The sequence below is a fragment of the Crinia signifera genome, chromosome 6 (genome assembly GCF_055691185.1).
Source record: "Crinia signifera chromosome 6, ASM5569118v1, whole genome shotgun sequence".
Taxonomy (NCBI): domain Eukaryota; kingdom Metazoa; phylum Chordata; class Amphibia; order Anura; family Myobatrachidae; genus Crinia; species Crinia signifera.
In genome coordinates this window covers 86,135,290-86,279,468 of record NC_139222.1, presented here as the reverse complement: position 1 = coordinate 86,279,468, position 144,179 = coordinate 86,135,290, and the positions used below count along the sequence as shown (strand labels likewise).

Here is a 144,179-nt window from a genome sequence, read left to right as displayed (position 1 = left end):
GAAATAAATACCTCATCAAGGGCCTTATTCTGGTTCACTCCTTCTGGCAAATTCCTTCTTAGATGGACAAAACCATGTGCACTGCAGGGGGGGAGCAGATGTAAAAACGTGCAGAGAATTAGATTTGGGCGACTTATTTTGTTTCTGTGCAGGGAAAATACTGACTGCTTTATTTTTACACTGTAATATAGATCTCACTTTGAACTAAACCCCCCAGCCAATTCTAATTCTCTCTGCACATGTTACATCTGCCGCACCTGCAGTGCACATGGTTTTGTCCATCTAAGAAGGAATTTGCCAGAAGGAGTGAACCAAAATAACCCCCAAGTAACTTTTTAACTAAACTGCTTTGTAAATCCTACGCAATATGAAACATTGTTTTTTCTAAAGCCATATTTGTTCTGCAATTTTAACAGTTTTATCTGTTCACCATAGATTGTCATCAGAATAAATATGTTTATAATCATTTTAAGTCCAGTTTGTACCAGAAACATGAAAAGCTACTGTAGTAAGAACAAATACCAATGCACGCACAAGAGTTCACATCATTAAACATTACAATCTTTTAGAATATAGAAGGACAACCAGTATGTCAGCACTTGTTTTTGTGCATTCCTTTTACAACAATACCATCCAAGATATCTTCTTAATGTCACCTAATGGCCCCCATACATCTGAGATGTATTGGGGCAATGTGCCGATAACCCGAGGGCCAGGTCAGGGGATATTTAACATATTTAAAAATCCCAATCCCCTTTATTCTGACCTTTTTGAGCAGTATCGGGAATTGGGCATTTTTATCATGTTTAATTTCCCAGATGAATCGATGGTCGAGGAATTGAGGCATCGTGAAGAATGGCAGACATAAAATCAAAATCAATTCGAAGGGTCACAGATATTCTAAATCACCAATCCATACTTTAGCACTGGCTTTTAGACTTGACATTGAGTCATTTAAGTAGGGGCAATGGACGTGATTCATGCTGATCAGGGCCTGGGGCAAAAAAAAATGTTTAAGGGCTATTATGAAAAGTGGGGGAGTTGAGGCCAATGCCATGTAGCATCCATCCAATATACAGTATGCCTCCCTGAATATATAAAAGTACAAAAATTACATAACTGTGTCAAATACAAATGCAATTATTAATCTGGCCCTGGCCTGGCATTATGCAATTGATGCATACCTTGAACTGGAGGCAGGTGCGTAGCCATGCCCCAATATTCTGTGGTCACAAATTACAATTTGGCAACCTGCCAATGTTGGGAGGTACTGTATAGCTAATATGCGCTCAAACAAAGGAATCAGGCGGAAATTAAAGTACAGCTGAGTTTTGTTGACTCAATGCTTATATCTGATTAATATCCTATAAACAAAATAAGCAAATTCAATTTCTGTTCAGTATGGTATATTCAGTATTTTGTATTTCCTTTTCCACACATAGGGGGAAATTTACTAAGAATACGAATACCATATTTCGTATTCATATTCTTAATACGAATGAATGCGAATGCATACGGCTGTTTAAGCCATATGCAAATTCGTGTTCCGGAGGGTAATTTACAAAGCAGTCAGATACGACTGCTTTGTAAACCTCCGATGTCGTATTCATTCGTATTAGCGGCCATTTATACGGCCGCTAATACGAATTTGTATAGGCTGTCTGCACGGATCAGTCAGATACGTGTAGGCTGCAATGTGTTAAAAAAAGAAAGAAAAATAAATAAATAAAATGATGTGGGGTCCCCCCCACGGCCGTAACCAGCACCAGGCTGAAAGAGCCGGGGGTCGTAATAAAAAATCAGGAAACTGGCCAAATAGGGGTTCCCCGATTTTTTAAAACCAGCTCCAGGCTCCAGGGCCAGGGCTGGTTAACAAAATACGGGGAACAAAATGAGTAGGGGTCCCCCGTATTTTCCGAACCAGGCCCATCCAGCCAGCAGGGTAATGCCACAGCCAGGGGACACTTATTATATAAGGTCCCGCGGCCAAAGCATTAACCCTACCAAGAAGTCAGCCTGGCCAGGGGTCCTTGGGAAGTGGGGACCCCCACATTAAAGGGGTCCCCCCCTCCAGGACTTACCTGACCAGGCTGAAGCCTGGTGCTATCCCCGGTGACACTGGGCTGTGGTCACCAGGCTGATTAAGTGCAAAAATATAGAATACACTATTGTCTAATACTGTGGTACTATGAGTCCCAGCAAGCCTCCCCGCATGCTGGGACTTGGAGTACCACAAGTCCCAGCATGTGGGGCATTAAAGGGCCCGCTGTCACTTGTAGTTCCACAATATTAAAAATAGTCAAATAAACACACTGACACCCAAGAAAAATAAAGCTTTATTAAATCCAAAGCCCATACATACTGATACTTACCTATCTTGAGCCTGTAGGTAGCCCTCAGTCCTGGTCCGGGGGTCCGGTGTCCTGGTCCTGGGGCTCCGGGTCCGGTGTCCTGGTCTGGGGCGCCGGTGTCCGGTATCTGACGAAATCCATAGGGGAACCTGTGGAAGGAAATTATACTTACAAGTGTCCTATGGCAAAGATCTGTTCGCTTGGATCCTGCAGTAGTCCAGGGGTCTCGGCAAAAAAAATAAAACGGCTACCCAAACCAAGATGGACTGAGCAGGAGCCGCACGATGTCCTTGTTTACATTGTGCGGCTCCGCCCCCCAAATACTGCTATTGGCTGGCTTGCGGCACCTAGTGGCCAAGACCCCTGGACTATTGCAGGATTGAAGAGGACAGATCTTTGCCATAGGACACTTGTAAGTATAATTTCCTTCCACAGGTTCCCCTATGGATTTCGTCGGATACCGGACCCCCAGACCCCTGGAACAGGACACCGTACCCGTAGCCCCAGGACCTTGGACCGAGGGCTACCTACGGGCTCAAGATAGGTAAGTATCAGTATGCATGGGCTTTGGATGTAATAAAGCTTTATTTTTCTTGGGTGTCAGTGTGTTTATTTGACTATTTTTAATATTGTGGAACTACAAGTGCCAGCGGGCCCTTTAATGCCCCGCATGCTGGGACTTCTGGTTCTCCAAGTCCCAGCATGAGGGGGAGGCTTGCTGGGACTCATAGTTCCACAGTATTATACAATAGTTTATTCTATATTTTTATACTTAATCAGCACCAGGCTTCAGCCTGCTCAGGTAAGTTCTGGAGGGGAGGGGGGACCCCTTCATTGGGGGGGGGTCCCCACTTCCCCAGGACCCCTGGCCAGGCTGACTTGTCGGTAAGGTTAATACTTTGGCCGCGGGACCTTATATAATAAGTGTCCCCCAGCTGTGCTGCTTACCCTGCTGGCTGGTTGGGCCTGGGGCTGGTTCTTAAAATACAAGGGACCCCTACTCATTTTGTCCCCCGTATTTTGGGAACCAGCTCCGGCCCTGGAGCTGGTTTTAAAAAAAAACGGGGATTCCCTATTTGGCCAGTTTCCTGATTTTTTAATTACCAGCCCCGCCTCTTTCATCTAAGTGTAGAACTAAAGGACAACACACTGGCAGACAGACTGGTTACGGAACCCACAAAACCAAAATAGAAACTTACAATGACACAGATGGACATACAGTGAGACCAGAATGTGGGACATACTAGTTTCAAACAGGACACAGGAATAATCCCAGGATACAAACAGAAGTTCCTCTGGTGCAAGTAACAGATGGGAAAAACAGGACCAAACACAGCACAGGCACATAAAGGGCTAAACAAACTTTGGGAAACAGAATCCAGGTAGTTGAACACAGGGTTGGATAGGATCAGGGTATACAGGAAAGGCCTCAAAATGATCTGCTGCACTAGCCAGAAATAAGCAGTATAACCAGCACAGAGCTTAAGGCAGACTGGGTAATATAGGGAGCAATGTCCAATCAGAACAGCTAGAATGGACAAGTCCCCTTAATGAGGAAAGTCACTGCAGGTGAGCAGCCTGACACAAGGCAGAGTGCTAATTACAAATACATGAGTCAGGCTGCATTTAACAGAATGTTTGTTTACAACACCCATAGGCCATACATTTCTTATTGTGATATTTAGAATAAAATCTTAAATTAAGTAAACTGTATTATATGACATGCTTAGGATCAGTTATGTGGTGAGGGACAACATTTGTTTCTATTTGTCCAAATAATTTATGATTGGCAGCCACATGCACTGGTTATGTCTATAACATTGACCATAAATAATTTGAAATGGTCTTCAACCAGCAACCCAGGGCACCAGCAACCCAGGGCACCCCCGCAATTGTCCTGACACAGCCCTAGGTACCACGGCAGTGTCTGTTAGGAGTTGGTTGGCTGGTACTTAGTGGTCTATGTACTAATATTTGGAGAGAATTAAAGTGGATGGAGATAAAGTACCAAAAAACAAGCTCTTAATTGTCATTTCTCAAACACAATTAGGAGCTGGTTGATACTTTATCTCTCTCTTAAAACATGGGACACAAAGTCCTCAAAACTCCCTTCTTAACCCCTTCAGTGGCAGTCCCGGAAAATTTCCAGCCATGCCACAAATCTACAGGTGTGCGCCAGTGGTGCCTGCAGGTGTGCACCACTGGCACATCACCTCACCGGCGACCCCCACCAGACAGCTCCCTCCCCACCTCCACTGTTGTAAACCCCCCCTCACCTTCACTCACGCCGGAGCTCCCCTACCACCACCATTTCTTCGGGAGAGATGACGGCAGGCTCAGGAATGTTCTGCACGGCTCGGGGGTCTTGGGATCGCTCGGGTGTTCGGGCACCCGAGTCCTCCCGATCCGCCCCGAACATCCCCGAGCATGCAGCCTGCTGCCGGTCAGTGTGCTTGTATGATTGGCAGTGGCCGCAGCAGCAGGGGAGCTCAGCTAAGGACCGCTGGGGCGGGGGGGGGGGGGGGGTTCACAAGAGTTACTTTTACTACCAGTAGATTTTTGGATTGTAGGAGGAAACCGGAGTACCCAAAGGAAACCCACGCAAGCATGGAGAGACTATACAAACTCTGCACCGTATTAGGGCCATGGTGGGAATCGAACCCATGGCCACTGTGCTGTGATGCACGTGATTCATTTCATACAAATAAACATATTAATAGTTACTTACAGTAGTTTAAACATACTGGACAAATACCAGTTGGAAAAGGGTTAACCTGTTTGCTAAAGAATCTATCCTCCAGATAACCTGGAATTCTGTCACTACCTGCACAATGCCATCATTTTTAGTTAATGATTACTGTGATACTAGTTTACAAATGACTGTTTCCTACTGGAGAGCAATAGCACTGTTGTGTTTATCTGGAACTGGTCAGAGTCTGAATGTGTCAAAGGTTTGTAAAAATATGAAGAGCACATCAGCTCTTTTTATTTCTTATTGGTTCATGACGGTCATGTTTTATTACAGACGCTATTACATAGTATTTACAAAACAGAAGCCGGCACTCTTCCAACCCAACTTCTGAGACTTAAAAAGAGTTTAGAGAAAAAGAGAAAAGAAGACATTATATTGTTGGCTTGTAATGAATTTACACAGAAATGGACTGTGACCCAGTTCTCAAGGAGAATTTCCAATAGTGGAACAAACAGCCCTTTCTGCATAGGGAAACAAAGTTCTAAAATGTTTGGCTGGCAACACAAAGAAAAACACATTAGTTGTGAATATGCTCAGATGAAATGAAGACACAGAGGTGTTCAAAGCATGTTTTCTAAGTGGTATTTTTTAAATATATGTCACAGCTCAGGGACATCGGCCCCATGAACATACTGTAATGTAGTTGAATGACAAAGTGCAAGCTCATTATTGGGTTATATAGTAGTAATTTTCATTTGTCACTAACAACCGGAAAGTTGGCAGTAACTTCCTATTAGTACACTACAGAATTTAAAGTACCCTTATGTAACACTATTGTCATTTCATAAAGATGTATAGGTTGAATTGGAGGGCGGGTGAAAGGGTATAAGCTGGTGAACTGCCACATAATATTGTTAACCTTGTCCACTATTCAAGACCTGATTAAAGGTTCCAGATTGCCTAGGCCGGAGCTGGCCAAAAGGTCAATCGTGATCTACTGGTCGATTGCGATCATGTAGCTCCCGTCGGTAGATCACGATCAAGTGCTGTTATCGGTCATGTAAATATCTGCTGAAGCCTATGAGAGGTTCTCAGATGCTTCAGCGTTCCCAGTGATGCAGTGCGCGGGTGACGTCATGACGTTGCCCGCGCACCTGCGCACAGCAAGTGAGTAGCCTGCAACAGGAGAATCAGAGGAGGCAATGGCGAAAAGTTCATCAGAGATGGGAGCGCTCAGTCGCAATGCCAGCGGGAGGCTCAATGGCACGCCAGTAAGCTTGACCCAACTGTGGGGGTCCTGATAGCTGCAAGTACAGTAAGATTTTAATGTGGGTGCATGACCTGCATTTGGGAGGGATAAGTTTCTATATGGTCCATAGGTTTTTTTTTTGGTATATGCTGTTATGAGGTGGGAAGGGGTGTCTTCACAATTGTGTGTCAGAATGTGAATTTTGTCTCATTCCCTGTGGCAGAATGTAAATTTTGGTTCATTCCTTGTTTTAGGATTTTCGTTTCGGCTCATTTCTTGTTTTAGAATTTGAATTTTGGCTCATTAACTGTGCCAGAATGTGAATTCCAGCTCAGTCCATGTGGCATAATGTGTAAAGGACATATTGCATTTGGAGGGGTATATGTTACACATGGGGAGATGTCGGTAGATCCCCAGTACTAAGTGTACAAAAAGTAAACTCTGAGTTGCGAAAGTCCGGCCACCCCTGGCCTAGGATAATATACATGTAGCTCCCCTTGTAATTCTGCTAAGCAGTGACTGTTTAACCAATGGTATGATTAGGCTGCAGCCTAGGATGCCAGGACACCAAGATGTGTGTGTGTGTGTGTGTGTGTGTGTGTGTATGGGGAGGGGGGGGGGGTTGCAAAGATAGAGATCTTGCAGGTAGCAGCTGAGGAATAAAATGAAGGCCTAATTTATTCCATGCTTGTTCTATCTCCCGTCCTGATGTACTATGAGGGTAAAGTTCTTAAAGTGACTGCTAGGTGGCTGTGCCGATGTAACTTACTTTAGGTACACTGTGCTACAACACAAGCTGGTCAGCCTAAAGCCAAAGTCTCAAGCATTAGATCCCCCCCCCCCAACTCCCTTCCACCAGTCCTGGCACCCTAGGCTGCAGCCTAATCAGCCTATTGGTTAATAAGGCACTGCCACTATTCTTTTCAGAAGAGTATCAATCCCTAAGGAGAATTTAACCCCAATAAAAGAGTTGTCATAGTTGATCTGGACATGCCTGCCTTGTCATAATTGGTCCCACAAAACAGTGCATCTCGCCTCCACACCAGCCCATTATCACCTCCTGGCGGCTCTGAAACTACGATTGCCTGTGATTGCAGTTTCAGGGTGCGCGTTGCTGTGAGCACACATTCGTAGATCTATGAAAATTGCAGACTATCGATTTTTAGAGACTAGCCCACAGATGTTAGACAGCTTTATTTTTACACTGCAATTTATATTTCAGTTTGGGCACACTCCACCCAAATCTACCTCTCTCTGTACATCTGCCCCACCTGCAGTGCACATGGTTTAGTCGAGTTGCTTGCTTTTTTTGCATTACTTACAATCATCAGACAGTAAAGTCCCATACACACTAGACCACTGCTTCCAAAACTGTGTGCCTAAGCATCCTGGGGTGCCTCAGGGCACTTGCAGGGGTGCCTTGGGTTGGTGGACCAGATCAATTCATATTATTTATGGTCAATGTACCAGGCAAAACCAGTGCTTGTGGCTGCCTATCATAATATATGTGGACAAACGGAAGCAAATCCTGTCCCTCACCAGATAACTGTGACATATAAACACAATGTAATTAATTGAATATTTTTTTTCTGAATTTCTTGATAAGAAGCATTTGGCCTAGGGGTGCCTTGAAAATATTTTAATGCTCGAGGGTGCCGTGATTCAAAAAAGTTTGGAAACCACTGCACTAGATGATTAGCGACACTGCTGTCACCAGGTCCCCCGCTGTGCATGCCGCCGCTGACGAGTTTTTCAGATTAACAATGTGTGGGAAAGTGCATCATAATCGATATTAAGCACACACTCTAGACTACTATGTAAAGTATATTGTTCAAAAGGGACCTTCTTATAAAAACTCGTCTATTGTGTATGGAGCTTTAAAACACTGCTCAACACAAAAAAACTGCTGACTTATATGTGTACAAAAGTTTGCAACACTTTAATACATATGAATATTATAGCAGGAACATAAAAAAAACATACTGTAGGCATTACCTCTCCAAAAGCCTTTATAACAAACAGTGAGGCTCATTCGAAAATACAAATTTTACAAGCCAACTGTAACATCTTTATGAACCTTTGTTGAGATCTATAAAATGCAGTGAGCACCAGTTCTCAGCTTCAGGTAGGATAGGATTCATTATTTGCAATATGAAGTATGTGAGTTAAATTAACTATTAACTATTTAATGACCATAGGGACTTTGACCAAGTTTTATTGGGGCAAGTAGAGTTTACTTTGTTTCAATATCTGTTATTATAATATATATATATATATATATATATATATATATATATATATATATATATATATATATATATATATATATATATATATATATATATATATATATAGTCCAGGTGGAACAGCACTCCTCAGCAGTAGTTAATAGGCAGGTGCCATCCATAGGTACTCCTGCTAAGCACGAGAGTCCTTTATATACAGCAATGTTGGTGGCACTCTTAATAAATGATGCTTAAGCGGTCAAGTTTTGAAGTCAACCTTTCGAAGCTCTTTATTGCATATGCTTCATCAGGACATAAAACACGAATGACATACATAAATTGAATTTATACATACCACTCTTATCGTGATCCATGGCCACCGCGTGGACGCAAGGAGCAGCAGGCCGACGTCATCAGAATGTGCAGGCTCATCTGATTGACACCCCACGCTCCACGCCGTTGCCAAAGAGACATCAAACAACAAATTACACAAGCGCTGAAATCCCAATAATTGGGCTACAGCCACTATAATAACAATTACTGCACAGTGTAATAATTATAAAAATCACATAAATATTTACTGTACTTACTGCTCAGCAAAAAAAAATCACCCCACCTAACGCAAGGTGTTAGAATCCAACCCCAAATTCTGAATTCATAAAATGCTACACCTAGAGACAAAATTATGTCCCATATCTAATACATGGTACACTAAATTTTATACAGAAACAGTCGTATGAAAATACTGTTCACAAAGCCAATACCAAGATACAGTATATTAAAAGATACATTCATAAACAACTAGTTACAGGAAAACGTGTAGTCCAGCGGTCTCATTCAAACCCCTCGGTGCCAGCGTATTTAGTCGCTGAATCCATTCAGCTTTGCGTCTCACTAGCCGGAGGGGTCGGCTCCCCCTTCTGATGTTTTTGGGGATATGATCTATAATTATATATTTTAACATGGGAATGGTATGTTTAGCCAATAGGAAATGGCAGGCTACAGGTTGATCACTTTGTCCTTTTTCCAAGGCTTTTTTGATCACTGACCTGTGCCCAGCCATTCGTTCCCTCAACATTCTCTCGGTCTTCCCACCATAATGGAACCCGCAGGGACACGTTATCATGTACTGTATATTATGAATTTTGTAGTACAGGTTACTCTGTGTCTTATTTGATACATTTTTCCACTGAAAGGGTGGCAGAAATAATCAGTCTTTTGATTATTTAGTACAACTTAAACAGCGAAAGCAACAAGGTCGACCTGCAAGAAATTGTTCACTGCCTGTTGACTGTAGTTGGGCTACATCAGTTTTCATAACATAATTTCTAATATTACATCCCCACATATAGCTGGGTATAATCTCAGTGTTATCCACAATTTATCAGATTTGATCATTTTCCAATTTCTTTTAGCAACTCTATTAATTCCAGTGCTCTATTAATTCCAGTGCAATGTTTAACCCAAGGTATCCGGCTGTTGTTTCCAGCTTTGTCTGCTTTATTACTGTACTCCAATAGGGTATTCCTGGGTAAAGACATGGTAACCTCGTACTGCAAATCTATCTGCCATTGCATCAATCTGCTGTTTCGCCTCTACTGCATCACTACAGATCCTGCGTACTCGTACAAATTGCGAGTACGGTAAGTCAAATTTTAATGAGAGCAGATGGCAACTGTTGGCATGTAAAACAGTATTACGGTCTGTTTCTTTAGTATGTAATGTTGTTGCAATACAACCCTATTTGACGTCAATCCTGACAACTAAGAAACTAATGCTCGTAACCACTGAATACGTTAATTTCACAGGGCTATTTGTGGCATTATGCTGTTCAATGACTGAAGAAAAACTCACACAATCCCCCTGCCAGATTAAAAATAAATCATCTATAAATCTGGTGTATAACACTATACAGTGAGAAATCCCAGGGTCTGTGAAAAATATATCTTTCTTGATCATTTGCATAAATGCATTTTAATATGATGGTGCAAAATTACTGCCCATTGCACATCCACTCATCTGTATGTAAAATGTATTATCATACAGAAAGTAGTTGTGCGTGAGCACAAACTCCAATAGATTCAATAAAAATTGAACCTCAGGTCCCCGATAACAACCACTTCTATCAATGAGTCGCCGCACCGCCTCCAATCCAACGTCATTGGGAATGACGGTGTAGAGGCTGGTTACATCCACAATGAATAGTAAGCAACCTTCTGGTAATAAATCAATCTCTTTGAGTTTGTTCAAAAAGGCTGTAGTATCAAGCAAATGATCCGGACAAGATTGAATACATGGTTGTAATACCGAATCAATATACGTAGAAACATTTTGGAACAATGAACCCCTGGCGGCAATTATTGGCTGACCAGGGGGTCTGTCCAATCGTTTATGTATTTTAGGTAATGTGTACAATAATGGTACAGTACCAATAATGCACTACGTAATTCTGCGGTTATACTACCATCATTAACAGCACCTTGCAACATCTTATCCAATTCCTCAGCATACAAATCGGTAGGATCATTATGCAATTGCCTGTACACATTAACATCTAATAACTGTTTTTCAATTTTATTTTTGTAATCAGACACATCTTGAACCACGACGGCACCACCCTTATCGGCGGGCCGTATAATGATGTTGGTATAGGATGCAAGATCCTTTAAAGCTTTCTTTACAGAAGAAGAACAAACTTGTCTGAGCTGGATTTGTTGTCACAGTTCATTGACAGAGATTCCTCAGTCAAGATTCAAAAAAGAAGTCACACTTCCTCGGATGCCTACCGTACTCAATGAGTGTACTGTATATATTGTTTGAAGCATATAAAGGCATCTATTTTGGAGAGACTTTATTCCTTTTTAGACCTCGTCTCATTTCCCTTAAGCACTGGTTTCTCCAATCCTTGTCACAGGAACAAACGGCACTCACAAGCTGTTTTTAAATATTTCAACTTGTATTTTCAAATGACAGGAGAACTTTTCGGGGTATGAGCCACGTCCTCAGCTCCAAACATTCAATGCCAGGCTCAGAGTAGTCTCTGCAGTCTCTATGTACAGCTATGCTGCACAATCACACTGACGTGACAGTAATGAATGCTCCACTATGGCAGCCTCTGCTCCGGTTCTGGGTCCCCAGTCAGTGAGATGATAAGCAGCTCATGTCTCACACACAGTGAACCCGGGCGCCTACCTATATGCACCTGTCCCGCTCTTCACTCCGCTGCTGCTGCAAGGATTGGCTGCGCCTTGGGACTATTTCAACCGTTTGTCTGTTTTTGTCCTTTAAAGCTTTCTGTTCATTTATGGTTAAGTTGTGTCTGATCACACCATTAGTCTGTGGGAGAATTTCATTTTTCACCTCAACTTCCAACATTCTCATATACGTTTTTATTGTAGGGATATACGAAACAGGATCAAACACAGATTTAGCTCGTAAACGCTTAAGTTGCATAGGAATGTCCGAGTCCACATCCTTTGGTATAATCGGCTGTTTACCAAAGAACTCTTTCAGTTTCAACTGCCGATTTAACTTATATTTCTTATATATATATCTCAATTTAAAGAATCAAATCCCACTGAAGGGACAAATGACAGTCCACGGCAATTTCATCTTTCGAGAGTGTCTGTGATGACAAGTTGTATACTTACTCCCGAGAGGCGGCCTGACCCGTTTGCCGTGACCTGTTGCTCTGGCCACCACGGCGCATTCTGTGTTTCTCACGGGATTGTCCCATGGCCTTGTACGAACCCCTAAAGGGTATTGGATATTAGAGGTTGCCAAATCCAAACCTCCCTGCATATTGCATCTGAATCACTGGTCGTCGGCTGATCATATGAAGAATCGTCAGAAGTTCCAAATCTACAGGGTTTATTATGTTGTTTGCGGGATATATGTTTGTTGGAATTGGTCCCTCCTTGAATACACATATAGACACCATTCTGTTCACAATCTTGGTTGACTTTTTCCAACTTATGTCTCTTAAATTGGATTAAATCACGCTGATAGCACGCCACTTGTCCGTTCACGAGCAATTTCCAGCTCTCTGCCTGACTTCTCTATTATGAGCAGCATTAGATCCATACTGCACTTGTTGACCACCGCAATCCATTTCTTGCAGAATGCAGTGTTAAAGCGTCAGATTGTCGGGGCGTTGTGTACCCGGAATCCTTGTGGGATCCGCTTGCTTTTATAATAATCACTGTGTGATACTGTGGTACATATAACCGATCTCCCGTTGTTATAATCGGAGCCAATATTTATACAGAAAAGGCAATGATCTGGTCTCCTCCTCATCATCCAATGCATGTTTAGATAGGATAGCCTCAGCCTCCGATTCTGAGAATGAAAAGGTAATACCCTGCGTCAAAAGGGCCAGATTAATGCTGCACAGGGGTAAATCGCCTCCACCTTCTAGCAACTCTGCCATCGTTTGGAATGCTATAAAATCACATATACACATCCCAAGCTGGATGTATAAAGTCCAATTGATTGGGTGCTATTGTTCCAAAATACACACACCGTCGACCTCAGTGTGGTACAATATATAGTCCAGGTGGACCAGCACTCCTCAGCAGTAGCTAATCAGCAAGTGCCATCCAAAAGTACCCTAAGCACGGGAGTCCTTTATATACAGCAATGTTGGCGGCACTCTGAATAAATGATGCTTAAGCGGTCAAGTTTTGAAGTCAAAGCTCTTTATTTTATATGTCAGGACATAAAACATGAATGACACATAAATTTAATTTATACATACCACCCTTAACGTGATCCATGGCCAAACACAAGAATAAGTCAATTACCAATAATACAATACCCAACCATTGTAGTAATAACAAAATATATCATATTCAAAATTTAAAATTCAATAAAATGATGGCTCATGTCAATAACAAACCGTTGCAGTAGCAATACATTAACTAGATTGTCCATGCACAGGATGTTTGAGCTCAGATAGGTAGAGCTGTATGATAAGATAAGCAGCTTGGAAAGTAGTCATTTGGTTAATTTCACATGCTGTTAGTTTATAAGATTTCCAATTAAGTAACTGTCCAGTTCTTTAGGCTTGTCAGACATGTAGATTGCAAATATAATCTAAATCTGGTTAACCAACAATTCCTTTGGGCCCTTACTTGAGTCCCACTTTTCCACACCAGACCCCACAGGACCCCACCGATCCAGGGCACAGTACATGTAACATTGGGCATGTGTTAAGGCCCCCATACACTGGCCTGATTTGTCCTAAGGACAAGCCGGACCAGTTTGCCCAGATCCCCCCGGCAGGTCCCTGTTAGGCTCACATGCGGTCTGGCATTTGATGTGCCATTTTTACATGCAATATTGCATGTTAATACTCCCATGGAGCTGTTGCGGTGGCGTGGGGTGGGCAGCGGGGTCCGGCCAGCCGGTGGTAGTGGTGGGGGGCGGGCAGCTCATAGTGGTAGCAGGCACACACACTGACTCACACACTCACAGACTCACCCACATATAGAGCAGCAGCCTTACAGCAGCACACGCCAGCGGCTCAGTTAGTGTCTGGCAGAGTAGTGTAGGGAAATCCAGCGAGACACTGACTCTGAATGAATGTATGTTCATAATGGAGCTCCACTGCACTTGGAAGGTCTACTTCGTGGCTCCCACACTATCTCACTGTGGGGAGAAATGTCAGTGGGCGAGCGAGAAAACATTTAGTGGATTGACTGGAGCAGACCACCATCTGCGACTGCTACAGGACCGCAGCGGCAGATGATACAACTAGTGACCACGTACTGGAGTTGTTAGCATAGGGGTACTGGGAAGTGAACCACAGTGCAAAGATGATCCAGTAGCTGGTAGGGTACTAGTGTATTATCACGGCGCCCACGATTTCCATCGCAGGGCATTGTACAATGAAAAATCGCGTTGCATCGCATCGCATGCGATGCAATGCGATTTCACCCGATTTTTAATTGTACAGGCAGCCAGATGCCTTCTTACCATGTTAAATGCACCCCCAGACCTGATTTTTAATTGTATATGGGTAATTACTATGTTAAATGCCCCCAGATTGTTAGCGGCCCCCCACTATGAATGCCAACCCGAAGCGTGGCAAGCGCAGCGAGCCCGTGAGGGGCAACGGTACGCGTCCTCCGACCTTTTCATACCCCCACTATCCACGTCAGCATGGAGATGATTTTATAAAGTGTGGCGAGGGGAAGCGTATACCTGTGAAGTTATGCGCGTCCCCTCGCAGGGCTCGCTGCGCTTGCCATGCTTCGGGCTCGCCACACTTTATAAAATCAACTCCACGCCAACGTGGATAGTGGGGGTATGAAAAGGTCGGAGGACGCATACCGCCGCCCCTCGCGGGCTCGCTGCGCTCGCTACACTTCGGATTAGCGTTCATAGTGGGGGGCCATTAACAATGTGGGGGCATTTAACATACTAATTACCCATCAGGGTATAGAATTAAAAATCTGGTCTGGGGGGCCATTTAACATGGGAATCAATGGGAAATCGCGTCGCATCGCATCGCTTGCCATTATAATGGCATGCGATGCGACGCAACTTTAAAATTGTATACTCAGCCCGGGAGAAGGCTGAAATCGGGTCCATCGCATGCCATCGCATACCTTAATTGGTGGTATGCGATACGATGGGTGCCGTGATAATACACAAGTACCGCTGGTAGCATCTTTGTGTCGGTGCAGGCAGATAGCAGACAGGACTAGATTGTGAAGCCACACCGGTTTCGGAAAACAGAGAGACCGCGATGGACTGAGGAGCAGCCCTGTAACAGGCAAACAGACAGACAGGACTGGACTGTGGAGCAGCACCGGGTGGGTGGTGGTGCTTCGATGGTTGGAGCTTGTGAGTCATCAGGTACCACAACAACACTCGTGTCTGGGGTGCTGGTCATATTCGGCTCCAAATCGTGGGTGAAAAACACAAACATTTAACATGCATTAATTGTTACATCCCCCCCAGTTCCCAGAAACTGCAGTGTGCTGTGGGCCTTTTGGGGAAATATTGACAGTCACAATCAGGGCCGGACTGGCCATCTGGCACTTCTGGCAAATGCGCCACCATCCTCTCTCATTGCTGCTGTTAGTTCCGGTCTGCACTGCACCCACCTGTCCCAGTGTGAATTACAGGCAGCGGTGCGGGAAGGCTTTTACAGTCCTCAAAGTTGATTTGTCCCTGCCAGCAGCGCCTCCCATGATGTCCGCACAGGCTGACAGTCAGTTGCATAACTATAAATTTTGCTCCCCCAAGCCCCCCCCCCCCCCCAATAATGCCTCATACACATTACCTCTCTGTCTCCCCATGTCCATTCCCACCACATGCCTCCCTGGTCCCTTCCTACCAAATGTCTATATGTGCACCCCCCTTGGTCCAGACTGTAACCACCCTGGTGGGGGGGGGGGGGGTTGGGGGAGTGCAGCAAGCTGACAGCCCTGGTGGGGGGGGTGCAGCAAGCTGACAGGCAGAACCATCTTGATCGGTGTATTATAAACCCTCCCCACTGCGGGCACCTGGACACCCTCCCCACCACGGCCACCTGGAATTCCCCCCGTCCACCTCCCACATGCCGTGCCTGGCTGCTAAAACGCTGCCCCCAGAAGCTGATGGTCTGACCGACAGTCCTTCCCCCTCACCTATGTGCAGCAATGGGGATTATCCAGACAGTGTCTGAAAGCCTTGTAGCGCTGTGCCGTCGGGGCGGGAAGCGCTGCTGATTTGAATGTGAATGTGTAATGGGCCATACGGTGTGTACCATAATGTGTAATGGGCCTTAAGGTGTGTTCCATAATGTGTAATTGGCATTACGGTGTGTTCCATAATGTGTAATGGGCATAATGATGTGTTTTCTGGTCCCAGTCCGGCCCTGGTCACAATATACTTACAGATGTCCCCTGTGAAGTTTCACCCATTTCTGTGTCCACAGCATCAGCCCAAGGGATGGAGGAAAAGCCAGTTCTTGTAGGATCTTGTTCCACCAGGAAGGTCATCAGATGGTAGTGCCATAAGCTAGATGTGCATATTTGAGCTGTGCCTGCCCCCAACCACTTGGAATCCTCCACCTTCTTATATTCTTTCTTAAAGACTGTCCTCGGGTTCAGACATTTTTTTTTTTACTCAGTCATCATCTGCTGAGGCGAAGAATGGTTGGCTGGATAGGACCGATTCCTTATTTGTTGCCTGACATTTCGCCTTGTTGGAATATTCTTTGGATTTCATTTTCCACAAACATTCCTTGGACTGGAACAATTGTATAAATTTTGTCACGAAGTCCACGTTTTTGCCTAATGACATTCTGTATCTAAAGGAATAAACAAATGATGGTAAACAAATTTGATTACTGTTTTCCCTATGTTTAAGTTAAAAGTTGTTTTTATGCTATGTGGTTTGACACCAAAATACGTGAAAACTCATGTCGACCTTTTTGCTTGTGTCAGACTTTTTTCTTTTTGCATGTCAACTTTTCAGAGTCAACACATTAACTGTAATCCTTTATTTGATAACCTTTTTGTTCTACTGGATTCTCTTTTTACACTAAATTCACTTTTTACACTGTCATTCAAAAACTTGAATATTTAACGATCATTGTAAAAGGGACAAAAGCAAAGCTTTTCAAAAAGAAACAAAGGTTTTGGTTATTTTTCGATATAGAGAATAAGAAAATAGTAATTAAAATAAAGAAACAAAATATATATACACATTTATTTGTTGACTGGTATAATCTATGTAATATTCCTTACATTTTCTTTCTTACAACATGGAGATGGGTGTTTCTCGATCTCTGGTAGATTTCAAGAATGTAATTTACCTTAGCGATAAGAAATGTATACACTAAGTAGCTGTAGCAATGATTACATTTACACATGAATGTACAGTACAAGCAGACATATGGTTAAACAATGAATTAATATTACTTAACATACCTATTTAATTCACTGAGATAAATCGGTTACATATTCCGTAAAAAATAAAGGCAATGTGTAGTGTTTTAACACAAATAAACAGAAATTCAATTTCTTTAGGTCAACAAATGAGGCACATCACATACAAACAGTAGCTTAATCCTTATCTACACTGATTGCAGATTGCTTCAGGTGAGCCAAAACAGATGCAATATTGTATATTTAAGGGTCCATCTGTCGCTTTATTAAACTCAGTAAAAAGCTTAGGTAAAAGGTACTGTAGGGCTTTTTTACTTTGACCTATGCAACCTACAGTAGTCCTGCATTTTCTAATACATTCCAATACCCCCAGTAATCAGTGATAAAACTCCTGATTGTGAGATCCTCAAGGTTTTTTTTTTCAAAATTTGGACTGACCATTAACAGTATGGAGAGAGCCACATTCTGGCAGAAAGATATGATGTCCTCAAAATGAGTGAGCTCAATGGCGCCTATCCGGGAACAACTATAGACCAGTGCCGCTGTGGAAAGAGTCTGACTCTGGTCTGAGCCAGTTTTGGACTGTGTTGCAAATCGCAGTTCAGATTTGGGACTCATATGGAAAACTGTGTGACTGACTACAGCACGCTATTTAATAAACCCATCAGTATCGCATCTGTCTCCAGTCAACCACTAGACCAGGAGGATGCTACAGATGTATCGGGTGCACTACGTGCCGATACATGACACCTGGAAAATTCTTTACCCATCCACATTCGGGGGCCAAACATCAAACTACCTCTGACATGCACAAGCACACATGAGATCTACCTCATTAGGTGTACGTGTGGCTGGTGTTATGTTGGCAAGCGCATCCGGACTTTCAAGGAGAGGATGGCCTTACATCGCTTTGCCATTCGAGCAGTGATAGCAGCAAATGATCATGAGCAACCAGTGGTGAAGCATTTCGCTCTGGCCAAACATAATCTGGCTTCCCTCAGATACATCATTATTGACCAGGTTCCGTTCGACATACGTGTTGGAGACAGAGGGAAGAGGCTTCTCCAAATAGAATCCAAATGGTGCACAGGCCCAACACTGTTAGCCCTAAGGGGCTTAATGAGCAACTCTCATTTAATATGTTCTTTTGAAATTCTTCTTCAGACATGCCGCTCTGTTGCCATTAGTCATGATCCTCTGTCTATATGCTTTGATTTACTTACTTACCACTTTATGTTTATTTTGATTGATACATTAATTGTCAGATTTTACTTATAGATATATATTCACATTTTGCTTCGCATTTGTTCACATTTATACCACATGTTTCTCTGATTTGTTTTGTAGTGTATGGTCCCCCTGACAACAGTGCATGCTGTAAGCAGCTGAGCCAATTCCAGCGCAAGTAGCCCGGGCAGCACTGACAGCCGGATGTGACGTGACGCTAGTCCCAAACTTCCGGTTGACTGCGACGCAGCCGTGACGGCGGCTGGGGGACGCCAGAGCACAGCAATTGCCCGATGAAGGCGGACCTCTTCTCACAGTATTTAGGTAAGATTGTTTTACCTTCTGTTGTTTTGCACATTATTTTTGCTTTGACAAAGGGAATTAAATCCCGAAACGTTAGCACCCATCCTGTGTCAGTTTCGTTTCTGGAGTTGGGAGTCCGAGGGAGTGCCATCATCTTCTGGTTACTACTGTATATATTTTTTTTTAAACATATCTTTTGTTTCATTATTAATGAAGTTGAAAATAAGTTGTCAATATCCATTGGTTATTCATCATATGGTCCCTTCTATACTGCCCTTCCAAAAGCAAACATATGGTGAGTGAGAGGTGTCGAGTGCTGCAGTGTGACATTCTCATGCAGCACCTGGCTCTTATCATAGAGGCGGAGCCGGAAGTGCAGGTACTTGTCATTCAGGATGAATAATGATCATAGGTATTGCCCTGAGGTATATCATTGTAGATAGGTTTGCAGAACTATGGACTGCCTGGAGGAGTAAGTAAGACCCCCAGACCTGGCCACCACCTGCCCCCAGCTGTCCATTTATTGGTGGAAATGCATGGTGCAAATAGAAGATGGCGTGATTTGTGCTGAATCACATAATCGATTGTGGGCCTTATCCAGAGTTGATCGCTAATGAAAAATCTTTCTCAAATGGGCAAAACCATGTTGCACTGCAGATGGAGAAAATGTAACATCCAGAGTGATTTAGATTTTTGCAATCAACTCTGATTCAGGCCCTGTGTTTTTGCAAGAGAAAATGAAAGGTGAGGCCTGATCCACTGGGGCCTCACCACATAGGCACGCAAGCCAAGGATGAGGCCACACCCCTTATGATGGGGTCATTTCTTTACAAGCAATAAAATATAGCAGGAATGGAAATGAGAAACTAGGGCTTCACCAAATCTATACTCTAGGATTTAGGTAAAAAGCTAATCATTTCTAAAACCAAATACATAAAAACCAATAAAAATAAAAAAATAGAATCAAAATTGATTATGCATATTCACCTGCAGATTCCCCTCATTCTTATGCTTATTTTTATAGTTCCTTGCAAAGCGACAACATATTAATTAATGACAATATGACCGCAATAACACATGGTTAGAAAATATAAAGATTAAATTAAATCAAATATACTGTATTTATGAGTCAACATGTTAGTAACATTACTCTACACCACAGGCTAATGTTTAATGAACACCTTCACAGAGCATCGCCCACATAATCTCAGAAAGGGCGGCAGTTCTGTTCCCAAGAGATCCTGTCAGTATCTTGAGAAATGAAGATTTTCCACAGCAATACAGCCGTTACTGCTAGTTACACAATGAATACAATGCTGTTAACACACACAGTAACGTGAATGAGCTCAGCATTTTTACAAAGCATTTTGAATGGAACCGCGGTGAATCCACAGGATTTTGATAAAACATACACACAAAATGTATATGTTGTGAGAAGCTTATTACACTGTTAAGGGTTGTTATGGGTTTTGCTTGTAAAACATTTTCCTTAATTAAAATATTTTGCATTTTCTGTCCTTGTTCTGTCTGTTATGTATATATATATAAAAAAAAAATGAAATAACCTTGAATCTTGTGTGGAACGTTCGTGAGAACTTTTTTTTCCTTCCTTCTTGCTATTTTTTTTTAAATGTCTTTGGAAGTCACTGTGAGTTTTGTTAGCGACTATGGGACTGTTTCAGACTTGTTCGCTAGGCTGCGTAGCCTAGGAAACAGGTACGCCCCACCCACCAAATGCAAACCCCGCCCCCTGCCACCCGAATTCCCTCGTATGCAGCTGCCTGGGCAAAAAAATCATTAGATGGTCGCTGAATCAGGTCTGAAAAATCATTAGATGGTCGATGAATCGGGTCTGAAAAATCATTAGATGGTCGCTGAAACAGTCTAAATCGCCCCTATAATTGTTTATTAGAAATCTACATTAATGGACTACAGTGTTTAGCTCCTAAAACAATAAGACTTTCAAGATGACACTCACAATGTAATACTATTACAGTCTGCTTGATTTGTCAGGATAGTTGACATCTTTCGTAAAACAAACTTGTTTCTTCCTGACAACCCTGACCACTTATCTTACACAACCCAACTCAGACAAGTCAGCTGGCCAATTGCCCTAGCCACAACAATCTAATTGTCTCACAATAAACCCATGTTTTTTACTCAAATAAGCTAACAGTCACCTGCTTTCCTACAGGGCCGGTCAGAGGTGGATTTAGACCTTACCGGGCCCTAGGTAAGGTGCCGGTGTGGGGCCCTCTTCCCTAAAACAATCTTTAGCAATATATTTTTTGCTGCTAATTGCTGGCGGCTTCGATAAATTACCTTGGTGTGTGTCACCCTTGAGGACTGACTTGACTCTGAGACAGGAGTAAAATGAAAACTGGGTTGTTTAATGAAGTTCACACACATAGATGGTACAACAATACTTATCAGCAATAAGATTGCAGATTTAAAAAAAACTGGAGATTTCTTACCAAAGCTCTCACTTTCTGAATCTCTCATTCTATTAAATTTCACCCTAGATATCAAAGAAACAGATCCTTAGATGCTGTTAGGCTGTAGACACCATTGCACTGACAGGGTCCGAGCATTCTCCCAACATACTTATAGGAAGAAGTGGAAGGTGATTGGAGGCAATGGAGTGATGACAGCAATAGGCAGAATGGATTGGGTGTAGTGCATCATGCGAGACAAGGCAAGATGTCAGGCAGCGGCGTAACTATAGCACCGCAGCCCCCGCCACCGCGGGGGTTTGCATGGGCGGCAGGGTAGGGGTGCTTGGTGGGGCGGCGACGGGGGGGGGGCACCCCCCCAACGGCGGGCGGGGGGTGCCCAAAACGTAGCTACGCCACTGATTTCACGGCACTGGCAGGAACTCCGGTATGCTGCGCACACCACCACAACCTAGGACCAAGGCGATACAGGACCATGCACAGGAGCGTCCAGGGGCAACCTCCGCGGGAGATGGAGCAGCAGGCACAGTGATGACAGCAGGGATGCCACTGGCAGATGCAAGGGATATCTGGATGGAAGGGATAGCCCTAATCCTGGTGCAGTCAGAACACGCCTTTTGTTATATACAATACAGGCTGTCAGTAAAATACAACAGCGAATTGACGTTTGGTCAAGAAATCTTAATGAGAGCAGTATGTAGCACATGCCTGTTTTATAAGTATCTACTCCTAAGAAAAACTGTTATACAGTATCTCGGTTGTCTAAGTATACATTATAAGACACCTGTATTGTTACAGTTCTTGTGGTTATACACTTTTCACATTAATGTTGCAAACAACATAATTGCAGAATTTGTTGCATATAAGTCTAAGCAATCACAGAGATAAGTAGCATTGCAATTCTAATGGTATAGTGCTTGCCACATGAACATTGCAGTACAATATAGTTGCAGAGATAATTGCAAAATACCCTTAACACAATCGTTTTTTAGGGCAGGAACAAAATATAGTAACTCCTGTCTTTTATGCACAGGTAAGGCTGCAGCAGTAGACCATAGGCTGTCAAAAGAGGGGATAGAAAATACTGTAGTATCACAACTCCGAAACTTGAAGCAAAAATACAGCTACTACTGGTTGTCAGGATCATCCAGATCCCCTGAAAGCCGGGGGGGGGGGGGGGGGGGGGGGAGCAACATGGCAACCCTGGGCATGGTTCGGGGCTTGAGAGGGCCAGGCCCCGCCCACTTCCTAATGCTGCTGTTTCCAACAGCATTGAAGGCAGACTATGACAAAACAGATCTGACTTAGAAAACAGCTGAAAACTGTTGAATTTACTGCCATTTATCATCCATCCATGTTCCTTTACAATGACATTGATTATATCATTATGGGCGGGATGTACTAACGGGAAAATGTGGTAAAACACAAGTTTTAACGCATTTCCCTATGTATTAAAACCCCGCCGCCCCGTCAACGCATTGTAGGGTATCGCCACCCTCTGGGTGGCGATACCCTTTAGAAGCCTATGGGCTTCTTTCGCCGCCCGCCGTCCGCGCGCCCCCCCCCTCCCGTCCTCCTGATCCCTTCCTCCCCCAGCAGGTGTCACAGCCGGGAGGACATCTGGCTTCAGGGGGGAGGAGGAGACGCAAGGGGACGCTGGCAGCCGCCGGGAGGTGACGGAGATCCCTGCAGACCACATCACAGGTATCGCGGGGGTCTCCGTCACCGTAACCCGATGCTAGCCGCATATGTTAGTACATATGCGGCAGCATCGCGGCGGCTGTTACGCGAAGGGCCGCAATGTATATTAATACATCCCACCCTATATCTCTCACTGGAGAACACTGGCGCTGACTGCTCGCTCAGCACACAGCACTACACATCGCTATGTGTGTGTACTGAGCAGTACTGTGTGCTGAGCGATCTAGCATAGCTCAGATCGCTCAGCACACTCGCTATGTGTGTGGGCCCCTTTAGACAATGAAAATAAATGCTGATTGAATGATTGTGTATGCAAAACTTTCTGTGCAGCTGTCTCATGGTAACAAAGAACAGACAAAAAGTTTGGTTCTGTGAGCACTTTTATGCATAAATAGTTCTAAGGGCCGTCCAACTGATGGGCGATGTTTATGCTTATGTAAATCTTGTTCCACTTACCCTTCCCAATCACAGCATGGCAGTAGCTGCAGGCAGAGCAGGTCTCCATACACCTTCCCTTCCCAGGGCTGGGCCTGGTTCCCAAAATATGGGGGACAAAATGAATAGGGGTCCCCCGTATTTTAAGAACCAGCCCCAGGCCCAACCAGCCAGCAGGGTAATGTCACAGCCGGGGGACACTTATTATATAAGGTCCCGCGGCCAAAACATTAACCCTACTGACCAGTCAGCCTGGGCAGGGGTCCTGGGGGAGTGGGGATCTCCCCAACGAAGCGGTTCCCCCTCCAGAACTTACCTACCCAGACTGAAGTCTGGTGCTGTCCCCAGGACCCCTGGGGGGTGGGTACCGGGCTGATGATAAGTGTAAAAGTTAGATTAAAACTATTGTATATTGCTGTGGAACTATGAGTCCCAGCAAGCCTCCCCCACATGCAGGGACTTGGAGAACCACAAGTCCCAGCATACGGGGCATTAAAGGGCCCGCTGGAACTTGTAGTTCCACAGCAATACAAATAGTTAAATAAACACACATTGACACACAAGAAAAATAAAACTTTATTACACACAGAGTCCACACATACTGATACTTACCTACCTTGATCCCACACGTAGGTGTGCATCTGGTAGTCCGGTGCTCTTTTGGTCTGGTCGTCCTGACGAAATACATGGGGTACCTGTGGAAGGAAAAAATACTCACCATCTCCTGTGGCGTAGATTGTATCCTTTTGGTTCCATGTAGCATCCAGGATTGAAGAAAAACAAAAAAACGCTGAAACCCAAACCATAACGAACACGGAGGATCAGCTGGAGGAGGTTTTTCAAATCACGGCACCCTAAAGCATCAGAATTTTGTCATACAAAGGTTTAATTATGGATGAGGGACAGGATTAGCTTCTGTTTGTCTACATGCGGTACTTGTTTCCTAGCAGGGCACCCAGATTTCCTACGTACGCTGGCATAGTAAAATCTCATCGCATCGCATGTGCCATCTTAGTGTCGTCGGATGCGATGCAATTTTTTAATGTTATTTATTCACTGCTGTGTTGGCCCCGGGGGATCGCATCGCATCGCACCTCCCGCAAAATCGCATACGATCGCATGCGATTTTATAGGGTACGATGCCATGCCTTTATCTATACAGTTGTATGACATACAATGAGGTTTAACTGACCCCCCCACTATCCACGCCACCCCGAAGCGTGGTGAGCGCAGCGAGCCCCGCGAGGGGCGGTGTAACGCGTCCTCCCGACCTTTTCATTTCATATAGTGTGGCGAGCGCAGCAAGGCGAGTGGCCACTGAATACACGTAAAGTAATCCGCTGCGCTCGCCATGCTTCGGGCTCGGTGGCTCGCTGCACTCACCACACTATATACGATCAGCTTCACGCCGGCGTGGATAGTGGGGGTATGAAAAGGTCGGGAGGACGTGTTCCGCTGCCGCCCCTCGCGGGGTTCGCTGTGCTCCTCACGCTTCGGGGTGGCATGGATAGTGAGGGGGTTCCCTAAAATACCTCATTGTATCTCATACAAGTGTATAGCTAATGGCATGGCATCGAACCTTATAAAATCGCAAGCGATCACATGCGATTTTGCAGGAGGTGTGATGCGATCCCCCGGGGCCAACACAGCATTGAATAAACTACATGAAAAAATCACCTTGCATTGCATCGCATCGCACGGCACTAAAATGGCCCATGCGATGCGATTTTCCTACACAGAATCGCCCACTGGGCAATTTGCTTAGTGGGCACCCTGCTAGGAAACAAGTACCTTTATTACTGACAGCCCACCAGCAATGATTTGCCTTTTACATTGACCATAAATAATTTGAATTGGTCGTTGACCACCAATACATGGCACTCCTGCAAGTGTCCCGAGGCACCCCCAGTGAGCTACGGCACACAGTTTGGGAACCACTGGCGTAGACCATTATACTTCTGAAGATTACAAATCTGTAGTAATTTTAGAATAATTTGGTTATCAATCACTATTTCTAGACAAAACAAAATGTATCTGACACCAGCAAAAAGTGTTAAATATCCACAGCAATGCACATGTTTAGTGTAATCCACTAAAGGTAATTGCTATGACTTATCAGCTTCTCTGTGTCCAAGGCCAAAAGTTGCAGGTACAGTTCACTCCCCTGAAGGTACAGGCTTATATTATTATTACTATTGGTACATTGACAATCACATGGTTGTCACACCCCTTTCACGCCTTCCCAGCTGGAAAATAAAACACTTGTAGAGTAAGGAGAGATTCCCATGGCCTTTGAAGGGTATGGGGACAGTGTTAAATTCCAAGCTACTGAACCTGAAGACTTGTCAGAATCACTATGCAGTATCTGTAGATACATGTTCCATGTCGAAATAGGACAAAATCAGCATAAAATAGACTTTCCTTTTGCAAAGCGTTGTACCTTTAAATGAGTTTTAAAAAATAGTTTTAGGAAAATACTGTATACTTGTATAGTGGTAACAATTTGCTGTATTTCTTTGGCCATTTCAAAGATAGAAGTTGATAAATATTAACCAAATTTATTATAGTTTAATAAAACACAGTTTTAGTTTTAATAGCCTTAAAGGTGCTCCGCATCTCATCACACCGCCCCTGCGCTCCGTGTATGGGCACTTATTTATTATTTATTTACAGTTTCTTATACAGCGCAGCAGATTCCGTTGCGCTTTACAATAGTAGACAGTGATAAAACAAACTGGGTAACAACAGACAGACTTGGGGGTTAGAGGGCCCTGCTGCAAGCTTACAATCTATAGGGATCCATCTATAGGGATCCACTTTAGCCCTGTACACTCGGGGCAATTGAGCCATTATCGCTGGCTAAATGTTTGCTGGTGTGGGTGATAAATCTCTAGGAGCAGATTTTTTAAAATAAATTTAGACACTTTTTAAATAATGGGCTGGGTTATGTGCCTAAAGGTGTCCATATACGCTGCAATAGCAGTGTGTGATGCGATGTGCGCTGCTGCGGGCATCGCACAGTACAAAAAGTATGTGCTGCACATACTTTTTGTACTGCTTTCGGATCGCACACACATTGCATGCATGCTGTGCGATGCAATCTAGCCATAATGTATGCGATTCTCGCAGCGTGTATGGGCACCTTTAGTGCCTGCAACATTTTGTGGACACAGCACTGACATGGTGTATGCATACATGTACATGCACCTGTGATCCTCCATAGGATCGCATGTTGCATACACTTCCACAATCGGGCTGCAGCTTGTTGCAATGGCAATGTGAAAGGGCGCAAAATGTATAGTTTGCAGGAGGGCGCCGGACACCCTAGCACCGGCCCTGCTCCAGCAGCCAGTCTCTGGTCGCAGGGGTGCTAAAAAACTTTGTTTGGGGGGGGGGGGGGGTGCACAATGCTCTGTGCACCAGCGAACAACAATTTCTAGTCAAAGTGAGGTAGAGACAGAAAGAGACAGAATAGCTTGCATTTTCAGCCTAAATCGCTGGTCACTGAAGAAAACGGGCAATATTGTCGCTGAGCAATACTGTATGTTGAGAGATATTAAGTCAAAATTGCTCAACGACCATATTGCACCGTGTGTACACACCTTTAGTGCTTATAGGAAATTAATTTTAACAGCATTTTGAAGTGGCATTAATACTACAACATTTAAAATACAAGTAACATCAGCACTACTGATCATCTTAACATCTAGTGACTAATTTTTATGTTAAAATCAAATTCATACATACTGTGGGCCAGATGCACTAATCTTCAAAAGTGATAAACAACCAACCAATCAGCTCCTGCCTGACATTTTTCAAACACAGTCTGTGACAGGTAGGAGCTGATTGGCTGGCTGCTTATCACTCTCCATTTTATCACTTTTAAAGCTTAGTGCATCTGGCCCTGTATATGATAGAGATGGGCACCGGGGCCGAAGATTTGGATTTGAATTTGTCGCCGGGATTTGGATTTGTCAAGTGGCAGTGAAAGGCTTTGGATTTTTTTTTTTTAAATGGTCAAAAAAAATAAACGCCCATTTTATCACTTTTGAATCAGAATCTGTTTTATTGGCCAGGTATACTTGCATTTACTAGGAATTAGTTTTGGATTGCTGTGCAACAGCCAGGATAGAAACAAGTAAATCAGTGACAGTACAGATACACATCACACGTACAGGTATGCATCAGACATACTCTAATGAGGGACACAGACATGGGGAACATATATTTACTTTGAGCAGCACCCAGGCAGCCATTCAGCGGCGCCACTTGGTGGTTGCACCAGCAACATAGGTAGCAAGTAAAACAGTACAGATATAGCACACTACAGGGGTGACACATGGTACATATTTGGCTAGTGGCACAGATCCTAGGCAGTCATCCGCAGCGCCATCTTAATGTTGCTGCTCCCAGGGATGGATCCAGGGACCGTGGTGCATGGGGGAGGGGGGGGGGGCAGAATTCCAGGGGCCCTGGCTGGAGGACGAGCAAAAAGAAATACAAGCACAAGGCAAGTAGAGCAGCGCTATTGTTAAAAAACAATGATACCAGATGATTGGAATTTATATATTATCCTTTACTGATATAAATTTATACCTGATGACACAATAATAAAATACAATACAATAAAAATTAAAAGAAAATTGCATAAGTATACAACAAGCTCCAGGCCACCGTGGAAGGGTTTTTAGTGTGGAAAAAATAAGGGGGGTTACCACTTGAATATTCAGTGTAAGTGCACATTACCGGATCCTTCTTTATGATTGTATGAAGTTGGTGTCCTCTCGATTGGTGCGGTGCTAACAGCAACCGCTGGAGGATGATTGAGGCTTCCGCTCACCAGATGATAGGTCCTCTTATTGGGCTGAATATCTGTAAGTGAAATCACCGTTCCTTGGAGCAGTGTCCGCCAATGAGACAACAATATGCTGGTAGTGAAAAGAGGCTTCCGAACAAGGTTTTCAACCCACTAGTTCAGGCGACAGATGGTGGTGTTTGGTCACCTGGGGGTCCTGTGCTCGGTGTCCGCCAATTTTAGAGAATTGAGGATCCTAGTAGTGGTAACAGGGACACTGATCCACAACAATGAATGGTCCACAAGCTGTATCCTTGGACTGGAGGCACCTAACGCATTTCACTGCGCCCTGCAGCTTTATCAAAGGTGGAAGGAGAGCAAGCATGGGTGGTGGTGGAGAGCCAGCGTGGGTGGTGGTGGTGGTGATGGCGTTGGGGGGAGAGAGTCACTGAGGCCTTGGGAGAGTCAGTGAGGCATGGGGCTGGAGTTGGGCCCTCCCTGGGCTGAGTTCCATGCTGCTGCCCCGATAGTGTAATCATAATTCCTCCCTTGGGGGGCCCGCCACTGTGTTTCGCCTTGAGCATTGGGTGGGTGATAGACAGGCTCGCGCAATCTGCTCCTGCTGGAGGACAGCGGCTGGGGCCTGCGGGCCAGATATCCTTCACTGTCGCGGACGGGTGCCGAGCTGTGCTCCTGCGGCTGGGTCCTGTGCTGCATCCTGGGCCGGGTCCCCTCCTCCTCATCACTTCCATCTCCTTCCTCCGTGCACCTCCTCAGTGGTCATGCGGTGCGCCTGTCCAGGCTGGGGGGGGGGGGGGGGGGTGGTCACCATGTCCTGTGCCAGGTCCTCTCCTCTGCCTTCTCACCCTCCATCTTCCTCCCATCCACGGGGGGCCCTTTCTCCGGGGCTGAGGATGTAAGCTCCGGTGGATGCTAGCTTGCATGCGTGCGACCCGGCCCCCACCAGAATCTGATACAGCATGCATGGAATTATACGGCACAGATGGCGGCACCCCTAGACTGATACAGCACACATGGCGGCAGACATGAAATTATATGGCAGACATGACGATACTTCATGTCATCTGCGGCGCTGCCCTCTGCTGCTCCTGTTGCCTCATCTGCTGCTCCCGCAGCTGCCCCATGCTGTGCTGCGAAGCTTAGTGCATCTGGCTCTGTATGTGATAGAGATGGGCACTAGGCCCGAATATTTGGATTTGGATTCGTCGCCGGGATTTGGATTTGTCAAGTGGCGGTGAAAGGCTTTGGATATGGATTTGTTTTTTTTAAATGGTCAAAAAATGCCCAAATCAAGTAATTGTTGAGTTTTTTGTCCCTAGAGTAATATTAACCTCAATAACATTAATTTCCAGCCCTTTCGATACAATTTTGACCACTTTACAGTGTTGTTTTCATTCAATTTAGGCCAAGGTTTTTTTTGTAGAATGCAGTTTGTACAACACTGTGTGGAGGCAGAACAATCACACACAGAACTTCTGACAGTATCTCAATATGGTGTATTGGGGTGCAGTGCACATAAACAATAAACAAGAGCAAAATATATATTTTTATTGTATTATTTTTGAGGAACCAGCTTGTCCAACACTGCGTGGAGGCAGAACAATCACACACGGAACTACTGACAGTATCTCACTATGGTGTATTGGGGTGCAGTGCATACAAACAATAAACAAGAGCAAAATATATATATATATATTTTGAGAACGGAGCTTGTCCAACACTGCGTGGAGGCAGAACAATCACATACGGAACTTCTGACAGTATCTCACTATGGTGTATTGGGGTACAGTGCGCACAAACAATAAACAATATAGATTATATATATAAATATTTTGTTTTATTTTTATTTTTTTCAGGAAGCAGCTTGTCCAACACTGCGTGGAGGCAGAATAATCTGACAGACGGAACTTCTGACAGAGTATCTCACTATGGTGTATATTGGGGTGCAGTGTAGTGCAGCACAATTATTTATATAGAGTAGACACACTGACTGACACAGCCTGCCTGCCTGTACACTGTGTCTACACTACACTGACTGACACAGCCTCTGCCCAGCACACAAGTTACACAACCCAAACAGTGACTGTGTTCGCTAGTACTACTACTGATGCTGACTATATATATTAGTCTATAATTATTTATGCCTGGGCCCTGAAAAGGCACCAGGCTAGCAGAAGACCCAGCACCACAAGACCCAGCAGTGCACCACAAGACCCAGCACCACAAGACCCAGCACAATGGCGCCAAATACGCGAGACCCCAAACCGTTAAAGACTCGACGTTTAGCAAGAATCTGACACAGGACTTTGCGGTTTGGCCATGCTTGGGTTTCCGAACAAAGCTGGCTACTTGCGAACGCGGCTTGCAAATGGCTTGGGGGGCTGTGTTCAGAGCGGTTTGGATTCCTTGGAATCCGAACCACTCATCTCTAGTATGTATTTCTCCATATGACGGTGATGCACTGATTAATTTGCACCTGGAGAACTTTGTGAGACCCAATGAGAACTGACATTTAATTAAAAATCAGGTATAATAAAGGCTGCAAATCCATTCCAAATCACTCTTTGAAAAAGCTCCTTGGGAGCGAAACGCGGTAGTGACCACTTGGCAGTCTATTCAAAATACCCAGCATTATGTATTACTTGCTAAAATATCTGCCTACATTGACACCTGACAGCTGACCTGCCCACACCCAGTGTTTGGATACTGGTGCGGTCAGTAGCGAAGTCCCGGCAATTATCGTTTGAAAGTGAAGTCCCGCCTACCATCAGGTGACCTTGCGAGACTGACGAGTGTGGGTGAGAGACACACCGCAGTTTTTGCCTCCGTGTACCCCTAGTGGGGTGAAGAAACATCCTTGCCTTACTGACAGCAACATACGCTAGACACCGGAGGGTGAGAGACACCGTGTTGCGTGTATCAGCAAGTCCGCCTGGCCCCACATGACAGACGGGGATTAATCGGAGGCCACCTTTCACCTTCCATTATATTACCATCTACTACAATTATCGGGACCCCTGCTGTGAGTATCGTGAGCCCGATACCACAGCAGTTATCTCCGGCAACAAACTTGCATTACCATTTGCGGTAAATACTTTATCCTTACACAGTGACTTTTTCACCGGGCATGATCAAAGACTGTCTATTACAGGTGTCTTTTTGATCTTAACTATACAGTACTGTTATATTATATATATATATTTGGTACTTGTTTCCTAGCACGGCGCCCAATTTTTTCATCTTATGGCATCTTATGCCATCACATCGCATTGCATGCCATATAGCCGCATACGATTTTTTATTGTATAAGCACCCTAATGGGTGCTTACAATGTTAAATGCACCCCCAAGGCCACCCCCACTATCAACGCAAACCCGAAGCTTGGCGAGGGGCGGCGGTACACGTCCTCCAACCTTTTCATACCTCCACTATCCACGTCGGCATGGAGTTGATAGATTTTGATAGTAGATAGTGTGGCAAGCGCAGCAAGTGACCAAGCCCGAAGCGTGGCGAGCGCATCGAGCCCCGCGAGGGGACGCGTATTACTTTACATGTATTCCGCGTCCCCTCGTGTAATCGTTTGCTCAATCGTTCATCATTTGACACCAAATCGTTTGTGCAGGAATTCAGAATAGTTAAAGACATTGAATCGTTGCCCAAATCTAGCCGTGTGTACGCACCTAAAGGATGGTTTTTAACCGTATTTTGCACCCACAATAACGCAGTAAAGTTGCCTCTTACAGAATAAATAAACAATAGATCGATTTTTTTCATTTTGAGACCCTCGTGTATCATGAGAGAAGACATAACCAATGGGCTGCGGGCAGACACGGGAGGCTAAGTACAGTACTACTTGCTGCAGACACACACGCCCTATACAGTATACGTATTTTATGTACTGTGTGTGAGGGGACTGCGGCTGCGCAGTGCGGGAGGGGAGGGGTGTTGGGTGGAGTGTAGCGCTACGTGCACCCGCAATCCCCCTCACCCCCCCCCCCCCCCCCCCCCACCCCGGCAGACCACGAGCCCGGCGCCGCGCCCGCCCCTATATATAGGCGCCTGCAGCTGTCCCGAGCTCGGCTGCTCCTTCCCTGCGCGCCCGTCTACCTCCTCACGGCTCTCATCCTCCGCCTGCCCGCAGCAGCCATGTACCGCTATCTGGGTGAGCTGGTGTCCCGGAGCGGCGGGGCCCTGGCCTCCTGCGCCGCCGACACAGCCCTGCCGGCCGCCACTGCCTCTTCCCCTCTCCTGCGCCGCCGCTACAGCCAGGCTGTGGACCAGGAGGACGACCCCAACTTCTTCAAGATGGTGGAGGGCTTCTTTGACCGGGGTGCCGGCATCGTGGAGGACAAACTGGTGGAGGATCTGCGCACCCGGGAGACGGAGGAGCAGAAGAGGAAGCGGGTGAAGGGCATCCTGCGCATCATCAAGCCCTGCAACCACGTCCTCAGCGTCAGCTTCCCCATCAAGCGGGATAACGGCGACTGGGAGGTGATCGAGGGCTACCGGGCCCAGCACAGCCAGCACCGCACGCCCTGCAAGGGGGGTGAGTAGATGGTCAGCTCTGCGGCCCAGCGTGTACTTCCTGCGGCTGCTCTCCCGTATGCCCCGTGGCCGGCTGTCAGGGTCACACTATACCCTGCGGGCCGCCATGTAGCCTGCATGCCAGGCGCTGGGCAGCTCCTTCACAAGTGCCTCCACTAGGAGTGTGCCCTCACCCTGCAGCCCTGTGCTGGGCATTCCCCGGTCCTGCTATGGGCTGTACCCTCTGTACGGCTCCTGCTTCAAGTTCTGTTTGCTGTGATATGGTGTCTGGTGTTGGTGGGTGACACATACCCCTCCTACACCAGACCTGTGCGTCATCTGGGCATAATTGCCTCTGTATAACAGTGCCAACCATAGGAGACCTACACTACCCACTATCTGTTCTGGGACTGAATGACTTTCCCATGTTAGAAGCCTTTTAACTCTTGAGAAGTTTAATCGGTTTTGATTATTGTTCACCAATCCTGTCAGATATGAAGCCCTAGCATTATTCTGCCGTTATGTTCCCCACCATTAGTATCTTATAAGGCAGCATAGTTTCCAGATCCCAGTGATCAACAATCTGGAGTTCATGCTCATCTAGCCTGCAGCGAAAGCTTGGTACACAGAATGTAGATTGTAACAATTTAGCATACTGTGTGGTAGACACCCAAATCCTTTCCTTGATTTGTCCCATTGGATGTACTGCATGTACAAATGTAATGGGATGGTTATGTATTGTTGTATCGGACAATAGATTTACCGTTTGCCACGGTGGCTGCAATGTAGCATTTCATATAGTAAGTACATATTATAGAAAGGTGTGAATGGGGGAAAAAAAAAGGTAGCATAAAGGTCAACGTTTTTAATGTGCTAACATTCTGCCTGTTGACCAATAGTGGTGGACCTATTGACTGTCACATTTGATCCACACCCGGACAAAATGATACCCTAATGAGAGTTCCTTCTCAGAACTAAACTTAATGTACAAAAATGTTAATTGCTAATGTATTTAGTTGGTGCAGTAGTAAAGCATGTGCTACGTCAGTACAACATTTCTATGTAGCTCCAACATTATGCAGCACTTAATTCTTCACTCACATCAGACTATACACCAGTGTATTTTCTACAGTTTTTGCACAGATGGTGACCAGGATGCAGTAAAAAATGTGAAGGCTTGTTACAGTGGGCGACCCTATCAATTAGGGTCATATAAATTATGCGTACAGATGAACAGCAAGCTAGAAACATGCTGTGCTGTCTTTTGAGTACAGTATTGCTGCTACTATTAGAGTTGTATGTATGAACTGTCAAGGTAAAATATTCAGTCCTACCCTGACCTTCCACTGCAGGTCTGTCAGAAAGTAAAAGTATTTTCTCCTGACTGCATCAGACAGCTGAGGTTCTTACCCCCTGCTTAGGACAGTGTCCTGATGGCAAGTGGCACAGGTCAAAAATCTGAGCATGCCTTCCTGTTTTCTGAAACCTAATGTCTCTTGCATGGATTCCCACACACTACATAAAGCAAAATAAGACTTCTTTTTCAATTGACTTGGAATCCTATACACACTTCTGTCTTCGTTGCCGTTGTCTGTGTGACACAGAGCAAAGTATTAAACATTCTAAGTGTAAACTTCCATTTTTATCTATAAAATTACTGTTTTTTTTTTTTTAATGCAATAAGGTTATGGTGCATACATAAGGCTCGTTTCGATTTCTATTAGATATGGACTATTTGACCTGCACTAAATGTTTTTTTGTTTTTTTTCGACTTCCGCTATTTTCCATTCACTTTGCTGTTAGATCAACACTGGCTTTGCACTATCTACTATTAGATTTCCACTATATAGTCTTGGCTGCCTAGACTATTTTTCTATTTGATTTACACTACACTGGAGCGCACATTGAGAATGAATCTGCATCGAATGTAGAAAAACCACTCGCTGCCCATTCGATTTTCTAGAAAAATAGTGCATATCTCAGTGTGTATGCTCTAAGTGTGGCCGAATGTAACTTAATTGGCTACAGCAAGATTTTTATTTTTGGTTTCCATCCAGTGGAACATTTTACTGTTGAAAACTAACAAAGTAGTGAGTCATTCATTTCCTTGTGCTTCCCCCTTTCTATTTTTTTTTTTTTTTCTCTCTAATATGCAAGTCTGAAAACTTGAGGGTGGGTTTTGGCAAATCGGAGTCTCTGCAGTTCTCGATTCAGTTATTTTTAGAGGTTGTCATAATAAAACCTCTGTAACCAAAAATCAGGCCCATATCTCTACTGTGGTGCGCAATTATTTATTAACAGTTTTTTATATAGCACACATATACAGCAGCGCTTTACTTTCACATAAGTCCCTGCCCAGTGGAGCTTACAATCTATATTCCCTAACACATGTGCACACACAGACATTCTAGGGGGTTAATTTGTTTGGAGACAATTACCCTACTGGTGTATATTTGGATTGTGGGAGGAAACCAGAGTACCCGGAGGAAACCCACGCAAGTACGGGGAGTATAGACAAACTCCACTCAGTTAGGGCCATGGTGGGAATCGAACCCATGATCTTAGTGCTGTGAGGCAGTAATGCTAACCATTACACCATCCGTACTGCCCCAATTGAAGTTGAACAATTATTTGGACACTGGCATTCATGTGTTTAACAAATAAATATGAGCAAGAGGCGGAAAGCTATTGGCATAATCTTAAGTGTATATAATATTGCCCTCCTAACAATTTTTTTTTTTTTTTTTTTGGTTTATTAGGTATTCGTTACAGCACTGATGTTAGTGTTGATGAAGTGAAAGCTTTGGCATCTTTAATGACCTACAAATGTGCAGTAGTAGGTAAGGTATTTTCATTTAGTTTGTATTGGATAAATGACAAGTTTTCTATAGCATTTCACCCTTTAAAAATTGGGCAGAGTGCAGCGCCCCGCTGAAACAGCCTGGCGGAAACACTATTTTCTCTGCCGGGACCAGGTTTTTTACCCCTGAAAAAATCGCCTGTTTGCTCAAGACACCATATCACACTACACAAATTCTTAGATAGAACCCGTTTAGACATAAGCCTGTCTGTCCTGGTATTCTACAAGCCAGGGTGCTCTTATGTCCTGCTTATATACACCCAATTTACACATGTACTTATTGAATACACAAACGTCATACACTAGTCCCCAGGCCATACCACAGGCAGCATCTCTCCTGCTAGGCTGTGCTGGCTGCTTATACTACATGATGCAGCATGAACTACTGCAAGGCAACTGCCTGCTCCAGGCTGTGTTAAATGGCAGTGCAGGGGCTTCTAGGTGTTACCCAGGAGTAAATTCCTTGGCCACACCATTCAGAGACTTAAGACTTTGTTTTTCTGGCAAAAAGTCCTATAATAAACCCTGGTCAAAAATACCACTTTTACACTAGAACTGCTGGGTCGCACCCTGGTTTTTGGATTCTGTTCCAATTAGGATACAACGGTGAAGGGGCGCTATGGTGATAATCTCCAAGCGCCGGGAAACCTGGTGTCCAGGACCCCTGCAACACCAATCGATCCGCTGGGGGCAAGCCCAACACCCGGGAAAGCTACTGGGCTTCCCCCAGCCTCTGTGTGCCCCCAGCTTCGTTCTGTGAGGAATCCATTCACCTCTGCTGCTTTCTGCATAGTACCATAGACAGAAGAGCAGGCTGTACATGGCCCCTGCCCAACCTCCAGACTGACGTCAAGATTCTGTGGTCTGGAGGTATGGGCTCCCCATACCTCCAGACCACAGAGTGGAGCAACATAATCTGGGTTGAGGCGCTGGTGTAAAAGGGGTATAGAAAGGGGCTCTGACAAGGGAACATGTTCCTGGATTAGTGCCTTTCAGACCTATGCAAGACACTGCTCATTGCAGGCTCAGTGTATAAGGGTTAAGTGACCCTGACTGCTACCAGGGTTGTACCAGTGTAAGGGTGCAGTGTAAACAATGCAACCCAGGTTATCAGACGCTGGTTTCTGGACATGGTTTCAACCCTGGTCAGAACCTGTTTGAACTACAGCTTGGACCCAGTTTATTCAGGGTTTGGCCTCCTATCCAGTGAACACTTGTCTGCTCGGCAGGGCTCTTTATACACCCTTGAGGCGAACTTCTGCATCAGCAGCTTTTAAGAATCGCCTGGATCAGATAACTCTGAGTAGTTTATGCTGCAGTGACCGGTGTCTATCCCTGGTAGCACTTGTCCTGGGCTATTTTTCAAAGACCCCTTTACATCAAGCTGTGAACTAGATAGACCGGGGTTATTACAGCAGTGGATAAGGTAAAAAGTAAGTCTGATATGACTTATCTGGGTTATTAATTCTTTGGGTGCTCATACACAGTACAATTTATTGTATACGATATCTCATCTCATTGCATAGGTTTTGCAATGCAGTGAGATGAGATCTAGTACAAAAAGTATGTGCAGCACATACTGGGCCAAATGTAATAGGGTGAGAGTTTCAGAAAGTGAGAGATTTTGGAAGAGTTTTCCCCTGGTTTTTAAGCAGCAATCAATTACACTGCAAAACCAGGTTGATTTTGCCATGTAATTGAAAGGGGGAAAACTCTCCCAAAATCTCTCGCTTTCTGAAAAGATCACCCTATTACATTTGGTCCATTATGTGAGATGTGTGATGGGAGCGCGCATCTCATCGCACCCAGCAATTATACAGTGTATGTGCACCTTTAGAAGACATTTCAGAGGATTTTTTTATTATAATGCAATATACTAGCTCTGTTATATCAATATTGTATTTTCTACAGGTCTGCCACAGGAATGATTCTGCCATTTTTATTAAAGCCTATACCCCTTTTACACCAAAGCAAATAACTTGGGTTTTTGCTGAGTCAACCCAGTTCAGGGCTTTGTGTAAATGGGATCTATGAAATAACCAGGGTCCTGATACCTGGCAATCCTACCTGGAAAATGTTCTGGGTTGAATATGGGTGAGACCTGTGTTCAGGGGCAGTGTAACTCGGGTCATCCGATCTGGGACACAGTTACATCAATGGGACTCCATACCTCCCGACCGCTGCGACCTACAGTCAATATACTGTGTTGTTTTTTTCCACCATTGTTGCCTGTGATATTTGTAGCTGAGGGTTGACGTGGGGTATCCTGTGCCTAGTACAGGTCGGGTTTATTTATTTTTGGGTACTTATGTAGTATCTGGGCGCCCGATTTTTTGATTGTATGCCTTAAGTTAAGGCATACAATCAGATGCGATGCAATATCGCATCGCATACGACCATATCGCATGCCATGCGATGACCCGATTTTTCCATAGGATTCAATGTTAAAATGGACTGAGTCCATTTTAACATGGAATTCAATGGGAAAAAGGGGTCCTTTTCATACCCCTACTATCCAAGTGGGCATGGAGTTGGATATAAACCTGTGGCGAGCGGACACAGAATACCGTTCGCTCGCCACGCTTGTGGCTCGCTACGCTCGCCACAGGTTTATATCCAACTCCATGCCCACTTTATGTTAAAATGGACTCAGACCATTTAAACATTGAATCCTATGGAAAAATCGGGTCCATCGCATCGCATCCGATTTGGTCGCATGCGATGTGCCCGATCCGACCCGATTTCTAAATCGGGCGCCCAGATACTACATAAGTACCTATTTTTGTCATCCCAGACCCCCCCCCCCCCCCCTTTTTTTATTTTTTCATACTTACCTCATCCCCATGATGTCCAAGGTGACCTCAGGGATCCTCTTCAGCGGTATCTCCGATCCCAAGGGTGTATTGTGCCGATGATGTCACCGGCACAATGCACCCTGGGACCGGAGGTGCTGCTGAAGAGGATCCTGGTTAAAGGCGGGGGACACAGAGGACGTCGGGGCACCACCAGGGGACCAAGTATGGATGAGAAATTCAGAAATTGCTTGTGATCCCGAGCATTTCGGAAAAGGGATACTCAACCTGTAGCTTGTTTCATATCCGCTGTTCTGTAGACAATCCTGACGTCTGTCTGACCCTAGCTTCTACTTTTATCAGTGCTAGCGCTGCTATGGAACACTGTATGGGTGTGTGCTGCCAGCTATTTGGTTTTAGGCATTTCTTAGAGGTGATAGCAGTTGTAGGACAGCCACCTACCTGAAGTCACCCACTTCTCGTTATCTTATTCCCAGCCAGGCTGGAGCTAGGGAGCACTTGGCAGTCTGCTGTTCTATGCCAGTGGTTCTCAAACTCTGTCCTCAGGACTCTACACAGTTCATGTTTTCCAGGTCACCTGACAGGTGCACTCATTACTCACTGACATGTTTTAAAAGATCCACGGGTGGAACTAATTATTTAACTTGATTCTGTGAGGTGACCTGCAAAATATGCACTGTGAGGGGTCCCGAGAATGACTTTGAGATCTGTGCTCTATGCTGACAGGCAATGTCCTTTCATTACATTGTTTACATTTTGCTAACTTTTTTTTTTTTTTTAGATGTGCCCTTCGGTGGAGCCAAAGCTGGCGTGAAAATCAACACTAGGAATTACTCAGTAAGTTTTTGTTTTACCTTATCTAGATGTATGATTTTTTTGTTACTTAACTTGTATCTACATAAAAATGCTATATTGCAGTAGTTTCCAGAAAAACACTTGTACATCTTATTTGCATAGTATTGCTAAATATGTGTTTTTGGGCACAAATACATTGATATGCTAAACATGCTCAAGACTAGGCGTGACTAGAAGGACTTAAATGTGGCTACTGGGTACAGAACTTATGTAGCGTGCTGCAAGCATTATTTTTGGGGTCCACGCCACCATCTATCACTTTGAGTATCAAAGTTGTGGTGAGCGGAGCGAGCCACAGAGAAGTGGCGTGCGAACAATCGCGATTCACGTAGCGACTAATGTAACTGGTGGTTGCAAAGATGAGTAAGTACCCTCCTCTGCATATCTACCAGAGTAGATTGTAACATCCTTTGTTCCTGAACCTGTTGTCACTAATTGGAATGGTCTTATTTTCAATTTTCTAAACCATTTATGTAGTATTTGAGGTGTGTACACAGTTAGATCTGGCATTCTATTCGATATGCCGTTAGATTTCTACTATATAATCTTGCCTGGCCAGACTGGAATTGTTTTGATTTCCACTAAACGTGAGCGTGCATTGGGATCGAATCTGCTGCTGAAAGCATTTGATGTGCATTGATTTTGCGTCTAAGCAAAATCGAATAGAAAAATAGTGCATATCTCTCAGTGTAACCTATATTGCACATTGGAGGCAGTCAAATCAGTGCGTTTAACTTGTATAGTGAGTAAACAGAACTATTTAATTGGGGGCACTGTAATCCTACCTCAAGGAGGCATGTAGAAATCAGATTTATCTAGTTCCCCCTGTCCTAGCGGTGGGTTATAGTGTGTGCTAACATCTTAAGTCAGGAAATTACACTGACTGGTACAAAGCCAGACACTAGTTGCTGTAAACAGCCGCTCTAATCTTGTGTGCTGAACGTGATGCTTTTATTTGAATTGTGCTGAGCTTTTTATTTTCAGAAAACTTAAAATTCCCTGAATTCTTTATTCTTCCTCTAAAGACAATCTATCAAATCATTTTTTTTATTTATATTTTTAAATTGTTATAGAATTTTGTTTTTTACTTCTGCATTAATTCACATCTCACAGCAAAAATCTATGCTCTAAGCAAATTTTCTGGCCGTCACTTTTTGACAAACCCTTCATGTGTATGACCTTTTATAGTAGGTCAACAAGGCACACTGATTTAAAAATAATCAACCGACCCTATCAAGTTAGTGGTCCCTTGGTGTTGGAGATCTAGTCAATAAAAGTACCCCCCCCCCCCCATATCAACTTGGATAAGTGTGCTGAGCACCAGTAAATAGAAGCACTTTGGGGCAATGTATTTGCTCTTGCATGTGCTTTTCATGCCCTAACAGACTGTGTAATGCTGCTAAACCGGTCTAAAGTGACTGTAGGTGTCATTTGGGAACTCCCCACTTTCCTGGCTTTTTGAAACATCCTGTAATGTTTATCTTGTAAGTAACATGGCTTCATTGTGTCTGTTGCAGTGCAACAAATGAAAGGCATCATTCTCTGCTGCCGGTGCCTGTTTGAGCACCCATCTCATGTGGGTGGCTAGCTCAAATAAGTGAAGTAATCAGCTTGAACACTCTTCTTGCATCATGCCCATTAGCAATTCTATGTGGCTAAAACTGATTGAGTGACCAGTAGCCTAAATTAAATATTGCCCCACAATCTCCTGTTACTTAGACAGGAGTGATAGGCAATAGGGGAAATTCATTTTTAGAGGGGACTCTAAGGCAAGTTCCACCAAATAAGCCCCTCTCCTTTTTTGCAGCAAATAGTGGTTAATGCAGCTAATAACCAAAGGTTATATGGGAATGATTTACTGTGAACTAAGTGTAGGCACTGGACAGAGCCTAATGAATCTCCATATGTGGGACCATAGTCAGCCCAGGTGAGATTTCATGTGAATTCAGAAGTGTCATTTATTTCCTGTAGGCTAACCAATTCTCTTTATCAGGATGCAGAACTTGAAAAGATAACCAGAAGGTTTACTATAGAACTTGCAAAGAAAGGGTTTATTGGTAAGTTGGTGCTGTATATGTCTACTCCTTCTCCCCCCCCCCCCCCCCCCCTTCCTTAGCACAACAGTGGGTCATGCAAAGGAAACTAGAACTGAATGCCTGACTATGGCACATGTAATGAAGAAAACAGCGTGGACTTTCTACTCAACCTGATCATGAATTGTTTATTGGTCCAGTCGGGTTTCTTTTATCTGCCTGAGGTTACTGTGAGACCAGTTCATATGTCGTTTCATGTTATCAGGCTATGTAAACCATGCCTCTATTTATTTTTATTTTTTGTGACTCAATGATGGAAAGCACCGGTTAATCAACAAGTGGGCAAAGTTGATGGATAAGGTTAATCCAGACACTAGAGGGTCTAGTTGAGCTTGCAGTATACATCTACAGGTAGGTTCAGGGGAAATGTTAGAAAGAATTACGTCACAGAAAGGGTAGTGGATAAGTGGAATAGCCTCCCATCAGAGGTGGTAGAGGCTAAGACAGTAGAACAATTTAAACATGCTTGGGATAGGCATATGAATATCCGGTACTTGTGAGTTATCCGGGCTGCCGATTTCTAAATCGGGTCGGATCGGCCGCATCGCATGCGACCATCGGATGCGATGCGATGACCCGATTTTTCCATAGGAATCAATGTTAAAATGGACTGAGTCCATTTTAACATGGAATTCAATGGGAAAAAGGGGTCCTTTTCATACCCCTACTATCCAAGTGGGCATGGAGTTGGATATAAACCTGTGGCGAGCGTAGCGAGGCGAGCGTAGCGAGGCGAGCGTAGCGAGCCCCGCGAGGGGACACAGAATACCGTCCCCTCGCGGGGCTCGCTTCGCTCGCCACGCTTCGGGCTCGGTGGCTCGCTACGCTCGCCACAGGTTTATATCCAACTCCATGCCCACTTGGATAGTAGGGGTATGAAAAGGACCCCTTTTTCCCATTGAATTCCATGTTAAAATGGACTCAGTCAATTTTAACATTGATTCCTATGGAAAAATCGGGTCATCGCATGCGATGCGATGCGATATCGCATCGCATCTGATTGTATGCCTTAACTTAAGGCATACAATCAAAAAATCGGCAGCCCAGATAACTCACAAGTACCGAATATCCTTACAAAGAAATAAGGATTAAAAAGGGTTGAGATTACCTGAAGGGTAAAAAAAAGGGCAGACTAGATGGGCCGAATGGTTCTTATCTGCCGTCAAATTATATGTTTCTATGTTACTTGCACAAGTATTGCTGTTGATGGAGTTCACCCCATAAACCTTTCTCCCTTATATGCATATGGCAAACTAGTAAGCCCGCCCCGAAGCAAAAGCTTTGAAAGCTAGTCTGCTGCCTTCTGTGATTGTGCACGTGTGAGAAAGATGTAGTTTCACTCTGCCAGTAGATGGCAGTGTTTCGGAGAGTCACTGATACTGGAGAGATATAATACAGAGTAAATGGGGAAAATACCACCCCTCACAACAAAAGTCTCGCACTCCATTAGTTTTCCATTACTATGTCTACAGTATCTTCCTGCATTACAAGCAATGTGGGTGTCCTATATTAGGTTGACATCAGTTTCACTTTATTGATGTCCTTGTGGACCCCCACTTAGTGTACTACCACATTCAGATTATCCAGTGACTACTGTTCTGTATTGGAAACATTGTGGCCTGAGAGGCACATAGTGACACTTGGTGCAAGGGTTCAGACGTCTTGTTCTTAGACAACTTGGATTTTAACTGTAATGTTGTCTCCTGCTTGACAAGGTAAATATCAACCACACTGCAAGCTACCTGGCTTCTTGGTGCCAAATATATAGTGAAATTAATTTAAATTTTCAAGTCTGTCTGCTGTATACCTGTCAGAACTTCTGCTCAGTTTCCGATATGCAGCTCCTATTTGAATAACCTGGTCTACTCATTTTAACTTATTAAATATCTAATCATAAATGACTAGAAAAGGAGTGGAATAAAAAATATATTTTTTGCATATTAAATTTATATATGATTGTGAAAAAAACCACAGTTGTACACACTTAATACCATAACTATAGTACCATGCATTGGTTAGCCGGTGTAAAAGTTATCAGTACAGACTAGTGTCCACGGACCCAATAATTGATTAAAGTTTCAAGGACAGAATATACAGTGTGCATGCTCCACCTCCCTGTCAGTTTATATATTGTCTCACCGCAATAATACATTTTTGTAGTTTGCTTGAATGAGCCCGTCTGTGCCGGTGAAAGATCAGGGTCAGCTGAAGATTGCAAAAGCTGACTACATCAAGTATACATCTTTTGGCCAGCCGGAGTCTGCAAGCAAGGCACAGTGGAAGCAGATGGCAGGGCGCAGTGCATTAGCAGAGACCTGATGTGTAGATGAATGTCTGCGTTCAGCCAGCCGGGGCCCCATGTAGTTGATGGGCGGGAGGTGCCCTGGAGATCATGGTATATAGATGCTGGTGCACCGGGCTCGGTATGAGGCCCCAGTCTTGATGCGGTTTTCTCAGAGGACAGACCATAGTTGTCGGGTTTATATCTTGAAAGGGTTCAAACAATTTGGTTCTCTTCAGCAGTATCTTTTTATTTTTATGGGTTAATTATGTGGGAGCAGACAGACATTTCAATAAAATAGCTTCACACTAATTAAAAGGTCATATAGAACAACAATCACATTTGTATGTTAATTATTCATATGTATAATGTATTATCTATGTCTATACATTTATACTAGGTTACAGAATGAAACCTAGATAGATATATATCTAACCGGATACCTGAGTTGGCACCCGGCAGTTGTGTGATCCGCGTTCTGGGAAGCTAACGTTCTTGTTGTTAAATGCCAGCATCCTTTAGAGACTGTCTACCAGCCCCCCCCCCTCTTTTTTTTTTTCCTTTCAATATTTAGCTAAACTTCAATTAATTGACTTGGCTGTATTTATGGTACTTGTTTAGGTTCACGGTGGATAAATCGTATGCGATTTTGTACCTGTTCATAACCCCCACTATCCACTACGCATGGAGTTGATTTTATATAGTGTGGCGAGCCACCAAGCCCGAAGCGTGACCAGTGGACGCAGATTACTTTACATATATTCCGCGCCCCCTCGCGGGGCTCGCCACGCTTCGTGCTCGGTGGTTCGCTGCACTCGCCACACTATATAAAATCAACTCCATGCATAGTGGTGTTATGAACAGGTACAAAATCGCATCGCATGCAATATATCTGCCGCTGTGAAACTAAACCAGTGCCATTTATTTATACTAAAAACATTTGTTGTAAACGATGCTGGCATTTTTAGCAGTTATTTTGAGGATCGCTCACGGCAACATTGGCACTCAAAAGGGTTAAAATACAGGAATGAGAGCCACATCCCAGCTGATGAGAACCATTTGTGATCAGAATAAAAGACCGACAACTATACATAAAAAGATACACTTGCCTTGAACAACATTAAAGATCTATGTAACACTGCTGATTTGAAGAAAAGACCATTTACATCCAAACGAGAGGGCGGGTCTGATGGACTTGATGAAGGATCAGTCTATAATTTATCAAATGCGCTGATAAAGGTGGAGGTTCGATTGTCCAAGATCCGATTATGTTGCTGAAGCTTGTCAGTTGGATACCAGTTTTACACCATACTTCCAAATGTTCCAATGCAAGTTCTGTAGTAAAATCAAATTCCTCTTGGAAGAAGGTCTGGAACGGGCGACATCCACAAATCACTTTTGTCACCCCATAATTTCATGTGTTGAGCCTTAGATTAATTTCTGCATAAATTAGTTTACTCGCTGAGACCACACCACACACTTTTTAATATGATTAGAAAGAACTAATCTGGGGAGGGCCATATGGGGAGAAACTAGTGCTCTATGGTAGGTACATTGACTTGTTTTTCATTTGGGACGGTGACCCTGAATAAACATGCATGATTATTTATTTTCTCAATACTAATCCCTTTGATTTCACTTTTACACTCTAATATCCATTTTCTCGAAATTGCTGACATCCACGTATAAAAAAAGTGGATTGCTGCCACTATCGCCTATGGTCGTATAACATACCTTTTTTGTCAGTTTTTCAGACTAAAGAGAAATTGTTCTGTAACAGGGTAGATTCTTGCACAGGTCGAGAATCAGTCTCTGCCCTAACAAGCCAAGACTACCGAAACCAAGGTTTTGAGGCAGCAATAGGCAAAGACGGAATATTTGCTAACACCTGCTATCTGCCTTTATTCTGACCTTTTTTTATCAAGGTGGGGGGCGGTGGGGAATAAAAAGAACTTCAGAATTCTGAAAACCGAAAATCTTAAGCACTTGCCTCGGTGAAGAGCCAAGGCTGGTATTTTAAGAATATTAATCTGAAATGTTCCTTGGCACACAGTCATTTTGACAAGTTGGGGATCCCCTATGGCGAGATTAAAAATCGTAGTTGGACAACCATTAAAGGGAGCTACAAATGTGGGAGGACTGGTTAAATCACCTGCAGGTTTATGGTTAATCGCATCTGTATTTGATCTAGCACCTTTTCGATCTACATCGGTGGTTTGATCAGCTGCTCATCGGCCTATGTAGTGTACCTCTTCTCATGTGAATGTGGTGCACCATATGTCGGTCATTGAATGTTCGATTCCTAGAGCATAGAAGAAATGTCAGCAAGGGTGTTATGACTCCTAGCCTAGCTCAACCTATCAAAACCAAACATAATGGGATTGTTGAAACTCTTTGGGGACATGGAATTGAATATGAGTCCACATTGAAGAGGGGTGACATATTCAACATCTTGTACAATAGAGAAGCCTTTTGGGTATTCTTTCTTGGTACACTGTTTCCTAATGGGCTAAACGAATCAATTGAACTGAAAAATATTTAAAGATATAATTCTAGGAATTTAGAGGGTTACTATAATATACATATTGTCATCAAATAACTGGATATGCACCATTATAGATCGGTGACACCTGGTGGATCAGTGGTCCCACTGGACACCACAATCCAACTGGGTCTCTCTAAGGTGCCTGTTATTGACATCTTAATGACTTAATCTGTAGAATGCAGTAATATGCTCTATTCATCCATCACGCAAAGAAGATTCTAATTCTCATTTTTATTTAATTTAAGATTATAAAGTCTGATCTCTCATGGCTAAGTGTGGAGCTGGGGATTCGTAGACCTAGTGATTCTCAACCACAGACCTCTAGAGATATATATAGAGATATATAGATATATATAGAGATATATATATATAGAGATAGATATGGATGGATAGATATTTCTCTTTCAATGGTCCTGGTGACACAGCTCAACACTGGGATGTAGGAGGGTCCGAAGGAGCCAGGCACCTATCCTAAAGTTTTAGAGGGTAGGCTCCTCCCCTACTGCATCCCTGGACTCTTCAGTTCGTGTTAGGTGCCCACTGGAGTGGGTGCTATTCTAAAGGGCTGCAGGAGCAGCCGAAGAATTAGAGTAGTTAGGGGATTTTTATTATTTTATTAACTTTTACCCTAGCTAGGTAGGCACAGTGTGAGGATTCTCATAGTGAATCCTCACACTGCTTGCGCAGCAGGAGCTGACAGAAGCGCGTCCTGTCAGCTCACTGTGCACAGGGGAGACGCTGTCTGGTCTCCCTGTGCAGCGCTTATAGCCTTTTCTAAAAGGCTGCCTGGGCTCCGGAGTACCCTGAAACCGGCTCCACGCTTAGGTGGGGATCATGGGGGACAGGCGCTCCGTGATGGCGGCGGCCATTTTATGCGGAGCTTACACGCTGAGCTCCTAGATGAGAGGACAGCAGCGTTGTGACAGGCATGTTCCAAGTGATCCCCATTTGAGGGGGAGACACTGGAACTAGGAAATCCTACCTAAGGAGCGGCTTGCTGGGGGTGGTTGGCGCCAAAAGGTCACGGACCCCGCAGCAGCAGGGACCTGTGGTCTCTTCCTTCACTCTGACTTTGGCGCCTTTCAGAACGCTTGCAGCGGAGCTGAGCTGGCTTACTGATCCTGGCAGAGTGACTTGGATTTCCTGGGCATCGCTTCCCCGCAGTTGAAACCAACAGACAGATAAGTGATTGGGTGCATTGCCTCTGTATAAACGCTTGTACATTGTTTGCACTGTGTATACTGATAGATATACTTTTATCACTTGCGTCATGTCTGAGCATCAGGCTGTGGTTTTGGGGGAGGGAGCCCTTAATGCACTGAGCGCGTGCAATGTTTGCACACAAAAATTTGTCCCTGAGCAGATGGCCAAGGGGGGCTTATGTATTACTTGCGCTGATGTGAGACCCATGGGCAGTGATCCCCATAGGGCAGAGCATATGGAACCTGCGTGGGCCAGGGCCCTAGGCAGGTCAGTAAACGCTTTGGTGCAGCTTTTGGACAGGCAGAGTGATGGGCTGGTAGAATCACAGAGACCTATGCCATCATCTCAGCAATCGTCTGGCTCCTTGCCTCTTACCCAGGCAGATCCTGCACTTATCCAGGTGATGCAGGATACTGCAAAAGGGATTAACAGGTTCAGTGAAATGCTGGACAAAATGGATGATGTGGCAGGGACCCCTAGAAGGTCTTATGCCTTAACTACTGTGGTAGATGAAGAGGAAGGAGAGTATACTGACATCCCCTGGGATCAGGGTGATGATTTGGAAGAGAACTCTGCTGCTGGTATAGAGGATCTCATTATAGCTGTGAAGCAGGCTTTAAAGCTGACTGTGGAGGATAAGACTCCTGTTAAAGGTGTTTTTAAGCGACAGCGGAAGGAGGCTGTTACTTTTCCTTCAGATGAGGGGTTACAGGAATTGTTAGAAGGGGCTTGGAAAACTCCTGATAAGAGGCTTCAGATGCCTAAGCGATTCCTTAGTCTGTACCCCATGCCAGAGTCTCATGCGGAGCTCTGGGAAAAGGTCCCAGTTGTGGACGCTTCAGTGGCACGTTTGTCCAAGGCTACTGTATTACCAGTACAGGGCGGTGCAGCTTTTAAAGATTCTGTGGATAAAAAGCTGGAGGGAAACCTCAAGGCTATCTTTGAAGGGGTGGGGTTTACCTTACGACCCCTTATTGCTTCAGCCTGGGTTTCTAAGGCCATGATAGAGTGGGCTGGTGAATTATGCACCATGCTGCAGGCTGACCCGGGTGCATTACTGCTGGCAGAAAAGATTAAGGCAGCAGCAGAATATGCAGTTGAAGCAGAGGAGGAAGCTATTAAAATGGCAACCAGAGTGTCCACAGTCTCCATTAATGCCAGGAGAGTGCTTTGGCTAAAAGCCTGGGAAGCAGACAATGAGTCCAAGAAGGCTCTGGAAACATTAGCCTTCAAAGGAAAGGTACTCTTTGGTACCGAATTAGAGGAGATTATAAAACAGGCCACAGGCGGCAAAAGTACATTCCTGCCGGCCTCCTCAGCAAAGCAGACGTCCAGATTCTCTGCTTTTAAGCCGTCCTTTCGGCCCTCCCCTAGAGGTGGTGCGTCCTTTCGAGGACAGTCTTTCAGGGGAAGGTTTCAGCCCTCTAGAGGCAAGACACAAAAGTCAAAATTTGGCTCTTTTCACAAGAAGCCTGCCAATAAAGGAGAGGATAAACCCTCTGCATGACTGTCAGGGGCTTTGCCCGACAGTGACAAAAGTGGGCGGGCGTCTCACGCTCTTCAGGGACGCTTGGGCTTCTCTAGACCAGGATGCCTGGGTGCTAGACATCATAACACAGGGTTACAAAATCCCTTTCAGAGGGCCACCTCCGAAGAGGTTCATTCCCACATCCTTACCAAAGGAAGCACGGCTGCGTACAGCTCTTGTGAGAGCAGCGCACTCCCTTTTGGAAAAAAGGGGTGGTGACACTAGTCCCCAAGACAGAGTGGAAGAAAGGCTTTTACTCCACGCTGTTCCTGGTGCCCAAACCAGACGGGTCTTTCAGACCAATACTAAATTTGAAGTCTCTAAATGTTCATTTATGGGTAGACCATTTCAAAATGGAGTCTCTACGGTCAGTACTCCTGAGTCTGGACCAGGGAGAATTTTTGGCGTCCATGGATGTCCAGGACGCATATTTGCACGTTCCTATACACCCGGAACATCAGACCTTGTTGAGGTTTGCCATAGGAGACCTGCATTTACAATTCCGGGCGTTACCCTTTGGGCTAGCAACCGCGCCAAGGGTATTCACAAAGATAATGTCAGTAATGGCGGCGGTGCTGAGGCTCAGGGGAATCACAGTAATACCCTATTTGGACGATCTCCTGTTCAAAGCAGAGTCAGCAGCCATGCTGCAGAGTCACTTGGCAGAGGCCATCAGTGTTTTGCAGGCTCACGGCTGGATTTTAAATTTGCAAAAATCTCAGTTGGTACCGTCACAAAGGCTCCAATTCTTGGGAGTCATACTGGACACCCATCTTCATCGGGTATTCCTCCCGGAGGTAAAGGCCAGGGATCTGGTCACCCTAGTCCAGGAGATTCTCAGGGCTCAGAGCATTTCAGTATGGAGGTGCCTCAAGCTCCTGGGGAAGATGGTGGCGTCATTCGAGACGCTTCAATTTGCCAGGTTCCACTCTCGGAGGTTCCAATGGAACATTTTGTCAGCTTGGTCAGGAAACACTTTGACCATGAAATCCGAGATGATAGTGCTGTCTTTGGACACCCGAGAATCTTTGAAATGGTGGACAGAAGTAGATTCCCTTCAGTGGGGTCGGTCATTACAGACCTGGGACTGGTTGATAGTAACTACCGACGCCAGTCTCAGGGGCTGGGGGGCAATAGTCCTGGATCTCAGGCTTCAGGGCCTGTGGACGGCAGAGGAATCAGCGTTACCAATCAACATCTTGGAGCTGAGAGCTGTCTGGAAAGTCATTTCCTTGGCGGGAGACAGGTTACAGAACCTCCCTTTGAGGATTCAGACCGACAATGCCACAGCTGTGGCGTATCTGAATCACCAGGGAGGTACACGCAGCAGATTGGCCATGTGGGAGGTATCCAGAATTTTCCTATGGGCGGAACAGAATGTTCCAGCTGTATCGGCTATATTCATCCCAGGAATAGAGAATATAGAAGCCGACTTCCTGAGCAGGGAGGAGCTCAAGGAAGGGGAATGGAGCTTACACCCTCAGGTGTTTCACCAAATCACTTCGATGTGGGGAACTCCGGATGTGGACCTGATGGCATCCAGGATCAACCGTCAAGTGCCCAGGTTCTATGCCAGAACAAGGGATCCACTAGCGGAGGCAGTGGATGCCATGACTATTCACTGGCAGGGAGATCTCCTTTATGCATTCCCACCAGTACCAATGTTACCGAGACTTCTGAAGAAAATACAGGGGCAGAAGGTTCCAGTGATTTTAGTGGCCCCAGATTGGCCAAGGAGATCCTGGTACTCGAGGCTTCAGAGGTTGTCTGTGGACTCATGGCGTCTACCTCTGAGACCAGACCTTCTAAGACAAGGCCCTTTCAATCACCTGGATTCAGATCGATTGATTTTGACGGCCTGGCTATTGAAACCACCATTTTGAAAAGAAAAGGGTTTTCTGAGGCAGTAGTACAGACTATGATAAAAGCCAGAAAAGCTGTATCTTCGGCAAATTATTATAGAGTCTGGAAGACTTACATTCGATGGTGTGAGAGAAGAAAGGCTCATACATCTCATTTTAAGCTATCAAGAATGATGGAATTCTTACAAGATGGTTTTTTATCGGGCCTAAGCCTTCAGTCACTGAAGGTGCAGATTTCGGCCTTGTCCATCTATTTCCAGAAAAAGATAGCCATTTTGCCGGAAATTCAAACCTTTTTACAAGGAGTATCCAGGTTGAAACCTCCATACAAGCAACCAGTAGCACCTTGGGATCTATCACTGGTTTTGGAATGCCTTCAAAAGGCACCTTTTGAACCTTTAAGGTCGGCTGACTTTAAGTTTCTTACGTGGAAGCTAGTGTTTTTGTTAGCAGTAGCATCTGCTAAAAGAGTTTCAGAATTGGGAGCTTTGTCATGTAAATCTCCTTTCTTAATTTTTCATGATGACAGGGCTGTTTTAAGAACAGTGCCTCAGTTTTTACCGAAGGTGGTATCTACTTTCCATTTAAATCAGGAGATAGTTCTACCTGTGTTTCAACCCCCAGAGGGTTCTAAGAAAAGGGACAAGTTGAGAACTTTGGATGTTGTGCGTGCCTTACGCATATATGTGGACAGAGTGAAGAGTGTCAGGAAGACTGACACATTGTTGGTATTGTATGACGTACACAAGATTGGTTGGCCTGCATCTAAGCAGACTATTGCTAGGTGGTTGCGGTCTGTGATAGCCTTTGCATACACCAAAGTGGGTAGACCAGTACCGGCCAAAATAAATGCGCATACCACCAGGTCAGTTGCCACCTCTTGGGCGGTTCGACATGGGGCCACAGCTGAGCAGGTTTGCAGAGCTGCCACTTGGTCATCTGTTCACACATTTGCCAAATTCTATAGATTCCATGAGTTCGCGTCGGAGGACGCATCATTCGGGCGAGCAGTGCTGAGAGCTGCAGACCTGAGCGTACCCTCCCAAAGGACCGGCTCTGGAACGTCCCAGTGTTGAGCTGTGTCACCAGGACCATTGAAAGAGAAAAAGGGATTTTTGTAAGAACTTACCGTTCGAATCCCTTTCTCTGATATGGTCCTGGTGACACAGCGATCCCTCCCTTACGCTCAGTAAGTATGCCAGAAGTTTCATGATGTTCATGTTAAAATGGTTAAAAGTTAACAGTTTTCTGTTATAAAATGTGCATATAATATGTGCAGGCGTTTGTACTGAGTTAATGTATTCCAGTGGCTTTGAAAGATGAACTGAAGAGTCCAGGGATGCAGTAGGGGAGGAGCCTACCCTCTAAAACTTTAGGATAGGTGCCTGGCTCCTTCGGACCCTCCTACATCCCAGTGTTGAGCTGTGTCACCAGGACCATATCAGAGAAAGGGATTCGAACGGTAAGTTCTTACAAAAATCCCTTTATAATGTATGTATGTGTACAAAAAAAATCTAAATTTAAAAAGGCTAAAAATTGAGTACAAATTGACAATTTAATATAATGTACGAAGAAACAATTTTTCTTGTACCCTTCAATATATAAACCCTGCAGCTATGGATTATCTTCTGAGGAAACCGCTGCACTATTCTAGCAATGGTCTGGTGCACCTACACTATGTGCAGTCATTTTCAAGGACGGTGCCTCCCTCCCATCAACTGCTTGCTGCCCGCGGACCTTCACCTACACATCAGGTTTCTGCTAATATACAGACCACTGCCATTGGCTTCCACAGTGCCTTGCTTGCAGACTCAGAGTGGCCTAAAGAGAGTATCTATTTAGAGTCTGCAATCTCTGGCTGGCTGTTTTTACAGTGAGGTGGACCATACTCCCTGTATGTTCTATGCTTGGAACTTGAATCATTTTATCTTTAGCTCCCTGGACTCTATAATCATTTTGTAAACTAACTTTTGCATGGTACTATACTTATGGTATGAAGTGTGTGTAATCCGTGTCTTGGATTATATGGTATGTAAATTTATTTTTGCGCTCTTCTAGTTATTTATGAATCGCTATTCATTTAGTTACCATCCCAAAAATGACACAACCGCAATATCGGCACTGATGGCAGTGCATGCCTAATCAGAGCAACACCTGAGTTGCCCTGTTGGGCACCATCTAGTGGCTGCCAGCATGCTGAACACTTGAATTCATAGAGAAGCAGCGTTGTTCTTTTTATTATATAGGACATGGGCAGATGTGCATGTAGGGTGATAACTGTGGCTAATGTCTGCAGATGAATGGCTAAACTGGGAAATATTTAAGGACTGGAGTTCAGAACCACTGTTTGGTTGAAGGTTCAATACAATATGTAAAATCTACCTGACCAAAGCTGAATACCAACTATAATGTAATATGCTTAAAGAGTGCAAGTTAATGGCATTAAACAAATACCTGTATCAAAGGTCTGTGGCTAAATGTTCTTTAGATCTTGATATAACTTAATTTAATGAATTTATTTTTCTTTCACATAGGACCTGGTATTGATGTCCCTGCCCCTGATATGAGTACTGGGGAGAGGGAGATGTCATGGATTGCCGATACGTATGCCAACACAATTGGACACACCGTGAGTTTTTCTGCAGCTTATTCATGGTACAGACCACTTTTGTATCTTCTGTGAAAGGGTGTTACACTGCAGTCTGTGGAATTCCTGTACTAAACTTCTTGGACACGAGTGTGCTAAGCTTGTGGTAGTGACTGTTTGGTATTCATGTAGTATTCTATGCAAAGGTTACGGCGCTTGCAGCAGAGAGCTGGGGAGTTTTGGGGAGGACATGAGATTGGGTTTGCGTTACACAATACCCCTAGGAGTACACCTAGCTTTCAAAGTTTTAAAATGTTGCATTCATCAGGTGTTGATGTTGCTTCATTAAGCTTTTTCTCTTAAGTGTTATGGGAGCAGTGATACATTCCTAATGCTACATTTAATTGCTTTAAAACAGTGTTTTTCAACCACTGTGCCGTGGCACACTAGTGTGCCTTGAGCTGTTCTCAAGTGTGCCCCCAGATCTAGAGATGCCCAAACCAGTTTACAGCCACCACCAGTTCAACTGTTATTCACTGGTCTCTTCTTTTCATGTAAAGGGCCAATGTATTTTATTTTTGTTACCTGTGGGGACCAGTGTGATTGTTTTTTTGTTTTTTTTTGTTTTTTATATGGGGACCAATAGGTTTTTTTTTTTCCTGTGGTGGCCAATGTGTTTTGCCCTGTGGGGATGTCATGGTGTGCCTTGGCAATTTTAAAATCTTATTTAGTGTGCTGCAAGGTAAAATGGTTGAAAATCACTGCTTTAAAAACAAAACCTGTGGTTAACAATGTGAAGGCTACCTCTTGCTACAGACTTCCTGGGTGTACAGACTCGTCTACATTATATCGGCTGCATTAATGTAGAGTAGGTTATGCTGAGCATGCATTTAACTGGGCGGTGTGTATTTGTGCAGTTTCTCTCAAATATCAAGTGTTTGGATGTTCCGAGTTGACTGAGATTTCCCATGTTCCTTTGCACAGAGGAATGGGGAAATCTTTGCACCCTAAAAAGGAACCCGGATAACATAGTGGCAATACAGAGATCTGTGCAGGACTGTATCTGCTAGGTTACATGTTATCTCACAAAATGCTTGTTGGTCTGACTGGCACGTTATCTGACCAGGTTTGCCCAAAATAAGATTCTTTACGGAGGTTTTATTGGACCAGCTCCATCAAATAAAAAACCAAAAGGGACTAAAAAGGCATTAAGTCAGTATTGTCAGTAAAGTTCAGACGTCAGTGTAAAATAAAGTATAGAGTCCATACAGGTGGTAGTGAAGGTCCCTCAAGCAAGCATATTTATGTGGCATGGTGTGACATGAAAGTGCTAGTAACAAGGTGTTTGCCATTGTTGGTTAGATTTTAGCTGGAGCGATCTCTACCTGGCAGACTGATCTCTGGTGACTGCATTATCCTCCTTTTGTATGCCAACAAGCCAGGTCGCAACCGGGATTAGTCCCAGCTCTAACCCGGGTGTGACCCCCTATTTAGACGCTCCTCCTGACCCGGCATAATGCTGGGGGGAAGGGTGATGTCAACGGGGGCGGGTCCTTGGCTGGCGCTGGGAGATGCTCTCATCTCGCTTTTCCATTGCAGCGAACGGGTAACAGTGCCCCACTCCCCAGGTCCTCCCCATGTTCCACCCTGGTCAGGGAAGGTGTATCATTAGGGGTGTGGTATAAATACCTGACGGTCGGGATTCCGACAGTCATTAGTCATACGTCGGAATCCCGACTGCACAGCGTGGGGAGCGCGATGAAGCCCCTTGTGGGCTCTCAACGCTGTGGGCACGCCACCTATTTTATTCTCCCTCTATGGGGGTCGTGGACCCCCACGAGGGAGCAGTCGGGATTCCGACGTCGGAGTAATGACTATCGGAATCCCGACTGTCGGGGAGCCGTCCGGCACCCATCATTAGAAATACTGTCCCAGCAAAATCTTCTTCCCCTTTTTTTTTTTTTTTTTTTTTTTAATAGCTTCGGAAAATTTGGTGTATTTTGGTGACCACAAGTTAGAAAGGGTAACTACTCCCCTGAATCTACCTTTCCCATGGATTTCTCTTCTACATCAGGGAGTTTTAACAGCCTAAGGGGGGTATTCAATCTCCGCCACTATTTCTAACCGGGGAAATAGCGGCGGACGCCTATTCAATGCTGTCTTTCCAGAGAGCATTGAAGCAGCATCTCGTCCGCACGGCAGTTTTCGTGGACACTCCCCCTTTTTCCCTCGATCGGCAGGCGTGATATTGAATCCCGCCTGCCGATATACAGGTGAGCGGACTGAAAACGGGCCAAGGTCCCGACTGTCGGACACACTGACTGTCGGGACCCGGTATTGAATTCACTTTTTGTGTAGGTGTTACTGCTTTTGGTATTCAGTTAGAAGTATAAATTTTATTGATGCTATTTCACATTGCAGGATATAAATGCACATGCATGCGTTACTGGAAAGCCTATTAGCCAAGGAGGCATCCATGGGCGTGTGTCTGCTACTGGTCGTGGTGTCTTCCATGGAATTGAGAACTTCATCAATGAGGCTTCATATATGAGCCAACTGGGAATGACTCCAGGGTTTGGTGACAAAACATTTGCCATTCAGGTGAGATTTATTTCAGTATTTTAAGCACCAAATAGGAGTGTGCTTACTATGTTCACAATTTTTGTAGCTTTACTGATTGGATGATAATCCTGATACATAAAATTGTGAAGTGTACAGTCCTATGTCTTCTGTAGATCCATGTATATTTCAATACTGATCACCTTTTAATACACATTCATAGTTGTATTTTTCAGCATATTGACCTTTAAACTCCGGTCTGGCCCTCTTCACTAGAACTAAAATTTACAAGCTCTACCTGTTAAATAGCCTCTAGTATCACCAAATAGCCATTCACACATCTGCTTCATAACTGCATAGTGGTAAACCATAATCTATCACTGATACCTGATGCCTCTTACCTCTAGCATGCAGTAAATGAGTCCTCAATGACTCCGAATGTAACTGGGTTACCATGGTTTACAATACTATAATCTGAGAGACACACACACACACACACACTACATCATGTAGCTGTTCAATGCAGTTTACAATGTAGATGAATATTTTTTGTTTTTCTCTAACAATATTTTGCTCTCAACAGGGATTTGGTAATGTGGGTCTGCATTCTATGCGTTACCTTCATCGTTTTGGAGCCAAGTGTGTTGGCATTGGAGAAATAGATGGGACGATTTGGAATCCAGATGGTATTGACCCTAAAGAGCTTGAAGACTATAAACTTGTGAGTTGTGTATTTGTGTGTTTGCTCCTGCGACCAGCTAATTACCTCTGCGGCACCGCCAGCAGAGGTTCCCTTTCATCAGCGACCATCTCTGGTCGCTGATGAAAAGAAAACACTGGGCAATATATTGCTGAGCAATATATCTCCCCCGTGTGTACGGGGCTTAAGATGCTTTGCAGGAGTGAGCCATGCCAAGTAGCATAGCAACTTTCTTTAAATTGGCATCAGACACCACTAAATAATACTACTATTTTAAAAATATATTTGACACTGCTACAGTGTATATCTAGTGCAGGCAAACTACCTAGAATTATTATTATCATTATTTTATTTATAAGGAGCCACAAGTGTTTCGCAGCGCCGTACAAAGGAACAGTACAGGGAGACAAAACTTGGCATAACATTAAATAAATAACAAAATAAAGTACAACTAAAGAGCTCCACAGTTCAATACACATTACAGCTTAAATGTAAGTAGTGAGGACTCAATCAACATACAACTAGAGGTTTGTGGCCAATGATGGAGGAGTATGCGGACGAAGATGGTCACTGAGTGTTGGAGTATAGGAGATCTGTGAGTGAAATGTGAAGAGAAGTGGGCTTTGGCAACAGGAGGGAAGAGGGCCCTGCTCCGAGGAGCTTACAATCCAGTAGGAAGTATAATAGACTCCCTGGATGTGTTAACAAATGCGTTGAGCTTTTGGAAGTTGATGAAATTTTTTAAAGTGCTTGGAATAACATTAGACTCTGCAGTATATGATGAACATGAACAAAGATGTATTAGATGGCTGTTTAGGACTTTATTAAGCCGTGCTTGATTCCCTAAAAGCAATTATCTGTTGCTGTCCTTTGTTAACGTGTGACAGTACCTGACCGTAATTTATTTATTTTATTTTTTACACAGCAACATGGGACAATTGTTGGCTTCCCAAAAGCCCAGCCATATGATGGGAGTATTCTTGAGGCAGATTGTGACATCCTTATCCCAGCAGCCAGTGAGAAACAGCTGACAAAGTCCAATGCACACAGGATTAAGGCAAAGGTACAGTAATAGAACAATCAATTGTAAAACTGGGATGCAGCCATAGTCGATGCTATTTAAATCAACATTGCTATGCTGAAATATTCTGTCAACATCAGATATGTCGATGTGGCATACTGACATTTCGAACATGTCAGCATTTGGGTTACGCAGTGGTATGAGAGGAATAGGGCTAAGGGGTATATAGATACAAACTGCAATCACATTGACTATGCCAGTGCCAGGTAAGTAACTGCTGGACCACCAGGCACTGTTCATTATATTAACATGATCATTTAAAAATGCTACACTTTGATACAGCAAACGGCACCCTTAAGGACCTCCTTTATTTGTTTAATCTTCGAATGTTTGTGTTTGTCAGATTATCGCGGAAGGTGCTAATGGACCTACAACCCCTGAAGCTGATAAAATCTTCCTGGAGAGAAATATGATGGTCATTCCAGTAAGTAAATTTACTGTATGTACAGAAGGGGGGGATAGACTGGTTTCTAGACACGTGGGTTAACCAGTTGTAGTGTGGTTAGCATGTTCAGAACTTTCTAGTATGCTTTAGTCATTGGAGCTTACATCTTGCAATGTAATTGGCTGCTTAAGAAACTCGGATAATAGGGAAAAAAAAATTGTCACTTAAACCTTGATAACTTAATAAGGAAGTGTTCTTTTTGGTAATTCATTAATTTGCTTTCATTGTCCAGTGGCTAACCCTAAATGGGTTAGCCACTGGACTTTTTTTAAATCTAACTCTTAGTGCTTAATATTTGTAGATCGGAATTTTCACTTTGAGACCAATATGACATACCATGGTGGTGACTATCAAGTGGAGTGTGCTTTCCGATTTCCCCCCCCACATGCTGCGTTTTTAGAGTTGGTCTATCCAATTTATTAACGAGGGCCTCTCGGCCTGCTAAATGATTTTCAACTATTTATTCCTGTGTTAGCAGATACAATTTGTCAAATATAGCCAAATTGATCAAATTCCTTTGTGCAACCATCTAATTTTGGTGGTACAGGTTGAGTATCCCGTATCCAAAATGCTCGGGACCAGGAGAATTTTGGATAACGGATTATTCCGTATTTCGGAATATTTTAATATTTCAATGATGTATTTTGAAGTATCTTGCATGTATGCTGTATAAACACATAATATACACACAAATATATTTTATTACCACATAAAATACACACAAATATATTTTAATTGTTCAAAAAACAAGGTTTCAAAACGTGAAACAAAATGTGTGTACTATCTCAGCACTGAATTTGAATGCCAAGCAATCATTGTCTTGCACATATATAGTGCCAGTTACATATCATGTCCCCAGTGATGCTGTTACAAATGTCCCCAGTGAGTTTTTAGCAAAAAAAATTATTTTTTTCACTTTCTGGAATGTCCGTATTTCGGAATAATTCGGATAACGGATACTCGGATACGGGATACTCGACCTGTACTGGTATATTAATAGAACACTTTGCAATACTTCATATAAATTGCATCCCTGCTCTTATTACACAGCTGATTGATCTTTTATACCATCTCATGCAAACTGTTTGTCAAGAGAGCTGACGAATGAGCCATTTCCCAAGCACCCTTCTTTCCACAGGCAATCCAAGCTGAACTTTCAAATTTTAGATTCCACTTTGGATTCATGGCTTTTGCATCCCTTTCATGGAACAGCCTGACATTATTTATTTTTAGGGATAGTAGCCTGAGTAAGTATCTTGTATGTAAACTGACTGCAGTACTGCACTCTTGTTCCGTAGGACTTGTATTTGAACGCTGGTGGTGTAACAGTGTCTTACTTTGAGTGGCTGAAAAACCTGAATCATGTTAGCTATGGCCGGTTAACCTTCAAATATGAGCGGGACTCAAACTACCACTTACTCAGTATGTATGATAAATATAACCCCATTCCCACCACCACCTAATCTTCCTCCATGGTGTCACTAACTCTTATTTTACTCTTAGTGTCTGTCCAGGAGAGCTTGGAGAGAAAGTTTGGAAAACATGGTGGTGCTATACCAGTGGTGCCAACGGCAGAGTTCCAGGCTAGAATATCTGTAAGTGACTGTACCAAACTGACAAATGAATGCTGTTGGCTTCTTTTCTGACAGTGATTTTGTGGAACTTGGCTCAGTAAATTCCATACTTGGCATGTGATCATAAGTTGTCATGAGCTACAATATCTTCTGTCTAAATCCAAACAATAAGAATTTATTGAAGTTAAGCCATTTTTTTCATCCCTGCATGTGTCCATCGATGGTACTATCCTATTAGCAATGATCCCGTCTCAGTTGATAAAAATACACTGATGTTGTGATTAATGACCAATGGTCATGATCGCATTATCCAATTAGTGGCAATTTTTTATTTGCCAAAAATAGACCCTTGATCGGGCAAACGTGTGGAATCGGAGAGGTGTCCCCGATAATGTGTTATCATTGGTCCTGGCAGCTGCTTATCTGGGATTGTGAAGCACGCAAAGCATAATACCCACTATCAGCAGATGTGGCCGCTAAGGGATGCCCTCATCAGCGCTAGTACGATGGCACATGGCGAAGCATCACTGCTAGTGGCATATCCCCCTGAGTAGTTGTCCCATTACTGGCATGAGCACTGCTCCTGAGATTTTAACATTACGCGCTACAAAAGTGACCATGAAAGCTCAAAATGGTTAACTGTATCTTGCAGCACTAAATGTAGGAAAATGTATGTACTTAAACCCTAAATTATATGCTAGAATGGAAACTTAGAGTGAACAGTATACTGGTTTCTTGTTTATACGAACAGATGACTTTATCAGACATGTCTGCAAAATAGCCATAAAACTATAATGTAGGTTGCAATCTGTAATCTGCCACAATATCGTGACTAGTAAACCAATTTCTTCTCTTCACAGGGTGCTTCTGAAAAAGATATTGTACACTCTGGTTTGGCATACACCATGGAGCGATCGGCAAGAGTAAGCTTTCAGAATCTTTAGTTTTTTTTTTTGCTTTATTTGTTGTTTTTTTTTAACACAAGCGGTCAAAACAAATTGCCCCTGGGAGGGGGCAGGAGGGTCACTGATCAAACTCACTAGCTGTCTCCAAGCAGCAGCACAAGCCTCATCAGACATCCCACAATGCAGGAGTAGGGCACAGTATCTAGTAGAGGGCAGATACCTCCACCAGGCCAACATGCCCTGCACCAGCCACGCACCCTACCTTACAGCCCTACTTACAGTGTCAGACTGAAAAATACAAACTCTGCAGTAACGTGGGCCAGTAGCACTTATTACTGGCAGAAAGCCAGCCACAACAGATCACTGCAGCTTGTAGAAAGCACAAAAGATACTCATTTTAGTTATCTATACAGTAATTATGAACTTTAGACCATTTTAAGTGTAAACCAATTACACATCTATACTGCTAAAGACGAGAAGTTTAACACCTGTATTTTATTTCAGCAAATCATGCGCACTGCAATGAAGTACAACCTGGGCTTGGACCTCAGAACAGCTGCCTACGTGAATGCCATCGAGAAAGTTTTCAAAGTGTATAATGAGGCTGGCCTGACCTTCACTTAAAGGAGTCAACCCTGCAGGGTGGTCACCCGACCATTGTTCATCCGAAAGATATCATATACGTTTACATATAACCAAGACTTCAATTGTTTTCCTCCTCATGGCTCATAGAGGACCCCACTTCTGAATGCTTCCGTCCATTTTCTTTGTTTTCTAAGCATTACACCACTGGTGTATACAGATTTCTTAAACGCATAGGAAAGTCTTTTGAAGACTACATTTAGTGGCCTTTCAAAGAGCTTGATGGGACTGTTAATATGCTCTTGGCATGGTCAGGCTGCCCTAGGGGCTACTCTGCAACCTGTGCATTATCCAGAAATTGGAGTTTAATCTACTGCAGTGACATGACGAGTACCATTTGGTCTGACAATTAGTCAGACCGTGAAATGGGTTTGTTTTAAACTTGATCTTCCCAGGGCATACAACGGTTTCAGTGTATTTTTATTTTATTTTTAACCGGGCAAACTTTTTTTTTTTTGTCTTGTGCCATACTTATTTTGACTGCTCATTTTACTTTCCAAGCCTTCCATAAATACATATCAGGAAAGTGGTACAGGCCCTGTCTGGAGTGTATCTGTAGAGTCTTTCAATGACTCGTTTGCACATTAACGGCTGCTGGCCACTTATTCTTTTTAACCTATTGCTGCTGTAGTTTCCTTTTCCCCCATCATCCTCGTTTAAACAGATGTAGTCTGTTTTTGAGTAACTTTAAATATTTGTCCCTGTCACACAATAACACAACAATGTGTTTTTATCTTGTGTTAAATAAACCCGTACTCAATGCTACAGTAGGTAACGTCTTTGTTGGCTGTTGGTGCATTTGCCTTCTGCAGCAAAATGATTTTTGAGGATCACTTGATAGCAAGTTGAGGCTTTTATATTTTGTTACAAGTTATTTGTTCTAAAGTATTTAGTCTGGTCGCACTGAGAAATCTTCTTTTGCGTTTGTAGCAGTCATAGCCAGGCATAGGCTTCACTTGTTCCATAAGCGACCAAATCACTCGCCTATATAAGACTACTTCTCAGAATATTTTTTAGCTCTGAGGCCTTGCATTTCTGATTTTTACAATATACTGCCACTGTAGCTCCAAAGATGCTTGCCACAGGCTTTAGTATTTTATAATAGCATGACAGATGAACAAATACTATATATTAAAAGACCTCCTTTACAAAATATCTATTGTCTTCAATTTATTTCCCTTTTTATTTATTTTGTTACTTCATGGCTGCCTATTCTTAAACAGAAGTTTAAACTTTCACGCACTGAATACAGGAGCTAACCAATGCTACTGCGTTGTGTGTGTCTTAAGCTCCAGTTGCTTATTGGCTGTAGTAGATTTGCATTAGCAGCCAAACAGCAATGCCTCTAGTGGACTTATGATGTAGTCCACTGATGGCTAACATTGACACTCCGGGTGTTGAACTACACATCCCAGCATGCCCTGCATCAGTTTTAGCATGGCCAAATAGTAAAACTGATGCAGGGCATGCTGGGATGTGTAGTTCAACAACACCTGGAGTGCCATGGTTAGCCAACACTGATGTAGTCTATGCCTATGCAGGTGTGCACTGCTTGTCAGTTCGAGGTACTTAAATGGCGCTGCATACCAGATCAGAGCTGAGGAGTCCTCTTTCATTTCAAGAGTAATTTTCCATCCTAGACAGTCAAAATGTCTAATTGGACAACAGCTGGGGACATGTAATTGCTGATGCATACTATGTGATGTGGGTGATGCAAAGGTTTATAGAATTCAAAAGTAGAATGTAGATGGCTCAGCATTCAGGGATGAAGTCTTTAAAGTGTTTTTTCTTCTGAAAGTAAATAAAGCAGTTGTAGCTCTAACCTTATAAACACTCTTCCTCTTGCAGGAAACTCACTGATTATAAGATCCCAAGAAGCTTTATGGAAAGTTACAAATGCAATCTGCAAATTCATTAAGGTCTAGTATGGCAATGGCATCTGTTTAGTGCAGGCATGTCCAAACTGTGGCCCTCCAGCTGTTGTGAAACTACACAACCCAGCATGCCTTGCCATAGTTTTAGGATTCCCTAATAGTAAAAATGTGGCAAGGCATGATGGGACTTGCAGTTTCACAACAGCTGGAGGGCCATAGTTTGGACATGCCTGGTTTAATGCCTTTAGCTTAGGGAGTTTTACCCAGCATTTGTGTTGAAGAAAATACTACCAGTCAGGATTTGCTTAACTGTGTGTGTGTGTTTTGGCCTGTTTTCACCAGATTCTGACAGATCGGTCTGAGAAATCTGTCCAAATCGCAAGTGTATGACCTCTGATCCGATGGGCGGTCCTGTATGCATCAGATCTAGGTTGAAAGTTAGACATTCTAAGATAAATCAGATGTGCAGCAGTCAGTGCAGATCGTGGTTGTATTGCATCTGATTTTCCTTGAACTTCCCTGTGAGTCTTCTTACATTTGATAAATCTCAGGTAAAAACCGCACATAAAGTGCTAAGTCCGATATAAGCACTCCCGGGGAGATTTAAGGGAAATTGGTGCCTCAGACAAATTGTACCAGCGTATAACCACATTAAGACAATGCAAGGCAGGTGTGTGTAATATAAATCTTGCTTCAGCCGACCTGATACTGAAATAAGCATCAATTGCAGAAACTAAGGGTTGGATGTGAATTGTATGGAGTTTATATTCTAAAGCAGTGGTTCTCCTCCACCTTGATCCTCAAGGACACCCAACCGTTCCTGTTTTACAGATCACCTGGCAGGTGCACTTATTATTAACTTACACATCTTAAGATATAGGAGAGAGTGAGCGACCCGCACCAAATATAGTGCTTATGGTTGGTTTGTATAGGTGTGAATGGATATATGCCCACCTGTGGGAATTTATTATATATAAATCTTCCCTACTAGGTTGGGGGTGCTGCCGACTGATTAGTAGACATGAGTTACGTAAAGGAGAAAAAGAAAATCAGTTCAATTTGACGCACTCCCCTTTTCCACACTGTCACAGAGTGACTAAAATAATGTTATGACTTTAATAAATGATTCAAAAAACGTTTTTTCCTACAGGTCACATTATTTATAGTAGTAATTATGAATTTTTATTAAATAATGTTTTAACCCGATAATAATTTGCCCTGTGTCAGGGATTGTATAGGCGAAGATATTAAAATTAAGAAAGATGATAGATATAGAGAAAAAGAAATTTTTGAAAGATTAAAATAATTCTCTGTTAGCCGTTGATCTGAAGTATTTCCTGCTTATGATGCAGATAGAATATCAGTACAAAATGTAGGTGATACCGGGGTTCTGTTCCCGACTTGGTAACCAGTATTTTTTATATATTGCGTATTCATAAGATGTGTTCTGATTTTAGGCACATCAGTTTCATATCATATAGTTCCTGTGTGCAGCGTGGTTCATCTATTTCACATGTATATCTGCATGTATAACAAGGTTGGTGCCAGTCCCTTCAGGAGTGCATACCACTGGTGTAATGTGAAAATAGATGAGGGAATAGGTAGTGGCCTGCCGTATGGCCTGGTAAACTACCTTTCAATTCCCTAAAGACTCAACTCAATAATAACATGTACATTGGTGCAAACCACGTTCACTCCTCATTGAACATATATACGTGATGCATCAGATATAGCATACATAATTTGCGGTTAGGGGGATGGTCCTCCTTTCATTAGCATATGCCTATGCCCAGTTCTAGTGATAGCGCTACACACAATGTGCTGATATAGCGTTTTTAGATGTATTTCATGCACGTCATCTATTCCTCCGATATGGTGCACAACATTCCAGGGGTTATGCGAGTATTATTATCTCCAATGTTCCCCACAGGGTTTTAATATAAATTCTGCAGGAGGTGATTCTGTCAGGATATTAACCCTGCGCTTAGGGGATTCCACAGTTGGATGCTGTGATATTGTGTAGGCGCCGTTGCGCTATTGGAGATATGTCGGGTTATGAATACCCGTTCTAAGGATCAGATAATTGTCTTAGTAAGCCAGTATGCTATCTCATACACATTACACGCTATAGGAAATGCGCCATGAAAGATGTGTCAGGTTATGGATTCCCGTGATAAGGATGCGAACCCTGTCCTGATACACTGGTACACTATCTCGCGTGCACCACACTGCCCATGTACGCACTATGGTAAGTATTCCTCCTACATAACCTCCTACTGTACTACACGGAGTGTGCTGGTGCTGTTGCGCTGCGGGAGAGGTGTTTGTCTGTGCGTTCCCTAACTGAAGGATAACGTCACTGTGCTGCGCATACATGTACTGTCTCACATTAACCCTACTGTACATATATACATAGGGGTAGGTATTTATTTATGCATGACCTCCTGTCTTGCTTAAATCATGTGTGTACGCGCCGTTGCGCTGTTGGAGATATGTCGGGTATGAATTCCCGTACTACGGATCAAATCATTGTCCTAATATATCTGTACACTATCTCACATGCACCACATTGTCCATATGTATACTATGGTCGGTATTCCTTATACAGGACCTCCTGTCCTGCTACATGGAGTGTGCTGGTACTGTTATACTCTGGGCGATGTGACAGTCTGTGCGTTCCCGTAATAGTGGGTCAAGTCCCTTTACTACGCCTACGTACACTAGTTCACATCCACCCTGCTGTTCATATACATCTAGAGGTGAGTATTAGTTTTATGCATGAACTTCTATCATACTACAGTATGTCATGTGTGCTGGCGCAGTTGCGCTTATGCTCTGTATGATTGCACCAATTAAATAAACACAATACAGCAACGTTACAATAAATGTAGCAGCACCTTAAGGTTATACTGGCACATATGTCCTTATATTTAGATCATATGCAATATCAGCGCGACATAACACTATAAATGACCGGCTGGCAGTTCCCGTGATTTGAGATAAGATCACTGTGCTGTGCGTGTATCGCACCTTCTCACAGGTGTCCCACTGCCCCCCGTCTGTGTATACATAGGGTGGTAGTTAATTCAACATCCCTGTTAGTTATATCACTTTTATCAGACGGGCGCCTCGGTGTTATGTAATGGATGACTGGCTTGCAGCTCACACTACACGGGGCTGAGTTGCTGAGCTGTGCACATGATGCAGCTTCACCCCACGCGTGCATACAAATAGGTATGTTATTTAAGTACAATATATGGTGGTTACCAAGTTACATAAACATTGTTACATTTCAATACATTTGACTGATTGAGCAACGGCTAAGTCAGAGCAAGCTGCCGATGCGCATTTCGCCTGCTGTCGGCTTTTTCAAGGCTGACCTAGGTACCTGGCCCGCCTCATTAAGGCTATATTTATAGGGAGAGAGATCTTGGTGGGTGTGGATTAGCATACATCCAATCCTGGCTCTTAATTGATACTTTTCAAAATTTCTGGACTATCTATTGGTCCGTGTCCTCTGCCACATTCAAGTACGTTTCAAAGTGCAGGACCCGTGATTGGTCTTTGTCTTTTGATTCATTAGAATTCTTGTGATGGACAGTTCATCTTGGTTGTCATACAGACCTTGCGATTCCGTCATTATGCTCATTGAGGCTACTGCGATGTATATTTCATCCTAATTGTCGTACAGACCTTGCAATTGCATCCACGCAATGTATGTATCTAGCCTGTAATGCCACTAATTCCATTGCTTTATACATTTTGTCATTGTCCTGTTGCTCATATTCATAAATTGTCCCCTCCAAGGTTTCATACTTTTTAATGCATAGGTTATTGCATATAAATTGTTCCACCTTTTAGATAGTGTTTCCTTATGCCCGTGTGTTTTTTGATTTTATTATTGCGTATATACTCTTCTGTGCTCCGTTATACAAGCGCACATTTGTGTTATGTGTGTCATTATATTTCCCGAATACTTCTAAATGATATCTAGATAATTGCGTGAATTATGATCTATAACCTACAATAAATAAAGTGAAAACATAACATGATGTGAAACATACAAAAAATGCAAAATTAAGTGTAAAAAAAAACGTTTTTTGAATCATTTATTAAAGTCATAACATTATTTTAGTCACTCTGTGACAGTGTGGAAAAGGGGAGTGCGTCAAATTGAACTGATTTTCTTTTTCTCCTTTACGTAACTCACATCTTAAGATATCACAGGTGGAGCTAATTATTTCTTTTGTGATTCTGTGTGGAGACCTGGAAAACATGAACTGTTGTGGGTACTTGAGGACCAAAGTTGAGAACCACTGTTCTAAAGGATAGAGACAGAATGGAGTGATACAGATGGGGTAGACCATATAAAAAGGGGTTGCATTTTCTGTGAGGTCTGTGTGGATTAGCAGAATGAATTGACCGGTAGGATTTGCTTTTAACCCTTATAACGAAGTCCACCAGATGGGTAGTTAGTTATTTTACCAATATAATCGAAGCGAAGGCTGCACATCCCAATGGCTTTGCAAAGTCTTATACCTGTAGGGGGAAGACTTCTAGATTTTAGCATGAAGTAAACAATTTGGTACTTGTGTAGTTTCATGGCAGCACTGCCCTCTGATCGTATTGTATGCAAATCGCATACGATTTGATTTAGCACACCCCCACTATCCACATCAGCCTGAAGCGTGGCGAGCACAGCGGTACACGTCCTCCCGACTTCTTCACACCCCCACTATACACGTCGGAGTGGAGTTGATATTATAAAGTGTGGCAAGCGTAGGGGGCGTGGAAAAGGAGCCCGAAGCATGGCGAGCGGACGCGGAATACACTTCAAATAATCCACGCTTCAGGCTCATTTTCCGCTGCGCTCGCCACGCTTTGGGCTCGCTGCGCTCTCTACACCTTATAAAATCAACTTTATGCCAACGTGGATAGTGGGGGTATGAACAGGTCAGGAGGACTCATACCGTGGGGATCACCACACTTTGGGCTGACGTGGATAGTGGGAGTGTGCTAAATCGCATGCTATTTGCATATGATGCGATACGAGGGCAGTGCTGCCGTGAAACTACACAAGTACCAACAATTTATTTTGGACAGCTGAATGTTGGAGACTGGTTACAAAAAGAAAACAAAACACGTTGGTCACTTCAATGAATCGGCAAGGCTTAATACTGGAATCATTGACTGCTTATGTTGGACAAAGAAATTGTGACCGTGCATGAGGACAGGGTTTTTTTTTTTTTTTTTATCTTGATGTCATGTTTAATAGCACTAATCTGCATGTAACACTGACTGTAGGATTTCCATGTCTAGTAGGTAGTCATCATTAGCTTATATTTAAAGTTTGTATGTGCTGCTTGAGGACTGGCACTGCAGAAACAGTAAACTAAACTTACTGGAACAAAAGTATTCTCTAGTACAGATAATAGAGACTTATTTCTAGATTATATTGCTTAAGGCAGTGGTTCCCAAACTGCGCCTAGACTCCCTGGGGTGCCTCGGAGCCCTTGCAGGGGTGCCTCGGGTTGGTGGTCCAGAACCAATTAAAATTATTTCTGTCCAATGAAATAGGAAAAATCAGTGCTCATGGCTTCCAATTATAAACAAACTTTTGGCCATGGGGTGCCTTGAAAACTATTATGATAAATTAGGGTGCCGTGATTCTCAAAAAGTTTGGGAACCACTGGCTTAAGGTATTATTGTATGTCCTGTTCCATATTCTGGGCATGTTATCAATATAGCTGCCTACCTCTTGGGTTAGCAACCGCATCAAGGACATGGCTAATAGCGAGTTTCTTGTAACCCATATAGTGATGTTACAAAAACAAAATGGCCAAACCTGGATCTCCTAATTGCTATGAAATGAACACATTATGTAGGTCATGTATTTCTTCATCACAGTCCAGAACTTAGTCAGTGCACTCCCACTCAGCATTATCATAGGGGTACAGATTGATATACTACAAATCTCACTGGGAAGTTAGAAATATATGGGTAATGTTCATCCTTATAAAAGTGAAGCCAGGATTTTCTTTCAAGAATGGTCTATTGTTGAATGTTATCAAGCGAAGATATAGTCACATGGTGCATGAGAACTACATGAGAGCTTTTGTTCTAGAGCAGCTGCAAAAACTGAGTTTTATCTAAAGTTATTAGTGGCACAATCCATACTTAAAGACAGAGGTGGGGGCTGGGAAGATTGGTCAGGCCTTCTTAAGAGTAGAGGTTGTCAATAGCAACCAGTTGGCTTTCTAGCTAGCATTTATGAAGTAAATTCTTTATAAAAATGTAGAAGCTGACTGGGAAATATATCCTCTTCATTAAAAGTCCTGGTCAATATCCACCCAAAGTCACATTGTGTCATCAATACACTTAAGTAAGTGCAGCATATCTATGAGCTTACCTGGTAACACAAATTGCAGGAAGGTGTTTGGGGCTCACAATTAAACAAATTGTCATTCAAGGCAGTTAGTGGATCTGGCATGCATATACAATTTCCAGTTTAAAATGCAACACAAACACCTCAGTTTTCAGGCGTTGTTACAATATCTTTTTTTTTTTTTTTTTTTAAATATGTTTTTTTTATTTAATTGTAATTCACAATATACATATACCACAAATGTATTAGTTCATTATTATTTAACATTTCTATATCACATAATACAGTACACAAATCAACAAATAATTAGACTAAGACAATAAAAGACGTACCAGACAATAACTTCGATAGGGGAGCTCGCTTACATCTTATCTAACATACGAGTCTCCCTATCCCAGTAGCCTTTATCAAAACTTACAGTAAGAAGGATAGATACATCCAGCTGTTATACTATAAACACTAGTACAAATACAACAGAGGGAAAGGAAAGGGAAAAGGGGGGATGAGGGTGTTCTGGGTTCGAGTATCTAATAGAGAAAAGAGCAAAGGAAAACCACACACGAAAAAAGGAACATTGACAGAGGAGTAGGGAAAAAACAAAAACAGAAAGACCTTCCATAGGCTACCTCCCAATCCCGAGTCTTTCTCTACTCTTATGGCCACCATTCAAAAGATAAGATTATGGTATGCTAACCATGGGGACCAGATATCTTTGAAGGTGTCTACTTTCTCTTCCACAATACTCGAAAGGTATTCCATATGATAAAGATGCCATATCATCTCTTTTATGGCTACTATTGATGGCATCGTATTTGTTTTCCAATTGGTAGCTATTTTTATTTTTACCGCACTCAACAGAAACCATATAAATTTCTGCGAAGAGGGTTTCACCCCTGGGATATTTAAGGGGAACAATACGTATTCGGGAGACCAGGGGACCTCAATCCTTGTTGTTTGTTGGATTAGGTCAAATACGAATTTCCAGATCTCTTGAATCCGGGGGCATGTCCAAAATATATGCAATAAATTACCTTTACCCCCACACTCTCGCCAGCAACGATCTGTTGCCCCGGGGAATATATACGTTTTAGTCTGTTTGGGGTCAGATACCAACGAGAATAGATCTTAAAGGCGTTTTCTCTGAAGCGTACCGACTGAGAGACCGTAATCAGGTTATTTTTAATTTTAGTCCATGCCTCTGACTCTAATTGTTTCCCCAATTCGGACTCCCAAGCAATTTCGTGTGGAGAGCGGCTCTGTTTCCCATGGTTTAGAAATAGTTGGTAAACAATCGAAATTAAACCTTTAGAGATTGATCTCTTCAGGCATAGTCCTTCAATTACTGTTTTCGATTGGGCTCTTTGTGCCCGTTGGGAACATAGAAAATAGCTACTTATCTGCAGATATTGAAAAAGGCACTGAGCTGGCACCTGAAATTTTGATTGTAAGTCTGCAAAAGAGGGAAATTTACCAGATATTTCCAATTCATTAACAAATAAGATGTTCGTTTTTAACCAGTTCTTTTTTTTAATTTATTTCTTTACTCACTGGAAACTGAGGGTTATCCCACATTGGGAGCATTATAGTAGGGGCGGTAATAAGCTTGTAATCTTTGATTAATTTATCCCATAAAGAGAGAGAGAACTCGATAACCGGGAAGTTCTTAACTATACCGGGTCTATAATTTTTTGGTAGCCAAAGTAATGTTGATACAGAGTGTACATTTAGTAGTTCTGATTCTAGTTGGACCCATCTACGTGCCTCTTTATTAGAATGCCACAGTATCAGTTGTGCTATTTGTGCTGCATAATAATAATATTTCAAATTTGGAACCCCCAGTCCACCCTCCCTGGTTCCATTTTGTAGAGTTTTAAATCGAACCCGAGGTCTCTTTCCCAGCCAAAGAAAACGGGAAAGTAGGTTATGTAGGTTTTTAAAATTGCCGGCTGGGATTTTTATAGCTAAAGATTGGAAAAAATACAGCAACCGGGGAAGCACATTCATTTTTAAAATATTAGCTCTACCAGTCCACGAGATTAGGATCTTCGACCATCCCTTTAAATCATTGGCTATCTCATTTATTAATCTGGGAAAATTTGCATCGTATAGTTGATGATAAGTTTTTGTAATATTTATTCCCAGATATTTTAAGTGAGACTTTTTCCAATTAAATGTATAAATGGACGATATACTCTCTTTTATAGCAGTCGGGAGATGAAGATCCAAGACTTCTGTTTTAGCTGTATTTATCTTAAAATTTGATATAATCCCAAATTCATCAATAATCTCAATTTATTTAATGACTGTAATGGGTCTGTTAAGGTCAAGAGGATATCGTCCGCATATAATGCTGTTTTATATTCTTCCGAACCTATTTTAATACCTCTTATGTCATTTTCCTTTCTTATTTTGGCTGCCAATGGCTCGATCATAAGGGCAAAGATCATAGGCGACAGGGGACAGCCTTGTCTGGTGCCGTTATTTATTTCAAAAAGGGGGGATTTAACACCATTTATCGTGACTGCTGCTAAAGGATTCCTATATAATGCTTGTACCCCACTCATAAAGCGGCCACTAATTCCATATCTCGGAAGTAAACGATTCATATACAGCCAGGACACCCTGTCAAAGGCTTTTTCTGCGTCCAGGCTCATAACTAGAGCCGGCGTACTAGAGCCATTGATAACTAAGATTGTATCGATTTACTCTCCTAATGTTTTTGAAAGCCTGTCTAGTTGGAATAAAACCAACCTGGTCTGGGTGCACTAAAGAGGTTATTACTCTTGAGAGACGGTTCGCTAATAATTTGGCAAGAAGTTTAAGGTCTGAATTCAAAAGCGAAATGGGGCGATAGTTGCTACATAGGGTAGGGTCCCGGTCAGGTTTATTATTTCTGCTGTAGTTGTAGCGGGATCCAGTGACTTACCGTCTAATACTGAGTCAAAAAGAGTTTTTAGATGCGGCACCAGAATTTTACTGAATTTTTTATAATAAATCACTGAAAACCCGTCCGGCCCAGGATGCGGACGCATTTCTAAGAGTTTTAATAGTGGATTCAATTTCTTCCACGGAAATTGGGGCTTCTAGTATTGAGGTTTGGGACTCCGTCAGAGTCGGCAAGTCACATGATGACATGAACCCCTCAAATCGGGACTCGAGTTCCGCTATGGTGGTTATGTTCGGTATATTGTATAATTCATAGTAATAGTCCCTGAATCTCTGAGACATAACCTGAGGATCATAGTTGAGGTTTTTTTGGCATCTCTTATTGCATATATACGGTCTCTTTGTCTTCGTTTCCGAATTCGGTGTGCTAGTAAGGAATCTGCTATAAAATTTATATTGCAACCATTTCATTGTCTTTACTGTTTTTTCTGAGTATAATTGATATAACTGGCTTTTCAGTGTTAATAATTTGCTTAGTATACTACGCTTGGGGTTCTTTTGATGGATACTCGTTAACTCACTAATTTGTTGTTCCAAATCTTTCGCTAGTTTATCGTCTCTTTTTTTGTGCTTTAGTTAATTTAATTAATTGGCCTCTAATTACAGCTTTATGAGCCTCCCATATTATTGCTGGTGATGAATCGGCTGTGTTATTAAATCGAAAATATTCCATTAGGGATTTTTCTATTTCCCTTTGATGATCCTGTTTTGATAACATTAACGAGTTAAGTCTCCACTTATAGCCTGTCCGAAATGTCTTTACTGTTTTTTCTGAGTATAATTGATATAACTGGCTTTTCAGTGTTAATAATTTGCTTAGTATACTACGCTTGGGGTTCTTTTGATGGATACTCGTTAACTCACTAATTTGTTGTTCCAAATCTTTCGCTAGTTTATCGTCTCTTTTTTTTGTGCTTTAGTTAATTTAATTAATTGGCCTCTAATTACAGCTTTATGAGCCTCCCATATTATTGCTGGTGATGAATCGGCTGTGTTGTTAAATCGAAAATATTCCATTAGGGATTTTTCTATTTCCCTTTGATGATCCTGTTTCGATAACATTAACGAGTTAAGTCTCCACTTATAGCCTGTCCTATCTATATTATCCATTTGAATGGATATTGAAACCGCCAGGTGGTCCGTCCAAACCACAGGGGTTACCCATGCCTTAGAGAGATCCCTCGACAACCTCACATCCACATTACAATATCTACTTGCAGCAAGGCAAAGATTTTAGACTAAAAATAAAATGCATCGGGCATAGAAAAACTTGCTTTAACCTCTGTGTTTTAGACTGAAAGAACTTTTTTGCACATTTCTTCATCTGACAGATTCTGTTGGCAGGAGACTCAACTATGATGTATTGCAGCTGTTAAAGAATTTGGATGCCCAGGTGGATTTGATGCTGTCAGCCACCTTATCACACATTTCTGAGAACTAAGACTAGATTGATCTACACAAGTGGTAGCCAAATCCAGTCCTCGAGAGCTACCAACAGTTCACGTTTTCTAAATCACCTGGCTGGGGCACAGGTGCACTCATTACTGACTAACACATTATAAATGATCCACAGTTGGAGCTAATTACTTTTACTTATGATTCTTTGAGGAGACCTGGAAAACTTTTACTGTTGGTAGCGCTCGAGGACTGGAGTTGGTTATCCCTGATCTACACCATATTTAAATTATCTCAAGGCAGGGTTTCACAAAGTGGGCAATGCTGCCCTCTGGAGGGTGCTATAAGGATCCACGTGAGTGGTGGTAGCCTCTGGTGTAATTGTTGGGTGGGGGGGGGGGGTAGGTGTTAAATAATGGGGTGGTGGAAGATTACTTGTAGTCACTGCGGGGTCCTGCATAGTCATATGTGCCACCTGTTGAACATTTCCTCCCATGCTCTGGTTGTGCTGGGGGAGAATGCGCATGCCCACACACAATAATTTCTGGAATTGCTGATGCATTCTTAGTGGCTTATTTACTAAGATGGGAGTTCTATTGCAGATGGGATGTTTATTCAATAGAAAGTGAATAGAGCTGTGACTTTCAATGTGGTCATTGAATAGAAAAGGGGGCCTAATAAGTTTGGGAACTTTTGGTGTAGATATTGGGTTTCACATGTACTTTAATTCCTGGATAATGACTTGACCCTTATAAAAGTTCTAGTCTTTCCAGGTTATACCCCTTTTACACTGCCGCAACAATCCAGGTTTTTCCCTTGTGGATCTGGGTCATCAGCGGTGGTGTAAAAGGTGTTAACCCATGTCCTTTTACACTGGACTTCTACCCAGATTCTGACCAGGCTGGAACACTGATAGGACCTGGGTAGTGTGAACGGGAATGCCGGGTCATCTGACCCAACTCTCTTTCACAGCAATGGGGATGCCCGACCGCAGCGACCTGTGCAGACAGCGGAGGCAGAGAGGAGGTGAATGGATGCCTGTGTGCGGCAGTGTAAATGGTGCAAATCTCAGAACCAACCTGGCTTGGAACCGGGTTCCAAATACCAGTTCAGGTCTGGGAGTTTGGTGTATAAGTGGTCGTCTGATTTAAACTCATCTTTGGACTTAGATTGTCCCTTAAGATGATAAAGTAATGTGCAAAGCTTGAAGATGATTAAAGTGTTCGAGAGTTATCATGGAATGTACGCACACTCACACCATTTAATTATAGTTATGTAGATAAAAAGACAAACATTCAGGGTAGGAGGTACCTAGTATTTTACTGGATAGTGGGTGTGACTTTAACACTGTAAGAATAGGGTTCTACCAAGCAAGAAATAGAATTGCTGATAATAAGTCTGTTTTTTTTTCCAGAAATAAAAGGGATAGTTTTGTTATATGAAAAATCTTGCTTATCTAACATGTTTATGCATTTTTACTTTAAGCAAGACACTTTATTTATTAGAAGTTCTTGAACCAACAATGCTTTTTATGTCAAATACCCTGTTATGTGTTGAAATTTGTAGGATGCTCCTTGACATTGCCTTACGTTGCTCACAGTAGATGGCTTCATAGATTTTACAACCCATAATCCATACTGACCTCTTTGTAGGATCTACACAATGCAATGAAGTGAATGGTGTGTCATCAAATTGCTTCATTAAATGTTTCTCATAATAATCCTTACAGGTGGGTGATATTTTGCCCTACACGTACATCTGTTCTAACAAGTTTGCTACGCCCTATGTGGTTTTAGCAAAAAGTTAATTATGCAGCAAATACCAGTACATTCTGTTCCTGATATTACGCATGAAACGCTTAGAAATGTTGAAGATGGGGTTAGTCACTTGGCTTCAGCAGTACATATTTTGTGTTTTTAGTTTACGGCTATTCTGCAACTTTGGTTTTCTTTTGCTTTGTGCTTAGAAGGGAAACTAAACTAGAACCCTGTAACTGAGCACTGTTCTTACACCTGATCACAAAATACTTTACATTTCTCAATGAACTGCCGAAACTCTTCCAGACCAGAGGTGAATCAAAATAGCTTTAGACCCTTTAGCCATTTTACTTAAACTTTCATATTCTCACAAATGAGGCCGTTGGAAATGGATGTTGCATTGGTATCGGGTTGACAACTATTGGTCGACATTGAATGGGTCAACTCCTAGAAAGGGAAGACATTCACTAGGTTGACAGGCAGGTCAACACAAGCAGAAGAGTGACACGTCGATGGTCGACAGGAAAAGATCAACATGAGTTTTTCATGATGTTTTTCTTTCTGAAACTTGTTCTTACTTCACACTCCCAATTGGCATAGAGGGAGAATATAATAGTGTTGAGCACAGCAAGACATGCAAGATTTGGACAGATACCCCCCAAAATTTTAAAAACATGTCAACCTTTTGTCTGTTGACCATTTACATTTGTTGACACATTCACTGTCAGCCAAAAGTGGTTGACCTAATCACTGTCAACCTAGACACTTGTCGACCATTTTATTTGGAACCATTGCATTACTAAATGTGACTGCAATAAAGGTGGCATAAGAATAAGACCCGTTGAGTTGTATTACATTTGGATTTTCTGAACATTGGTTCCATATACTTGTCCCATGTTGGCGCAGAGGGCTGAAGCTTGATGAATGTTTCCTGGTATTAAGGGGCGTGGTCATGTAACGGTTTTGGACTTGATGTGAGCTTCACACAGTCGTGTACACTCTTCTTCTCAATTTATGAAACCCACCTAATTGAAGGACAGAATTTTGCCGTGAACGTCTGTACAATATGTATTTAACATTTAGACTGTTGCAGGATCATGTAAGTAATCTTAAGCACACCAACTTGTATTTCAGATTTTTTTTATTAACATCCCTTTTAAGTAGGGCAGTTTACTGTTTTAGAAACTTACAACAAAATGCTTTTTTTTTTTTTTTACCAAACTACATACAGTATGTATTTCTATTTTCAGTTAAGTGAATAACCTTTATATTTCCTCAGTGGTTTATTATATGTCTTGATTATTTCCCCCAGCCACCGGGGATCTTGTCTTTGACCTGTCCACTCACTTGGTCGCACGTGTTTTGAGCAGCTTGACATCCTTTGTCAATCACTGTGAAATAAAAGCAAACTACTGTAGTTTCATAGTATCCAAAAACGTATTTTATATAGTGACAATCCTGCTATTCTGAAATCACATTGATATTAGTCCCATTGGCAGTGGCATAACCTATTCCATGCAGTCTGGACCTCCCAAAATGCATGCCACCTTGGAGGGAGACAGATGTTCTAACTGTACCTGTAGCGTCTGCTGGGAGTGCAGCACAAATAGAGTTGTCCAGAAGTGCTAAATTCTGGGAACACTGGTGCACTTGCAAGCATGTTATGTGCAAGAAACTCCTGGCAACAAGCATGTAGGCAATATGATAATTATGTGTCGGGTTGGGAGTACTTTGGCAGTGAGGAAACTTTTTTGGCAAGGGGGGAAGGAGCATGTAACATTTCTAATGATGCCACTGCCCATTTTCTACACATGAAAAACCTTCGCAAGGTGATTGAGAGGAAGCAGGTGACTGTGGTGGTAACCGGCTGTTTCATGGGACTACCAAGAAAACCACTTGGAGTGTCTGGGGAAAATGCAGGTCTTACCAAGCGTTTTAGGGGAGGATGTGCGACAGGCCTGAAATGCCTATATTCATTGCAGCCGCCGAGTTTCATTCAATGATGAGCCTCTTACAAAGGGTGTTGAACATATTCGCTTGGCTGTGACCTCTTCGCAAAATGTACACATTAATTTGCAAAGCACGATAGCAGGGCGGCATCAATCTTATTGCTGGCTACTGCAATTACCCCATGTGCATGGAAAGTGGAGCATATGGTGAGAAAAGGAAAGGTTCCTACAGTGAAGGGATCCATGTAGAGGAGCTACTACCACAGAAATGGTTGGAGATTCTATCTACTCAATGGTTTTCTCATCCTTGTGCTTATACTCTCTGGACTTTTGGGGGTCTGGTCACAGGGTAACTTACTGTAAATATCAGTATTTTGTTTCTACAGTAACCACACAAATCATCTCCCAATTGATGGCATGGTTCTTTGGCATGAATCTACTTTTCTAAGACAGCAAAAATTGGATACTACATGGATTTGTATACAGCAAAGAGATATACCTCTGAAAATGCACTGTAAAAATATATATTTTAGTTATTACTTTTTCATGAAGTAAGTTTTGATTACCATTGCCAGTATACAGTAGTTTATACCCATTGTGAGTTTCAGGTTTGCAGGTACTAACATACAGTAAATGAAAAGCTTTTTGGATTGGGAGGTGGTAGAGCCTTGGGCTAAAAGTATGGTTCTTAGCAAGTTTGGGCTACAATAATTACTTGATCTCCCTTTTTAATAACTGAAAAGTTTCAACGGTACTTATGTAATATCTGGGCGCCAGATGTTTTTCATCGCATCGCATGCAATATAGTGGTATACAATTCATGCGATGCGATTTTTCATTGTAAAGACCCGATTTTTAATTGTATAGTCACCCATATTTCATACCCCCACTATCCAACTACGCATGAAGTTGACTTTATATAGTGTGGCGAGCCACCGAGCCCGAAGCTTGGCAAGTGCAGCGAGCCCCACGAGGGGACGCAGAATACATGTAAAGTAATCCGCGGGGCTCGCCACACTTCGGGCTCGGTGGCTCGCTGCGCTCGCCACACTATATAAAATCAACTCCATGCGTAGTTGAATAGTGGGGGTATGAAATCACCCATGGTTGACTATACAATTAAAAATCGCATCACATCGCATGCCTTAAGTAGTGGCATGCAATGAAAAAATCGGGCACCCAGATAATACATAAATACCGTTTCAACCAGAAAATCTGTGAAATTATTACTTTTTCTCTACCGTCCAATGGGATACTGGGCTTCACTACTATGGGGGATTGAGACCTCCGCAGGAGAGACAGGCACATAAAAGAACTTTCAGTGTGGGTGCACTGGCTCCTCCCCTCAATCTCCCTCCACTAGTCAGTTTTGAAAAATGTGCCTCAGGAGAGGCAGTGCTTCTGGATGCTCCAGAGTTTTTCTACATTTATTTTCAAGTTTGTTATTTTGGGGCGCTGTGGTGACCACACAGCTGTCCTGCTTCGTGGGTGTCAGGGGAAGGGTCAGTCCCCGACCTCTTCAGGTGCAGAGCTGACCCTGCTACAGGACATTTCAGGTCCTGCGTGGGACTTGTCACCGCACAGCATTGCGCTGTGGCGAGCAAGTCCCCTAGCCGCCGCACACCCCTGACAGGTCAGAAGACTTCAGTGGTGAGTACAGGCTGGGGGTCCCACAAGGGGTCCCCGCAGCCATTTCTGGTGCGGCAGGACGACGGCTAGTAATGGCGGCCCTCCAGCAGGGACTGCGTGAACACCGCGTCTGGTAACTGGCATAGGGGTGCTGCCGCTGGACCACCAGGGACACCCCTCAGGTTAAAATGTATGATACATATATATATATATATATATTTACACCTAATGTCAGTATAAATATATAGAAGCGCCAGCTCCGTGTACAGGGGGCGGGGCTTCACTCAGAGCGGGACCAAGCTCTGCTGGGCGCGCGCTGTCACTTCCTGCTTCTTCACACGCTGCCAGACTCCATTACAGAGGGCTCCTCACTGGCGTGGTGGATCCGGGTACTTGCAGCACGGCAGAGACAGCAGGTTTTTTATAGCTTTTTAGCGCTGCTGCGCTATCTGGCTGATTCAGACACTGTGTTGTTCATATCACTGTGTTTAGCGTTACCAGCTCACCCAGATCTGTGAGTTCAGGTTAAGGGTGCACTTGGCTCCCCAATTGCTCTGTTTATTCCCCACTGATTAGTTACAGCACAGCATAAAACAAACACATAGTCTGTTTTTTCACATCCAGCAGTGTGGTGTGTGCACGTGTGTGACTGCGTGGGGGTTGTGTTGTACTGCAGACATTGTAGTACTATCTCATCATGGTGAAAAAGTTCACTTGTATGGTGTGTAGCACCAAGTTTGTGCCAAAGTCACAGTCCCAGGTTACTTGTGAGGCTTGTATGTCACCACAGCCCAGTAGTGCTGACACCCAGATCAGTGGGGTACCCCCACAGCTTGTGGGGCCGTCGCAGGCAGACGAGCAGGAGCCTGCGTGGGCCTCCAACATAAAGACCTTGTTGGATTCTGTGGCTTCACAGCTTTCCACTAACACTCAGCAAACGCAGAGGGTTCAGAGGGAATTGTCCATGTTAGCTGCCAGGGTGGATATTCTTCATACCCAAAATGTACCTCCTCCTCCCGCACAACCTCAAAAGAGGCAGGCTACTGCGATGGATCCTGACACAGATGAGGACGATGAGGACATATTGGAGGAGGGTGAGGAGCAGGGTCTGCAGGAACCAGCTCCTGAGGCGGCAGTGCATGGTCCCGAGCCCCTTATCAGGGCCATTAGGGATGTTTTAGATCTCCCAGTAGAGGCATCCACAGAAGGAGATCCTTTCTTCATGACTCAGAAGAAACAGCCAGTGTACTTCCCTGAGCAGGCAGAGTTAGAAACTGCTTTCAGGGCTGCTTGGCAAAACCCTGATAAGAGGTTTACTCTTTCAAAACGGTTCACAAATGCATATCCTTTTGAACCTTTGGGCAGAAAGAAATGGGAGGAGCCACCGGTAGTGAACTCCTCTGTTTCCCGCCTTTCTAAAAAGGTGTTGCTACCAGTCCCAGGGGTATCCACCCTTAAGGATGGGGCGGATAGGAGGCTGGAAGCTACCCTCAAGTCCATATATACGGCTAGTGGGGCATCTCAGCGCCCAGTTTTAGCCAGCTGCTGGATGGCTAATGCAATTCATACATGGTCAACCCAGATTCAGGAAGGGTTGTTGGGTGACATGACTGTGGCCCAGATAGGTGACAGTCTGCGTCACATTCAGGATACCGCTAAGATCCTGTGCGAGGCGCAAAAGGAATTGGGCGCAATAAACGCGCGCAATTCAGCCATGGCAGTTTCAGCCAGACGGGCCTTGTGGCTACGTCAGTGGTCTGCAGACGTAGACTCAAAGAAAAGTGTGGAGGGTATTCCCTTTACAGGAGAATGGCTGTTTGGGAGTGAATTAGACGGTTGGATTTCCAAAGCCACGGCAGGAAAATCTACCTTCCTTCCATCAGCTCCCACGGCTGCAAAGCGTACCTTCACTGGTGCTTCCCAGCAGTCCTTTCGTGGGAACAGGTTTCGCCCCAAGGCCAGGGGCGCCTCCAATGCCAACAGGGGCACGAGAGGCAAGTTTAGGAAGCCTAGCTCCTCCAACACCCAGGACCGTCCAAATGCCGCGGCTTCCTCTAAGCCTGCAGCATGACGGGGTTTTCCCGCCACGAGACTCTCGCGGTGGGAGCGCGATTGTTGCATTTCAGCCAGGTGTGGGACGCATCGGGTCTGGATTCCTGGGCCAGAGGTCTCATTTCTCTAGGTTACAGGCTGGAATTCGACAAACCTCCTCCCAGACGATACTTCAGGTCGGCACTCCCAGCATCCCAGGAAGAGCAGGTGCTCCTTCAGGGGGCCATTACCAGGCTGCTTCAGTCTCAGGTAATTGTACCGGTGCCAGACACGGAGCAGGGCCAGGGATATTATTCCAACTTATTCCTGGTCCCGAAGCCAGACGGCTCAGTAAGGCCCATCCTGAATCTAAAGTCACTGAACCCCTTCCTGCGTGTGTTCAAGTTCAGGATGGAGTCCTTGCGCTCTGTGATCGCCAGTCTGGAGAAAGGGGAGTTCTTGGCCTCAATAGACGTCAAAGACGCCTATCTACACATTCCTATTTGGCCCCCACACCAAATCTATCTCAGGTTTGCCTTGGGGAACGACCATTACCAATTCCGGGCGTTGCCCTTCGGCCTGTCGACAGCCCCGCGGGTTTTCACAAAGGTAATGGCGGAAATGATGTCACTACTCAGGATCCGAAGGGTCAATGTAGTGCCATACCTGGACGACCTGCTAATAAAGGCAGGGTCGGCGGAGGCTTTAAGCAGTGCTCTAAATCTGTCCATACAGGTTCTAAGAGACCACGGGTGGATCCTGAACATGCCCAAATCATCGCTGGTTCCGGCCCAGAGGATGGTTTTCTTGGGCATGATCCTGGATACATCGGAACAAAAGGTCTTTCTGCCGATGGAAAAGGTCACTGCAATACAACAGCTGGTCAGGGAGGTCTTACAGTCACCTCTGGTACAGATCCATCTTTGCCTCCGGCTTCTAGGCAAGATGGTGGCTTCATTCGAAGCAATACAATTTGGCCGCTTCCATTCCAGGACTTTTCAATTGGACATTCTGACAAAATGGTCCGGCTCCCCCCTGCAGATGCGCAGAAGGATTGGCCTTCTAACAAGAACCAGGATCTCGCTACAGTGGTGGCTAGATTCATCCAATCTGTTGGCAGGCAGACGGTTCCAAATCCAGGACTGGATTCTGGTAACCACGGACGCCAGCCTGAGGGGCTGGGGAGCTGTGACACAGGGAGTCCGCCTACAGGGTCGATGGTCCCCACTGGAGTCGGGCCTTCATATCAACAAGCTGGAGTTGAGGGCGGTTTACTATGCCCTGTTACAGGCAGCTCCATTGTTACAGGGCAAGGCGATCCACGGTGGCCTACATAAATCGGCAGGGTGGTACCAAGAGCATGCCTTGCATGAGAGAAGCGTCAAAGATTCTGTCTTGGGCGGAACAGAATGTCCTGGCCCTGTCTGCCATTTTTATCCCGGGGGTCGACAATTGGGAGGCAGACTTCCTGAGTCGCCACGATCTTCACCCGGGAGAGTGGGGCCTTCACACGCAAGTGTTCAATGCCATAGTGGATCTGTGGGGGCTCCCTCAGATCGACCTGATGGCTTCACGTTTGAACCACAAGGTAGCAAAGTACTGTGCACGGACCAGAGACCCAGGGGCCATAGCGGTGGACGCTCTCACCTGGACTTGGGATTTCCAATTGGTGTACTTGTTCCCACCTCTCCCATTGTTGGCTCGGGTGCTAAAGCGGCTCCGGCATCAGGGGACGGAGGCAATACTGGTGGCACCAGATTGGCCAAGAAGGGCCTGGTACGGGGACATTCAGGCCATGCTAGTGGAAGACCCGTGGCATCTGCCCCTAAGAAAAGACCTGCTCCTCCAGGGCCCGTTCGTCTTCCAGGACTTACAGCGGCTACATTTAACGGCCTGGAGGTTGAGCGGCAGATCTTAGTCCAAAAGGGTCTCCATCCCTCGGTCGTCACTACAATGATCAAAGCCAGGAAGCCGGTGACGGCTTCTCATTATCATGTAATATGGCGAAGATATATTGCCTGGTGCGAGAAGAATGGCTTGCCTCCGGCCAGTTTTCGATTAAACAGCCTGCTACGTTTCCTTCAGGCTGGTTTGGATAAGGGACTCAGATTGGGTTCCTTAAAGGTCCAAATCTCCGCACTGTCTGTGTTTTTCCAGAAAAAGATTGCGGCCTTGCCGGAAGTGCAGACCTTCTTACAGGGGGTTCTCAGGATTCAGCCCCCCTTTGTGCCTCCCACTGCACCATGGGATTTGGAAGTGGTTCTTACTTTCTTGAAATCAGCCCGGTTTGTTCCACTGGAGGAGTCTGAGCTGCGACACCTCACGTGGAAGACAGTTGTTCTGCTGGCTCTAGCTTCGGCCAGGAGGGTGTCCGAGCTAGGGGCCTTATCTTGTAGGAGCCCTTACCTTGTGTTCCACAACGATAGGGCGGAACTCAGGACTAGACCACAATTCCTTCCAAAGGTGGTGTCAGGTTTCCACCTAAACCAACCTATTGTGGTTCCTTCTAGCGCGACACACCCTGATATACCAGATACCTTGGATGTGGTCCTCACCCTTAAGGGGTATGTCAAGCGCACAGCTAGGATCCGTAAGACGGACAGCCTGTTTGTGCTTTATGATGCGCAGAAGAAGGGTTTACCTGCTTCAACGCGTACCATTGCCAGATGGATAAGATGTACTATCCAACAGGCTTATGCATCAGCTGGTTTATCGCTTCCTTTCTCAGTAAAGGCTCATTCAACCAGGTCTGTAGGTACCTCTTGGGCGGCTGCTCGAGGGGTGTCGGCAATGCAGCTCTGCAGGGCCGCAACTTGGTCAGGGCAACACACATTTGTGAAGTTCTACAAGTTTGACACCCTGGCCAGAGAGGATTCCCAGTTCGGGAATGCGGTTCTACAGCAGAATCTGCACGTTCCCGCCCGTTCTGGTAGCTTTGGGACCTCCCCATAGTAGTGAAGCCCAGTATCCCATTGGACGGTAGAGAAAATAGGATTTTGGGTACCTACCGGTAAATCCTTTTCTCGTAGTCCATATGGGATACTGGGAGCCCACCTCGGTGCGGCTTTTCTGCTGTCAGATACTATTTCATTGTTAGGCTTATTGCCTTGGTTTTTTATAGGATAGCTATGTCTATAGATTTGTTTTCTAGTTACAGGTGTCCTCTTAAGTTGTTAGGATTCACCTCTTTTATATGTTGTTGTTCGGTTGGGTGTGCTGGATGAATCTCACCACAATACATTATCACATACTCCTCACATGCTCTCCTTCGGCACAGTTTTTGCATTAACTGACTAGTGGAGGGAGATTGAGGGGAGGAGCCAGTGCACCCACACTGAAAGTTCTTTTATGTGCCTGTCTCTCCTGCGGAGGTCTCAATCCCCCATAGTAGTGAAGCCCAGTATCCCATATGGACTACGAGAAAAGGATTTACCGGTAGGTACCCAAAATCCTATTTTTTGTGGTAAGTAGATGTAAACTACTTAATTTTGCAAAAAAAAAAATCCTGAAGCCTAGATTTGTGTCCAACAAAAAGAATGTTTATTTTTATTTTTATGGTCTAGCATCCTGGGTTGGACTGCTTCATCTGGATTGACCCTAATCCAACAATTCTCTAAACCAGTGGTTCCCAAACTGTATGCCTAGGCACCCTGGGGTGCCGAGGAGGCATTGTAGTGGTGCCCTGGGTTGGTGGTCAATGACCAATTTAAATTATTTATGGTCAATGTAATAGGCCAAACCAGTATTTGTGGTTTCCAGTCATAAAATATGTGGACAACCAAGAGCGAATCCTGTCGCTCATCACATAATTGAGCCTAAGCAGGACATATAAACCAGATTTATTTAATTTAATATTTTTCTGCTAAAGTACTCAATAAGAAACTATTGATCTAGGGGTGCCACGAAAACATTTCAGATACTCTAGGGCGCTGTTATTTGAAAATGTATGGGAACCACTGATCTAAACAGATTTTTGAAATGAGATATAAAATGTGAATTTTTTAAATATGATACTCAGATGAAAAGGTGGATTGTATACTTGCAGCAGGGCCGTCCTACCTCCGTGTCTATCTATTGTTACCCAGTTTGTTCTATCACTGTCAACAATTGTACAGCGCAACGGAATCTGCTACGCTGCTGTATATAAGAAACTGTAAATAAATAAACATGTAATGAAACCTGTTTTTGTAAGGTTTTTTTTTTTTTTTTTAAGAATGGGCTGATGTGGCGAACTAAGGACTTCTCAAACGGTTTCTTCTGCTTTCGAATAAAGTATTTTAGTGTAAAACTTCAGCGCGTGATATCTTAAGAAAATGATCCTTTTTTTCTGAACATTAGATTTGGGAGCAGTTTCATATTGGTAAGAAGAAAAAAAAGAGTCAGCTCGTACATTTCGTATAATAAGTTTGTTATAAACCTACCTTGTTGACCTACTTCTTTGCCTTTATCAACGCAGTCCTGGACGACTTGTTCTCCTTGATTAACTGAGGATGGAAAAAAAAGGTTTTCATTTATATGCTGTAAAATGATGACAATTTTCAGCTATAATGGGTAACAATAGTACTTTTCCATATACATAAAAAAAACAGTTTTGCAAAAAAAAAAAAGATAATATTTCCTATATAAGGTAACTACAGTAGGTGCATAAAGATGTCTTATTTACTGATAATTTGTTAGCCATATTGTGCAAGATGCATGCAATACCTACGATGCACCACCATTGGTAGCAATGTGTTGATTTTCTAAACTTACATAGAAAATTACTTACCATGTACCAGTGATATTAGTGTGCCACTTTTGTGGCAAAGGAATTTTAATAAAATGTGAATAAGCATAATGATCTATAGATTGTAAGCTTGCAGCAGGGCCCTCCTACCTCCAAGTCTGTCTGTTGTTACCCAGTTTTTCTTATCACTGTCTACTATTGTAAAGCGCAACGGAATCTGCTGCGCTATATAAGAAACTGTAAATAAATAAATGAGGCATGGTGTGGCCACACATGTTTGGAACTTGATCACCACTTTTTTTTAATTTTAATATATGATTTGCCACTTTATAAGCACGCAGAAGTACAAGTAATGCAGCCCCAGTAATCAGAATACCTTTACAATGCACTTTTTTTTGCATTAGTTTGCACTGTACCTCCCAATTTTACTTCAGAAGCGGGACCTGCTGTGGCAGAAAAGAGGGTGTGGCCTTGTGTTTAAGGGTTGTGGTTTAGCACCAGGACCCACCATCTTTGTCGTTTTGAGGTTCATAGTTGCACATTGTTACCTTGCTACAAAATAGATACATACACCATATGTGTGCATAGTACAAGTCACAATAAGTTCTCAGTCATGACTTTCACCATAGCTTACTTGCAACACATGTGTTGCGCAACTTCGACATCTTCATTTGGCATCAGTTGCTACAAATATTGGTGTTTCTTACAAAGGCAACACCCAAATGTTTAAAGCTCAGAGGCATCTACTTTTGGCAATATTAACAATTGACAGCAGGAGCCATTAAATCTTGTCTTTTCTTGATGCAGTAAAGTCCAAAATACTGGCCATTTATATTGCTGCAGGTCCACAGTCATGTTCATTAAGCATCAGTTTCACCCACTAGGGAGCGTTTACAAAGCCTGTCAATGGACTACAGTGCTGCTACATAGCATGGCCCTTATTCTGGTTCACTCGCAAAGGCACATTCCTTCTCAAATGGAAAAAAACATGTGCACTGCAGGGGGGGGGGGGGGGGGGGGCAGATGTAAGATATAGAGAGAGAATTAGATTTGGGTGGGCTTTACTTCAAAGTGAGATCTATATTGCAGTGTAAAAATAAAGCAGTCAGTATTTTCCCAGCACAGAAACAAAATAACTCACCCAAATCTAACTCTCTCTGCACATGTTACATCTGCCCCCCCCTGCAGTGCACATGGTTTTGTCCATGTTTTGCATGGCATTTGCATGTTTCGATCGATTATACAATTTGTCTACAACTAATATGAACATTTTAGTCAATATTTCTAAATGGGTGCATTTTCTGATTGTAGGTTATTATGTTACTATATACTAAGGGGGGGGGGGGTATTTATCAAAGCTTGGAGAGAGATTAAATTATCAACCAATCAACTGTCATTTTTCAAACATCAGCCTGCAAAATTAAAAGTAGAAGATTAATAATAATAATAATAATAATAATAATAATAATAATAATAATAACAACAACAATATTAATATTTGTATTATTATTATTATTATTATTATTATTAAATACTTTACATATGCCAATTTGATCTCTCTGAGCTTTCATAAATCCTCCTCCCAAGAGATTAAACAATTAGTATAAGCACTGTGCATTTCTTACCTGTATCCTGGGCTGCATGTTGGGCTTTCGCCTGTGCTTGGTTTAGAAAACCAGACATGATTCAGGAGTGTGGTTTCTGGCAGTAAGAAGCTGAGTTTCCCTGTGGTCTGATGTATTCGTGCTGCAGTGTGCGCTCCTTTTATAAGTCTGAGGACTCCTCCCAATAACAGCTAGGTACAACATTCACAGTCATTTCAGACAAGCATTGCTCATGCATCAGGCACTTTCTAATTGGCGATTACATTTGAGAAATAATATATGCAGTGTTGCTTCAACACCTCCCGGGCAATTTATTTAATAGTTTTGTACTTTTCCATATACAATTTCAGTTGTTAAAACTGCTGCAGAACCACTAGTTACAATATCATTCCCAGCTGACTGTTCTTTTATATGTTCCAGAACTACAATTGGGTTTTGCAAGAGTTTCCTGATCCCTCATGCTGTAAGATTTAATTACATGGAAAGATCCTTTTTTTTTTTTTTGTGAAAACATTTCTAGTCCTTTCTCCAAAGTGGAAAAAACCCTCAACAAAATGTATAAATGGATTTGTTTTACCGAATATACAATATATGCAAACTGAAACTAATTCATTCTGTTATGTCCATGAGGCATATTTATTTTATTTGGACTTGTTAAATATTTCTATATTAATTGTCTTTTTTTTCCCCCGCCTAATGCTCTCCCTAAGAGGCAGAACTTCAGAACAGTTTATCAAAGTTCCTTCCAGTGTCATAACTATAGCCCCGCAGCCCCCGCTGTGGCGGGGAGGCGCTGAGTAACTGTGGGCGCCGGTCTGCGGGGCTATAGTTACTAGTATGTGTCTCTGTGTGGCCGGAGCCCAGGACATATTGACAGCGCCGCCCCCCTCCCCCCCACCCAAGTAAAGTTAAGCACCCCCCCTTACTCCTCCGCATGCTGCCGCTGCATTCCAGGTCCCGCAGGGCAAATATCCTCCTGGCTCCGTCCCCTGCAGTTCTAATGAAAATTTACATCACAAAATGGCTGCCCCCATATAGCAGACAGTTTTTAAGGAATGTTAGAGGAGACGGCGGCAACATTAAAAACTGTCTGCTATTAGGGGCAGCCATTTTGTGGTGTCATTTTTCATTAGAACTGCAGGAGACAGAGCCAGGAGGATATCTGCGCTGCCGGACCTGGAATGTGGTGGGGTAAGGGGGGTGTTTAACTTCAATATCGGTGTGGGGGGGGGGGGGGGGGGGGCGATAAAGTGTTAGTTACGCCACTGGTTCCTTCCTTGCAGAAACTTTTATTTGTGTGTAAATAACCTTCCACAATGTCACCATTACACACGGTTCGATTCAGTTTTCGATTAGATTTTGATTAGATTTGGCCTATTCGACCTGTTCTGAAGTTGCCATACCAGCAATCTATATATTACTGGTGCCACTGGGCACCGATGCATATCTATAAGCCAGTAATATATACAATTCTGACACATGCCAGCAATGTATAGGTTACTGGCACCACTGCCCACCAATGCATATTTTTAAGCCAGTAATGTATAGATTGCTGGCATGTGCAGGCCAGCAATGTGTACGTAACCAGCTGCCACTGGACGCAAATGCAGATTTTATAATGTTGGCAATGCATGCATGGCTGGCGCAGACCAGCCATTTATAAGTTACCTCCATCACTGGTCACCAGTGTATATATTATTTAGGGTTACCACCCATCTGGGATTACTCCGCACAGCCCGGTAATTAAGCCTGGTGTCAGGAGTTGGGACGGGTGGCGTTCCCAGATTATAGAATGTCCGGGAAAAGGCAGGGTATGGCAGCAGTGCCAACACTAATTACTCACTCTCCACGGCAGCTGATGCAGAGTTGCACTATAAGTGAGAGACGCTGTGTGCTCACGCTGCCGGGAGAGATAGTGGCCCGATAAGCATGTCTGCAGCTATTTCGATCCCTGCTGCACAACGCTCTTGACCCGGCTGCCTGGCTTCTGCTCTCACCGCTCTTAAACTCCCCCGTGGCATCGAGTATGAAGGCCATGACATTGTGCAAGAAACCCCTACCAATTAACATGTAGGTAAGCGGCACTAATGTGGCATAACATGTAATAGCCATTACGGAGTGTGGAATAATATGTAATGGGCATAACAGTGTGTGGCATTATGTGTAATGGGCATTATGGTATGTGGCATAGTGGGCATCATGGTGTATGACATAATGTGTAATGGCCATCGTAGTATGTGGCATAACATGTAATGGGCATTATGATGTGTGCCATAACGTGTAATGGGCATTACAATGTGTGGCATAATGTGTAAGTGGCATTATGGTGTGCATATTCAAGAGTAGAATTTTAGCAAAGGTTACAAAAAATCATAAGGTGAGTCAAGGAGCGGGCTGTGGGTGGATCAAGGAGCGGGCCACTGTATGGTTATCTCTCAAAACCAAGGTGGTAACCCTAATTTTATTACGACAGTGTGGCCGGAGAGCCCGGCACACGTGGTGAATGGCCGCTACGGTACTGAAGGGGTTAACCCTCCGTGCTGCGGTGCCATCGGAACAAGGGCACTTCACATGTTTTAAACTGTATGAGCAGCACTGAGCTGGAACAGGACCCCTTCTCCAGTGATGCTGTGAGATGAAGCCTGCTGCTGGGCCCTAGGCAGAAAGTATATGCATTTATGAAATATATGTTTAGCACTGAGCTAGAACTGCACCATATATTGTGTATATTGTATTGAATATTGAGGAATGCATTCTGGACTTACAATGCACTTTGTACATTTCTGGGGGGAAGGAATTTAGCAAATCTTGGTGATGAGGAAATTAAATGCTAAACAGCCTTCTCCTGGCAGAAGGTCTGTGAGTGGCCAATACACAGCAGGGAGTAGGCTTTGTGTCTGAAGCCCTGTGTAAAAGGTGATAATAAGGAAACTTGTGTATGTGATGGGTCACTGAATCCATGACATCCTGTGTGCGTTGTGTTGGTAATGCAGACATTTGTGTTTCTTTATGTAATCATGTCCAGGAGATAAATCAAATGAACACCGTTCCTGGAAGTTATATATTCTAAGGAAATTGGACTCATCCTTTGTAGTATGTAATCTTGGTTCGTTATGCACTGGAAGTAAGATGTCTGATTGATATGCAAATCCTAAAGGTATAGGGGGAGGATCTGACAATGCCAGTGTGTTTTCTGTCTATTTAAACAGGGCCTGTGAGCCCAAGTTTTTGTACTTCTGCCTGTATCTGAATGCTGTAACATCTGTATGCTGTACCTCCTGTGATAGGAGAAGAGATCTCTTCATATCTACTGGCAATAAACCATCTTTTGCCCAAGACGACTACTCTCATCTTGCGACCAACAGAATTATTGCAGTAGTTCCGTTCTCCGGCTGTTCTGGGTACCAGTATCCAGCGTCCTCCCAGTCTCTGCCCTGCCAGCTACCAAAGCAGAGGCCTTGTCCGTGACCAGTGGGGAACCAAGCGAGGCCAGTCGGGGGTGTGTCAGCAGCGTGTCGGCACACACCCTACAGCAGGTAGTACTCAGGTGCCAGCGGTTGGGCCTGAGTCAGTATCCGTGGTTCTAGACGCCATGTAGGAGGAGTCTGTGCAGTGGGTGGAGTCAGTAACAGGCGGTTGCTGACGGTAACAGGGAAATCCCCTATTGGCCAGGTCCCTTGAGATCAGGAACCGCTATGTGTGGACCCAACGGGCGTAGCCAGAGCGGAAGGGCAGGCGTCCGGTCACAGAAATTGGTGGCAAGTGGTTGAATATCCCAGACGGCTTTTCAGTCACCTGTGGGGACTATGATGTTGTCGCCAAGGCCCCCCTCCAACTTTTTTTGTAACTCCTGAGTCCTACAGGAAAAAGTTCCGGGACTTGACTAAGAATCCTGGCAGCACCCACGAGCAGTTTGCCACCCAGCTGCGGCAGTACTTGGTGAAGTGGGTGCAGGAATCAAAGGCCACAACATGGGACACCCTGATTGACTTGATCTGCAGGGAACAGTTCTACCGCAGGTGTGCCCAGGAAGTGAAGGAGTGGGTGCTAGATCGGGAGCCACCCAGCGTAAAGATGGCTGCCCAGCTAGCAGACAAGTATGTGGCAATTCGGTCACAGGGGCTGAAACGCCCAAGCAGCAGCCCACTACAAAGGACTGTACCACCAGGGGGACACCTCCTCTCTGATTGGGAACAGGGAATCCCCTATTGGCCAGGTCCCGTGAGACCAGGAACCGCTATCTGTGGACCCAAAGGCCGTAGCCAGAACGTAAGGGCAGGCGTCCGGTCACAAACAGTAGCGTATACATTGCTGGTGCTAGAGGCGTAACTCTGGGAGTCATTTGCCGCCGGGCTCCTGCTCTCAAGGGGGCACCTATCCTACCCTGCAAGTTTGAATCAGTTCATTGAAAGCCATCAATATCGCTTCTGCAGCTGGCTCCCCCTTCTAGCAGGACCATAGACATCAAACTCTCTTTTATTATCTATTTTAAACATAATATACATAACATACATACATGCAAACATACGCACATGCATATACTGTATACAGTATATACTAATAATTTGTAAAATGCTTAGAAAGCTATTCTGCTACCTTGTGACTATCTTTGTGTTTGTGCGAGAGAGAGATGTAGTTTCACTCACTGATGGCAGTGTTTCGGAGACTCACAAATGGACACTAGACATATATATGTATATATGATTTGGTGCTATGTAGCTTGCCTCCAGGCAACTAGAATGAACTTACACCAGTGAATGGATTTCTCCCTACGTGCACGGTTGCAAGTACAATCGTAGCCATACACATGGGAGGGATTTCCCCAGGTGGGGCAGCGTGTACCTGATCGCTGAGCTCTGAATATGTGCAGCCCAGCGTATATTTAGTCAATTCCACGCCGACGTAGATAGTGGGGGTATGAAATGGTTGGAGGACGCGTACCTCCGCCGCGCTTCGGGTTGGCGTTGATAGTGTGTGGGGGGGGGGGGGGGCAATTAACATTGTAAGGACCCATCTGGGTGGTTGTACAATAAAAAATCGTATACCATCGGATTGTATGCCATTGTATGGCATACAATGCCATACATTTTTTTATTGTACAACTTCGCATCGCATACCATATTTAGTCTTATGGTATACAATGCGATGGGTGCCATGCTAGGAAACAAGTACTGTAAATACACAACCACACAAGAAAAGAAAGTATTGCTGGGTGCACTAAGATGTCCTTTTTTGATAATTATAAAATATAACTTTTAATGATTTAAAAGAAAATAAATTGAACTATCAATCTACGAATTGTATGGTGTGTATGATAGTGTGAGATCTGACAATTTTGCGAAAAAATAAATATTACAGTGGTAAAAAAAGTAAAATAAAAATACACACTCTCACTGTGTCTGAATTAAAGTGTATTGGTTATAAAATAATAATAAAATACATTAAAGACACACAGAGAAGGGTGGTGTATATCATTATCTATTTGTACTTGCACAAATATACAAAAAACACACAGGGACATCGTATCCCTGCAAATTAAGGATTTAATGAGACAGTGGTCCGACACTATTTTAATACACTTATTCCAATTTCTTTATCTTTCTCACATCTGGTGCTAACGTTTTAATATTTCACTTTTTTATTAGCAAAATCATTAAAAGTTATATTTTATAATTATCAAAAAAGGACGTCTTAGTGCACCCAGCAATACTTTATTTTCTTGTGTGGTTGTGTAGTTCATTTAAAGTTAAGGGTAGCCCCTCCATGAGCAAATACTATCAAAGGGTATCAATCCCATAAGAACAAAAAGAATATATCTCTTTGGAGAACAGACAGTCCAAGACCTATCTACTAAAATCTGGTGCGGGATTTCTCTCTTTTTGTTAAATAAAGTACCGTAAATAGCATTATAATGAAAGATTTTAAGCAAAGTCTTTCGCCTCCTGAAAATCTCTTGCTCTTTGGGGAAAATATCTCAGTGTGTATGCACTACTTTGGTGAACAATATATCTTTCAAAGATTTTGGCAAAGTCTTTTGCAATTAAAATCTTCTAGTGTGTATGGGCCTTAAGACATTGGGCCTGATTTGGATTTGAAACCAGACCAAAAACAAGTTTGTATCTGGACCAAACAGTTTTGCAATGCAAGGGGAGGAAATCAAATTTTTGTTCTGTACATGGTAAATACTGTCTGCTATTCTATGTAACCCCCAAATGGGTACTTGTGTATTAGCCGGGCGCCCGGTAAGTAGTTAGCGTAGTCAGAATCAGCGTAGTGTTCCCGCGGCCAGCGTAGTCAGTCAGAGCCAGCGTAGTTAGCGTAGTTAGTCAGAAGTAGCATAGTGTTCCCGCGAGCGTCCCTGTCAGAATCAGCGTAGTGTGCCCGCGGCCGCAAAGCCAGCGTCTCTGTCAGAATCAGTGTAGTGTTCCCGCATAGTGTAGTCAGTCACAAGTAGGGTAGTGTTCCCGCTGCCAGACAGTCAGTGTCCCTGTCATAGCTGAAGGTGAAGTGACAGTGTAATGGCTGCAGAACCTGTGACAACGTTCAGCTTGGCAAAGACAGAGGAGGAAGCAGTGTTATTCTTCCAGCCGCACCATTTGCTGCCACAGACTAAAAATGGCATAAATGGACACCCAATGCGCCTCAGCATGAAGGAGTCAACGTGGCGCTGCCATATCAAATCGTGCCGTAAGAAGGTGAGCCTGCGTGCGGCACATTGGTTCCCGGTTTACCGTTTTAGACCTTGTTACCCTTTATTTCTTCCTGGGCGGAGGAGCTCACAACTATAAATTTTTGTGAGCGTCAATTAAACATGTCCAACAAAACAGCGGTCCAGTATAATCACCTTATGCGTGAGGTCTGCACTGTGGACCTCATGACGCAGCCCCAACGCAAAATTGTTGAGGAAGACCCATGTTGGACGGAAGCTGCCTCAGCAGTGGACAGGGCCGGCGCCACCACTAGGCAGCATTAGGCATTTGCCTAGGGCGTTGGCCACTGGAGGGCAGTAACGAGCAGCAGCAGAAGAAGCAGCAGCAGCGGCAAAGCTCCCACCAAGGAGAGCAGGAAGAAAGGAGCTTTGAAGAAAGCAGGTGAGTGAGCCGAACCCCCGCCCCTCCGTGCTGATCATAGTCACTGTCAATCTGCGGCGGAGGTAGCGGAGGACCAACCCTCCTGGAGCCACATCTCTAACCCCAGCCCCCCGCCGCATCTCCCGGCAACAACTCCACTTCCTCCATGGAGCACAGCGGCCGCATTGCACACACACACCACCCCCCCGTGGAGTGCATAGGCGGCCGATCACCCCCCCTTCCCCCGTGGACCGTGTGAGCACTGGGGCGCCCCCACTCCCTGCCTGGGGCGCTCCAGTGCCTTGCACCGGCCATGGCAGTGGATATTATGAGGCATTTGCAGGGAGACTGGGGAGTGCTTTGTGACACCAGTACAAAGACGTGATGCCAGTAACCTGATGGCTGCCATCGAGAGGCACATCGAACCGGGGATGCACATCTACTCCGATTGCTGGAGTGCCTACAACACAGAGCAGCTGGAGCTGGCAGGGTACCACCATGCTCGGGTGAACCACCGGTACAACTTTGTGGATCCAGAGCAGAGGCGTAGCTAGGGTGGAGCCGGTGGAGCACACACTCCGGGTGCAGAGATGTCACCTGGCGCCGGAGCCGTGCACTCTGCCACCGGCTCCCACTCCCTGCTCGCGGCTCCCCCGCCCAGACACTTTATTTCTTGCTGTGCCGAGTTCCCGGAATACAGGGCGACCCCCTCCACCACTTTCGACCCCGGGGCACAGGACACACTCCTTGTGCGCCGGGTCCCGGGATCCCCACACACAATCCACTGTCACTTCCGGCCCGGGCACAGGACACTTGCTGGCGCGTCACACAGGAGACTGTCCTGTACAGAAGCGCAGCAGTGGCCAGGGATGCTTTTACAGAGCCGCCGTTCCTCAGTGCAGGGAGGACATCCCCACAGCTGTGCCTGCACTGCCTGTGTTAAAGCCGGCACCCTGAAGCTACAGTCCCGTCCCTCCCTCCTTCCCAGCAGTTCATGCCTGCTCACACTGACAGCCTGAAACTCCGGAGGAGTCCGTCCACACAGGCTGTGGAAAACTACTGTTACCTGCTAGTGTATTTCTCCCTCTTCATGCTGCTGCTGCTGCTGCACGGAGAGGAATGTGTCGGGAGCAGACACTTTTAACTGTTTGCATCCCTTCTATTAACAGTAAGTGCCACTAAATTGTCATGTTGTCATGTTAAAAGTGTGTGCCTTTGTTTACCAGAGCTAATTATTGTGTTTCCAACGCCAGTATTGAGTACTGGTGTTTTTTTTTTATTATGGTATATATATATATATATATATATATATATATATATATATATATAATATACCATATTAAAAAAACACACCAGTACTCAATACTGGCATTGGAAACACATGCTTCATGCCCCCCCCCCCCATATTTATTTATATGTGCAACTGCGTATATTATAATATATACATATATATTATAATATACGCAGGTGCACGTATAAATAAATATGGGGGGGGGGCGTGAAACATGCCCTTGCTCCGGGCACCGTGGCACATAGTTACACCACTGATCCAGAGACCGGGGTTCACACCCAGAACATTGAACGCCTTTGGGGATCCTGCAAGTGGCGCAACAAATGCTAAAGGGGCACTGCGCGCCATCAGCTCGACTCCTACTTGCAGGAGTTCATATGGCGAAAGACTGTCGGCGCCGAAAAGACTTTCGAGCATATCCTCCATGCGCTAACCCTGCTCCCCCAGGCTGAGAATGGCAACAGCGCACAGAGCCGGCCCTAGCCTAAATGACGCCCTAGGCAAGATTTTGGCTGGTGCCCCCTACCACCGCCACTAGTTCCATCTCTGACCCTACTCCCCTTTCCCAGCACTATCAACCCTCATCATAGCAGTCATCATTTTGGTGCTCCTACCCGCAATATTTTAAATAGAGAACAGTGCACACATTCGGTGCTCAGCCCAAACAGGGGTGTGTTCTTGCTGGGAAGGGGCATGGCCACACAATAGTACCCCCAATTCAAATTATGCCACACAGTAGTGCAACTTTATTCACATTATATCTTGCGATGGTGTCCCTTATTCACGTTACATCACACAGTAGTACCACTTTACCATATGTACATTACACCTCACATTATTCACATTATACCCTTAGAAAAAAATCCTGAGAAAATATTGTATTTTAAGCACCTCCATGGCCACACTGCAACCCAGCACAAAGCAATGTGTGCTGGGCAGAGGAGAAGAGCTGCAGCTGCTGCTGTCACTTAAGGGGAGGGGGGCCCATGGCCCCCACTGGGCCCTTCCATCAGACTTTGGCCTGGGTAATTTGTACCCCTAACCCTTTCTCTCTGTACCCCTGATAATACCACACAGTAATGACCCTTACACATGACACACATTATTAATGTCCTTATAACCATAATGCCCCTTACACATTATACCAAACTTTATTAATGCCCTTCATACACATAATGACACACATAACCCCTTACACATATGTTGCACATTATTAATGCCCTTATACACATGACACACATAATGCCTGTTACACATATGTCGCACAATATTAATGCATTTATACATGACACACATAATGCCCCTTACACATATGCCGAACACTATTGCACAAGCAACCCACCCGCAGATAGCACTCGCACAGCCGCTAACACTGTGACCTCTGCCTCTGCTTGGATACAAATGTTTCCTCTTACTGTACTTCTTGACTCAAAAAGCCATGCAGCTCCTGACCAGTTCTGCTAATGTTGGGTGCCTTTTCTGCTGAAAATTCATCTTATTTGCATTGTTATGACCAGCACACACAAGGAGCTTCCGATGATTAAAATGTGGCATGAATATATTCTGTGTGCGACTGTGACTGTACCTGCATACGGAATGCTATGTTACAGTGATTTCCATGAACACACTATTTCATATGCAGATTCAGCCTCACTCACACACAGAATATAGGCATGCTGCAGATCATTTTAATCAGCAGAAGCTGCTGATGCCCCTAGGCATTCCAAATGCCCTACGCAATTGCCTTGTTTGCCTATGCCTAAGGCCTGCTCTGACAGCGCAGATGCAGAGACAAGTGCATACACTTCTTATGCTGTTTCTGATTTATTATTTTCTTTTCTCATGACTAATTGGTTTTATTGTTATTTGTTTTAATGTGATCTTTTCTCCTTTATTATTAACTAAAATCCAGTTAACAGTTTACACATGTTGTCATTACTGTCTCAGATGTATGATATGGCAGGTGTGAATGTGTTCCTGAAACACCCCCACTATCCACGCAGGCGTGGAGTTGATTTAAAAAAGTGTGGAGAGCGCAGCAAACCACCGAGCCCGAAGCGTAGCGAGCCCCGTGAGGGGACCTGGATTACTTCACATGTGTTCTGCGTCCGCTCGCCACGCTTTGGGCTCGGTGGCTCGCTGCGCTCAACTCCACGCTGACGTGGATAGTGGGGGTATGAACAGGTCAGGACAAAGCGTGGTGAGCGCACCCGTTACGCATCCTCCTGACCTGTTCATACCCCCACTATCCACGTCAGCGTGGAGTTGATTTTATAAAGTCGGGACAGTCGGGATCCTGACAGTCATTAGCCCAATGTTGGGATCCCGACTGGCCGGACTCAGTCAGCATGGTGAGCGCAACAAAGCCCCTTGCGGGCTCGCTGCACTCGCCACGCTGCGGGCATGGTGGCTCGCTATGCTCGCAACCTATTCTATTCTCCCTCTATGGGGGTTGTGGACCCCCATGAGGGAGAATAGCGTGTGGCCGTCGGGCACCTGGCTATCTGTGTTTTGACAGTCGGGATCCCGACGTCGGGCTAATGACTGTCGGGATCCCGACTGTCGGGACCCCGTCCGGCACCCATCTGGCGGTTACCGGCGCTGTGTGAGAGGTGCTCACTAGGCTTGGCATGGACGCTGGGGACAGAGCCATGGATGCCGGGGACAGAGCTGGGCTGCCGTGGAGTGACTATGCTAACTACGCTAGGCAGCCGTTGGGCTGCCGCAGAGTCACTACGCTAACTACACTAGGCAGCCATTGGACTACGCTGACAGGGTAGCTAACCTACGCCTGTGTACGTATGCTAATTGGGCGCCCGGCTAATACACCAGTACCCCGAAATGTTAGATAGCTTTAAATTTAAAGGGCAATTTAGATTGCAACCCAAATCTAAATCCCTCAGCAGATTACATCAACCCCAGCTACAGTGCATATGGTATTGTCCAGTTGCTAATTAAACTTATTTTTGTTTGCTTCCACATTTGATTAGACCACATTACGCTCAGGCCAGGTGACCAGATGTTACTTATGGATCACATATCCACTTTAGTGCCTCATAATATGAGCACCATATTTACTGTAGGTTGTTGGAAACTATTATACTGTAGGTATTTCATACCTCCCAACATGACCCTCTCCAGAAGGGACAGAACACTCTGCTCCTGGACTTCCCTCTTAATATCTGATTACCATCACCTGTTTCAAACAGGTTAATTGATAAGACAGGTGTTTTACCACAGGTGATAGTAATCATACATTAAGGGGAAAGTCCAGAAACCGAGCACTGTGTCTCACCTGGAGAGGGTCATGTTGGGAGGTTTGGTATTTCCTCTTGAACAATGGCAATGTAGAAATTTGAAATAAAGGTTTAACAAATTAAATGTAACATTTCAAATAATGTTGTAGGAAACATTACAAGTAGATATGACCCATTCTGTGCTGTCTGAACAACCTCTCTTTCTTTAATTTAACAGCAAAATTAAGACATTGGGCCTGATTCAGACATGTAAGGACTTGCTGTATGGACTTGCAACTAACTTGCCTACCTGACCTGTGGTGAAACACCTATACCTAGCTCCCCACAGGTGATGGCAATCAAACATTACCAGGGAAGGCCAGGAACAGAGCATTTTCTCCCGCATGGAGAGGGTCAGGTAGGCAAGTATGACTGGCACAGTGGCCAATTATCGATATACTATGACTGCGTATAGAGTTAAATGCACTTGTGCGATGCCTGCTAGCAAAGAAATTCTCATACTTTTTTCTTTTGCTAACCATTCGCAAAGTAGCTGACATGGTACTTATATGTTAGTTGGGCGCCCACTAAGCAATTTACTTAGTGGGCTATTCTGTGTAGGGAAATCGCATAGCATGGGACATTTTAGTTTCATGCGATGTGCAATGTGATGCGATTTTTAATGTAATTTATTCACTGCTCTGTGTGCCCCCAAGGTATCGCATTGCACCTGCCGCAAAATCGCATGCTATCGCACACGATTTTATAGGGTGTGCGATGCCATTACATTAGGTATACAATAATATGATTGTATGTCCTAAACATAGCTTTTACGCACCCCCCTCCCCACTATCCACGCCACCCCGAACTTCTCTCCATCACTCTATCCTTTTTCTCTCTCTGCACTCCAACTCTCTCTCCCCGCTGTCCATCTCTCTTTCTTTGCTCTCCCTCTTTCTCTGCTCTCACTTTCTCTGCTGTCCATCTTTCTCTCCCCTCTCCATCTCTCTCACTCTCTCTGCTCTCCATCTGTCCACTCTCCACCTCTCTATTCTTTCTCTCTCCCCTTTTTCTCTTCCTTCCCTTTTCTGTCTCCCGCTTCTCCCAGCTCTGCCTGTCTCTCCCACTTATATTTTCCCTTCATGTCCTAGCAAACACATTCAGCCCAATGTACCCCTGTACACCCTCATATAGAGACCAGCTACCCTCTGCCTCTCACACACTGCCTCTCTTCCTTTCATCTATTGCCCACCCTCTGCCTTTCCACATCTCCCTCTGCCCCTCCCTGTCACCCACTATTGGTCACCCTCTGCCTCTCTTTATTACCCACATCTTCTTTTTGTCATGTCCCTCTCCCTTCTACCCTCTCTTTGTCCTCCACAGCCTGTCAGTCACCCCTGCTTGTCATCCTCTCTCCCCCCATCACCCACTGCCTCTCCCTATCATTCTGTATACTGTACCTCAGTCATCCACAAGCCTGTGAGCAGGGCCAGATTAACAATGGACCTGATGGAGCTACAGCTCCAGGCCCACTGTACAAATAGCTGAGGGCCAGGGCTTTCCAAGGAGCCTGGCCCTGCGTCGCTAGCCCCCCAGGAACCAGAGATACCACGAGGCAAATTTGGAACGTTTTCCCCATAACATTGGACACCCCCACCTGGTTCCAACAGCTGCCAATTCAACCTACAGCATCATAGACGCTTGAGGTTGATCTCAGTCAAATCCAAATCGCTGGGCCTTCAATCTGATATTTGGTCCATATGGGTTCATTGGTTCTAGAGATATTGCAGGTAAACCAATTTTTTCATTTCTGAAATGTATTTTCATGGCTGTTCATGTTGTTTGAGGACAGATTTCTCTGGAACCAAACGGCCCAGTTTCACGGGACCAAAATCATTCAAAGCCCACTTAAAATTTCTTCAATATGATACATGTAAATGGGTCAGTTGGTTCCGAAGATATAGCTGGTTGTTTAAAGGGGGAAGGGTTTCTCCCCCTCACACCAGAATATGCAGGGACTAGGCTGTAAAAGGGGCCAGTCCCTGCATTTTCTGGTGTGAAAGAGGTATTATTTTAAATAGCCGGGATCTGCAGTGCTCTGAATACAGCCCCCTGCTCTCTTCCCGGCTGTCAATGGCTGTCATTTCTGTGGCTGTCCCCCAGTTACCATGTATCCCCCTTGGCAATGAGCATATAATCCCAAATGGCAACTGTGAGGTTAGCAAACTGACCGTAAGACTGTAATTATGATATTTTATTAGGTGTAGTAATTAATGTACTATTTTAGTCCGTCTGTACCCTCTTATTCTCCATAGATGTTTCTATCCCCCAAATCTGTGTGTATTTCCAGATCATATAGTATTAGGCTGTAGAACTCCACAGTAATTAATGTACATTTTAGGTCTCTTGTCCACTGCAGATGTTTCTATCCCCCATATCTGTGTGTACCATAGTATTAGATGCTGTTAAGCAAATATGGTCGGACAGGAAATACCCAGGAAAGAATTCACCAAAAGGTTATGTCCAATTACCATACTTTTGTTCCTGCTATCACAGGAGGGTGGTAGCTGAGGGACAATCTTCACAGGGGGTGATCCAATTCCCCTGCTATCAACAGGAAATGTTCACAGGGGGTAATCAGGACATAATGTAATCAGACTGTGTTTTGTATCTTGTGTTGACACTGCTCTGCATATCTCTGGCCCCTTCCAGACTTTCTGGGGCCTGACCCAGCAGGGGGGGGGGGGGCAGCAGCAGTACCTGGGAGGGGGGATAAACCTGACTTGAATCCACCAATAGAGATTGAGTGCAAGCCCACTGATGGTATGGAGACGCGTGGGAATTTAGAAGTTTTTAAAATGACTGGCACACAAGCCAGGGGAAGAGATTTTGATGGACTGTCCTGGACTAAGAGGTTATGCTCTGTCTAGGTATCGTGTGGACTTATCTGCTATCACTGCTGTGTGGAATAAGTGATAGTTTTGTGCTTTGGACTGTGATGCTACAAGGACTTTGCTACCCGGATGTTTTTATGCTACATTTGCCTCTTTTTCCTGTCTTCATCTACATGTGTGTGCTGTGATAAAAATAAACCATATTTTGGTTTCATCTGCTCGGTGTCTGAGTGATTGAGGAACCCCGTATCTTCACATTTGGCGGCAGCGACAGTGGGATCATTCAGACACCAACCATCGAGCACAGAAAGCACAGAGAACAGAGGATCAGACCATATGTAAGGAAACGGAAAATGCAATAAGGTGATGTTCAGCAAGTGAGCAGGTGTCAGTCCTGTGAAAGGGAAAATGTTTCCAAGAAAAAAAGAAAATCGATGCCTCAAGACCCCTGCAGCAGAGGAGCTCAGGGACGGAGGTTCTTCAGTGTATCGGCAGGCTGGGAAGCCGGATCTGTTATTTATTGTCAGGAAAATGCAGTATATCTGGGAGTACTGGGAAGAAGCTCAGCAGATGATCAGCGGGTGGAGAGTATCCAGCATACAGGACAAGTTGTGTTACCTGGGGGATGCATTCCTGCACTGTAAAGGTGAGGCCACCTCGTGGAATCTGCTGGGGGAGCCAGAGTTTGTAGAATTTACAGAGGAAGTGATTGCTACAGTTACCCAGATGCTACAAAGAGGACAATATTCTGAGGTTGAAGGACAAGTCCAGAATAAATTGATGCCCCAGATAGAACCAGAGGAAAGGTCTAGAAGGGGGCTACTGCAATCTGGGCAGACAACCGAGGGGTCTGCCACAGAATTAATGGTTACCGCAAGAGAAGGGTCGTTGTCAGGGGGGCCCCTAACTGCCCTTGAAGAAATGAGTATGGAGGAGCTGATAGCAGAATGTCAGCTGCGAGGTATACCCATCCGATCCTGCACTCGTGGGGAAATCCTTCAGCAGATCCTTCACGATCAGGGAGATCCTACAAATGCATTTGCTGATTATCGGGCATGGATCCTCCATTTCGGTGCACAGTTGAGTGTGTGGGAACAATTGCAGTGTCTGGAGGAGTGCTTCGTGGTGGCAGAGGAAGAGGCGATTGATCGCGGGCTCCTGGATACCCCAGCATGGCAAGATCAGTGTCGCAGGGGGCGTGATGAAAGGCACCGTTTGCAACTGCTTCTCCCCCATCCTAGGGAGGAAGCTGCTCAGTGTTCCCTGCAGGGGGAGGTTATCCCCAACGTGAAGGAAGTGAGGCCTCTGAGCCAGGCACCCCGGGAGGAGCTGCACTACAGCTTCCCTTTTGCTGAGGTGGGAGATGCAGAATTATTAACCTGCTGCCAGGGGATCTATGAGGACTGCGTCCAGGAGGAGATCACCGTGGTTAGAGGAGTATATGACAACATCCAGGCCACAAGCATACCAGTCGCAGATGATGTCGTGCTTCAGGCTGCCCAGCATATTCAGCTGGGGAAGGTGGTTATCCTGGAGACTGAGGACTGCGCAGAGGAAGCGGCAGGTGAGACCCAGGCTTTTGAGGGGGTAGGACTGGCCTTGGACCAGCCTGCCCTGCAGCCACCAGCGGAATTGTTCCTGATGGAGGGTCCCTTCTCAGCCCTGGGCATTGAGACCAAATGCTGTACTGAAATTTGCCATGCCCCTAGTTTGGGTTTGAGGGAGGAAGGACTTGACAGAGGGGAGGAAGGGTCAGGGCCAGAGCTCCGATATTGGGCTGCCGTTTGGCAGATGTTCCTTGGGCAAGAGGGGGAGGTGGAAACTGCTCCCTGCCCCATTGTGCCAGAGGCAAAAATATTAGCACACCCTATAGGTGTGCCCAGTGTGAAAGTTTACGATGTTGCAGAGGGGGGGTACCCAACATTTGAGGACGGGGGATTGCTAACTCACTTGTTAGTTAACATGCATAACTTATATTGTGATATTGCCCTTGCTGCTTCTGCAAACCAGCCGCCTTTTACAAGATGTGTTTGGTATGATGTCACTCTGTGGGACTCAGGTGGTAGATCCAAACCTCAGATTCTCTGCTCTGCATCCCACTACAGGTTGTTATTGGTTCCAGAACAACTTGGTACAGGAACTAAAATAGTAGGGGAAGGAATGTGAGGTGAAGGACCGACCGTAAGACTGTAATTATGATATTTTATTAGGTGTAGTAATTAATGTACTATTTTAGTCCGTCTGTACCCTCTTATTCTCCATAGATGTTTCGATCCCCCAAATCTGTGTGTATTTCCAGATCATATAGTATTAGGCTGTAGAACTCCACAGTAATTAATGTACATTTTAGGTCTCTTGTTCACTGCAGATGTTTCTATCCCCCATATCTGTGTGTACCATAGTATTAGATGCTGTTAAGCAAATATGGTCGGACAGGAAATACCCAGGAAAGAATTCACCAAAAGGTTATGTCCAATTACCATACTTTTGTTCCTGCTATCACAGGAGGGTGGTAGCTGAGGGACAATCTTCACAGGGGGTGGTCCAATTCCCCTGCTATCAACAGGAAATGTTCACAGGGGGTAATCAGGACATAATGTAATCAGACTGTGTTTTGTATCTTGTGTTGACACTGCTCTGCATATCTCTGGCCCCTTCCAGACTTTCTGGGGCCTGACCCAGCAGGGGGGGGGGGGGGGGGCAGCAGCAGTACCTGGGAGGGGGGATAAACCTGACTTGAATCCACCAATAGAGATTGAGTGCAAGCCCACTGATGGTATGGAGACGCGTGGGAATTTAGAAGTTTTTAAAATGACTGGCACACAAGCCAGGGGAAGAGATTTTGATGGACTGTCCTGGACTAAGAGGTTATGCTCTGTCTAGGTATCGTGTGGACTTATCTGCTATCACTGCTGTGTGGAATAAGTGATAGTTTTGTGCTTTGGACTGTGATGCTACAAGGACTTTGCTACCCGGATGTTTTTATGCTACATTTGCCTCTTTTTCCTGTCTTCATCTACATGTGTGTGCTGTGATAAAAATAAACCATATTTTGGTTTCATCTGCTCGGTGTCTGAGTGATTGAGGAACCCCGTATCTTCACAGCAACAAACATGGAACCCCTGGCATTGAGCATTAAACCCCTGGCAATGAGCATGTACAGATGGAGCCAGTTTAAACTTTGCAGGGGCTGGCGATACTATCGCCAGCTGGCGGCTCCCGCCATGGGGGCGCACGCGCACGAGACACTCGCATGCCCCATGGCAACAGAGTTTCCCCACGGGTCCCCGCCGCCTCCCCCACCGGTCCCCCTCGCTGCCCTGACCCCCCCCCCCTTACCCTGCCTATCTCCCTGAAGTGGAGACAGGCAGGATGCCACTGCCGCGCCGACAGAGGATTGGGACCCGAGTGCATGTGAGACGCACGCGCGTCCCAGTTCAGTGTAGCCCCTGTCCGAGGGGAGACTCTGGCGAGCCCCGGCCAAAGATGACAGGGGCTACATCTGAAGGTAAGCAGCACTTATGTAGAATAATTTTTAATAGGCATTATGGTGTTTGGCATAATAGGTAATGGACATTATGGTTTGTGGCTTAACATGTAATGGGCATTATGGTGTAATTTTTTAATGCACGCTTTTGGTGCGCAATGCCCCTGTTTATGAAGCATATTGTGCCTTATTGCTCAATCTGTTTGGTATAGTGTGTATTTTGGCTCAATACATGTGGCAAAATGTGAATTTTGCCTTAATCTGTGTGGCATAACGTGAATTTTGACTGAATCCGTGGGCCATAGTGTGAATTTTGGCTCAGTCAGTGTGAATTTTAGCTCATTCCATGTGGCATAATGTGTAAGAGGCAAGTACAATATAAGGGGGATACTATTGTGTTGCATGAGTTGTATAAGGGGTATATGGTGTGGTAAACTTAGGTGACCACATAAAAGGCGCTGAAATGTTGTCTACCAAGTTTCGGCTTTCAATAAAAAATTTTATCAATGGAGTGCCATCTCACCCCGCAAGTATCTTAGGACATCGGCATCCTGCAGGTGCACCTTTGGAGGGCACCCACCAATATACATTATCTACCTGCCTTTTCCAGGCATATATAATTAGTTGAAAGTATTTACAAAAATAGAGACACACCCATGAGCAGACCACCCAAACAGAACACTGGTCACGCCTCCCACATTATTAGGTGCTGGCCACAACACCTATTATTGCGCATAATAGGTCCTTGATATTTTTCAGCTCCAGGCCCATTTAGACCTTAATCTGGCACTGCCTATGAGGCCACGCCTTTTGTCATGAACTCTCATCTCAAGGAGATGGGTTAAGGTTAGAAACTAATGGAGAGGGTAGGGGGAGAAGGAAAGTGTACTTACTCAGACCAGTGGTCGAAGTGGGCCGGTATACAACGGTATGGTATACCGCCACTTCTCCACTGTGAGTATTTTTTTTTAAGTAATAGGAGTGTGCAGTCTAGCGTCTGCACACTGCCTTTACTTTATGCAGCATTGTGGGGTGCAGCGCCGGCCGGGGGAAGGCATAGAGAGAGCGGCAGAGCTAGGCAGCATAATAGTGACAGACAGCGGTGCTGAGGAAAAATATCATCCAGAGTGGTCAAGTGGAAGTTGCGGTGTCCTAAGGCAGTGGAGGGACGGCGGCGCTGACTTTGGCCCAGCCCAGCAGCGATCTATCTGCAGCATCCATCTCTGGCCAGCGGGACTGAAGGACAGCCACCGCTGAGATTCTAAATATAATTAAGAGGTGAGGGAAGGGAAGGGGAGTGGAGGGGGAAGCTTCACTGGCACTGGGGGGCACATGTATCTGGCACTGAGGGGCAATGTGTATCTGGCACTGAGGGGCAATGTGTATCTGGCACTGGGGGGCAATGTGTATCTGGCACTGTGGGGGCAATGTGTATCTGGCACTGTGGGGGCAATGTGTATCTGACAATGTGACCACGCCACTTTATAGGTGACATGCCCCTTTTTTAAAGTGGCCACGCCCCCTTCCCCCTTAACTTTTGCATACCCCCACTTCTAAATTTCCACTTCGACCACTGACCCAGACCCTGTTGATATTTTATCCAGTGGGATGCTACTGTCATTCTTACCCTGACACCCCATTTACCGATCACTTATATTCTATCTGTCCTACTTCAGTATTATTATCCATTATATTGCTGGTTAGATTTGAGGAGTGTGAAATTCGAATCACTAATTCAAGATGAGTCAACATCCCTCTGTTGTGGAAGGACATCCGCACAGCCTGCACAGTACATATTGGAACTGGGCAAAGTACACAATAAAGAATCCAATCCTTAAAAATCATAGCTCCAGATAGTGACTTTGGGCCTGATTCAGACCTTCTCTCTAGGAGCCCAGTGAGCAGGAAAATGCTGCAAAACCAAATGCAGCCCCTCACACACACACACACTCCCCCGCCCCATATGCAAATGTGTACGCAGCTGTGCACACGAGGGCAAATCATTCACCATCAATTGTGTTTTTTTACCTCCCTGCTCACAGCACTGAGGGAGCCAGAACTCACTTGGCGCTGCAATGGCCGTGGGGAGAAGGAGAACGCCATCAGCTGCCATCACTCCCAATGGCCGGGGAATGCCTGCATTTTCTGGGTGATGCCCATAAAACGCCAGCAGCACACCACCAAATGCCTACAGGGTGTCAGTCACCGTAAGGACGGCTCGCACATGCTCGGTCGTTCACTACGAACTCGCTAGGTCCTTTGTGAACTGTGAATTTGTGAGTCCCATTGATCTGAGTCCTTGTTTGTGAATGAAAGGCAGAATAAAATGATGGAGCAGTCAACACCGAACTACTGCCACAAATCCTAGTTACTTTGGGCTTGCGTGCATGGCATCTATTATAGAATTAAAATATCCACTGTGATATTATATTATGAATGCCAATTGCATCAACTTTTTTTTGACTAAGGCTGGTGGGTTGCTGCCTAGTGTTTGTACAGATATAGTTTCATGAACTACGCATCACATATGAATGCAGTTTTTGTTTATATCGGTCTCGCTCACCGGCACACCTGATCTGAGGTGGGAAACACCCTTGTGTTTCATTGTTTGCAGAAGCCACTGTCCCTGGGCATTCTGTTGAAGTGGATAACAGAAACATTATCCTTATACTGAGACCGGTCAATGGGAATCTAGAGGCAGCTGTGCAGTCTATTCTGTTTGTGGCACAGGATAAGCAAGCTCTTTTTTTCATGTGTACTTGTAATTGCACAGAAGAGACCAGGGGCGTAATTAGATATTTGTAAGCCACATATCAATGGTTTGTACTGTAAGTGCCCCTATGTACCATCCAATGGTGAAACATTAATATAACGACCATGAGCGTGAGCCGATCAGAAATGATTTCCTGAAATCGTACGATGGTCGAACGATTGGATTGGAGTACACGATCTGCACAAAATCTGCACGTGATCTGTACCCAATCCAATGTAGATGACAAAAGTTTAGTTCAGCAGGTAAAATCTCCAAAGCGACCAAATGACCGACGGGTACATGCATCGGACCAGAATCGCATTGAAAACATGCCCAATTCTGCTCTTTTTACCTACAATTGGTTGTTAGGTGCGTCGTCATTGGAGGAATTCTGGTGTGTACCCAGCATAACTTTGGGCGGGATTCTCTAAAATCCGCAGCACTCTTCACCCGGCATCGCATTTCTAATAACCGCATATTCTCTAAAATATGCGGTCATTAACGCAAGGGACAGCTCTTGCGATAAGAGCTGTCCCTTGCGATGCGGCGCCGTTGCTGGACTTCCGGGTCTATGACCCGGGAGTCCGTCTGCGCATGCGCAGACTGACGCGCCAGCAGCAGGGCATGCTGGGAGGGATCCGTGACGGATCCCTCACACACCGCTGCGGTAAGAAGCCCATAGGCTTCTGCAGGGAACCGCCAGCTTTTGCTGGCGATTCCCTCCGCAGCGGTGACACTGCGGAGGGAGGTTAGAGAATACAGAAATGCGGTAAAAACCCGATAACGGGGTTTTTACCGCATTTCTGTGATAGAGAATCTCGCCCAGTATCAGGGAAGTTGGGCGAATCTAGGAGTAATGTAAGTGAAGAATGGGGTGAACATCAGGATATTCATATAATGGAAGAAAGAAATCAAGGAAGGTGGGATCATCACATGATGGTCGATTAATTTTGGAGTCTGCAGAGAGACTGCCCGCAACAAGAATACAAAAGAAAATCCTACAAAAAAAAACCCGGTTTCTCATATCTTTCTAATACAGGTTAATAACATGCATAAGTATCTTTTTATAACATTTTACAAATCAAATTAAATCAAAAAATCTTGTACTATTTTTAACATTGTTTAATTTTTCATAAATATTAAAGATATATGCATATCTGAAAAACTGAACCAACTGAAAAATAAGCATGGCATCTTCATGATCAGGAGCACAGAAGTAACCAAAATGCCTGGTAACCGATTCACTGTACCCCAGTGTAATGGGTGCAATGTTTGCAGTACACAAGGGTCCCTTGGGTCCAGGGAAGCTGACACCACACATGTTGTACCCGCTTTTTCTATACTCACCTCTCTGGAGTACCACATTGGCAGCACTGCAAAATCAGCACTGGCACTGGAGTTGTGACCATTTTCCTGGCGTTTTGTGCATATGCAGTAGGTATATCATGAAGTGCTAGACTCTGATAGACCGTACACACACAACGCTGCCAGCTAGAGAGAAGGGGTACCTGACAGAGGGCTAGATGCACTAAGCTTCAAAAGTGATAAAACAGCCAGCCAATCAGCTTCAACCTGCCATGCCACAGAAAAATGTCAGGCAGGAGCTGATTGGTTGGTTGTTTATCCCTCTCCAGTTTAACACTTTTGAAGCTTAGTGCATCTGGCCCAGAGACTGCACATGCCCCTTCCCCTCCTGGGAAGTATATAAAACTTCACACAGATATGATATCTGTCATGTATTAAGGCAGTGACTCCTGTGGTACCTGTGAACACGTGGCACCTATGCATGGGTTTAACTGTATTCTATTTAACTGGGGGAAAGATAAATGGCCGGTGTCCCTGTCTCTCCTTCCACTAGTTTAAAGAATGAACCACTTGAGTGGTTGCCGCAACGGGCTGTCCCGGAAACTTTCCGGGCATACCGCTAATATCAAGGTGTGCGCCAGTGGTGTCCAGGTGTGCACCACTGGCGCATCACATGTCCAGGCACCCCCCACCGAGTCTCCCGTTGCTGCCCCTTACCACTCTGCTCCAGCGATCATACGCCGGAGCTCTCTTGCTGCCGCCACCGCCGCCATTATTTGCAGGAAGCAGGCGGCAGGATCGGGGATGATCGGGGAGGCTCGGGGGGACTCGGGAGCGCTCAGGAAATCAGGAGCCCGAGTCCTCCTGAGCCGCCCGAACATCCCCGAGCCCGCCGCCTGCGGTCATATAGTGATTGACAGCTGGGGTAGCGGCAAAAGAGCTCCAGCATACAAACGCCAGAGCGGAGGTGAGGGGGGTGCCGGGGCAAGTGGGTGGGAGGGATCCTATGCTCTGTGGTGGGTTTTGCTGGGGCAAGACAAACCTGCCCTGGTAGGATTGCCCTGCCCCAGCAAAACCCACCACTCAAGGGGTTAACTACTAAAAATGGCCATACAGTGGAACAATCTAATGCCCAAACACACAATTTTGAGGGTCGTGCAATCGATTGTGTGCACATCGTGAGGTATATTATTATGTGTAAAAAACTTGCGGCGCCGGCGTCCCTGCAGTGCTGGAGCGGGCAGGGGTGTCCGTGCCGCGGGGGAACCTGCGGCGCTGTCATTGTGTATAAAGCTGGCGGCGCCGCCACACGCATAGCGCTAGTTATTTTCTATTCACTGCAGGGACCCCGCCGGCCGCCGCCAGCTTTATACACAATGACAGCGCCGCAGGTTCCCCCGCGGCACGGACACCCCTGCCCACTCCAGCACTGCAGGGACACCGGCGCCGCAAGTTTTTTACACAGTTCGCTAACCCTCCATGCTGGGGGTGAGAGGCGAACTGCCGCCCTCCAGGTGCCGGCACCCTAGGCAAATGCCTAGAGCTGCCTAGTGGTGGCGCCGGCCCTGTGCCAACCACACATTATAGGGGGTGTGGATCGTTTTATTGACCACACTTAGGTCGACAGTCACTAGGTCGACATGCAACTAGGTCAACAGGGTCCTAGGTAGACATGGTTGAAGGTTGACATGGGACAAGGTCGACATGGGTTTAGGTCGACATGGGATAGGTTGCGAGGTCGACATGGGTTCTCATTGTTTTTTTACCCGAATGCCGACACAATCGACATGGACACAGTTGGAAGTCAGCCACTCACATCGCTCGCTATGCTTCGGGCACTATTTTATTCTCCCACCACGCCCTAGTGGATGGTAGGGCATGAAATACCGCCTGACGGCACATGTCGGCTCAAAAAACAATGAAAAAACCCATGACCTTACACCATGTCAACCTTGTCCCATGCCAACCTAAACCCATGTCGACCTAGACACCTGTCAACCTTCTACCACGTCGACCTAGAACCCTGTCGACCTAGTTGCATGTGGACCTCACACCGCTCACGGACGGGTCTCTCCGTGCGAAAAAACCTGTCCGCAAGAGTACGGTCATTGTGGGCAGCATGTGGGCATTTTTATGGGAGCGCCCGGAACTGGGCGTAAACATGGGCGTACATGGGGGGTGTGCACACAAAATGCATGGTGCCACAACCGCCTCGATCGGCGAACGCACCGTGCATTTTGGACAAAAAACAGGCGGACGCCAAAGAGTGCTCCTGACCACTCTTAGAACTACCGCATGAGAGTGGACGCCTGGGTCTGCTAATTAACGCCGAATACAAGTAAATTACATACACCTGAAAGCAATAAGCAATGCTGCAATAACCACAGAAAGTGTTTTTGTATACTTTAAAAAGCAGGACACTCAATTCACAGAAGTCGACATGTGTCAACTTTTTCACTGTAACACAAACATACCAGTTTTTTATTAGGAAAAAGACACATAAACCACATCTAAGAGCAACAAGGATGTTTTTTTACTCAATTTCTACTTGCACTGTGGCGTACGCTCAGATATACGGAAGGTGTCTGTGTGAAAATGGACGAGATCCGTCCATGCACGGTGGCGTACGCTCTGATGTACGCCAGGTATCGGTGGCTAAGAGGGAGATCCGTCCATGCACGGTGGCGTACGCTCAAGTGAACGCCACTCCCCATTGTCGGTGTCTGTGACCGTCCGTGTGCGGCTGTTCTGTGGGCGGACTTACGCTCACCGTGAGCGTACGGGAAACGCACGATGTGACGGACCGTACGCACGTTTTACCGATCCGATCAGAATAAGGCCCTATGTGTAACCAGTAACACCGCTGCACCTGTGCAACTACAAGTCCCATCATTAAGACCCTGAGAGTTCCTGCTGGCTACAGCACTAGGGAAGCCTCCTGTATAAGCTGCTAGCATAAGGAATGTATGACAGTCAGCAGGAATGTAGAAGCCTATGTAACTGCAATGTCCCTGTCATCATAGCTGTCCCAGTCAGTGCCACATCTGTCTCTGCGGACCTCCCCCATCATCCCCTGCTGCTGCTACCTTGTCCTCCGCACTCCTACAGCCAGTGGCTTAACAACAAATTATGCACCCCCCGCCGGGAAAATTTCGGAACCCCCCCCCACCCCAGTTAAGTCCCCCCCCTGTGGCTTGGACAGATACAGGCAGGGGGGTACCCCGTACCTGGGCAGCGTGAAGTGCCTTGGCCGCTGCTGTCCGTCCACAGTGTCTGCTGTTAGCGCTTCAGTTCCCAGACACTGCGTCGCTGGGGCTTTACGCTACCCAGATACGAGCATGGATGGTGCGCCGCTGGGAAGAGACGCTCGCTGTGTGCCGGGACCAGAGCTGCCGTGGGCGGGTGGCTCTGGATGCTCGCCGCTCATCAGGTCTGTCCCTGCTGCTGCATAGGTGCCGGATCTCTCCTTTGCTCTCCTCTTCACTCTTCTCACGGCCAGTGCAGTACGTTGCACACATGCCATTGCTCCTGCTGATGCTGCACCTCTGCACTGCCTGTTTCTTCCTGCTATTTACAGTACTTGCCACTTCCTTCCGCCCCTGTTCTGCTCGTCTCTCCCTGCAGGCCTGTTCCCTTCTCTGTGACGCAGCTCCTGCCTCACATTTTTCAAACACAGCCTGTGACATGGCAGGTAGAAGCTGATTGGCTGGCTGTTTATCACTCTTCCTTTTATCACTTTTGAAGCTTAGTGCATCTGACCCCATATCCCTATTGGCTCGCGCTCCCTCTGGTCATTAGTGATTTCCTCTGTTGTCTGTAGATGCAATCTAAGGATCTAAGGATATCATTAACAAAGCCTACACTCCTGTGACCACCGACAATATCTTTTGTGAAATCATTTAGTGTGTATGCACTATATCGTTTGTCCACGAATTTAAGGGGATTCATGAGCGACATCGTATGATTTGCAGTGTTGCCTAGTGTGTACCCAGCTTTACTTCCAGCTGTATGTATTAGTAAATCATCCCATTTCACTTAAAAAGATCAAATCATCACTTTAATTGCACAACACTTTAATACAGTTTAAGTCATTGAAGTATAATGAGATTGGGGAGGTTGGCAAAATATATATTTAGTTAAGGGGAAATATTATTGACAAATTCATTTCTGGCACTCTCTCAGCCAATTCTTCACTTTTTCTTCAAACCACTTTTAGCTTGTCCGATTGCCTTCTCTCCAGCTTCTTTAGCCACATGGCATCCTTTATCTATAGCTGGAGTGGGAGAGAATAGACAGTATTGGTAAATTCATTGTAATATGACTCGTAATGACAGACACTGCATAGGGTTTATTGGCATGGCCTGCATTCGCACTGAGGGCACCCTACCTTTGCATTGCTTCACTACAGCACTTCATTGGTATAGGTAGGGGGTGGTGTTGTTCTAATTCAGAATTGGAAGCATGAAATTTGCTAGTTCCACACTCCAGCACTGTACTTGCCAGGAGTTCCCTGGAAAGGACCAATTGGAGAGTCTTCTGGAGGTTCCAGGAGAGAGGGCAAGTACTATACGTGTATCGCTGAAGGAACAGTAAGTTCCTATAAGAAGCTGTTGGCTACTTCCCCTTCATATCAGCAGCTGGTGATTGGTGAGGGGGTGTCCCATAGAATAGTTATAGCCACTCTCCATATAGGAATATGATGCAGAGATTAATATTTAGTAAAAAGGTACAGTCTAGTCAGTAATACTTTATACTGTATCTTAGGTGACAATGGGTTAGATGGCATCAGAGAGTGTTCTTGGATCAAAGGTGTAAATCTCATATGATGTGCTTTACGGGCCTGGCAGTAAGGTGTCCCCACACTGCTTTATGGTACAGGGACTTGGCCAATCTCTTGTTGACCCTGGTTTTATGATAACACCATGGGATTTGGGTAGGTGTCCATTTTCTGTGGAGTAGTATATGGCAGTGTACTGTTAGTTATTGCATAGTGTGGAGCTCAGTATTGTGTAGAACACAGCCAAAACTATAGTGGGTTCAGGGGGTGCTGTTATCATAGGACCCAGAGTCATTGGTGGCCTGTCTCCTTTGTATCCAGCTCACATCAGCATCAGTGCTGTATGGTGCAGCAAAACATCTGATGCCCTATTGTGAACACAGAAATTTACAACAGATTTGGTGCAAATAGCACAAGGGGAAGAATAATGTGGCAAAGGTTAAGGAACATGGGAAGCTGAAGCCTGCCTGTGTAAAATGGGGGTAAAGTTTAGCATAATGGGTGAGATGTACTAAGCCTTGAAAAGTGTTTAAGTGGAAAGTCATAAATTGCCAACCAATTAGCTCCAGGCTGGGTTTGAAAAAGGACAGCTAAGAGCTGATTGGATGGTCATTTATCACTCTCCACTTTATCATATTTCAAAGCTTAGTACATCTGGCCCAGTGTGAGATGGGGGTGCTGTGTTGCATAAGGTTATCTGGGTGTACTAATGTGAATGGAGGGTACTGTGGGCATAATGGAAACAGGTGATATCTTGAGCAGTAATATGATACGGGCAGACAGTATGGCATAATGACCACTAAGGGCTTTATTTCCTAAGATGGAAGTTCTATTGGAGATGGGATGTCGCTATGGGCAACCACTTAGATTAGATCTATTCTTATAGAAGGTGCTAAATAAATAATAGGAAGAATCTGATACATGACTTATTCTCAAAGATCAAAGTATATTTTGGATTTAAGGTTAGAATTCATTAAAAAATATATAATTTTTTTTGCAAATATGCTGCAGTTTTGTACTTATTGATTTACAACACTGCCAAATACAACCCACCCAAGAAACAACTCTGTTTACAAGTATATCCGACTTAATAGAGCTGTTCTGTGCCCAACTTGATAACTCGGACTTCATTACAGGTGTATGTTATTATGGGGAAAATATTCCACATAGTACCGGCCACTCTTATTCGGATCCAAAAACGACATACTTTTTATTATCTTAATGAAGGCTATTTCATTGGCCGACAGATGTGTTTTTCTTACCTTCTTTAGCGATTTTTTGTCCTTCGTCCGCGCACTGGTTGGCAGTGTCCTGTACAGTCTCTTTTCCTTGTTTTACTGCAGTGATGACAGTGGAAATGTACATTACAAAAGGGCAGTATTATACAAATGAATTGTTTCTTTGGTGTGAGATAACTCATTGCACATTTTGCTTAAGTACAAAAAAAACAAGATTAAAATTGTTTTAGGCAAATATACTGCAGCATTCCACCACCATTATCATCATCCTCATCATCTGAATTATGTGTGAGATGTATAACTCACGTTTTGTGGAACTTATTCGATAAGAGATATATAAGTATTTTGATGAAAAAGGTATGATAACTAAGCAAATACAAATGTGAAAGCAAAATGTAACCAGAGCGAATGTACCATTATAAAATATCTATTTAAGGCCCATACACACTAGAAGACTTTTTATATACACACTAGAAGACTAGAAGATCTTTCCAATCTGGCTGGTTTGGATGAAAATCTGGAAATTTCATCCACCTGCTCCCAAAAATGGACAGACAGCAGTCATCTGCATAAATGGATTTACTGTAACTACTGTAATTTGTCTGAATGACTGTTTTTGTCTGTTTTCCATGTTTAGGAGCAAATGGTCAAATGTCATTTGCTCTAAAAAATTTCCAGATTTTCATTCCAACCAGCCAGATTGTAAAAAAAAATGGTACTTATGTAATATCTGGGCTCCCGTTTTTCTTATGAGACCGCATCCCCCGGCGGGGCTTGCTGCGCTCGCCACGCTTCGGGCACGGTAGCTCGCTGCGCTCGCCACACTATATAAAATCACTCCATGCGTAGTTGGATAGTAGGGGTACAGTATGAAAAAAATGAGGTGCATTTAACATGGGAGCCCAGATAATACATAAGTACCAAAAAAATATTCTGGTGTGTATGGGCCTTTAGTTTAGTAATCACTAATATTAAGGAAAATATAGTAAATATAATCGGTATACTTGCGACTGCATTGCCAACAAAGAACATTAGTGAAGACCATTCATTCATTTCCATATATACTACTTTATAAGTATTTAATATGTGTATTCATTGTCCTGATTTATGATTCGAACGACTGGGATGAAGCCTACTTGCCTCATAAGTAGTCTGGGCTTTTATGGTTAAAGGCACTGTGTATGTACCATGGCAGACTCGTAGTCAGCTGAGATTTGTTTTCAATAGGGGCATGGGCACCACAACCTTTTTGGCTGGGAGGTAGCATGATATTGCTGAATGTGGCCCACTCAGGGCAGCTGGACTTACTTGCCATACTACCTATATGATGACAGAGATATTTATTGTATCTATCGATACATATATGTATCCATCGATACATATATGTATCCATCTATATTACTCAATATACATACACACAAACATACATACGTATACACGCACAGACACTATGAGGACTACAGATAGGAGATGAGGGGGGGGGGGGGAAGGATGAGCGAACCAATAGCGCACTAGTGCCATTTAAAAAAGAGAAAAGAAAGAATGATTGCATTGTGAGAAAAGACGGTGGGGGAGATGTGTTACAGCGGCATGTATCAGGCTACTATAGCACTTCCTGCTTCACCTCACTGCCGAGGCAAAGCAGGAAGCAATAGCGACAAGATGTATTAAAAAACTTTCTGACAAAGCAGGGTATTGAAAACTTCCCTCATTTGGAGGTCACAGTCAATAATACCGGCAGCTGCAAAAATCAATAGCTGCAGGTGTCAGACCAGTCGGCGTTGCTGACCATTAATACATTGCCCTGCATATCTTTTAGATAGCAGCGCGGATATAGTCAGGGACTTCATTTATGCACATTCATACTGTACATGGGAAGAAATGGTCTCTGCGCACATTAGGCCAAATGTAATAGGGTGAGAGTTTCAGAAAGTGAGAGATTTTGGGAGAGTTTTCCCATTTTTTTAAAGCGGCAATCATTTACACTGCAAAACCGTGGCGACTTTGCCATGTAACTGATTGCCGGTTAAAAAAAAAAAAAGGAAAACTCTCCCAAAAACTCTCACTTTCTGAAACTCTCACCCTATTACATTTGGCCCTATGTGCGCTGATATCACTTCTATATATATTTTTTTTCTTTTTTTTTTTTTCTTCTCCGGCTATTATCCTCGCTATCCCTTTCTTCTTCCTGTTTTTAAGTGCCACCACACTATACACTACATAGTACGGTGTAGATTACAATACTCTAAACCAGGGACATCAGTATATGCCCCATGTGTGCTTTTTTTCATCTCCGTCTTTTGCTCTTGCTATCCCTTTCTCTTTCCAATATTTACTGACCAGTTGCCAACAGTGATTCCTTAATAGGAGATTCACTAAGCGACACATAGCATGTCACACTCCATTAGGGACATTAAAATATGTCCCATGTGTGCTTTTTCTTCTTCTCCGTCTAATATTCTCGCTATCCCTTTATCTTTCCTAATTTTGTTACTATACATTCATAACTACAGTTGGACCTTTCATACTGTACATTGATCCATTAAGCCATCCTATGCCTTTCTATAGATTGTAGTGCTCCTCGAAGCCTTCTACAGTTCTATATATATCCCAGCCCATATAATAGGGGCTTAACACTCCCACTGACACACATATGCACCCCCATCCCAACAGTTCCTTGCCGCATTACCCACATGTATTAACAAGGTCGACACTGTGTCAACCTCTTACACGCAGCACGTCATATGCTCACGACTTTTATGTGATATTTGTATTACATTTATGCTGCATTAACATATTGCCTTCACTATTTGTTTTTCTCCTTGATAGGTCGGCTGGTCAGCACGACGCAGTGTCCCCCAGCAAATCCTCTAGCCTGCACGCATAACCTAAGGTACCAATGAAGTGATCATAGAACGGATCACCCGGGCAACCAGCCAGCATGCGTTCCACATACTCGGCTACTAGCGTTCCACTCACCGGAAGTTGACAACGACGTCACTTCCGTGCTCACGCAACCCGGCACAGTCCGACATCCAAACGGGGCGTTCTGCATCGTGCTGACATCCGACTTCACCCTCCCTATTTAAGGTATGCACTTTGTTTATTCTGATGTTATCACCTACACCTTGACAAAGGGGCATCTGCCCCGAAATGTTGGTTGCTATTTGCTGAATACACGTTTTCTCACAAGACCCATGAGTGCCAGTCCTTTCTTTCATCTATATATATATATATATATATATATATATATATTCTTTCATCTATATATATATATATATATATATATATATATATATATATATCTGTTATGTGAGGCCAGAGGCGTTACTAATATTGTGGCGCCCCCCCCGCCAAAAAATTACCTTACCCCTCCGCATGCCGCCGGCCCCGCATTCAGTCCGGCACCGCAGATAGCCTCCGGGCTCCGTCTCCTGCAGTAATGAAAAATGACACGACAAAATGGCTGCCCCCGTACAGCAGACAGTTTTTTTTAGGGATGTTAGGAGGCGGCGGCCTCCTCTAGCATCCGTAAAATTTGTCTGCTATTAGGGGGCAGCCATTTTGTTGTGACATTTTTCATTACTGCAGGAGACGGAGCCCGGAGGCTATCTGCGGTGCCGGACTGAATGCGGTGGCGGCGGCATGCGGAGGGGTAAGGGGGGTCTGACCAGAGTGGCCGGGCACCGGGGGCGCCCCGCTGGCGCTTGCTCCCCCAAGCAGCCGCGGTGGCTGCCTTACGGTAGCTACGCCTCTGTGTGAGGCAGAAGGAGGATTGCATTAGTAGTTGCTGCTTGTCCTGATATGCCATATGGAGCATTATGGGCTAGTAATATTTCTTCAGATAGGTAGCTCATGTGACTCTTTGCAAGTTAATCATAGACCCAGGATGGGTGGGGTAACATGGTAGTGGGGTGTGGTGCCCTTGGATTAGCCTGGCTGGATGGCTCTGAGATGGAACATTATTACATTATATGTAACACCAATTTTTTCACTAACACTATTCCTTTAATATTTTAATTATAATACATTCATTATTTTTGTATCAATATCTGTATTAGGGATGTGCGGACTCGGATTCCGGAGATCCGAGCCCCCACGGACGTCATTAATCAGAGCACAGGTCCAAGCAGCGCTCGGAGATTCCCGCCTGACTTGGGTCCGGCCGCGCGGACAAAACGTCATCGCCTGGCGCCGGATTTCGCGAGGCTGTAAATAGCGGCTCCCGCGCCCGCCATCTTCACTCCAGTCTAGGAGCGGGTTGGGAGAGGGTGTGCTGGTGCTGCTGCTGGGGCTTAAACTTGAGCTTGACCTTGAAACCGCAATATTTTTTTCGCTGGGGCTGTCTGCTGTCTGTCTCCCTCAGTACTGCGCTCCTCTCTGCTTAGGGTGGGATCACCCTAGCAAGGAGGACAGTCGGCTCTAACTGTGTACTTGTAGTACTACTGTCTCCTCTGTGCTGGGGCCTACCTCTGGTGCTGTGCTGTACCTAATATAATAATTATATGTATATATATATATAGTCCACTGGTGCTGCCTGCTATTGCCTGCACTGAATAGAGGCTGTCAGTACCTACTCAGTCCACTGGTGCCACTGCCAGTGCTACTGCCTAAGTACCTACCTAGTAGTACTACCTATAGTACCTACTAAGCTGCTATATTATTTTATTAAAAATAATACCTGTCCTGCAGTGCTGCCTGGAACTGTAATAAATAATTCTGCTGGACTGGTGCACTGCCCATCCAGTACCTAATAAATAAATAAATTATTATAATTTCTGCTGGTGCATATAGTAGTCTGCTACTGCTGTAACTACCTGTGTGCTGCCCACTGCCAGTGCTACTGCCTACCAAGTAGTTTATCTACCTACTAGGCAATGTTCCCTCTAATTTTACGAAGGCTGTGTGCGGCAAAAGATTTTGGCTGTGCAACTTTGGAAGGAAATGTTTATTTTTGTGCATTACTTCTATATATAACTGGAAAACGACGTTCAGCATGTGTTAACTTTTCTTCAAAATGATATTAAACATTCAAAACATTTAAACATTCAAAACACCGCACATGATGTAGTTATTGGGTGAAAAATACATTCATTTAGTCCACAACTGCAAAAAGGGGACCACTACTGCTTTGTGCACTCTGTTGTAATGTCTGTGCGCATGCTCGGCGAGTTGTGTGCGCACGCACAGCTTAGAGGGAACACTGCTACTAGGCTGCTATATTATTTAATTAAAAAATAATACCTGTCCTGCAGTGCTGCCTGGAACTGTAATAATAATTAATTATAAATAATTCTGCTGGACTGGTGCACTGGCCAACCAGTACCTAATAAAATATAATTAATTATTATTATAAATTCTGCTGGTGCATAGTAGTCTGTTCCTGCTGTAATAATTAATTACCTGTGTGGTGCCCACTGCCAGTGCTACTGCCTACCTAGTAGTTTCTCTACCTACTACTAGGCTGCTATATTATTTAATTGAAAAATAATACCTGTCCTGCAGTGCTGACTGGAACTGTAATAAATAATTCTGCTGGACTGGTGCACTGCCCAACCAGTACCTTATAATTAATTATTATAAATTCTGCTGGTGTACTGCACATATACTAGTATTGCCGACATATATATATATCTACCTGTCTTGTGCCTAGTGCTGCCGTATCTACCTGTCTTGTGTACCCACTGCCTAGTACTGCCATATCTACATGTTTTGTGCCCACTGCCTAGTACTGCTGTATCTACCGTCTGGTGCCTAGTACTGCCGTATCTACCTGTCTTGTGTTCAGTACTGCCGTATCTACCTGTCTTGTGCCCAGTACTGCCGTATCTACCTGTCTTGTGCCACTCTTACATGAGCCACGTGTTTGTGCGGCACACTTGTGTGGCTTAGCATAGTTATCCAGCTACCTCGGTGCAACCTTTTGCCCTAAAAACAATATTGTGAGGTGTTCAGAATAGACTGGAAATGAGTGGAAATGAATGTTATTGAGGTTAATATAACAGTTTTTATGCTTTTTTAACAAAAAAATCAGAACCCAAAACCCAAAAAATCCAAACACAAAACACTTAGGACTTGTTTTGCCAAAACCCATTAGAACCAAAACCTCAAGGTAATCAGAACCCAAAACCCGAAAAGTGGCCGGTGCACATCCCTAATCTGTATATAGCTTTCTTAACAGTAATATTTATAATCACTTTAGTCTTTTCACTGATGTGCTGCCCTGGGCTTTCTGGTTTGTGCTGTTTTTTGGGCTGCTGCACCCCGCACCTAGATATAGCAATAGGTACCCCCAATACAAAGCCTTGACGACGGCTTGGGTGGCTTATTCTTACATTTGCCCAAATATATATATAACCAAGATCTCTGACTTCTATTTCCATATAGTGTTTAAATCTAGTTACTGATACCATTCAGTGTGCTGGGGGAAACAATGTATTTTTCTCTGCTTCATGAAATGTCAGCTGTAGTGCTGGTGAAAGTGCCAGAGGGAGCACAAAATACCTGAAATACCTGAAAGCTTAGGACAGTGACCAAGGGACAGTGCAGCAATCATAAACAATCCAATGAAATGGAAAGTTCTAGTCATCTGAAGTTCTTTGTCTGTGACCAGTCATTGTCAGTGGAACGCAGACAGACAGGTGGAATTATGGTCATGTTTACAGACATTATAGTTGGGTGTGGTAACAGAGACTGTCAATTTGTACTTACTGACGAGCATGGAAGGACAGAGAGCCGTAGGCATCCCTCATCCTAGCATAGGTGCGGTTTCACCTGCATTACAGATAATTGAAAATCCTGAATCCTCGGGGCACACCCTAAGCTGATGTGACTGTCAGTATAAGTTAAGTCGTAACTCACGCATCTGGAAAGGTCATCATGGCAGTTTTGTAACTAAATTTTTTTTTGCTGATTTCTACAAAAATGTCTCTAGTTTCCCAGGTACCTCAGGACTTGATTCAGAGATGTACCAATGCCGATATTTACGCAAATTTGTGATTTTGGGCCTCTATGACTACATTGGGTATGTGCCAAGGTATCTTAGCGATACTGCGCACAGTGATAATTACTTTGAAATGTAATTGTTTGAGGGGACCCTTTGATTGTGGGTACGGAGAGTGGCAGAAACAATGGAGGCATGTTATGACCATTTTAGATGTGTATTTCAGTTTATATCTACACAAAAAAACATGGCGCCCGCGGATGATTAGGTCTGCGAGGCCATTGGTTGGCATCTCAGTCCATCTCCAGATGGCTGCGTATGGGATTGCAGCTGTGAATACATTAGTGTCCATCTCTGAATCAGGCCCTTAGGATGATCATTTATGTACAGTAGTTCAGCCTGCAGGTTCCCAGAGACTCTCAATAACAATGGGCCTTATTCTAGTTCACTCTTTCTGACAAAATCCTTCTTAGATGGACAAAACCATGTGCACTGCATGTGGGGCAGATGTAACTTGTGCAGAGAGAATTAGATTTGGGTGGGGTTTTACTTCAAAGTGAGATCTATATTGCAGTGTAAAAATAAAGCAGCCAGTATTTACCCTGCACAGAAACAAAATAACTCACCCAAATCTAATTCTCTCTGCACATGTTACATCTGCCCACCTGCAGTGCACATGGTTTTGTCCATCTAAGAAGGATTTTGTCAGAAAGAGTGAACTAGAATAAGGCCCAATGTTTGGAAATATTATATTGCATCCACTGTCCACCATAACCAGATTTAGGGGGAAGGGGCATGCCGGGGATACTATACCCTGGGCCCCTCTATGTCAGAGGGCTCCCTAGCCAGAGCACAGTGCAGGGGCATTACTAGATATTCATAGGCCCCATAGCAAAAGTTTGTAAGGGCCCCCTATTTAGCAACTGATGGTGATAAATGCATGTAAAACATATTACTTGGAACAGAGATGACTAACCTTGACACTCCAGCTATTGTTGAACTACACATCCCAGCATGCCCTGCATCAGTTTTAGCATGGCCAAATAGTAAAACTGTAGCAGGGCATGCTGGGATCTGTAGTTCAACAACAGCTGGAGTGTCAAGGTTAGCCATCACTGACTTAGACAGTAAAGAGAGGCCCCCTTTAGTGGTGGGCATCAGAGCAGCTGCACCCCTGCAACTATGGTAGTTCTGCCCTTGGCACAGTGACAAGGGCCAGATTCAGTTCCTAATGGGCCTGGAGCTGAAAATGATAAAGGGCCTATTGTCTATTATGAGAAGTGGAGGAGGTGAGGCCAAGGCCATTTAGAACCCATACACTATGAGCCCCAATGTACCCTAAATATATAAAAGTACAATAAATGCATAAACGTGTAAAATAGGAATGCAATTTTAATACTTATGATCTATGGCCAACCATGTGGACAGCTTGGGTCTGTCTTGTGATCATCATACTGTCATGATGATGGCCCTATTTTTATTCAAAGGACTGAAGCTGCAGCTCCATCCTCTCCATTGTTAATCTGGCCCTGACAGTGACATCACTAGCTCTCCTGATTCCTGTCCCAATGTGGAAGTGGGAAAGAGGCTGCTGCTATTCTTGCATGTGACAAGATAGGTGATACAGTAGTTTTTATTTTTCTATGTGTATTTTAAGGTTGTTTAAGTAGTCACAGTTAAATTAGGTGGTGCTATAAACAGTACCCAGAAATGATTACACTATTAGTTTAATTCTAATATACTCCAGTGGTATACATTTACACAATCCATACCTACCAATATGAGCCATTTCAGAAGGGACAGTGGGGGTTATTCAGTCTTACGAGTCCACCAAACTCCACCTTGCAAATGTTGGCTGAGCGCCACCCATTCGCAAGGCAAATTTGCATGCAGGGCATGCAAATGGCTGTTACACAGTAACATCCATTCACAGCCTGGGATCCGCCCCCATCATTCAATGGTCTCAGACCACTGAATGATGGCGAAGGCTCACGCATATGTAAGGCGTGTCTGCTCGGGGGGAAGTAGGCGGGCAGTTGACATCTGGTGATGTCAGCTGCCCACCCCCTCGCTTGTCCATCATGCTTCATTACCATGAGAATGCCCATCGTTCTCATGGGAACGCCCATGAAATGCTTGGCGTTCCCATATGGTAATGGGGCAGCCAGCCGCCCCAGGCCCTTCTCCGCCCCCCTCTGTACCTGGACTTCCCTCTTAACTTATGATTGCAATTACCATATGTGAGCAGTGTAGTAGACTAGATTATTTGCATTTATCTGCATAAAAATATATTTTAAGACTGATTTTTCCAAAAAGATTTAGTATGGATTGAAAGAATATCACTAGTAGCATTCTAATTCTGTTATAATGCCATCATTCAAAGATAGTCCATGTGAATACAAAACCTTACCGTTTATGATGTCAGGTTCACACTGCCAGCTACAGTATATTGCTGAGCATGTGGACTACAAGACCAATCATAGGCAAGCTTTGAACATGGATAGATGTTGCTCTATTAGTTTAGTAAAGTTCTAGATGTGCTCATATGCACTGACACAAGTGACCGATTACTTTCCATTTATGTCTTCTCCAGTTCGGTAATCATTACTTCATCAATAAACTGTCTTCACTATTTGTAGCCATGTGTGTGCTTTTAACATTTGAACAGAGTGCTAAAAATGAAGTAGGTTTACAGATAACCTGGACCACAAAGCTTACTGAAAGTATATTTCATTATTCTGTAATGCTTACAGCTGTGTGCAAATTCTTTTTTGTGGTTTGCATCTTCTCAAAACGGTCTTCAAAATGAAACTAATTTATGTCTTTAGAATAAACTGGCTTGGTTTAATTATATATGGGGCAATTTGACTAGAAAATATAGCAAAGTCTGTCTGTACTGTATGTAAGTGGTTTATTAAATGCAAGAAACCTTATAGTTACAATTAGGCTAACTGTATATCTTTGTATCCCAGATGAACAGGTTTGTATGCATAGATTGGATCAGAACTGGTGATCGGGTCTTCAGTGAGATTGTGTAAACCATTGGTCAGGGAACATGGGTAAAGTACCCCAAATGTGGTAAAAATGAAATTCCTGGGGGTAATGGACGGTCGTGCTGCTGAGACACAGCTATGCATGCATATGACTCTATATGCAGCGCGACCGTCTATTACCCCCTGGAATTTCATTTAATTGCATATAGAATGTATATATACATTCTATATGCATGCCCGACTGTGTGTGTTACAGTACCGTAGTGCACAAGGACCTGACGCAGTGCTCTCTTGTGTAAAACAAGCTTCCCTACATGGTGCCCTGGGCCCCACCTCTAAGTCCACCTGCTTCTTCAGAAGAGTCAACTAGTGGCTGCGCCATCTCGGCAGCGTGCAGGATGTACTACCACTGCGGAACTGAGTTTCTTTGCCTGGTTATAGGCTGCTGTCAGGGTATACCCATCTCTAGTATAGGGAAAACTTTGAACAGACTTTCACTATATCATCTTGAACGTCACATTATCAATGGCTATACCACACACAGCCTGGCAGCCATTGATGATGATGATGATGATGATGAAGTATGTACCCTGCATTAGAGAGCACAGTTACTGTACTTCTGAAGCTAAGGCTACTATACACTCTTCGCTGGTACGAGCTGTTGCCAGAGCTTTGACCAGTGCAAAATTATTTTCAGATTATACGATTTGGGGCCAAAATGAAAGACTCTCAAACAGACCCCTTGATAAATGTGCACTTAAGTGTTCAGTAAGTAACTATGATTGTTTTGAAGAAAAGATAAACATTGCATTAAATGGATGACAAAGCATTTATTATTAGCTGTGTTGGTCTTAACTGATCAATAATCAGGACTTTCTTTGAGCTGCACCCACTTTGTGGAATGACCTCCCTGAAATCTCACCTATTCAGGCAAGCGTATCAAATTTTGCAACGGTTCATATATTCTTTATAAACATTCCTATCCTATGACATAACCACTGTATAGTTCCACCATATCCTCACATGTTTTCTCTTTCTCACTTTCCCATCCTCCTGACCAATGTTCCCTCTAATTTTACGAAGGCTGTGTGCGGCAAAAGATTTTGGCTGTGCAACTTTGGAAGGAAATTTAAATTTTTGTGCGTCACTTATATATAACTGGAAAATGACATTTAGCATTTGTGTTAACTTTACTTCAAAATGATATTAAACATTTAAACATTCAAAACACAACACACAATGTAGTTAATGTGTGAAACACACATTAATTGAGTCCACAACTGCAAAAAGGGACTACTGCTGCTTTGTGCGCTCTGTTGTAATGTCTGTGCGCACGCTCGGCGAGTTGTGTGCGCGCGCATGCGCGCACAGCTAAGAGGGAACACTGCTCCTGACCCCAGGGCAACATTGACGGGTAACCCTATCATATAGGCCATCAAGAATCTGGTGTACCATTATGGTGTACCATTATGCAATTTATAACAGGTATCAATGTGCATCAATGATTATTTCCCTGTAGGATATACTGTAAGACTGCAAGCAAGGCCTTCCTCCTGCTTTCCAGTTTTGTCTAATCACTGTTGTTTTCAATTGTAAAACTCATTTTGCTGTGCTATATAAGACACTCTTAATAGTACTAATCAGGAATATTGGAATCATTTAAATCAGAAGAGGCTGGACTGCACAACTTAGTTCTAAACATAATAAGAGGAGCTACTATGCTGAAACTTGTAGTGCCACACAAAGAAAGAGCAGGTGCACACTCCAATTACTAAGTACACTGCTAATCGAGGGGCTTAGCATATTTTTTTGGACAAAAATATGAGCCCACCTGCCATGGCTCATTGGTGCTTGGTTTGTAGGAGGTGGTGCAACGGGGCACCAGCCCAAATCTTGCCTAGGGCATCAAATTGGCTAGGGCCGGCTCTGATAATGTCAAATGTGTGTAAAAATCTCTCGTCTTGTATTTATTCTGTTTTATAAAAGTAATGATATTTAAAATAAGATGCAATCATAATGTGTGTGTCCCAGAACTGAAAATTCATGTCATCATTCTGTATACAGACAATTGTTCCTTCTAAATTGTGAGAAATACTAGCTGCAGCTATAGCCTTAGTCCAAAGGTTCCCAAACTGGGTGCTGCTAGGGCACTTGCAAGGGATGCCATTGGTTGGTGATCTAGGATCAAATCAAATTATTTATTTATGTTCAATGTTACATGCAAAACCAGTTCTACTGGCTGCCAATCATAAAATATGTGGACAAGTCTAAGTGTATCACCACATCACTGAACCTAGGGATGTCCACAACCACATAACTGTCTACCACCGAATAACTGAACCTAAGAATGACACAATATTCTTAAATTATATATAAGTTCTCTGTAGTGAGTCAGCTGCTCCAGTGCCCTCCGTTGTGTTTCTAATAGGAGTATACGTAGGCAGTGGCACTCTGGAGACTGGATGCGGTACGGTGAAAAAGTTTTATTTAATCAGTTGCCGTCATCTCATACAGTCTGACGTTTCGGGAACCGTCGTACCCCGGTTCCATCTCCTTGAAAATAGGGTACAGTGGTCCCCGAAACGTCGGACTGTATGAGATGACGGCGACTTATTAAATAAAACTTTTTTCACCAACCGCATCCAGTCTCTAGAGTGCCACTGCCTACGTATACTCTCTCTCTCTCTATGTATATTGTTTATATTTATTTTCACTATACACCATTTGCACTAGCACACCAGCACTTTATTTGATGTTTATCTCATTTATTAGGAAGGCAGTTGAAATAGCATTGTCCAGAGTGCCAAACAACTACCATATGTATATAAACCTTTTTGGTCTAGGTAGGTAACATTAATATGAACTTTTACATATTTGCTAATTATTATTATTAAATAACCCACTACACATGTGATAATTAACAAATGTCTTTCATGTCAGATAACTGAGGAGTCTATATACTAAGCCATGGAGAAAGATAAAGTGGATGGATATAAAGTACCAACCAACCAGCTTCTGGTTATCATTTTTCAAATACAGCCTGTAGCATAGCAGTTAGGAGTTGGCTGGTTAGTACTTTATATCCGTCTGCTGTATCTCTCTCCAAGGCTTAGTTCATAAAACCCTAAAAATGTAAATATGAAAATTGCTTGACACAAAAAAATAAAATAAAATTCTAAGAATTCCACAATCAAATATTTGATACAGATAAGTTATATACTGTATATATATATATATATATATATATATCTATATATATATAGATATATATATATATATATATACATTTTCTCCTTTATACTTTTTAACTGTCCTCAGTGGTTTTGAATTTGTCATAGAGTTCTGTGCTCCTCTTATTACAAAATAAATAAATAAGTATTTCTTACCTATGTCGTCTGTATTTATATCAAGTCCAGTTTTCTTTAAAAAAGACATAGTGAAGCTGAATCACGTGTAATTGACACTTCAGAAAAACACAACCTGTCACAAGATAAACAAAGCTGTTTAGAAGAGACAGCAGTGATGGGGCTTTATGTGTGGTGAGACGCCCCTCCTTGTTCCCTCCAGCAAAATGTCCCCATTGGTCATTATTTAAACACACCACAGCATCTGTGTGGTTGTCATAATTGGGTTATCAACAAGTGGCGGAATTAATTTTTGAGCAGCATTGTTTTCTATTCCCTGGAGGCTGGGTGGAGAATTCATGCTGGAAAATTCCAGCCCGGTAGAAGAGACATTGCCTCTGGCAGAAAAATTGTTTCATTCAGTGTCCATACTTTCTTTTTTTCTTTGCTTCCTTCTCATGTTGTTCATAAAATTAATTGATGTCCACATACAGGGGCAGATTTATTAAGCTAGGTGAAGTGATAAAATGTCTGGTCTTTATCACAGGCCAATCAGCTCCTACTTGTCATTTATCAAATCAAGTCTGTAACTTCACAGTTAGGAGCTGATTGGCCGGTGATAAAAACCAGACACTTTATCACTTCACCGAGCTTAATAACTCTGCCCCACAGTTCCAAACTAGGGGTTGATGTATCAAGCAGTGAAAAGTGAGAAGTGGTCCAGTGAGCTTCTACAATTATTTTACAGAATGTACTTAGTAAATGCTACTTCACAACTAATTTGTTGCTATGGGCAACTCCTACTTTGATCTATTTCAATACTATTTTAGTTGCTTGATACATCAGGATACATACAAGGCTGACCCTGGCATCCTGATACGATGTATCCCGACAGGGGCTTCATAAGTGACCTAGCCATCTCCCCAAAGCCTGACCCTAACCCTTTCTCCCTGCAGCCTTACCCTAACGCTACCCGCTAGTTCCTAACCCCCGTAATGCACTGCCTGAACCTAACCCCCTGGCCTGCAGCCTAAACCTAACACTCTCCGCAGCCTAACTCTAACGTTCACCCCTCGCATAGCCTAAACCTACGCCCCCGCTAGTGCCTAAACTGAACCCCCACTTCTCCAACCTGATGTTAACCCACATGGCATACTTACATCAGGGATGCTGGCCGTCAGGATTGCATCATCCTTATCCTCATCTATTCTGAATTTCCGGCACCAGTGTTCAGTTCCCTCAGCCGGCATCCTGCCCGGCAGGATTGTCACTGCATCTTGATAGGTCAACCCTTACAATAAATCATTAAAGCCTCTTACAAGAATCTAGCAGATCCAACTTATACTCTGGTTTCACTAGTAGTGCATGTTTTCTGTATCTCCTTACTGTTATGTGCAAGTGTCTCAGTGGTTTGATATACTTACCTGCTCTATGAAGAGAGGTGGTAATATTAAAATTATGGGTCCCATGGGTCCTTTTCATGGTACTGTACGACATTTATGAAAATAGTAGACAGGGATCTAACTGAAACATCAACCTGGGAACCTCTGTAATGCCCTTTAACTGTGGTTGGTATGTGATATTAAAAAGGTAATAAAATATGAATATAAATATATATTGGGGAGGACAGAGAAAGGGTGTCTTTGGTTGGCGCACCAAAAGAGAATTTAATAATAAAACATGACTTTTATTGGTTTTATTAAAATAGTTGCGAAGATATAAAAAAACACGAAAAACACATAGGACAACATTGAGTGATTTAAAAAGGATATAATATATCCTCACCTTGGTGGTGGTTGAAATTTAAGAGTGGAAAAGTTATGTCTGGTATTGACAGTTTTACAGTGTGTATGCTTATCCAGGATGTAACAATTATCAGATACAATGTATATATTCCTGGGGCTCACTATGCAGTAGCGATAAGTGCCTGAACACAGGTGTGATCCCGTTTCAGCGCTACCGCTGGCTGGAGCCGCTAGTTCCACAGCCTGTGTGCTGACCGCAGAGCTGTGTCTGAGGTGTGCCGCCGTGCACTACCTCGCTCTTGCATGTCAGATCAGACAGTAGTGTACACATCTCTTGCGCTAGAGTCCGTGTCACTGTACTACAGGGAACCGTGTGCCACGGATACCCTGTGTCGCCACCGGCCTAAACAGATCAAAATACAATCATATGGGGGGAAGGGAAGTGGGGTTTAACACACTAGGTGTGCAGTCAAGCGTACGCTTTCGCAAAAGCTTCTTCAGGACCTGAAGAATAAATATATAAATATATAAATATAAATGTCTTACTTTACACCTAAGGAGAACCTGACACCTAATTCCGTACACTGATCGGCAGGCGTTTTGTATGTAGCTAAAACTACAGGTAAAAGTCAAAAGCAAAAGGAAAAAAAATAAAGGTGAACATATACATAATTAAACTAAAGCAAAGAAGATTTACTGTGAAAACAATCCTTAAAGGCCCAGACTATAGTCTATTCAAAACTATCAATCTAAAGATGTGAAATTGCAGCTCATAATTGCGGCAAGACTGAGGCCCTTATTCTGGTTCACCCGCAAAGGCAAATTCCTTCTCAAATGGACAAAACCATGTGTACTACAGGTGGGGCAGATGTAACTTGTGCAGAGAGAATTAGATTTTGGTGGGATTTTACCTCAAAGTGAGATCTATATTGCAGTGTAAAAATAAAGCAGTCAGAATTTTCCCTGCACAGAAACAAAATAACTCAATCAAATCTAACTCTCTCTGCACATATTACATCTGCCCCCTGCAGTGCACATGGTTTTGTTCATTTGAGAAGGAATTTGCCTTTGCGAGTGAACCAGAATAAGCCCCAATGTACATTCATTTTGAAAAGACAAAACTATATCAACCTAAAGATGTGGAATTGCAGCTAATAATTGCTGCAAGACTGAGTGTATTGCAAAACCTACAATTTAATATGGTATGCACACTCATCAGTCATCTTCAGTAAGTATCGTGGGGTGCCATCCATCACACCAGAGCAATATTGATAAAAAATAGGAAATAACATTCTGCAAAAAAAAAAAAACAACAACTCTAGTGTGTATATGGCTCCATAGACTGTAAGCTCTACCAAGGCGTGAACTGATGTAAATGAGTAAATATCCTCTAACAGGCTGCATAATATGTGTGGTGCTACATAAATAAGATAATAAATATTTAACAAATGGCAAAAATCCCTGTTGCTGTAAGGAGGGTTTATTTTCACCCATGATAGGCATTTTTTTTTTTTGCTATCGGTGGCGTAACTTCCCCTTGAGTAATCCATGGTTTTCAGTGGTGCTCATAAGCTAGTGTCCTGCTAGCCAGCTCACCCATGTGCAAACCTACAGAGTCTGACTCAGCAAAGTGCCCGGTTAACCCTTTATCCTTCCATGCTAGTATGACCAGCGCAGTTGAGTGTGGCTAGTAATAGTTTCATGACAAATTGTGGCACTATGGGTGATTGATTTATGTTTATGAACAAAATTGAGCCAGCTTTAGTTTCTCCAGTGATACTGCCGGGAGCAGTTTAGGTTAATTTATGACTTTGTTGGATTACATTCTTTAGCTCTCTCAATGTGTGAGCTGAAAGACAGCACTGGGACCTTTTCATTGATAATAGGTCTTCTAGCACCTCAATAATCCCTGATTAAGAACAGTTTTGCATTTCCCTTTATTTTTCAGATGTATGCTCTGCCACTGAAATGAGAAATCAACTGTGAGACATGAGTACCCTTAATTTTAATGCATTGTTTCATATGGGAAATGAGTGGAACCATCGGCCTTACTATAGTGGGTAAAAGGACTGCAATTTCTGTGTGGATCAGAGGTTTAAATGGACCTGGACCAGCTATATAGTGGCAGAACAGTTTCTCAAATGTTCCTTATAAGCAGTTGGGTGTGATCCATTGTCCAACCTGAATTGTTTGACATTCCATTTTCAGTGTGAAGTGTGTGCCATGAATGTTAATAAGGTGAGGGGGCACAATATGAACTGATGAACTGCAGGCCACTGCATTGTGGTACAGTATGAACCGGAGGCCACTGTAATGTGGTAAAGTATGAACTGGAGGCCACTGTAATGTGTCCTAATCTGATCTGCTCAGTGGAGGTTTTTACCTATGCCCCCCCCCCCCGAGGTGGCATAAGTTCGTCCCAGTTGCCCGGAGGCAAGATGAATATTAGTGCCCCCCCCACAACGTTATTCAAATTATATATAGTCTGTTATGAAATATATATTATATACTGGGAGAACACATATATATTTTAGAACTCTGCCACAGAAGCAATTTTGATGGATTTCAATTGATGGATTTAAACTGGCAGCGGTGGAGAGGTGCCCCCTTGAGAGCAGGAGCCCGGCGGCAGATGACTCCATTGCCTCCCAGAGTTCTGCCTCTGCCCCCCCCCCCCCCCCCCCCCAGGTACAATCCGCCACTGTCTCTGTGGAACTGCTCTGGCTTAAATGTGATTGGCAGTGACTTTCTATTGAAGGTTCAACCTGCCAGTCACCCAAGGCAGTCCCATCGGGAGGTGTTCCCTCCCTCAGGGACACCTCTACATGGGACCCTGAATATGCCTCTGGGGACTGTTGCAAAAAGCAGCCTATAGAGGCTGGGGGCCAATGCATGCGCAGTACCGAAAAAGACCGGGATTGCCAGTGGTGGGGACCACAAGCACAGGGACGGTGGCAGCCCCCCCCCTCTGCAGAAGTAAGAGCCGCAGCTGGATCTCCTCATTGTAATGTGGAGGGCACTATCATTTTACCTGATAAGAACTGGGCCACTGGAATTGTGGAATTGTGGAACAATATAAAATGGATGCAATATATTGGGGGCATAATTTGAACTGGGGTACTGTAATGTGGCATAATATGAACTGTGGACACTATGTCATAATGTGAAATGGGGGCGCTGTGTGACAAAACGTCTATGTTTGGCTCTAGTACTTTGTGACACCATGTACTGTAAATGAGGGAATGGTTCATAAAATAAACTAGGGCACTGCTATGGGGCATAATATGGTCTGGAGAACTGCTATGGGGCATAATATGGTCTGGAGAACTACTATGGGGCATACAATTAATAATTGCTTTGCAGTGATGCCTGTCAAGAAGCATTGGGACAGGGACACCTTCACTATGTTGCTATGGGGTCCTCAAAGTTCTAGTTGCGCCTCTGACTGATACTGCTAACCTTTATTACGAACAATAATTGAAGTAAAATAAAATATCCTTTGTGATTCTGAAAGTGACACAAGCAATACAACATATATCATAAACATTTCTAAGCATTTTATAGATAAAGGACCTATTGCATTATTTTTGCTAGCCACATTACATTGCAGTTGAAATAGTGACCGTTGGCTCCCACATACCTCAGTGCGATAGATCCAGCTTGTTTTTGTTTTTAAATTGCCAGAATGAGTCATCATTTCCAAACGCAATAACTGGTATCAGCATTCTCCAGAATATGGCAGAGTTTTACATTTTATGTAAACGCCCTGCTCTATAGAACACTAATACATATGAAAGATAGATTTTAATTCAAAACACAACACACAGTAGTTACATATTGGCCAACATTACAAATGACCAAAGAGTATTTTTTTCCCTTTTACATTATCAAAAAGCACAGCTTTATTTATTTATTAACAGTTTCTTATATAGCTCAGCATATTCCGTTGCGCTTTACAAAGGAGACAGTGATACAACAAACAGGGTATTTACAGACAGTCAAAATGTAGAAGGGCCCTGCTCGCAAGCTTACAATCTATAGCTTGCTATAAATACTGTAACTAAAAGTACCAGAAGGCACCAAAATCCAATTATGCTGCTTTCAGACCTCATAACTGGCTTTGACCCTGTATTTAAAAACGTTTCGAAAAACGGGTCTGCCAGGTAAAACCCCTTTCACACTGCATCTCTTAAACGGTATATTACCGTTTAAGTGCCTTTTTTTTACCTGGCAGACCCGTTTTTGGAAACTTTCCAAATACAGGGTCAAAGCCAATGCGGTCTAGGCAGAACCCCCCCCCCCGTACCTTGACAGCCAGCCGGCATACCTCGCTGTTGACGGAGGAGCCCCGTTATCAGATGCTGCAGCAGGGAGGACATGAGCACCTGTGCCACGGGCAGCAGCGCTGTGGGGGGTGACCCAGGACCACAGCCAGCACACCCACTCCAGCAGCCGCAGCACGGCGCAGGCTCCGCACACGCTCAGCAGCGCCACCTCAGCACTGCCCATGTGCCCTCCAGAGGTAGATGGCGGCGGCAGAGAGCGGGGCGCAATACACCAGCACCGGGTATACAGTCACATCAGTGCCCGGACCGGCACCCTCACCAGACAGACAGGCGCGCCCCCCGTGTGCCTGGCTCGTATATGCAGCAGTGAGCGAACCAGCCCGCCGTCCTGCACAGCAGCCAGCCCCCTGGCAGCACGGAGCCAGAGTAGGCGGCAGCCCGGAGTGGAAGCGGCTCCGGAAATGGAGAGCCAGGCGCACGCCAATGCCAGCAGCAGCACCACCACCACGAACAGCCAGCAGCAGCAGCACCACCAAGAACAGCTCCCTGCCCAGGCTGACGCTGGGCTGCAGCCTCTGGACTTCGGGGAGTGGACGTTCCTGATGCCCGCCGCGCTGCAGCTCATCTGCAGCTCATCTGCCACAAAGTGCCCCTGTCCACAGCGAGGCATTCCGCCTGGATTACAGGTAACAGGGGAGGGGGGGACCAGTGTGGGGTCCTAAATATCGTTTCAGACCACAAAAAAAACGGGTCTGAAATGGGTAGGACCCTGCTTTTTTACCGTTTCCAAAAACCGTTTTTTTGGAAATGGTAAAATCACTCTGCACCTTTCAGACCGCACAGATTACCATTTTAAAACGGTAAAAAATCGGCAAAATACCGTTTTTTTTAGTGCGGTCTGAAAGAGGCATTAAAGAGTTTACCTATTTATTTATTAACAGTTTCTTACATATCAAGCTATATCAGTTTCTTACATATCAAGCACAATCAAGCTCTGGGTGACTCCCCTACTTTGGAAGGTGACTCGGCCCAAACTCCAACTCGGGCCTTGAGTCCCAGGGAGAGACAAACTACACACCCCAGCCTCCTATCTACGGGTGGACGGTAACCCTAAACCCTTTGTATGCATTTGCACTTTATGGTCCTGACCCCAGGCACAATAGGAATGGACAGTCCTCATATTGCATTTTAAATCCCCTCAAAAAAGCCAGTTACAATTTGTACCGGTTGATTTATCGTTTTTATTGGTCATGTTATAATAAAATGTATTGTTTCTAAATTGTACAATCAGTCCAATCGTTATCACACACATTCACATAGCCAGCACTGCTTCCCCCTTTCTTTTCAGTTTCTTACATAGGGCCTTATTCTGGTTGGTGCGGTCCGTTCCGAATTCTTTCGGAGGGCGCTTTATAGCCGTCTGCGCATGCATAGGCAACGCAATGCGCATGTGCCACGCATGGTCTACGTACTCGTTCTAATACCGTCCACAAATGTGCACCGAATCGACTCGGGAAATATGGGCGTAATATGGGCGTCATTCGGCCCTACACAAGGGCGTGGTTTCAAAGTGGGAAAAACGGGCCATAAATCTATGGGCGTACACAAGGGAGTGCACTAACTCTGGTAGGTGTGCATTCGGACACGACACCGACTGCAAACGACCCAACACCCATGAAATATGCGGTCTTCATAAGCAAGTTTCACTCTGCGGAGAGCACTTGTTCATGTGCTAGGCATTCGGTTCGCCCAATTAATACGCCCGCACCTGAAGCACTCTCAGCTGAACACAATACAATCCACTCCTCATTAGTGATTAATTACACTCTTTTCATAGCTTCAATTGGAATCATTGCTGCCTAAATGGCCCATTACTTACAGTTTGGATGTTGCCTGAAAACACACCCTCTTCTTAGAGAGTGAGTCTGTCCGAATGTGGACGACCTGTGGGCGTTTGTTCTTACAATGTCTGCACAGTGTGGTGTTCGGTCAGCTCCGAAAGAATTCGGAACGGACCACACCAACCAGAATAAGGCCCATAGTGCAGCATATTCTGATGCATTCTACAATTGGGAAAAACAGTGATAGAACAAAACTGGATAAAACCAGGCAGACATAGGGGGACATTTACTAAAATGGGAGTTCTATTTCACATGACATGTTGCTATGGCCAACCAATCAGAATCTACTTCTTATTTATTTAGCACCTTCTTCAAGATAATAGATAGTATCTGATTGGTTGCCCATAGCAACCTCCCATGTGAAATAGAAGTCCAATCTTAGTAAATTTCTCCCATATTGGTAGGAATTCCCTGCTTGTAAGCTTACAATCTATAGGGCAATAATACACAAGTGTAGGTGCTACCTGTTGCACTACCTGTTGCACTATGGTCCAGCCAGATTGCAAAGGGCTGTATAATGTAGTTACACAGCAATGTTGGCCAGGAGCCAGGAGGATGTAAAGTGAATAAAGACATAATCCATGAGGTTACAGTATGTGTGGACTGTATAAAGCAGTCCAACATATGAAGACAATGTGGGCAGTACTGGAATCTGGAGAGGTGTGTTTTCAGGGAACGCTGGAAGTTTTTGAGACTAGAGATGAGTCTTATTGTGCGTGGGAGGGCATTCCACAGAGTGGGTGCAGCCCGAAGAAAGTCCTGCAATCGGGAATAGGAGGGCATAATAATTGTGGATAAGAGAAATAGATCTTGTGCAGAGCAGAAAGGTCAAGTTGTGAGATATTTTGATATAAGAAAATACTGTAGATGGATGATGGTGTAATTTGGTTAATAGCCTTGTGTGTAAGTAAAAAGTATTTTTAGTGAATACAGTAGAAAAAAAGTAACCAATGGAGGCACAGACAGAGGGGGATCATCAGACAATGAACATCAAGTGAGGAAGATAAGCCTTGCAGCTGCATTGATAATGTGTTATAGTGGTGAGAGCCTGTTCTTGGTAAGACCAGTAAGGAGACAATTGCAAATATCACTGCTTGAGATAATGATTGCATGGATTATAGTTTTTGCAGTGTCTCGTGTATATGACAAGTGAAGCGACGGTAGTTCATTTCACAAAGATATTTAATGGTCTCTTTACTATCCCCTTATGTTAAGAATCAGTATGTATCACTTCATTTCACAGCACTACCTAATGTTATACACTGTAATTTAGGGATTGCCATCAGTGCAGTCGCCATCAATAGTTGACATTGGTGCCAAAAAAGTGGCCATCGATGGCAGCATACTATGTGACAAATGCAATGGTTTCTCCCATCAATGGTCATACCTTTTCTTGAACTAATTGCCCCGTGGGCCAATCGGAACCTGGGGGTAGATCTTCATGGGTATCAGGGGCGGAGCTATACACTGATTCAGTTGTGCTGTGCCATCAATGAAGGGGAGCCAGCTGGTTCTCCCCATCAATCGTGAATTTATTCTACATTGACACAATGCCTGACTTCTGCAGTTCTCCTCATAAGCCCTGATCATTTCTATGTATTCCTATGTTACCATACACACATGATCTACTGTACAGTAGGTATATTGTTGTATGTTTCCATACTGGTGTCCTTAACAAACCTGAGCAAATACAGTATATATCATACTGTACATTTTATTTAATTGACCAAAAAATACTTTAATACTGAAGTTTCTCAGCTTGTTCTCAAAGTAATTTTAAATTTTAAATGTTTGCCTGTGTCTTTTTGGGCATTTATCTAGGGTTTTGCACCAAACATGACAATCTGTTGTCTGTGAAGCTTTGTAATCGGGTTCCCAATTAGTTCAGTTGGTGCAACAGTAAAAACAACAATTGCACAGTCAACAGGTGTGTTCCCATAGCTGTGCAGATTAGTGTAACCATCCCTTAAGTATCCAAACAACACTCTTCAATTATTCAGCTCCTGATCTATTGAAACAGTGTTTGTGTGAGTGTGCTCCTCTGTACTCTACTGTATGTCCATTGTTTTGGTCTTCCATACAAGTCTCACAGCTTACCGAGGACCTGTGCGCGGGCTCACCGAATCCCCGCCCCCTTGCCACGAATGCTCGCATTAACGTGTAAGGTGAGGTGTAACGAAGTCACATCCCCTCACATGTCTCCGCTGCAGGAGAAATCATTCTATGGTCAGTGACCTTCAACTGACTTTTATTTGCAGGCACCAGGACGTTTTCATGGGGACACTTATAAAATGCTGGGCATTCCCATGGCCCACCGCCCCGTCCGCCCTCCCCGCTGCAAACGGCCCAGCCACTGTGTAACTCACCGTGGTCGTTCGTAGTCGGGGTTTGTGCATGCACAGAAATGTGCATGCACAAACCCTGACTACAAACGACCACTACTTCTGGGAGTGTATGTGCAGGCTGCTGGTCTCTGAGAGGTAGGAAAAACTTTAAATAATAAAAGGAAAAAAATGAGGGAGAGACCTGGGAGAGAGGGAAGTAGCAGTAAGTAAAATTTTCAAATAGGTAATGGCAATGGTCTAGGTGAAAATGAAAACATGGAATTGGGCCTAATCTTAACAATGAGTGAAGAGCAAAACATTTCAGAAGAAATATAATTGGTCACAATGCCAAACACTGTACTAAAACAATGTACTGAACTATGAATATAAGGTGTGATCTATTTCAAACAGTCTCTGACTTGTGGTAGTTCAGAACACACAAGATCAATCATGCTAACACGAATAGGTGACAGAGGTTAAGTTCAGTACCACAATCACAAAAATGGTTGTGAACACAGGGAGGTGTCATGGTGGGCTGGCATCTAGTCCCCCCTGTGGTGCAACCTCTAAATAGTGTGTCTGTGTCCTCTATTCTCCTGACTGTCTCACGCCGTTGCCTTATCCTTTGCACCTAATAAAGTACAACAGCTGCACAAAAACAGGTTGGAGATGAACAATGCCTTTTCCAACATGATGGAGCACCCTGACATAAGGAAAAAGGGATAACTAAGTGGCGCACTACTTTACAATTAGGAGTGCAGGTCTCTCCTTTATTTTATCCAACATTGTGAGTAAGCCTCAGGATGTTTCACTGTTGTCATGACACAGGACCAATGGTAGCACTCACATTTCCTTATATGGACAATAGTTTTTCCAGATGCACCAAACAATCTGAAAATGGAATTCATCAGAATAAATTACTTTACTCCAGTCCTAAACTGTCCAATCCCTGTCTGTTTTGCAGAATATCAATCTGTTCCTAATGTTTTTCCTGAGGAGAAGTGGCTTCTTTGTTAACCTACTTGACACCAGGCCATCCTTCAAACGTCTTTGCCTTACTGTGGGTGCAGTTACACTTACACCTGCCTGCTGCCATTCCTCTGCACTGGTGGTGCCTTGATCCCACAGCTAAATCTACTTAATTTTTTGCTGGATGTTCTGGGACACCCTGAAGCCTTCTTCACAACCATTGAACCTCTGGATGATGCAGTAAATGGTTGATTGAGGTGCAATCTAGCAGCAATACCCTTGCCTGTGAAGCCCTTTTTGTGCAAAGCAATGACGACTGCATGTGTTTCTGTGCAGGTAACCATAATTAACAGAACAACAACAATGATTTCAAGCACAACCCTCTTTTTAAATCTTACAGTCTGTTATTCAAACTTATTCAGTTGACTGCATGATCTCCAGCCTTGTCCTTATTAGCACTCTCACCTTTGTTAATATGAGCATTACTGACTTGATGTCAGCTGGTCCTTTTTTGTCATGGCTGAAATGCAGTGGAAATGTTGTTTTGAGGATTAAGTTCATGGTTATGGCGAAGAGGAATTCCAATTCATCTGATCACTCTTCATGACATTCTGGAGTATATGCCAATGTCCATCATAAAATCTGAGGCAGAAGACTTTGCTAAAATTAATGTTTCATTCTAAAAAAAAATTTGGCCATAGCTGTACATACATGACAACATGTATGTTTATAAGTGCATAGTGATCCCCCCTGCACTATATAGTCAGGGCTGCAGCCACCGCTGCTTTAAACAGTGGCAATGTTTATTTTCAGTTTTTAACTTTTCTGCGGCCATACATCATACCCATGTTCTACATCAAAGGGTTAATGTAAAAATTATTCATGTCTCATGGAGCAGAGGGCTGGCCCTTCCCTTTGCTTTAGAGAATGAAAACAAGCGGCCACATTCCTGGCAGATGAATCATCCCTAAGCTTTGTTTGATGTCCTCTTATTGAGTCTCCAAATTGTTTATACAGTAATAACAGGGAAGCCCGACTCCACCACAAACTGTAAATGCACGAGCATAATGATCTATTTCTGTGTGTATTTAGGGTATAAGTGGTCGACAAGAGGAAGATCTACCACTGAAGGTCGACATGCGTCAATGTCGACATTTCTGAAGGTCGACATGGGGTTAGGTTGATAGCGTCATTAGGTCGACACATGCATTATGTCGACATGGGCTAGATCGACCGTAAAAAGGTCGACAGTAAAAAGGTCAACATGGGGTTCTTCACATGCATTAGGTCAACATGGGGTTTTTCCTTTTTTTTTAACCAACATGTGCCAACAGGCAGTATTTCATGCCCTACCATCCACTAGGCCGTGGTGGGAGAATAAAATAGTGTGCCGAGTGTAGCCAGGCACCGTGCCTGAAGCATGCCGAGCGCAGCAAGCCATGCGAAGAGACGCAGCAAACTTTTTCGTGTCCATGTCGACATTCAGGATAAAAAAGTAAGCACCCAAATGTCGACTTTTTGACTGTCGACATTGCCCATGTCATCATAATGCATGTGTTGACCTAATGACCCTGTCGACCTAACCCCATGTCGACCCTCAGACATTTCGACCTTGATGCATGTAGACCTTCATCTTGTCGACCCTATGACCCATACCTATATTTAGAAATAAATTAATTATCAAGCACTTTCCCAAATGCTGTAAATAAAAAACATTTCATGAAATCAGCATGACCAAGAACACAACCAGGACACAACTTACCCTAACAACAAACATTGAGACTCATTTTCATGCATTATCTTATCCAATTTACTAAGATGGCAATATTGAAGATAGGATGTTGCCCATAGCAACAATCAGATTCTACCTATTATCTTCTAGAAGGTGCAACATCCCATCTTCAATAGAACACCCATTTTAGTAAATGTACCTCTACGGGCCTAATTCAGACCAGATCGCAAACCAGATTTTTTCTCAAATAGAGAAAACCATGTGCACTGCAGGTGACGGGAGGCATGCACCAAAAGATCTAGTTAAGCACAGATCACTCAGCACGCTGTGCTGCACTTAATTGAGAAAACACTGGTGATTTATACTAGATTTATACTGCATGTACCACCTTTTAAACTGCCCATCATGATTTATAATGTGCATCGCCATCGCTGGGGGATATACACGTTCTGTGCTTCATTTCTGAGTGATCTACACAGATTGCTTAAAAAAGGGTCAGTAATCACCCTGTGTGTATGCTCCATTAGAATTAGTCAAATAAAATATTTTGTTTCTGTGCAGGATAAATACTGGCTGCTTTATTTTTACACTGCAATTTAGATTTGACTCTTAACACACCCAAATCTAACTCTCTCTGCACATGTTAAATTTGCACATGGTTTTGGCCATTTGAGGAAAAAATCTGCTTTGCGATCAAGTCTCTGATTTAGGCCCTATGTTCTACAGCAGTGGTTCCCAACCTGGGGTACTAGTACCCCTGGGGGTACTCTGCAGACTAGTTGGGGGGTACTTGAAAATAATATTGGTAATGGCGGAAGATGCAAAAAAGTATTTTGATGGCAGAAGAAGAAGACCCATTGCTATGGAGAAGAACCATGTTGTGTCACTTATGGTTCTGTCTTCAGCATCATCAGCGTTTCATTGTGCTTTTGCCTGACCAGCAATCTCATGGGAGCTACCCATGCTGCCCTCAGACATCAACGATCATCTGCCCTGCACTGACACAGATGGAAGAAGCAGCGGCATTAATCCTACAGGTGTTAGTGGGAACCCTGGAGACAATACACAACCAGCGGCCAGACATGGAAGGGCACGATTCCTGTCTGCTACTCCTTAATATAAGGACATGCATAAGGCAGGGCCGAAACTAGGGTTTCCGGCGCCCGGGGCAAGGCAGTCTTTTGGTGCCCCCCCTAGTGATGCTTTTCGGGGGGGGGGGGGTGGCCTAATTTGGGGGCGTGGCCTATAATCGCTGCTCTCCCGCGAGGCCACACCCCCATTTTGCTGCTATACAATGACAATGCTGGCAATACGGGCACAATGCTGGCAATACGGGCACAATGCTGGCAATGCAATGACAATGCTGGCAATACGGGCACAATGCTGGCAATACAGGGACAATGCTGCCAATACAGGGACAATGCTGCCAATACGGGGACAATGCTGCCAATACGGGGACAATGCTGCCAATACGGGCACAATGCTGGCAATACGGGCACAATGCTGGCAATACGGGCACAATGCTGGCAATGCAATGACAATGCTGGCAATACGGGCACAATGCTGCCAATACGGGGACAATGCTGCCAATACGGGGACAATGCTGCCAATACGGGCACAATGCTGGCAATACGGGCACAATGCTGGCAATACGGGGACAATGCTGGCAATACAATGGCAATGCTGGCAATACGGGGACAATGCTGGCAATACGGGCACAATGCTGGCAATACGGGCACAATGCTGGCAATACGGGGACAATGCTGCCAATACAGGGACAATGCTGCCAATACAGGGACAATGAAGACACATTCTGCTCACCTGGACTCTCTCCAGGGACAGCCCTTGCTCGACAGCCCCTGCTCAGGTGTGGGGTGCGGCGTCAGGCAGCTCCTTCACTTAGCGGGTGGGAGGGCAGGCAGGCAGCTCCTTCACTTAGCGGGTGGGAGGGCGGGCAGCTCCTTCACTTAGCGGGTGGGAGGGCGGGCAGCTCCTTCACTTAGCGGGTGGGAGGACGGGCAGGAGGGTGGCCGGGAAGCTCCTTCACTCGGCGGGCGGGCGGACGGGCTTGGCGCGCACGGCGTCTCCACATGATCACGCTGGCCGCGTCGTCAGCCCCCGCCCCCGTGAGGCGCCGCGATAGGACGCTCGCTCGTCAGGGGAAGGAGACGTCATGTCTCACTTCCCCTGGCATATTTACACAAA

At 44.3% G+C, this 144,179-nt stretch overlaps 1 protein-coding gene and 2 long non-coding RNA genes across 3 annotated transcripts; 1 reads left to right on the top strand and 2 right to left on the bottom strand.

The window, feature by feature from the left end:
- Positions 1 to 32,351: 32,351 nt before the first annotated feature.
- GLUD1 (glutamate dehydrogenase 1) lies at positions 32,352 to 62,544 on the top strand. Its single transcript, XM_083146359.1, has 13 exons — positions 32,352 to 32,880; positions 35,618 to 35,698; positions 39,313 to 39,368; positions 41,380 to 41,443; positions 53,433 to 53,527; positions 55,907 to 56,086; positions 56,628 to 56,765; positions 57,670 to 57,807; positions 58,169 to 58,249; positions 59,569 to 59,692; positions 59,774 to 59,865; positions 60,705 to 60,767; positions 61,254 to 62,544. Exons 1-13 carry the CDS (start codon positions 32,481 to 32,483, stop codon positions 61,371 to 61,373), a joined length of 1,632 nt encoding a protein of 543 aa, XP_083002485.1. The 5' UTR covers positions 32,352 to 32,480; the 3' UTR covers positions 61,374 to 62,544.
- A 14,326-nt stretch (positions 62,545 to 76,870) lies between these two features.
- On the bottom strand, positions 76,871 to 87,859 carry LOC146007762 (uncharacterized). Its single transcript, XR_014444400.1, has 3 exons — positions 87,709 to 87,859; positions 85,779 to 85,841; positions 76,871 to 77,139 (listed from the first exon to the last, which is right to left on the bottom strand). It is a non-coding gene; the product is annotated as an uncharacterized LOC146007762 (long non-coding RNA).
- Positions 87,860 to 113,757: 25,898 nt separating this feature from the next.
- LOC146007006 (uncharacterized) lies at positions 113,758 to 129,245 on the bottom strand. The gene is made up of 3 exons (XR_014444191.1): positions 129,060 to 129,245; positions 115,762 to 115,836; positions 113,758 to 113,995 (listed from the first exon to the last, which is right to left on the bottom strand). It is a non-coding gene; the product is annotated as an uncharacterized LOC146007006 (long non-coding RNA).
- Between the last annotated feature and the right edge of the window lie 14,934 nt (positions 129,246 to 144,179).

Coding starts and splice junctions, on each gene's coding strand:
- GLUD1 (XM_083146359.1), top strand. CDS start 32,481: ATGTACCGCTATCTGGGTGAGCTGGTGTCCCGGAGCGGCGGGGCCCTG. Junction 35,699..39,312: donor CTACAAATGTGCAGTAGTAG/GTAAGGTATTTT, acceptor TTTTTTTTTTAG/ATGTGCCCTTCGGTGGAGCC. Junction 41,444..53,432: donor TGCAAAGAAAGGGTTTATTG/GTAAGTTGGTGC, acceptor TCTTTCACATAG/GACCTGGTATTGATGTCCCT.